The 140179-nt window shown below is 39.7% G+C and overlaps 4 protein-coding genes across 7 annotated transcripts; 3 read left to right on the forward strand and 1 right to left on the reverse strand.

The window, feature by feature from the left end:
• Positions 1-312: 312 nt before the first annotated feature.
• On the forward strand, positions 313-8711 carry stnA (stoned A). Of its 2 annotated transcripts, none has more exons than XM_019042440.2 (2): positions 313-616; positions 6190-8711. In XM_019042440.2, the coding sequence occupies exon 2, from the start codon at positions 6243-6245 to the stop codon at positions 8709-8711; it is 2469 nt and encodes an 822-aa protein (XP_018897985.2). In that variant the 5' UTR covers positions 313-616; positions 6190-6242. The 2 variants fall into 2 exon arrangements, with proteins under 2 accessions (XP_018897985.2, XP_018897986.2); XM_019042441.2 differs by lacking the exon at positions 313-616 and adding an exon at positions 2903-3445.
• A 40-nt stretch (positions 8712-8751) lies between these two features.
• stnB (stoned B) lies at positions 8752-32259 on the forward strand. Its single transcript, XM_019042439.2, has 13 exons — positions 8752-10573; positions 11373-11520; positions 13644-13807; positions 14391-14562; positions 15963-16096; positions 19998-20224; positions 20880-21114; positions 23002-23170; positions 23873-23987; positions 24595-24761; positions 26830-26981; positions 28097-28307; positions 30476-32259. Exons 1-13 carry the CDS (start codon positions 8752-8754, stop codon positions 30612-30614), a joined length of 3855 nt encoding a protein of 1284 aa, XP_018897984.2. The 3' UTR covers positions 30615-32259.
• A 4394-nt stretch (positions 32260-36653) lies between these two features.
• Positions 36654-110014, forward strand: LOC109031154 (uncharacterized). 3 transcript variants are annotated; one of them, XM_019042508.2, is made up of 13 exons: positions 36655-36857; positions 60742-60850; positions 63400-63729; positions 77558-77709; positions 83244-83364; positions 87333-87854; positions 89057-89512; positions 94351-94920; positions 95728-95903; positions 96810-97107; positions 97696-98818; positions 103021-103200; positions 104834-110014. In XM_019042508.2, exons 3-13 carry the CDS (start codon positions 63414-63416, stop codon positions 105303-105305), a joined length of 4386 nt encoding a protein of 1461 aa, XP_018898053.2. In that variant the 5' UTR covers positions 36655-36857; positions 60742-60850; positions 63400-63413; the 3' UTR covers positions 105306-110014. The 3 variants fall into 3 exon arrangements, with proteins under 3 accessions (XP_018898054.2, XP_018898053.2, XP_018898052.2); XM_019042507.2 differs by lacking the exon at positions 60742-60850 and having other exon boundaries at positions 36656-36857; XM_019042509.2 differs by lacking the exons at positions 60742-60850; positions 103021-103200 and having other exon boundaries at positions 36654-36857.
• A 12987-nt stretch (positions 110015-123001) lies between these two features.
• Positions 123002-132491, reverse strand: LOC109031147 (26S proteasome regulatory subunit Rpt3). Its single transcript, XM_019042497.2, has 8 exons — positions 132347-132491; positions 132060-132146; positions 129984-130170; positions 129364-129510; positions 128604-128807; positions 126882-127126; positions 125424-125648; positions 123002-123334 (listed from the first exon to the last, which is right to left on the reverse strand). Exons 1-8 carry the CDS (start codon positions 132371-132373, stop codon positions 123221-123223), a joined length of 1236 nt encoding a protein of 411 aa, XP_018898042.1. The 5' UTR covers positions 132374-132491; the 3' UTR covers positions 123002-123220.
• Positions 132492-140179: the final 7688 nt, after the last annotated feature.

Genomic DNA, 140179 nt, shown 5'->3' on the forward strand with positions numbered 1-140179 from the left:
AGCCGTTCATTCAACCCAGCGCCAGATGATAAATGAGGACTCTCTCCAGGAGTCCCACTTTCATCCGCCGTCGCGTTTCTCGGACTAAACCAACGCGCTCAACGGACGGGCGTGGTTTTTTACAACGGGTCCAAAAAACAGAAGCCGAAAAATTGAAAAAATAACCTATAAAAAGTGGTAAGGAGAGGATTTTGGGGCTCGGGGACGGTTGTTTAACTTGACCCAAAAGGATCGGGTGGAAATCAATGCGCGGCGCGGGCCGGGAGGGTGCAACGAGCGTTGCGTCACGCGGAGGAAATCAATACGGAAAACCACCTCCCACGACCCTCGACGAGCGCCTCCGAAACCCAACTCCAGTCTCGCGTTTCGCCGCGCCGCACGGCTCCGATAATGCACGCGTTTTCCCGTTCCGAGCGTCCTCAAAGTGCTGGTGTCGGTCGCCGATTTTCCTGATAAGCTTCCGGAAAAGCGGGGTGCGAAAATACCGTCCCCAATCAATCCCGCGTTCTCCATCTTAGTTTTTCCGGCCGCCCGCCCCCGTTCAAGTGTGTCGTGGCTGCCTCTTGAATGAGTTGTCTTGTATTATGTATTTGTATGCACAAATGATTCCGCAAACGTAAGTAGCGATACGCACCATTTCATTACAACGCTAGGCGTGGGCCCAGTGCCTATAGAGTAGGTTTAGGCTCGCCTGAAGTTTCCGTGACATGTGCACTTCACTCGTTGCTCACACGTCGATGTCCTAGTTTGTCTTCCGAGAAACACAGTTCAAACTCGGGTGTTTCGCCTTTATCGATAACCCGATTGTGTTTTTCACGGAAGTTGGACCCTTTAGGATTTTCGTTGCAATGAAACCTTTTTTAGGTAGGGTCAAGGGATCTTATCTCTCATTCATTCACCGGTTGTATCGATCGCATAGTATAGGATGGATGTTTTCTATGGAGTGTTTCTCAAAATGGCTAAATTGCATCACCTCGGCCACAGCCCAAAATTAAAGTGCAATTGTTGAAGTTTCGAAGTACCTGTCATTTACGATGCGCACTTTTACTTGCATTCAGCCCTTTGTTTTGTTTTGTATAAATATATTCATTATTAAAACGCATGAGAAAATTATGACCACTAAAATAATAAGTATTGTGACACCGAAGACTGAAGGGCGGACAAATCACCACCATAGTAGTATTTACTTGTACTATACCGAATTAATTGTTCGATGACCGAAAAATATAAAACATAAGGATACCATAATTATTCTTCCGGTATTTTAGGGATGAACCCTACAATAAAGACATTCTGATGGAGCGTCATGCTCGTCAGAAAAGTGCCACACTAAATTAAAGTTTCCTGTCAATGCTTGATGAAAAAAAGTTCGCCTTCAATCCACCGGGCAGGCACAAATGCACCCATCAAGCCGCAATAGTTGCCTAACCGGACAAACTTTAGAGTTATTGCAATCTAACGGATCGATCGATCACATCTATCTCCGATTATCGCTTGAGGGGTCTTCTTTAGGGAAACTATGGTGAATTATTCATAGTCCGAAACTTTTTTAATCGATAATATGAGGGGCCGCATTAGGCATAACTTTATTATACTGCATATGGGGATTCTCTACCGTTTGCCTCAAGAAAAGTTTGCTTTCCTTTTTCGAATTTCAGGCAAAAGTAGATGTGGAACCACTTATTATTTGAGGTGAAATAAAAGGTGTGGGTCAAACAAATATTAAACGACTTCACATCTTTAACAAAATTAGGTTCACGTTGATGAACTAAAAAAGATATCATGGCCCAGGAAAATATTTCAGTGGTGTTGTGAGACTAAAAGTTGAATCGGAACCTTTCGATGTTTACATTTAGTGTTAAAATAATCATCGTCATAATTCATTATTTCCTAGACGAGGGAAGGACAAGGAACGTAACTGCATTCAGAGGTTGCAAATTTGACTGACAATAGCAATTTTTCATGCATACACGACATTCCAATTCTCTCTAAAATTCTTCTGATTTTAGTCTGAAATCAAGGGAAAAATCCTCTAGGAAAATTCAAATTAGTATTGTATGGTTTTTTTTTTTTTTTTTTTTTTTTTTTTTTTTTTTTTAAATTAAAGAAATCAGTTCGAAGGGCTGTTGTTAAATATTTGATCAAGTGCTTGCAACTGCAGTTGAACGAGAAGTCAACAAATTTCATCTGATCTAATCTTATTTCGATAGATAGAGAGGAAAAAGCGTCGTTCTAAATCTCTTCTCTGGTTTTGAATCTTTAAAAGAAAACAAACTAATGGATTTTCACGAGACGATCGAGAAATTTTATGTACAGACAATTTCAGGGAGATATTTTACCTAGTTCTCACTTTAAAAACTAGAACACAATCAGATATTTTTGAACGTTGCACTGATGTAACGCATTTTTCGACTTTGAAAATCCATTAGAACATGAGCTGTACCCGCAAAGCTCACAAAATTTCTCATATGCATCAGTCTCGTTACAAAAGTTTTCGACAACCACACGCACAACACACGTGCAAATAACACAGTGGTCGTATCCTGGTGCGAAGACGCGCATCCCACCCCTCGCCCCTAACTTTCTCTCGCGGGAGGTTCGGTTCGGACGGTGGCGACCGCTCGTCCGCGCAGCGTGTTGCGTGGAATCAGGCGCCGGCTCTGCGCAGGTCCGAACGACCCTCAAGGCCATTGAGCAACGCGCCCTACTACGCTGCCCTACCGAGCAGAAATCGCGCAAGCTCTCGTGTAATCCTGAAGGAGATGCGCGGTTCTCGACGGCGGCAGAACGCGGGGGTGATTCCAGTCTCGCGTATCATATGTATCTCCTCCCCGGCATGCGCCTTGAGCGCTGACGTTATAATCGGAGCGGAGTTCAGTTCGAATGTCAAACGGAGCCCGCGAGATTTCTCTCTCTCCCTCCGCGGGAAATTTGAGACCTTGACACGGGTGACCTTAATTTTTTCGTAGGAATTTTGCGTGCGGTTAGGACGGAAGTGAATTTTGTGTTTTAAAATTGTCATTATCTCTCTAATTTACTCTAGACTCATGTTTATCAAACACTGAAGTTAGCAAAAATCGCATCCGACTTTTCGAATTCGAATAGGTCTCGTTTATACTTCCTTCCTTATCGCTTAATTTTGGTGAATTACTAAACGACTGAGATAAATCGAATTTTATTCAGTGTTTTACGAAGTTAAGGTGAAATAATAACCAATTTAGTTAAATTAAACGAAGTGTGCAGTTTTCCGACAATCTTCAAGTTGATATTTGAAAATTATCTCTCAGTTCTAGTTTCTATTTTGAGTTGCCATTTTCCAAATAATTTGCATGTTCTGACAGTGCTTTGAATTGGGTTAATAACGAAAATCCGTGAGAACGATTTCCACATTTTTTCACAGGACCTCCCTCACTCTGATGAAAGTTCAAGGTCAATGGACTTTAAGGTGATTATAATTATCGAATATAGAACTCCATGGTGTATTGACGTGGTAGCAGGTCCAGTTTACCTCTGGATGGATGAATTTGCAATGTTTTTCCTTTTATACTGTTTACCCATTGAAATTATAAAGTGAATATTTGCCAAGGTTATATTCACTTAACTTTCGTGGGAGTCTCACTTAACTTTGTTAGGAGTCCCTCTTACTCGTTATACATTTAGGTAAAATCGTGGCTCCTTTGAAGTTGGGGGCAGGGAGGAGGAGGAGGTCTCTCTCTACATGAGCCGCGAAAAGCATGGAGTTATACAGAGAACAAGGCTCACGTGGTAATTTAGGTACACCCTTACTTCAAAAGAGCAACGATATGTGGTGATTATGGAGCCGTCCTCAAACATCATATACTCAATAACCTTTATTTATTTATTTATTTTTTTACTAAAAACATATCATCATTGTTACTCTCCACTATGAGTGACTTATACTCGCACCCATTTAAATTATTTGAAAGTACTTTTTTCATCATTTTTTTCAAGTATAACAACTCGCGAGAATGTTTGATGATCGTCAAGTAGAACTATTTTGGTTTTATCCTATTTTCAAACTAATAGTTTTTAGAAGTTGCTGTAGAAATGTTTTTCTTCGTTCAAATAAAGTAAAAACTTTTGAGTTTCGATGAAAATTTCTGGAGGCACTTACAGCGTTTGCATTCAAATGTAAAATTATTCTCTCCAGGTGCAAAAATTGGAATCATCACCTAAGTCTTGCTGTTAAAGATTATCATTTCTGAGAGACGACATTATAGAGGCTATTATTGAACTACACAGAGAGAAACTTCAACAAAAAAGTTTGGTTAGTAGGGAAAGTGAAACACAAAATAGAATAGCCCTAGCTCTCGGTTGACAATGTCAAGAGAAAATGCCAGCCAGTTTTCTTGCAGAAATTGTTTTAGAAAAAACGAGTGGTGAATACCAGCGTCGCAATCGGAGGAATGCATTTTCCCAGTCTCTTCATTGTTTTCTGCCTTAAATTCACTGCAAACTGTGCCAAAAATTTGTGTTGGTTTAATTGTGTTTCACTTCAGGGCCGGATTTTCTTACTTACCGCCCATGGGCCGCCTGTATTTTGCCGCCCCCTTTTCATTCGTTTTGAAACATTAATAAAAACCATCAAGTGAACGTACCAGGGGGGTGGGGTGCATAAGACGCGTTTACTCGTGTTGAACACATTTTTTGGGAAAGCCCTGTCAACACTACTAGCAAAAGGTCAACTTTGCGCGGAAGACAAGTTTCGTAAACCTATCTCTAATGGACAAGGCCTTCCATTCATATGAAAGTAACGAAAAAATTATGAAAGAACAAACACAAAGTTTGGTTTAATTATTTTAACTTCCGCCGCCGCGCCTACCGCACCGTGTTTGGCGCAATGCGTGAAGTATTCACGCAGTCATGTAGGCGCTATGCGTTTCACGCTGACCGCACTGTGTTTGGCGCAATGCGTGAAGTATTCGTGCAGTCTTGTAGGCGCTATCCGTTTCACGCTGACCACAAAAACCGCACTGTGTTTGATGCAATGCGTGAAGTATTCGTGTAGTCTTGTAGGCGCTAATATGTGTTACATGCCGACTGCCGTGCCGAGGGCTTCTCTTTTTCATCTCAAGTCCTCGTCATCATTTCTCCCTAAGTCGCGCCCTTCCAGGCCAATATCTGTGTGGTTGGTTTCTCTCTTAACTTCGACTATCTAAAGGTGCTGTCTCCTGTATCACTGAAAGACGACAAAATTAGAAATTACTATACTCTCAGGAAATGAGAGGTTTTGTAGCCTTCTCTCGTTTGTAATTTTTTTTTTTCTAAATCCGATTTTTTTTTATACATACGTTTAACAAAATTGCAAAATTTGCCGCCCCCTAGATTTGCCGCCATGGGCCGCGGCCTATGTGGCCACCCCCTTAATCCGGCCCTGTTTCACTTCCTATTTTAAACAAAGTAAAACAAGAAAACAAATATTTTTATTAGTGCATATTCATAATTATATGATAAGCACTTTTATGTGAAAATCATAGTGAAATCATCAGATATGTTGTTGGAACCGGATCAGATGGAACAGAAGCAGCAGAACTGGTTGAAATATTATTAAAAAATTACGGCAAAAATGTTCACCAGAGCAAAAAGGAGAGGGGAAAACGAGTGCTTTTTCATTTCGTCTGTTATGCGACTTGGACGGTTATATCGCCAAAAGCATCGGATCACGCACTTATTCAAATAACTCTCAACCCAATTGAAAAAGGCTTATGCAATTTTCAAAGAAGCGATCATGCATCTCCATTGATGACTTAAATTATATAAATCAAATAAAAATTATTATCTCGTTGCTTTTTGGAGGCTTTACTGCACTGAAAAAAACTCCGGCCGTGGGAGCCGCAATTACGGGCTATATAGACATACCGTCCGTTCCGGGCTCGGCTGCTGGAGCCGTAGCATCGGCCTCTGAACCCAGAGCAATCGCAGCTACGCCTCCAGTAGCCGGAATTTTTGGCCTTTGAGCCCGGAACGGACGGTATGTCTGTATAGCCCGTAATTGCGGCTCCCACGGCCGGAGTTTTTTTTTCAGTGTGAAGTGTGAGATTTTCAAAAATGGACATTTTTCATGCCTGTCTTTCCTCTAAAATATTTCGTGCGATTTACCAAAATATATATGTGAACAAAAAACTTAGTTCATCCATTTCTAAAAGCGTATTTTATTTTTGATTTCAGTTGCAGCATTGATGGACTGTTAGGATCTCCTCTTATCAAGACCGAGTCAGAATATGCTGAAAATACACAAAGGCTTGCACAAAAAGAAGAAGAAAGGAAAGAAGAGTAAGAAAGACGAGGAGGAATTCGACAAAGAGGAGCTCGAGAAATACAGACGCGAGCACCAAGGAGAGGCAAGCCAGACCGCGAATCAAGCTGTAAGTGGATCCGACGAGTGGAGGAATTTCACGTTACTCACATCGGGCGTCGATGAAATCCTAAAGAAAACTCAGGACGACTTAACTCGTATCAAAGAGAGCAGTTTCTTCCAGAGGAAGCCAGCGGGTGTCGTTGACCTCACCAAAGACCCTGCGGAACTCGCTGCCGAAGAAGAGAGGAAGCGACAAGAAGCAGAGGCAGAAGAGCACGAAAAGGATAAGCTAGAACTCCCCGAGGGTGTCGTTGAAGTATCAGATGTTGAGGACGACGCTGAGGGTGAGAGTGACCCGGAGGATATCTTCGACACTGCCTACGTAGACGTCGCAGTAGCAGGAGACCTAAAGCTCGCGTATATCCCTGATAGTCCTGTCGAAGAACTAAAACCAGGAGAGCCAGACCCGTTTGATACATCCATCGTTGATAAAGTCCTTCCGAAAGAACTAGCGAAGAAAGCTGTCTTCAATCTAGGATCTGCTGTTGACGTTCTTGCCGGGAAAGCAGACCCACAGTCAGCGGTACACCTCAGCGAAGAGGAGAGAAGGAAACACCGTAGACGAATTGTAAAGCCAGTCAATCTCTTACTAGAGAGTTTCGATACCGAGGATACTGCACCGGTAGTTGAGGAGACAGTTCCTCAGAAGACTCTACTAGACGACGATCCTCTGTTCGATGGTGACGTAGAAGTAGTCACACCTATCGTAGAGGCTTTAAAACCGATCGGAGCTGACGGCGAAAAACCAACCGAACCGAAGGTAAAACCCGAGGATCTCGTTTTAGAGTTACTGAACGAATTAGATCCTGTAAGCGACGTACCCGTAGAAACTAACTTAACGTTCCCGCTCCAACCAGAGGAAGAAGAAGAGCTCGAAGATGAATTCGCTGCGTTAGCCGCTGAGAGAAAAGAACGGAAAAGCTCCTTTGAGGAAGTCCTCGGCGACGACCCTTTTGACACTACATTCGTTGCGAATTTAATTCCCGGAAAAGCCGAGCTAAAATTAATCGAGAGTGAGATACTCAACGCTCAGATAGACGATCGAGACGTCGTCAACAACAAGAAGCTCATATTCGACGGCAATAATTTACAATTCTCTAACATTAAAATTAAAATAAACGCAAACTCTGTCTCATCGATAGAAGACGTTGAGAATCTCGATCATTCAGAAGTATCGCGACCGTTGAGCTTCCAGCACCGCGACTTACTCGGTGGCAGCACAACTGATCTATCGAAAATCGGCCACGATCCTCTAGAGCCGAAAGCGAACAGTGGCGTCGAAGAGATAACTTACACCGATCCGTTTGACGTCTCTGCGGTTGAGCAGCTCACAGCACCGGGCAAGGCTGAGTTGAAAGTTATCGAGAAAGAGCTTTTGGAATCGAAATCGGATCCCATCTCACAATTAGACGACGACGATTTTGATCCGAGAGCGGAGGAGAGCACGAAACCGGATCTCAAAAGACCGGACCAACTGTTCACAGCCACCAAACGGGCATCGGTTCCTAAAATCGTAGCATTCAAAGTAGAGTCGCCGACAAATAAGTTAGATTTATTGACAGCTGTTGATCAGGAGGAAGAGTCGAAGGTCAATAAACCGCTCACTCCTTACTACCCGGACCCGAAAGATCTCGAAGAGAGGAAAAGTTTCGAGTCTGATATCGTCGATCCGTTTGACACATCTCACGTGGCGAATGTGCCTGGCAAATGTGAGATAAAGTTGTTGGAGGAGGAACTTAAGATACACGAAACTTTTACTGATAATAATTTCAACCCTAGAGAAGTAGAGTCAGCGCCACAAGTCAAAGTCGCGCCTCCAACGAGCTTGCCCATCAAACCAGAACCACCTGCTGATATTTTAACGGCGGACGAGCATATTGATATCAAACTTCACACGCCAGTGGCTCCGCAGAAACCAATAGCAGTCGAAGAGAATAGTAGCACCGCCCGGGATCCTTTTGATACGTCAATAGCGGAGAATATTCTGCCCGGAAAAGCGGAGATAAAGTTATTGGAGAACGAGCTACTAGCGGACTCAGGCCCGAAAACTCAGAAATTGACAAGGAGTTACACGGATGAAGATTTTGACCCTAGAGATAAGGTAGAAGCGGTTATAAAGACTGTATTGGAGCAAAATAAACCTGTCGTAGACTTCAACGCTGTAATATCAGAATCTCACCCCGACGTTGATCACAAACCCTTGACCCCAATCGTAGCTGACTCCATAGACGAGTGCCCTAATTTTGACGACCCATTCGATACTTCCAATATTGATATAGGCCCCACAAAGACTGAGATCAAATTGATCGAATCAGAATTGTTTAAATCTTAGTTATATTCGTATAGACTCTTTGTATTCAAACTCATTCAAGATGGCCTCTGCCTTTAATCCATTTTTGGCCCCGGCAGATGAAGCCATGGCGCCAACCACAACATCCGGCTTCAATCCGTTTTTATCCGACGTTGACTTCACTTCAGCCGCAAGCACTACGGGCGAGAACCCTTTCCTCTCGTCCTATACGCCATCGAATGCGAGCACAAACCCTTTCGCATTCACAGATGATACCAGCTCCAGTGATGCTGCTGCTGCCAACTTTTTTACCACAGTTAACGAAGAACACCCTCCCGGTGACGCGAACTTCTTTTCGCAAGAAGTAACATCCAATAACATTTTTAGTGATGTCCAAGTCCCGGACACTCAAGCTCCCGTGACGACCGTGGTCGAAAGTGTGACTGACGTTGATTTCTTCGGTGGCCAAGACGATCTCCTCTCATCGCAGGACTCACATTTGGTCGACCTACAAACAAGCAATGACCTATCACCACCCTTCGGGACCCCAAAGAGGCCACCTCCTCCAAGGCCTCCTCCCTCCAAAGAGACGAAGGACTTGATCCTCAACGTCACTGGGGCTATGGAGGCCACTTCTTCCGATTTACTTGACCGATTGCAGGCCAACAGAACTCCCAGCCCCACGCCCCTTCGAGACCTACACTCACCGAGTCCCACCCCAGACGCACAAGTACAAAACCTGCTTGGCGATGATATTAATCAGCCAAACTTCTTCGACACCTCACAGCCAGGTTTCACAGAGGCAAAGTCTCAAAACCTCCTCGATGACACCGACCTCATGTCCCAGCCGACGGATCTATTCTCCCAGCCTCAACCAGTCCCAGTTTCCATGCACTCAGATCTACTAGGGAGTGAGCCACCGGTTCCTGAGGTAACCCCCGCTCAACCCTCTAACATAATAGAACAATCAGCTCAACTAGGTTCCGCTCCTCCGAAACCTAAACCTCCAAAACCACCTCCTCCGAGCAGACCTGTCGAATTACCTAAAGTCGAAACCACGCTGGCTACAGGCGACGTCGATAAGCTGAGCGTTACTTCCGGGGAGGTGCTGCGTAGCGCGGACTCTTCGGCGGACGTCTCGATCACCAATGAGCTTCCCACAGACTCCTCGCTGAGGAAGGCGAGTATCGGCTCGTCCCAACCGACGTCGAGGAAGACCTCTCGGGACTTCGCCTCCAACGACATCTTCAACTCTCAGGTCCACTCGAGGAAGTCGTCCCGAGCCTCCGTCGACAGCTACAAGGCCCCTTCGGCGGCAGGGTCCCGGAAACCCTCTCAGTCGTCGGGCAAGGACATCCCGACGCCGGGCGATCCTCCCGCTTTCGCGTCTCCACACTCGGAGGTGGCGCACACCCAGCCGAGTCCTGGCACCCACTCCGAGTTGGAAAACGACGTCTTCGCGCCGGCTGAGCCGACGATCCAATCGGATCAAGGCTTTCCGCCTCAACAAGTGGATGCGTTCGGCGCTTCCCAACCGACTGATGCTTTCAGCGCTGTTCAACCCGCGGATGCTTTTGGCTCTGTTCAACCCACGGATGCTTTTGGCTCTGTTCAACCAACGGATGCTTTCTCGAGTGTTCCTCCTGCGGAAGCCTTCACCAGTGCTACTTCGAGGGACGCGTTTTCGAGCGTGCCAAGCTATGCGGCGCCTCCGAGCACGAACGTGTTCGCCGCGCCAGCGACGACGGTGACTCCGGCTAGGAGTCCGTTCGATGCTGCCCAGGAGGACGAGTTCGATGCCTTCGCAGCTAAATTCGATAGCGCCGTCACGAAGGCGCCTGCCGCGGATCCGTTTGCGGCGACGAGCGCATTTGGAGATGACTCAGCAGCTCCAGCAGATGGAGGTAAAGTTTCTGCTTTTTCTCTTGCACAGCAAACCGGGGGAGGGGGGGGGTGTCACGGAAGTGTACTTTGATCCGTCAATTTGTGATAAGAAATGGGGATAATATTCGCCTTCCGTATAAACATTGAAAAAAAAAACACATTGGATCTAGAGTCCAGAATCTTGAAAACATTGACAAGAAAAAGGACTCTTGTTTCAATCAGATTTAAGCTTAAATCAAGAACTAAGCCTCTTAATTCGAGCGGATTTCCTTTTGATTTAAGCTTAAATCTGATTGAATCAAGAGTCCTTTTTCTTGTCAATGTTTTCAAGAGTCTGGACTCTAGATACAATGTGTTTTTTTCCAGTGAAGTTGTCGTAAGAGTCTGAAATAATATGGACCGTATTTTGCAATGAGAAATCACTATTTCTGGCTTATTCGTGAAAGCACCTACCAGCATAAGGAATTTGAAAGATATCAAGTGGTTTCTACAATGTTTCAACAGTAGTAGTTCCTTATTGCAAAATGTAGTCCATATAATGAGCATGAGGTAAAATGACAGCACCAATATTTTGGTTTTGTCTTAAAAGGGTCGCAAAGGCACGATTAGATTTTATACCACGTGACATCGTACCTCCTCTTTTAAAGTGATAATATTTGGAATGTAATGGAATTATTTTCAATTAATGTTGAGTTTTCACAAAGAAGCAATACACTATTTTTAGAGCCTCTTTTAATGGTGAAAAAATAAAAATATATAAAGCAGTGCTTATGTTCGTCTTTCTCATAATATACTAATCATCCATGATGACTCTTTCAGAATCCGGCTTTGGAACAGGCGACACATTTGATGCATTTTTAGCTCTTCAAGAACCGCCGCCTGTGCCTCAGAGTACCCCTGCGAGAGTTCAGAAAGGAGACTCACAAGACTCAGATGAAGCTGGGGATGGGTTCAATGTATTTATTAAGTAAGTAGCAAGTAAACTATACCCTAAGACTTGCATAGTGTGAAATTTAAATGCACTTTTAAAATCACTGATCACTGAAATAATATCATTAATACATGAAATTCGCCATCATACTACAGCAAACAGCTCATATCTTCTCTCTAGCTAAGCCAACGTTTAACCCGAATGGTTTTTGACTCCTCTGTCCTTAGAAAAAACGCCGTATGATTATGAACTTTCGGCAGTTGATGATAGAACACTATTTTTCGAGCAAATTGTATACATGCATTACTCTCCATGCATTTACAGAGAAATGTATTTGTAATTTAATTTAGAGCATCTTACAATTTGAATGAAGAGTATTCTAACTTATTCTCTCAAAAATTCAATTTGTTTTCTGCTGAGATTTGGCAACATTTAAATGCACATAAGACGTTCTTCTTTGGCACATCAGGGCTTTGAAAATAATTTGTTTTAGACACTTTTCAAATTCTTTTCAATGCAAATTATGACCCTCATTGTGGTCAAATTAAATGAGGGTCTTAAAAAAAGGCTAACATCTAAATGCCATTGACGGGAAAATAGATCTTTGTCTACGGAGGCATACTTTTCTGAATAGGGATTAACGTCTCGTGGGGATGAAACACTGGTTCTTGGCATATAAGTAAATAAATAAATTTCTCGTAGTGTCCCGAAGATAGTAAATTGCGAGCAGTTAGAATTATTTTTGTGCAAAAAAGAGTGTAAAAGTCCAGCATAATCTGACATTTTTTTTCTATGAACATGAAAGACAAGAATATTTTATAGTTTCTCTTGAGACTAGCTGTCGGTTCTTTGAAACGCTAACTTTAAACTGCAGTAACTCCGATCTGGTTAGACAGTCTTGGATCCGCAATGTATTTCGTTCTGAAATATTCATAAAACAACTCCCAAATGGTCTAGTATAATTAACCCAATTTGGAATTTTTATAGACTATGAGGTTTACTTTCTCATGGACTGTCAAAAGTGTAGAAAATTGATTATTCTCACCAGAACTGTATTGTTTTTTGACGAATTTGAGCTTTGATCTGAAATCAGTTTCTCGCGACTTTACGCGAGTATGTGGCGTAGTAAAAATCGAGTAAATAAGATAACCCTGGTAAAAATTGGCAGTAGAATGTGTGTTCCAAAATACTATAGACCTACAGCTGACTGTAAGATTTCCAATAGCTTCTGTAGCCGGCTGTACAATTTCTTATAGCCTTTCATAGCCGATGACGATTAAGCAACAGCCAGACGATAAAGTTTATGCTAGACGTTACTAAATACGGATACTGGGACTTAGTTAGTTTTTGGACTACCGCTCTCTTTTTGTGCCTTAGTATCTTGATTTATTTTGCGAGGAAAGCTCCGTACTTTTGAAGGATGCCTGTCATTCTTAATATGTTGGAGCGCCTTCAATTTCTTATGATACGGTGCAATACATCTGGTGTGAAATAGTTGCTTCAGTCGCCGTGGCACGCTGCGGCGCGGCCCCACGGGCGGGGAGAGAGCGCGAAACGCGCATCGGCGCCCACAAACCTAACAGGGATACTTCACGCATTGCGCAATGCGTGAAGTATCCCTGTTAGGTTTGTAGGCGCCAGTGCGTCGCCGCTCCGCTTTGTGTTAGGCTCTAATATTTAATCTCGTGGAGTCAGCGTTTTTCAACTCATGATTTTGAAATGTTTGCACACTCTGTATGGATTATTCTCATTTTAATTGATGAAAAAAATATGTTTTAAATGAAAACATAATGTGTGTTTTGTAAACATTAAGGTAGTTCCGTATCAAAATTGATGATTTCCAAAGCACACGAATTTCTACACAATTTCTTATAGCCTTTTATAGCCAATGCCAATAAGGTGTAAAGCCCGGCGATAGGAACTATAGCCCGACTGTATACTCTTTTATAGCTTCGTATAGCCTGACTATATGATTTGCTCCGCTTTCTACGGCCAGCTATATGATTTTCAATAGCCTTCTTTAGTCGGCTTTAAGAACTCCTATGGTATTTTGAAACGCAGCTCCTATCGTCAATTTTTACCAGGGAAAGTAGACTATAAAAGTGTTTTCAACTTTTATTATGTCTTTTAAATAAATATCTTTTTCATGACTTTTGTAGGCCAAAGGGTGCTCAAGATGCCCAGTTTGATGCAGGAATTTTACCATCGTTAGCCCCACCACCGAAGAGTCCTCAAGGCAGCAGTGCTTTCCAAGACACGGCCCCTCGATTCAATCCTTTCGATGCGCCACCTACAACTCCCGGAGAGCTCATATTCGCACCACGTAAGATCTGATCAACCAAGCAATATTATAGAGTCTATTGAGCTTAAGTGATGAAATTACTGAATTATTTTTGTCAATCGTAGAATTTTGAATTGATGAAACCAGATATTGAATTAAATTTTGCACAATCGAACCACCAACATAGCAGCGTCGCTTAGAGTGTGCAACCTATTTTTTTTAGCTTTTAAAAAATCCTGGAAAAATACATGACGACCGTTTCTTCTAATTATAAGTGCGCAACGCATTTATAGAAAAAGTGGCCTGAGTCTGCGTCACGGTGTTTCGCAATTGGGACAGGGAGCTACAGGAAGTTACAAAGCAAGCTTTAAAATTTTTACAATTTTTTTTTTTTGGAGGAATAATGATTTTTGGGTCATATTTTTTGAAAACAGGCGGGGGGAGGGGAGGTTTGTCAAACGTGTCGTAATTTATTATGTGAGGAAAAGGCGGGCGACAGGATTGAGGATTGCCTCAATGACCTGAAAACAGTTTCATTCATTCCGAATCCGCGAATGTCTGTTTGATAAAATAAAATTTAATTTTCATATTGCTAAATTAGTTCACCGAATTTTGTCAAAAACAGCCTCCGAGGGTGTCAAAGTGGAAAGGACGGATTCTCAAGAGACGCCACCCACACCTCTGTTTGACGAGGACGTTTCTCAACCTCTGGAGCCTTTTCCAAGGATTCATTACACCGGCCTTGGTTGGGAAATGCAACTCAGGCAGCCTAATAAGAAAAAGATCACAGGTCAAAGGTAAGTCTGAATTTTTCACCATTCAGAAAAGGAAGAAAATTTACTTCCGCGGTAGCAATAAGCGACCTTTCTGCAGTCTTGAATATTATTCCGCCAGAAACAGCGTATAATTTGGTCTTCACTCTATAGTTGCTGGAGCCGGAGGAGCATCTTTCATGCAAATAGAAAAGAAAGTTGGGCGAAACTTGTTTTCAATTTGAGAAAATTAAAGGTCACCGACCATGAAGTAAAGCCTTTCGGTTTTATAAACCTTATTTACTTCATTACTTTTTAATGAAGTGAGATGCAGACAAGGCTTTGGCATTTCCTCTGAGATATACTTGAATATAAATCAATGAACAGAAGATTAAATTATAGAATGTTGTATTTTGGTCGTCTCCAATTTTAGAGCGCTTAATAATGTTTAAACAACGAGTTTTTTTTTCAAAAAGGAGGATTTGCAGTTTTACCGACAATGTTTGTTTCAAATTTTTTAGCCTTTTGTAAGGCCTCTGACAGTATCAGACATCAATATCCAAACTCATAAAAGGATCTCTGTGTTGAGATTGTAATGGCTTCCCGACAAATTGTACACAGGGTTTAATAGATAAATCACTAATTCTTTATTATCGTAGGCATTTTCGATTCAAGAGTGCAGAATAATGTGCGAGAATAGCAAAAACATCGAAAATCTCATCTGTTACGACAGCATCCTATATCCTTTTAAGGTCGCCGAAATAAAATAGAATACAGTTGAATTATGATGACAATTTTTGGCTTGCTTCCAATTTATCACGACAAAACGTGACATGGCTGGAAACGCTGGGATACAACTACTCTACCTCTGTGGATGTCCGTGTTGCATATGTGAAAAAATGACGGCAATATTCCTTGACTTAAGCTCACGACCTCTCAATGGTCATCCAATGTAGAGAAAAAGCATCGTAAATGATTTAAAGCAATTGAAATTATACGTCAGAGAGGTTGATAACAGTTTGTGAGATCGCTCATGTATCTAGGATAGGTTTTCTCACGTCCATCTCCAGGCAAATTTTATTGACGGGGATCGTCCACGCAGTGAATTGGAAGATCCTTGACATAGACTACGCAAATTGTACGATTTGCAGTGTGTTTTTTTACAAGTCTCATGAATTCGGCAAGATTTCCATGTAATGTTATCATGAAACAAATTCTGCTCAGCCCATTCTATTTTTTGTGTACAACAGTGAAAAATGTGATCAAAAATAGTTTAACTTAGGGGTACCTAATTGTCTAAATTATAAAAAACATCACCAAAGTACACTACATGATTTGTATATTATATTTCAACTGTTATAATATAGAACTTCAATTCATTTAGTCGGAGACTTTCTTTGCAGTATATTGGTTAGCACTGAAGGTTGTTTCTCGTATCCTTTCAGGTTTTGGAAGAAAATCTGGGTTCGCCTCGTTTTCCAAGGAGAGACTCCTGCTTTGCAGCTACTGAATAAGCAAGAGGACAAAGATCCTTTCCAAGAGTTGCCACTACAGCCTTGTTACTCAGTATCAGAGATTGGTAAGTTGCCTGTGAATTCAGCTTGTATCCGGAACATGAAAAATAATCAGAGCACATCGTGAATCGAAAATTTAGGGCATTGAGGTACAAAAAATAAAATCCTCCTAATGTTAATCAGAGACATTGTGCAATAAAAAGGGTAAATTAAAATCAAGACAAGAACTAGTACCTACGTACGAACATGATTTTAAGACCCTTCAATAAGCGATTTATTCCATTTCAGTCCAATAATAGGGAATACAATGTGTTACACATTTTACCCATTCTTCGAAGTTTCGTGGCCGAAATAAAATTACATTCAATTATTCAATTCATTAATGTAGAATATACCAGAGTTACGAAACTTTTTTGAGAAAATATTCTAAATGTAGTAGTAATGTATATCAATAATGTGTAACAGTACGTAATATCGCGTAAATTGTGTTGAAAGTGTTGACCTAAAACACAGACAGTGACGAAAAATTTACTCTTCGGCGAGCTAGGGCAGTCCTGACTCGTAATCTTAGGTCTCACCTTTTGCGTTAAATTTTCGAAAGCAAAATTCTCAAAAGTTTGGAGCCTTACCAATCAAAATTAAGTGGAAATTGCCGGAGATCCCCTTTCCTCCTGAGTATCTCACTTTTTTCAGCTTTCAAACTCGAAATAAGACAAATCCTAAGATCTTTTGAGGAAAGAGCGACGCCAAAAACGACCGTTTTTTGGCACAATTTGGGCCAGAAGGGATTTTTCTGAAACCGGGCCCAAACGATACCTTATGATACCCTAAAACTCTGGTAAAAATTTTAGCTTGAGTATACGCACCGTTTTTGAGAAATGGGGGGGGGGGCAAAGTTGCCAAATCGCCATCATTCTGGACAGCATTTTTACAGCAAAAAGACGGGAAAAATGGACGAAAAAGTTACACTATTGATGGGTTCGGGCTGTAAATGTTCTTATTGAGCCCCCGTGCATGTAACTGTGTTCAGTTTCAAAAATTTTGGACGTACAGTGGTCCATAATGGGGAGAAATCGTGGACAGATAAGGATTCTTTGTCAAACTTTTTAAAAATGGAAGTAAAATTGTTGGTCTCCTGCAGAGATCATGGGGAACAATGTTCTTATCGGTCTTCAATGCATTCAATTGAGTTCAGTTTATCAAATTTTCATCGCACAATGGTCCAAAATGGGAAATCAGTGGACAAATTAAGATCTTCTGTTGAAATCTAACCTAACCTAACCTAACCTTTCCTAAATCCTTAGAAAGGATTTATTGTAAAGTATTATTCTAACTACAATTATTCTCTGACAACTAACTAGGAAAAAAACCACCCAGTTAGCCGGATTTTAAGGATCCAAAAGCTAAGTTCCTCCTGAATTACCATTTCCAGACCTCATTTGTTCAGTTCAAAACAGTGAACATGGATAGCTTTTATTGGCTACTAACTTATTTTGAATTTACACCTTTCGAATCTAGTGAAAAACCTCATAGTTTCATGTTATTTTTCAAAAATTTCAACAGAAGATCTTAATTTGTCCACTAATTTCCCATTTTGGACCATTGTGCGATGAAAATTTAATAAACTGAACCCAATTGAATGCATTGATAAGAACATTGTTCCCCATGATCTCTGCAGGGGACCAATAGTCGTACATCATTTTTAAAAAGTTAGGCAGAAGATCTTAATTTGTCCACTGATTTCCCATTTTGGACCATTGTGCGATGAAAATTTGATAAACTGAACTCAATTGAATGCATTGAAGACCGATAAGAACATTGTTCCCCATGATCTCTGCAGGAGACCAACAATTTTACTTCCATTTTTAAAAAGTTTGACAAAGAATCCTTATCTGTCCACGATTTCTCCCCATTTATGGACCACTGTACGTCCAAAATTTTTGAAACTGAACACAGTTACATGCACGGGGGCTCAATAAGAACATTTACAGCCCGAACCCATCAATAGTGTAACTTTTTCGTCCATTTTTCCCGTCTTTTTGCTGTAAAAATGCTGTCCAGAATGATGGCGATTTGGCAACTTTGCCCCCCCCCATTTCTCAAAAACGGTGCGTATACTCAAGCTAAAATTTTTACCAGAGTTTTAGGGTATCATAAGGTATCGTTTGGGCCCGGTTTCAGAAAAATCCCTTCTGGCCCAAATTGTGCCATTCTTGGCGTCGCTCTTTCCGTGCCATTTTTCGAATCGTGTGACTTTTACATCTTGTTCGATCTAATTAAGTTTCGAGGGAAAAATAATATGCGGTTTTTTACATCTACTTTTATTCCACCCAGGATGAACCTGGAGATATAATGCAGTTTATGCAAGAGCAGGAGCAATGCCTCAAAATTCAGTCTCGGCTTCCGCTTGCACGCTTTTATCTTCTTCTCTAACTCAGCGCCGAGAAAATCAATAAGTTGCATTCTCTTGCACCTTGTGACGTTTAAACATAAATTAAATCCAGTAGAAAGACATTGCTTTGACGTAGATTTATACACAAAACCCGCTTTTACAGCGTTCGCTGGCGCTCTGCGACACCCAACCTTCCGTAGTTGTTCTGAGAGTATAGGCACTTCCTCATTTCTTGTAAAATCCCCTGACGCCATCCTTTCACTGGGCGTCCCCTTCGTCTACTCTTAGAGTACCTTCATAGACAGAGCATGGCCATTTCTGTGCCGGTTTTTCATTGGTCGCGTGAAAATAGGCTGACACGATGTTCTTACGGCCGTAAATAAACAAACAAGATAAGGCTGTTATCAGCAAGAAAGTTTAAGGTTATGCACATCTTACATCCTCCTGTAGTTAAGGCGAAAGTCGATTCAACAGTGTTTTCATGTGTTTTTTCAAATGATCATCGTAGACATGCTAGTTTAAATTGTTACTGCCGTATAATTGAAATTTTTGTCAAATTTTAGCTTCTTATCGATGTTACGATGAGCCGCCTTCTTGTTTGTCTATTCACGGCCGTAAGAGCATCATGAAGCCTAAAAACACGTTGACCAATCAAAAAGCGGCACAGTTTTCCTGTAGTAAAAAGATACAAATGGCCATATTCTGTCTATAAAGGTGCTCTATCTACTCCCAGGAGAAACCCAATCATGCCTCTATTTTGGCAACCTTCTTTCTGTCATCATGTTAACATGACCATGCCAGAAAAGCTTTGGCGAATGAGGTTTGTTCTGTAAATACAGATCTTGCCAGAGTCAAGGGTTCGCAATTTAATTAGCCACTCTCGCGTATAATTTTACAGTAAACAGAGACAGAAATAGGAACTCTTCACCGGCCTTTTTGCGATAGGTGGAGATTTCTACTTCCGGAACTTAATTAATCAAACCCTTAAAATTGCCCTCTTGTTGACTGTCGAGCGACCTGTTGCGCAATTTGTTCAGAAAACAAGTCGATGCACAGTAAGCTTGTTGAGCAACAACTCAAATGGTACAGGTTGCGATTAAATGCGATTGTATGGTTAAATTAATGTCATCGCATTGAAGTGTTGTGTATGTTGCCTATCTAAAAAATGAAGGGGCTCCTCTTATGGGTATTTTGTGCAATAAAATTGATATCAGTTGCAATTTTTCCTTACATAGCTCTGAAAGTCTGAGAGCCAAAGCATGGGTGTACTGCAGTATCTTCTTCCCTTATATTGATTCCCTACACAACATCCCCATGGCAACTAAATCACTGAAAAGGGGAAGAGGGGGAAGGGGAGTTATTGTTTCATTGTAGTGAAAATTTATTGAGCCAAAAATCTTAAAATCCGATTAAGAACGAGAAACACGCAATGTATATTTGAAACTTTAACCTTAGAGTCATTTTGTCAAACTCTTCCAAGTTATTTTCTTACCATTCATAATTAATTTTCGATGACAGGAACTTCAGTATCAACTGGTGAATGGACTTCTCATTTTTGCATGTTGTTTTTTCAGGTGCTCAACAGTATGATAACTTTGGTAAAATTTTTACCGTCAAACTACAGTTCGTGTTTTACAAAGAGCGACCAGGTATTCGACCTGGACAGCACACGAAGGCGGAAAGGCTGACCAATAAACTGAGTCAGTTTGCCGCGTACGCAATCCAAGGAGACTATCAAGGATGCAAGGAATTTGGGAGCGATCTTAAAAAACTGGGACTGCCTGTTGAGCACGCGCCACAGGTTAGCATTCTTAAATTAATTTTATGAATATCTTCAAAGATTTTTGTTTAATGGCTAGCTCAAGGAGGTACTATTCGGTGATGCAGAGTGGACATTCCTAGGAAATAAGGGGCTCGGAGGGTCTCCCCAGTATTATGTCTCAAAAAGAGCCTCCCCCAAGTCGAATTTCAAGTAGTTTTTTAAGTACCATTCCCTGCTATAATCATTCAAGTGGTCTTAGTCTATGATTTGTGAAACATTGAATGTACACATTTGACAGATTTTTCACCTTTTTCTTCAATTCTTCGCGAGTATTTACAATGTTTGCAGGCGCGATAGTATTATGCAAAAATGACAACCAATTCGAGGACAGTAGCTACACTAAACAGTATGTTTTAAGTGAAAACCAAGTGATATTTTTCATTCCCTCTCCCCCCAATAAAGAGAAAAACAGACCCAACTAGGATCGAAAAAGTTATTGGTGGTACATTTTAGGTATTCTACTTAAACTTCCTTCATTGTTTCCCTGTATTTCCTTTCATACCCCCACATGCCCCCCCCCCCTGGATTTGCTACCGCTCGTGGGTTTAGTATTTAAAGAACAAACATTTTCCCTTGTGCTTGAAGTCTATCGTCACCCGCACAGCAGTAATTCAGTGTTTTTACCGCTTCTCAGATCTCGCAGTTGTTCAAGCTCGGCTCTCACAACTACGAAGACATGAAGCAATTCAGTGTGTGTATAGAAGAGGCGTTGTTCAAGCTACCAGCGCACAGGGACCGAGCGCTGAACTACAAGATGGAAGAGGTTCAGATCACAGCCGTCGATGAGATTTACGTCGAACAAACCGAGTTCGGAATCGTCGAAAAACAAATCGCAAGAGTTCGACTTTTCTTCCTCGGATTTTTGTCTGGTGAGTGTTTGTAGCGCAATGAAACTTCAAATGTAACATCAATTCATTTCCAGTGGCGCGGCGTGCTTTGCAATATATCGATTGATCTACCATTCAAACCTATGGAAAAGGATCGACAAATAGGGTGTTCGTTGCAAACACCTCAATAATAATCGATTCTTAACTATAGCTTCAAATGGGGAGATGTCAATAGTCGATCATTCACTCCTCGCGACTGCTCCTTTTGGAGAAAAAAGATTTCTTAAAAAAGAGTTTATTTTTCATTAGATTTTTCTCGGTAGATTTTAGAATAAACCCTAACAACGAAGTGACCCCATCTTCTAAAACGAATAATTTGACTAACTTTTGCAATTAGGAACTCCAATTTCTAGCCCATCCGTAAAAACACTCGTGTGCATAGGAAAACTGGACGCATTTCTGTCAAACGGAACTAAGCGCCAGAGGGGGAGGAAGGTAGAGGGGGGCTTTGATTGGCGACGGAACCGGGCGTCGAGCTCATTCCGTCTTATACTCGCAATGCTTTTCCATGGCGCTTACACGTAGTTCCGATTGACAGAACCCTTGGTAAAAATTGGCAGTAGAATCTGTGTTCCAAAATACCATAGACCCACAGCCGACTGTAAGATTTCCAATAGCTTCTATAGCCGGCAACACAATTTCTTATAGCCTTTTATAGCCGATGGCAACTAAGCAACAGCCTGACGATAAAGTGTATGCTATCCGTTACTAATTACGGATGCTAGGACTTAGTGAGTTTTTGGACTACCGCTCTCTTTTTGGGCCGTAGTATCTTGATTTATTTTGTGAGGGAAGCTCCGTACTTTTGAAGGATGCCTGCCATTCCTAATATGTTGGAGCGCCTTCAATTTCGTACGATACTGTGCAATACCTCTGGTGTGAAATAGTCGCTTCAAGCGCCGTGGTACGCTGCGGCGCAGCGCTGCGGGCGGGCAGCCAGCGCGAAACGCGCATCGGCGCCTACAAACCTAACAGGGATACTTCACACATTGCGCAGTGCGTGAAGTATCCCTGTTAGGTTTGTAGGCGCCAGTGCGCCGCCGCTCCGCTTTGAGCTAGGCTCTAATATTTAATCTCGCGGAGTCAGCGTTTTTCAACTCACGACCTTGAAATGTTTGCACACTCTGTATGGATTATTCTCATTTTAATTGATGAAAAAAAAATGTGTGGTAAAGGAAAATATAATGTGCGTTTTGTAAATATTAAGGTGATTCCGTACAAACTTGCGGATTTACAAAGCACACAAATTTCTACACAATTTCTTATAGCCTTTCATAGCCGATGGCGAAAAAGCAACAGCCAGGCGATAAAGTGTAAAGCCCGGCGACAGTAACTATAGCCCGGCTGTTTAATTTTTTATCGCTTCGTGTAGCCCGGCCGTATGATTTTTTCCACTTTCTACAGCCAGCTATATGATTTTCTATCGCCTTCTTCAGTCGTCTATAAGAACTCCTATGGTATTTTGAAATGCAGCTCCTATCGCCAATTTTTACCAGGGACGCGCTATCCGGCATTCTAAATTCCTCAACATGAACTCAAATTGGCGCTTAGTTCCGTTTGACAGAAATACGTCCAACTAATAGGCTCATTAAACTGAGCCAGAAATTGAAGTACCAAATAACGAAATTTAGTCCAACTCGCTTAACTTCTCAGGAATATTGGGAATCAACAGCTTCTTTTCCATGAGGTGGAAATTTTGATACTTATAAAAATAAAAAGCAATGGAAGCGAAGGGGATCTTTTTAAACTTTTCACATAATTTTAAAATTTGTAGTTTGAAACGACGACATTTTCCGACTTTTCAAGAACTTGTCACCGTGTTCTTGCTCCGCAGAATTTTCATTTTTTTCAATTTTTTTCGCCCCGTAGGTATGCCGGACGTGGAACTGGGCGTTAACGACATGGTGCGGCAGGGGAAGGAGGTGGTCGGTAGACATGACATCATTCCGGTTGTCACTGAGGAGTGGATTCGTCTGGAAGCCGTCGAATTCCACAACTGCGTTCAACTGGACAATTACGAAACTAATAAAACAATTAGGTATTTAGGAGAGATTTTCACAAAAAATTGGATCAGGTCTATGCTAGTCGCAAAATAATTTTGGTGCTTAAGTCCAGCAATCTACTAATAAGAGTACAATTTGTCCGAACGTCAGCACCGATACCGTTTGACCAGTTTTTCATTGAGAAATTGTCCTCTAAGAAACAAAATGATCGATATTTACGGCGATGGTCAAACCAGAAAGTGATCTGTGACATGGACAACCAAGCTCAATGAGCTGTACTCTCTGTATCATTGAGGGTGATGTTTCTCAAAGAGTGAGGAGGATAAGAGACGCTCAAACGACCGATCTTCCCGAGAATTTATCGAGAAATTGGTTTTAAATTTTAGATTGATCAAAAAGCATGTCGCATGCACAGTGATGTACACCCTCATTGAGATTGTCCAGAATTTCATTTTTTTCTTTTTGCCAACACGCAAAAAAAAAAAAAAAAAAAAAAAAAAAAAAAAAAATTAAATGCTTTTGTCCAAATATTTTCATGCTTTTTCTTATATTATGTAAAATTAGGCCAAAAAAATCTGCACAATTTTAAGTTTAGGGGTAAATGTCTCGGCTTTTAACTCGGGACTTGTTTCTTGATTTCAATATTATGATCCGCGAACCAATCGACTAAAAGATTAAAAATATAAATTTCTAAATTTCTAAATGAATACTCACGTCTCATTTTACTGTCCTGACAGATTCAAACCACCAGATGCCTGTTATATTGAACTAATGAGGTTTCGAGTTAGACCGCCTAGGAATCGTGAGCTACCTTTGCAGCTGAAGACAACTATGTGCATCACCGGAAACAAGGTTTAATTTCGTTTTTCTTATTAATGATAGGTTTATGAGAATATTTTTAAAATCTGCCAGGGAGCTATCTTGGTATAATGAAAAGTCAAAGTGATTGAGAAACCCTTGATTCGTACCAAGTTCAGCGGAAATAAACCAGATCGATACATCTCTAAGAGCACACACTTGTACAGGAAAATAAATTACGTAAAAAGCGTTTTTGAATACTGCACCAAAAAAAAAAAAAAAAAAAAAAAAAAAAAATGCTTATGCTACATTTTACGCAAAGCGTGTGTGAAACTGTTCTTGGAAAATGTTTTCTTGTTTGATCATTTGTGGTGGAATGAGTTGTATGCCATTATTATAGGATTGCATATACTTCTCTGATCATTGGCGGATCTAGCAATTTGGCAACGCCGGATTTCCTCCATTTAAACCTATGGAAATGTATCGATTCTTGGAGGGGCCAGGTGCTCCGACGAGAATCGATTACTTAGCATAGGTTTAAATGGAGGAAATCCGTTGTTGCCAAATTGCTGGATCAGCCTCTGTCTGTGATTGCATTTTGATTCAAGCTGTTCAAGATACTTCACGAAACCTGACTGCATTCCTCTCTTTGTCCATCTAGGTTGATTTGCGGGCAGATATATTGGTCCCTGGCTTCACGAGTAGAAAACTAGGTCAAATACCTTGTGAAGATGTGATGGTACGATTCCCTATCCCCGAGTGTTGGATATACTTGTTCCGAGTTGAAAAACATTTCCGCTACGGCTCAGTGAAATCAGCTCACCGAAGGTAATGATAAATCTGCACTGAAAAAAAGTAACTTGAATCAAGAGTGATAATTCTTGAGTTTGCCGCTAAGAATTTTTTTTATCTTGCTTTAAGCTGACTTTTTCTTGATACAAGAAAAATAATGTTCGGGTCAAGCAAAAAAGTAGCTTATATTAACCAGAAAAATTCTTGATTTAAGAAGAAATACTTTTTTTTTTCAGTGTGAGGTTTCCTTTCGTCGTCAAGATTTTTAGAGAAGCAATGTTAATGTTTTAAGTTCTTTGGTACATACATGATTTCTGAACCCGGTGAAAAGTAGCTTAACTATCTGGTTTTTAAAAAAATATCCGTTCTAAATTGGACGCGCGTTGATGACGGCGCAGTGCGACAACTATTGTTGCCTGATGGCTTGCATCGATACAGAGTGTACAAACACTCCAAAATCGTGAGTTGAAAAATACTGACTCCGCGAGTTCGAATATTAGAGCCAAGCACAGCGCTGCCGGCGCAAATGCGTACTAGCGCCTACAAGACTGCATGGAAACTTCACACATTGCGCGTACGCACCGTGACGGACGTGCAATGCGAGAAGTATCCTCCGCAGTGTACGCGCAATGCATGAAGTATCCATGCAGTCTTGTAGGCGCTAGTGCGCGTTTCGTGCTAACCGCACTGTCGTATGCCCTAATATTTAAACTCCGTGTCCGTGTCGCTTCTGCAAAATTGAAGGCGTATGGCGCAAGGCAAGAACTCGCAATGTTGCACTCTAAAGGCACGAATCAGTTGTCACTATGTAGATTTGGGAGAAAATTAAAAGACGAGGCCCAAATACGTCCCTCCTGTATTCGGCTGTGCTGACACTAGTTTTTTGGGGCGCTTCTGGGTACCAGATGCGCCCTTTCCAGCCGTTCGACTCCCCCGATGTAACATGTACTATACTACATACCGTTTTGCCTTATGGGTAATGACGCCATTCTGGTACACCCGGGAAAATTTGATTTTCTTCTGCATCTGGTATTCGTAAAAGTTTTCGTGAAATGTTTTGCTTTGAAGCATAACAATCTCGCACGGACGTATTACCTGGTTAAACTATTTTGGGGCTTCGTTATGCTTAAATGCCTCATATTCGAGGTTGTAGTTTCAGATTGATTCGAAAAAATCACGAACAGTCACGTGATCTCTTCATTTTAGTGACGTATTACTGTGCTATTTTGTGATTGGTTCATTTTCTCGGCGCAGCATCGTCAAGCGTCAGCTGTTTGCGGCTCTGGGTTGAAGGTTTAAGGTTATGTCAGAGAGAATAGAAAGTTAGAGGCCCGACTCGATGCTAGGTAATTGAAACAGATGCGCTCGCAGCGCGCTCGCTGGCAACGTACGCAACTACTATTTTCTATTGTTTTCCAGAGACTAGCGGCGGGTATGTTGCTGCCGGACCACCTTCACGTAGGCAATTTGTTATACATCGTCCGTCCGCAATACTCTCGCTTGGCCGTATGAAAACGTTCCTCGCATGCGCAGTGTTAAAGAAGCGCCCTTCAACGCTTTGGCGTTGGAACTGCTTGTTTTTTTTTTTTTTTTTTTTTGAATTTGCCGTCTTATTCTTTTTGTGATGTATTTGAATATCTATATTTGAAGCTCGTACAAATTAGATTTATACAACCCGCGGATCACGAATTTTAGGAATTCTCGGTTTAATTTGACCAGGCTTGGGCATTTAAGGGCTGAACACACTTCGAACATGCAAAATTCTATCAGAAAATTGTAATTTTTAGTTTGACTGAACTTTCAAAAGGTATACCTCAAAAACATAAGAAGGGATTTAAAATGAGTCAACAATTTTGTAATTGTACAAATCCATAACGACGGGAAATTACAGTAGAAAAAATATTAAATTCCATGACAAAATACAGTTCCCGAACGATAAAGGTTTTTCTTTGTTGCGATTTAATAGAAAATAAACCTGACATGGCGTATGAAGTACTGCATTTCGTTGAGAATGGGTTAGATAATGCTGACTATCACTGTTGTATCTACTTACTTTCAAAAACACTTATAATAATAATTACTTTTGTTTTTATCTTACGTCCAGGACGGGTAAAGTAAAAGGTATCGAGAGGTTCCTGGGAGCAGTTGACAATCTAGAGCCGCAACTAATGGAGGTGACCTCGGGTCAAGCAAAATATGAGCATCAGCACAGGTCAATAGTCTGGCGGATGCCCCGATTGCCCAAGGAGGGTCAAGGTACGTTTTGGCTGTTATAAATTTAATTTCCTGCAACAAAGGGTTGCCAAAAACCAAACCGCAAAATTCTCCTTCAAAATTAGATGATACTCTCATGTTTTAAGAAATGTGCTCCGACTATATAATATCGTGTCTTGTCATTGAGTTTAACACAATTAAAGCAAATCTAAGTAGCGCTTTCTTATTTTTATAAAACATATTAAAGAAAATCCTAAGTTTACTATGTAAATTCATTGCATTTAATTCATTTTGACGTTTTATCGGTCTGATTTTTATTGAACTATACAAGGTTCTTGCATTTTCACCGGAAATCGAATGCGGATGGTAATGAGGAACTGCTTTGCTATGCTGCGATAGATAAAACTAAGGTTTTAAAAGACTTAAAGAGCAGGCCATTTGGTCACAAGGATCGAGTTCAAATGGAACACTACAGTTTTCGATCAAAAGGACAGTAGTTTCTGGAAATTAATACTTAACTTTGGATAACCGACATCCGTCGTGGAACAATTGCCTTTTAGTGTGACTAGTAATACATTTGGTTACATGAGAACTGCACTTCAGTTTACATCAGTACAAGGTATAAAATTGGTTTGCTTCTCTCCGAAAAAATAAAATAAGAGCGGAAATTTTGAAACACCACAATGGAGATACGAGATTTCGCACTTTGATAATCGCTAATGAGATCAGAGTGATTAGGGTAAGAATCATAAGGTCAATATGCTCTCAGTTATGCATTAACCACATTTCTAAAAGGGCCACCGCCACATTGGATGCAGAAATAAGTTGGCCTTTGGAGAAATCGTACTTTTTGTTTCCTTCACTCAAAAAAAGGTATGACTCTGAGACCCATAAAAAATGGCTCGGAGATCCATAATTTCTAACCAAACTGACTTACCTTCCACAGTATGGCTTTCTGAGCCATACTTTATTGGTCGTGAACCTATGAGCATGGCTCCACGAACTATATTCTATGGCTCCATGATCCATAACTCGGCCGGTAAGTCACTCTTCACATACTTGTTTTTTGAGTGTCGCTAGAATTCCCCCATCAAAATGCGAGTCGTTGACGCAAATCCATCATTTTTAATTTATATTTCCCGGTTGTTTTGCTTCAGGAGCTTACACGACGCATAATTTCGTTTGCAAGATGAATCTGACGTCGTACGATCAGATCCCCGAGGAGCTGAGCAAATACTGCTACGTGGAGTTCACGATGCCCACCACCCAAGTATCGCACACGACGGTTCGCTCCGTATCGATCCACGACTCGGACAGCGATAATCCTCCGGAAAAGTACGTGCGGCATTTGGCACGCCACGAATACAGGTATGCTTCGATAATTATTTCGAATGTTTTAGCATGTAAAAGATGCGTATGAAACCCGACAACTCCTGAGGGAAATTAGACGGAGGCTGCTGAGTGACAAAATGAGCGTTGTCTTGAGCGTACACTGGAAAAAGAAAACACTTTGGATCTAGAGTCCAGACTCTTAAAAACATCGACAAGAAAAAATAGGAAAAAAAACCACATTTGATCTAGAGTTCAGAATCTTGAAAACATTGACAAGAAAAAATACTCTTGATTCAATCGGATTTTTGCTTACATCAAGAACCAAGCCTCTTAATTTGAGCAGATTTCCTTTTGATTTAAGCTTAAATCTGATTGAATCAAGAGTCACTTTTCTTGTCAATGTTTTCAAGAGTCTGGACTCAAGATACAATGTGTTTTTTTCCCAGTGTACAGCGGTGTCTTAGTAACTGGCCATTAATACCTCTATAGTTAGGTTAAAGGGTTGATTAAAAAAAAAAAAAAAAAAAAAAAAAAAAAAAAAAAAAAAAAAAAAAAAACACATTTGGAAAGTAGTAGTGAAGGACAATGAACGTGATATTTAGAGGATTGGAGGAAAAAAAGAAAAACAGAGAATAATAATAGAGAACTTAATAGTAGGGAAAAATCATGTCACTGGATCTCCAAGGAGAAGATGAAGAAATGAAGACGGGAATAGAAAAAAAAGAAGAGGAAGATGAGAAAAAAACAGAGGAGGAGAATGGAAAAGAGACAGAATCGGAAAGACATTCCTTTTTAATCCTTTCTCTCCTAATTCTCCTTATTTTTCCTCTTTCTTTCCTCTTTTTTGCTTTATTTCTTTTTCTTATCCGTTCTTTTTTTCTTCCTTTTCCTCTTTCTCAAATCTAAGATCTTTGGTGCTGAGGAAATACGGTTTTGTTGGGGCTATCGAGTCGAAAAGAATCAAATCTGTCAGACCAGGGGTTCTCCTTCCCCCGCACAAAAAACTGGATTCCAAACAAGAACTATATAAACAAAGCCACGTTCTCCTCCCAGCCGTTGAGACCGCGTGATCGTTCCATCATTAAGGAGCTATTATTTTTGCCTAGTCGTTCAGATGAAGGCGAAGAATGTTTCATCACTTTTTTGTCACCGGTGGTGAAGAGAAAAATAAAATTCAAATAAAATATTTCCTGTTAGAATCATAGACAGGAAGAGCGAGAGTCAATGGCATTGCAATGTTTCAAAATGCACCCCAACACTTTATTTTTTTTAATTCGCGTATGTTTGACAGCAACAACTCCAAAATTTTTCATCCAATCATGAGATGAAAGAGAAGAAAATCGCAAAACATTCCAAAAGAAAGTTTACTGAAGTTTTCAAACGAGTGTGTTGTTCCTAAATGAAACTTTGCGACGTGACGCTGCGACCCGAATCTCTCTGACTCACGTGTCTCCAATAACATAAAACGACTCATATTTTTTAGCGGCTCTGGTGCTTGCACTAGAGCTGCTATTCCGGACGGTCCCAGCTGGGGAGTATCAATGCAGCATGTTACATTGTAGAGACCGCGCGTTGGTTGATGGGAATCGGCGCCATTTTCGGCTATGTTCCTTGTCATGACTTTATTTTATTGCATACTGTTTTATTGTTAGTCAATGCTATGTTGTGTATTGTATTTTTGGAATCATGGTGATACAGTCAACAATTCAAAACTTGTTTGTGCTTTTATCTCGTGATGGAAAAAATGTACTTTACGTTCAAAATTTGAAAATTTGAATTTTAAAGTTTTCGCGGTTAAGGAAGCTTTAACCACTGGGTTGGAGCTTCCTAGTCATATTACTTGATATCAGCTGATAGCAAACAAAGGTTACCAGGGAAACCGTAAACGTCTAACAACTATCGTGGCCATTGGGGCGATTCGACAGTTTGAATCGTTTTCGTTGATTGAATCGACAGTTGTCGGATTGTACATCAATGACAAAATGTGTCTAGGCCCTCATTCTTGACTACAACTACTGCCCCCAGAGCCGCTCTCCGACGCCAATGCGTTGGAGCTTCCTGCTTGTTTTACATTTCACTCATACAAACGACCGTTTAACATAAGGCTGTGAATTTGCTTCGGGTATAGGATAAGTGGTCTTAAAAAATACTTCTGCGGTGAATGTTTTTCGAGAATAATAGGATACATTTTAATTTTGTCTCAGGGTTGGCATTGAATTCACTCAAGCTGAGGGCCCGAATGAGTACATCGCTGCAACAAGGAAATCACAACCGGCGACGATTCAAGAACAGCCCGCTGCCCCTCCACCCGCACCTGATTCAGACAGCGACTCTTCAGGCTAAGCCGTGGTGCCGTGGTTTTCAAATAAAACTTTCGAAATTAAAGTTGTATTCAATGTAAAATTGTGTTTACTCTATTCCTATGGATCTCAAATAGATGACAGTAAGAAAAAATTATCTTCATGGGAGTACACTCTAATTGAAGTAAGTCAGTTTCCTTGAATAAACCGTCTCGAGAAAATCAGGCCTTGTTTTTTAAAATCTGGGACATGTTTTGAAAACTTGAGCAGTATTTTTTCATAATGCTTTCCGGTTATAATATGATACTATTGGTGTCATGTTGATATCAGCTTACAAACAGTGCGTGGGCATAATGTAACTTGGGTTGTCAGTTTAATTGAAAATCTTTGCTTGAAAGCTGTAAAATCTACCTAATGAAGGAAATTGATAAGTTGCCTCTGTTCTCTCCCGAAATTTGGGGGAAAAAATTATTTGAATTTTTTAAAAAAAAAACATGAATGGACGGTGAATACGTTAAAATGAGTTGAAATACCGCGCGTTACTTTCTAATTTTGTTATTCTCGTACTGTATGCCCTGTTTATTTTACTGATTCTGAAGAAACATAGGAGCTATTATTCCAGGTGTCCTTAAATCGGTCAACATATATGTTTTCTCTGCAAACATTTTAAATCAAAACTGAAATTCATGGGATTCTATTCCCGGTTTTAAAATTGGAATAATTCCGAAGATAATATTACATCATGCATAAGGGATACGTATAAAAACAAAGCTAAAAGAAAAATAATTATTTGAATAAAATTTTGATTACTGTTTCAGAGAACAGGTGCTTGGAGAGCACAGAATTAATGTAATTACTCTCAGTGTCATCTGCTTGATACTCTACTAAAATAACCATAGGTGAACTTGGCTTTGTCAATCATTTGGTGACAAATCAGGGCTCTCCATGAAAATAATTCCAGGTAGATAAAAAGTGGATGTATCGAAAACGTAAATATAATTTAGAGGTTGTGCGATCTTTGGATCAAAATATACTGCAATTTCAACAACTTGGATCTAATATACGTAATAAAATTGGGAGCCCTTGTAATTTAATAGATTCGTACTTTTTGCTGATTTCTCTCTCTTTTTTAACTGTAAAAAGCACTAGTTTAGTGAATGCACTGAAAATTGTTTTTGATATACACTCAGTTATCTGTGAGATTTATTTTTGTTCAAGACATTTTTCTAATACATTTGGTATCAGTGCAATATGTTCTCTTGGAATTTGCCCTTCGAGAATTCTTTGTGTGAGCGTTTCAACCGAATGGAAACAAAAAGTATTTTTAGTTAATTTAGAGATATATTAATACTTGTTGATAATACTTATTTTAAAAGGTATTTTTGCATATCATGAATAAAAAGCGGCTTGTGTACTTAAATAGGGTATCGCTGAGTTTATTCAAATGTTAGATTTAGGCCAATGCTGTAATTTTCATCAATTTTCTTTTCTGACCTTCACAAGACTCGAATGAAATCATAAATACTACATTTAATTGTAAGATATTGTATCTGTTAGCATTAATCAGTATCAATCTGTTTCTTGTATGGCTTATTTTATTTTTCCTCCTAAATATAATCAATTTCGTCTGAAAACATATTCCAGCAGTTGTATGAGTTTTGCCTGGAAAAATTCTCAAAACTTCCCCTGCTAAATTGCATTAAACATTTTTTTTAAACTTCCCAAGGCCTTGAGGTGTTTTTTATAAATTCGACCTGCTTGGAAAACTGGCTTATAATTTCTCTGACAATGTCACTAGTAATGCGTATAGAATATTGAAAAAGCCGGCTGTTGTGTATGAGATTGTGGCAATATAGCTCATCATTTCTGAAACTTCATCCTGAAAAGTATTTAAAAAATAGGTACTTTTCAGCAATGGTTAGCAACTGATAAGAACGGTACCTTCATGGCAAATTACTTTTAATTTCTCTCCATTGATAATTGATTGTCTAAGCAAAATAAATACTTTTATTACTCTTGTTTTAGGTTATAAAGTAACGACAATACTATTTTTAGAACATAGCTATTCTTAGAGCCTATGCACTAACATTCAAAGATCATCCTCTCCCTGCTAATCCCTTGAATTGACCAACAATTACACAATGCCTACAAATGTTTTTCCCCCCTTGACCGCTGCATTTGACTGATTATGTGAAAAAAATCATCGGCTTTCCCCCAATGTCAGCCTGTTTTTGTTTTTTTCTTAAATTTAAGATTGTGTTTTTACGCGGTATGAATGTCTTTTGGTTTTGAAAAAAAAAACCAATGGGAGAGTTGGGTTGTCTATTTCAACAGTTTTCGCTCGGTTTTAGAGGAACCTATTATAAGAGAGACAATTTTTGGATTTTGGATTTATGGCCTGGAGCGTTCTCTCTTTTGTCGTAGTTCACTTGACACTTAAAAATCACTCTTCTCGTGCTTTCGGATAAAAAAATACTTTCTCCGCTGTTAAGATTTTACTGATAGTTTATGATTGTTAAAGATATTTTTTGATAATTTTTGTTGTGAATTTCTATTTGCTTGTTGATTCGATTTGTTTGATGCGATGTCTCTTCATGTTTCATTCCAGCTAATTTGGTAGTTTGTGTGTTTCGTCTTTCTATTCTGAAAAGATCTGGTGTACATCTTAACTTCCATAGTTTTCCAATCAAAATGTTTGTTTTAGCGATTTAAAACACATCAGCACAAAGACGGAATCCCTGATTATTACGGTTGAGCGGCATGGTAGTCTTTATGCTAGAGGATACAGTAACAACTAACGTTCAAATAGTAATCATCCAAAATTGTATGGTCCCAGTTATGAAAGCAATGAGTTAATGTTGTGTAAACTATTTTACAAGTACTTATTAAATCACCTGACAACAGTTTTTTCTGTAACTTTTTAAGACTCATTTTTTATTCATAGGCAACAGAATAAGAGACTAGCTGCTACAATTCTTTTGATATTCTGAAAGTACTTAAATTTCTGCCTCATAATCTGTCGCTATGATAATCCCAAAAAATATTTAGCGATTAGAAGCACCTTCTAAATGGTATAATGCAAGTTTACCACTTCCTCAGTCTATATTTGAGACTTACCTCTAAGTTAATAGAATGTAAGAGGTAAAAATATATTGGAAATCTACCCTAAATTAACACCATTCCTTGAATCTTTTGAATGTTTAGTTACCGTATTTGTTTTGTTTTTTGTTCTTTCATTTAATTTTTATAATTTTTTCCATTTTTCTCACTCCTCGTTTTGAGCGAGGAGTATCGAGTGCGTCTAGTCATTGATCTCGCACAGTTGCTAATTCGATTTAAAAATTATTAAAATTATTACTCTTTTGTAGCTAAATTTTAATAGTTTTTTCATCGAACAACTATGCCTTATATTTAAGCTCCCATAGATAAGTTAAGATATATTTTAATTAAAATAATTGTACATTAGTTGTAATCTTACCATTTTTATCGTAATGTCATAAATAGAGGTGATAATTATAGTCATTGTCCGATCGATTATTTTGTTGTTGTTTCATGTACTTAGTACAATATTAATGTAGCCATGTTATCTAACAAATAAATAACATTATGATAATTGTTTTCTTTATTTATTTCTAGAATCTTGGATACTTAATAAAGGAGGAAAGTGACTAATTAGATTTCTTCATACTTAGTTTGATGGAGAACGGTTTGTCATATTTTACCTTGTGTACCTGTCGGAAAGTTTTCTTGGAAAATAATTTCTACGTAGTTAATAAAAAAAAGGAGAATATTTTATCGAAATAAATTTGCCAACGTTCATATGTAATAGGTATATGTAATATATTATGTTTTTCTATGTTTCTATGTTCTTCTTAGCTCGGTAAAATACGTATTGATTTTTGGTCTTATTTTTAAGCAAATTCTGCTTCCTCCCGCCTTTTAGACCCTCTCAAACGTAACATGATGTCAAATGAAGCAAAAATGGAATAAGGGAAAAAGTAATCAATGATGATTTAGGCCTGCATCTACTATGGATCCTTCGAGCAAAAAAGGCAAAATATTACAATGGGCCTGTTGCAAACTTTTGCTAGAGCAAAACTAAGAGTTGTTTCTTATAGATAAAGCCTCAAAAATCACGATGAGCGCATCGGCAAAGTCTGAAATGCACTCATAACTTCATAATCTGCGTAAGAAATTTGCGTTTTTTTGAGCTTCCCGCTTCAAAAACGATACTACGGCACAGGTGAACATTTTGTTAGAGGAGTCCCTTCACCGTCGGCAATATTTATCATGGCCGACGCTTGCGCAGTTCCGCGAGTAATTCGAGGAGAGTTCAAGGTCAATCAGGGTGGGCGAGGAAAATATGAACGTGAACACGCCAATTGTTATCTGGTCTAATCCTGTTCAGGTGTTATCTCGTCCCATCACACGTGTTTTGGTGGATTGGCGTCGGCCATGATGAATATTGCCGACGATGGAACGACTACTCTAATAAAATGTTCACCTGTGCCGTAGTATCGTTTTTGAAGCGGGAAGCTAAAAAAAAACGCAAATTTCTTACGCAGATTATGAAGTTATGAGTGCATTTCAGACTTTGCCGATGCGCTCATCGTGATTTTTAAGGCATTATCTATAAGAAACATCTCTTAATTTTGCTCTAGCAAAAGTTTGCAACAGGCCCATTGAATGAAAGGTTAACTTCTGGAATCACAATTTATTTCGGAAAATATTTGAAGAAATAAACCACAAATGAGTAAAAAATCAAATAGCCTACGAAGTTATGAATATGCAATTTGCATTACCCAAGAGTTAATACATTTGCTTCCGAGCGCCGCGCCGTGTTGAAGCATTCGAAAAGCATTATCATTAGAGGTATAATGTTTCATATTTTATAGAGCACTGAATCATTTTGAGATGAATGGTCATTGAAGGGATTAATATAGTTTAAACAAGGCAAACATGGGCCAAAATGTTACCATAATATCTCGCCGACATTCTCAAAGCATCCATCTCAACAAAAATGAGTCCATCAATCAGGCTTTCTATCAAAAAGAACAAAATTGGCTTCATGCCTACGGAGAATTCAGAGGTAATGCCTGAGCTAATATGTTCAGATACATCGATGACAACATGCGAAAACGTATGTTTCCATTACAACGCTTTTTTCAAAATATCCAATGCAAAAAAAAGCAAGGAAAAAAAACTCAAACTGTCTCCTTGAGGCTCTCTAAGAATATTTCTGAATGCGTGAATAAGTTTATGGACAATTTAGGGAAATCTTTTGATAAGTTTCCTTTAAAAAAATAAAATAGACACGGAGCGTAATCGAAGACATATTTTTCGATAAGAGTCATCGATTTTTTTCCTAATAGGAGAAAATGGTACCAAATTTTCGCTGACAAACACTGGAAAAAAACACATTGGATCTAGAGTCCAGACTCTTGAAAACATTGACAAGAAAAATTATTTTGACTCAATCGGATTTTTGCTTGAATCAAAACGAAACTCGCCTAAATTAAGAGGATTGGTTCTTAATTTAAGCTAGATTCTGATTGAATCAAGAGTACTTTTTCTTGTCGATGTTTTTAAGAGTCTGGACTCTAGATCCAATGTGTTTTTTTTTCCAGTGAAGTATTAATTTCCAAAATTATTTATAAAGTTTATTCCTCTAAATTTTCAAAAACAGTGGATTATATCGGCATACAACCCCATTAAAGAAAATACATTTAAATATTATAAGGAAAAAATCCAATGTCTATCGGGAGAAATGTGGCAATATCCGAATGTTCATACGGCGATTCTCCGCATCACGGCAGTACATCATCTCACCACGAGCCGCGTATGTGCCACACGAGAGTACACGCGCATTCCGTCATCCCTTGCGCGGTAGGGTTCACGCTCACCCCCCAGGACCTGAGTCTCCGACGTTACTGGTGCTGGTGCAAGTTTCCTGGTGCTACCTTAGATTCCGTCCCGTCCGCATCCACCCCTGAAATGAACCTCCCTCTGGCGGAAGGACCCGCAGTTTCTCGGCCACCGTACACCCTCAGCCTGACTGCGCGCGCCCCCGACCATCGATTTTATCACACCAACGATACCTACCGATCGCGGGGCAAAGTTGTCCTATTGAGTCCTCTGGCTTTTACGCTATGTTGTTATATATTTATATTTATGGTCCACTTCTCGATCACCTCTTCTCATTAGTGTTTTTTTGACTCGTGTTTGTTCGTCGCGCAAGTGTTAGGGTTTCAAGTGACTGATGAACACGTTCGACCGCCTATTTTCTGTAAGTCATCGCCCCTTTTCATTTTGCCACGATCGTTTTTATTATTTACTCGCACTCTGCTCGCCTTAAGGTGATACGTGCTTTGCTCGTGAATTATAGCTGGGAGTCCGGAAAGTTCAATCGGGATAAGCTGCTACCGAGCGAGGCTCTCATGAATTTTCAATCTCGAGGTTTTTTTTTTTTTTTTTTTTTTTTTTTTTTTTTTTTAGAAAAAAATTAAACATGCAGTTTTATATTCTCGAAGAAGAAAAAAAATTGAGTAGGCGACGTCTTAAAATTTGTTGTAAGACTGCTACTGGTGACTTTTCTTCGGGAAAGTTCCCTGAAAGAGGGGGATCTCGAACAGGTATTATATTCATTTACGGTCTCCGAAAGTTTTAGGTTTGAAAAATAAATCATTCCAGTTATTTAGTTTTACACGCTTTAAAAATAATAAAAAAAAATATTCGTGGGCATTTAAAAATTTTGATTTGAATCTGCTGCGAGTTTTTTTTTCTAGAGATTTGAAATGCTCCCTCACCCTTTATGAAGCTTTTCAGAAAATGTTCCATTGAAAAGTTGGTAGGTTGTGTAGAAATATTGAAAAAAACGAGGTCGTGAGGGTTTTAAAATGTCACAAACATTGTTCAATGCTAGTTTTGATAAATTAAAAAGTTAGGCTATCTAAGTCTTGACACATTTGATTTTCAAAAATGAGGCTATAGCAATAGGCACGTATGGACCATCTTAATATCACAGCTGAAATTACGGATATTTAGGATACTCTGAAGGTATCAGGTGATTTTCTTGCTTCTGCTGCCAATAATCCATCATTTCCATCACACAATTGTGAATATTTCAAAAAATATCCAAGTTAGCAAGTATTTAAAATGTTACTACTCGTAAGGGCTATCGAAGGGCTTGAGAATAATTAATAGGCTGGCGATTACCATTGCTGATTGATTCTGTCATTCCGAATATTAAGCCATCAAAATCTTGACATATTTGTAATATTAAAATTTCTGGTAGCTTACTCGATATAAAGGGTTCCTCATAAGAATCATTACTAGAATTTTATATTCTTTCTTCTGAAAATGTATGAAGACCAAATCAAAATTTGTTTACTGGAAATTCTAAATGATCCGAAGTTTGTTTTAGCATATAATTTCAAAATTTTTGTGGGGATAAAATCTGTCAAGTAGCTCCAAGGATTTTCCATTGTAATTCTACTGTTGTTAACAGAATTGCATTATTAATTGGTTACTCGGCATGCCTCTCAATATTTGATTAGCTGTTTTCTTTTCGTGAGGGAACACGGTCGGAAGGGATAAATAAGTATTGGCTCTCCTGATGATCATATCCTGCGCTGTCTCATCGCACAAATAGGATTAATTTTGCATAGTTTTTTTTTTTCTAATTACCTACGGAAACGGATCTGAATATATTGTTTTAATTACTTGCGTCTGTTGTTTACGTGATAGGTAGATAGGTTCATCAATGTCCCTTAACATTATCAATGAAACTGACTATGATCACCTAACAAATCAAAGTATAATATATTTAGTTTAATTAAATACCCAAGTTTTATTGAGGTAAATAAGTTAAGGATCTAAAATGGGGTTTATGTTTTTAAACAACTTTCACAACGAAGTTTAGCGATGGATTATTGGGTTGAATCGCTTACAGCCTCTTTCGGGCAATAAAAAAAGGTCAAGCTCCAAACATCCATAGGAAAAGGTGAAAATACGTGTGCCTCAATAGTTCAAGGCCCGGATTGAACATTTTGACGATCCATTTCATTGCTACTAAAAACTCTCGTAACCCAGCATTAAACTGCTAAAGTTCATCGTGCCTATACCATACACAATTTATGATCTGTATCGAACTTCTCGCATGGAACTTTCCAACATTGTTTTAGCCGATTGGTGGATAAATCTCCTGTGGAATTTGAAGGAAAAGTCTACTCGAGGCTGATTCTTGAAAATCTATCCCCAAAACGTTTCTTTTAATTTTGTGGAGATCATTATTTGCGCTCAATGGGTTTATGCCTGTCTATTCGGCCGTGCCAAGGAAAAGCGCCGTATGAGCCTCCAGATGTTGCCAAGTTTCCTGCGATAAATACCGAAAGTACTGGGGAGATTGTGAATGTTAGTTTCTCAAATTTTCTGACAGTTTTGTTTGCAATTTTATCTAAAATATCTGAAAATTTCAAGGAAAAATACGCGTGAAATTTCTCAAAAACACTGGTTTTATCAAGGGAAATTTGGCAACTCCCGAATGTTCATACGACGTTTTTTCTCAGCACGGCAGTGTAAGACGGATAAGTGATGAGCAGGGTCATTAAAATATATTATGCAGTACTTTTTGTAAAATTCGCTTATTTAGGCAAAGGGGTTGAAGTATGTTTCACGGTCACGTATGAAAGGTGGACGATCCTAAACTCGGCGTTACGTAACGAGCCTAACTTAAAACAGTTGTTTTATTTTCTGGGGGAGAGAGATTCGCGGAGAACGATTCTCTTTCAAAGGAATCCATAAAATGAGGTAGGATGTGGCATTTTGCGTAGCCTTCCGTAATTTTAGCAGTCTTAGCTAACGTTCCGAGTGTGTAACGAGAGAAATGGGAAGAGAAAGAGGGAGAAAGCGGTACTTGAACCCCTTAAACATCCCCTACCGCAGGTGTGAGGAATGCTGAACAAGGCGGTTAGACGCTTCAGTCACTAGAAATGAGTTGGTGGTTAGCCAAGGCCGAGAAACGTCACGAATCTGTGTCATGCAGCATGTTCTCATCCAGGAGGAAAGACGCACAGATTTAAATATTAAGGCGGAGATGTATCAGGGAAAAGATTGCTAGGGGTTATCTCCTAAAATTGTGGTGCTACTCCAATTTGTTGGATGATATGGACATATTCAATTGACTGTGGAACTATCGCAACATTTGGGTTGGTAACCTAATGTATTGGGGTACTACCACAACAAGTATCAAGCAACCGATTTACGGCCAAAAGCATAGATTTTTACCTTCGATGATAAACGAATTTCAGCGCTCTTGAGAACATCGGGTTTAAATTTGAAATCATAATTTGCGTCATTAATAAGCTTATATGCAGTTGGAACGAATTGTTCCTAAGCCAGCAAAGTATTGCAGCGTCGATAAACTTTGTCGACCCCTCCCCCTCCCTCATTAATGGTTCTCAAACTTTGGAGTCCTCTAAGAAAACAACGAAAAATGATTTGCTTAAATATACACATGAACAGTGGTTTAAGAGATTTTTCTCGAAAGTTTACGAATTTTACCGGAGTGTTTTTTTAAAAACCGTTACTGCTAGGAGTTGAAATTGGAGCTGCGTATCTTTCGATTTTAGCCATTGGTATATCTCGTGACGTCATCTCGACCAACCATCGACTCGGTCGTAACGAGCACACATCAGCTCGTAAGCAAACCTGATTTTGTGAGTTTCGAGTCCTTGAAACTTGCTCTTGGACGGTTCGTGGTGTCCGATCCCATCAATAAAAAGTGCTAACGATGCCGGAAAGTCCTTCAGGGATTCGACGCGCGGATCGAATTGGGTTAGGAAGGGCAGGCGAGACCCGTTCGGTGCCCGCTCCAAAGTCGTAACAAATGAGGATGGAACCAGTAAGGCGAACCCTCTGGAAGAAAAGGTGGGAGAGAGGGGGAGGGGGGGTTGATGCGGAGCACGTGAGTCAAGTACGTGAAAATCGAATCGAAAAAAGTACAATGCTTAAGCCGAGGGCCCCGGATCGATGGGGACGTAAAGAGTCGCTTTTGACTGCATTATTAGCAAGCACAATCAAAAGTGGGTTAGGCAAATGCTGCCGGGCTCCATCCGCCTCTATTTCCTGCTCTAATGGAGTTCCTGCCTCCCGCAAGGCCGGTGGATTTGCCATTCGACCGCCTTGGCTCATGAAAAATTTCGCGGAGAACACGGCGGTGTTACTGTTTTTGTCTAAAGTCAGCTTCTGAGCTTTCTATCATTTCTCGAGGTTGAGATCGTAGCCAGCATTGCATTTAAAACGTTGGTTTTAGATTGTGATTGCGTCTTTGTGTCGTAACACTTCATTTTCCATCACGATCGTTCTTAAATGCGTCTGTAAGTTGCAAAGTCCAAATGACAATTAAGAGTAACAAGAGTCGTATTCTGCCGTGCCAAGGGAAAACGCCGCATGAGCCTTTAGACGTTGCCAAATTCCCTTCGATAAATCACGAATGTAGGGGAATATTTATAAACATTCTTCTTCCGATTTTTCAGAGAATTTTGTTGATAATTAGATCTGTATAGTCTAAAAAATATTGATAACTTTCCTCCAAGGCCTTCCATTCATAAGAAATGAACGAAAAAATTATGAAAGAACAAACACAAAATTCGGTTTAATGATTTTAACTTCCGCCGCCGCGCCGCGCCGACCGCACCGTGTTTGGCGCAATGCGTGAAGTATTCACGCGGTCTTTTAGGCGCTATGCGTTTCACGCTGACCAAAGTGACCGCACTGTGTTTGATGCAATGCGTGAAGTATTCGTGCAGTCTTGTAGGCGCTAATATGTGTTACATGCCGATTGCCGCGCCGAGGGCTTCTCCTTTTCATCTCAAGTCCTCGTCATCATTTCTCCCTAAGTCCAGGTTCCAGGCCAATCTGTGTGGTTGGTTCCTCTCTTAACTCGACTAAATAAAGGTGCTGTCTCTTATATCACTGAAATACGACAAAATTAGGAATTACTATACTCTCAGAAAATGAGAGATTTTGTAGCCTTTTCTCGTTTGTAATTTTTCTTTCTAAATCCGATTTTTTTTTATACCTACATTTAAAAAAAAAAAATTGCAAAATTTGCCGCTCCCCAGATTTGCCGCCATGGGCCGCGGCCCATGTGGCCACCCCCTTAATCCGGCCCTGACTACCAGTAAAAGCAAATATAGCTCCATCATTTTTATAAGAGTGGTCATAAACATTGCCGTTGCCTAAACATTACAGCAGCGTTGCTCAGCGACTAGAATGCCATTGCTCTAAATCTGACAGAGAGGTGGATACAATGTAAATTCAGTCGACCGCTCTGTCAGAATATCAGCTTGCGACGTTCGCAGAGTTACGACCGGGAGGCTAGCGCTTTCATGCCGGCGGAATGGCTCACTAAGTCCGTTTCCGTTTTCAAGTGACAACCGAACTAATCCATGCATTTTAGATTAAATGGATTTCCACGGAACGAACGCCGGCCGCGGCGCACAATAACGGCTGGAAAGACTCCAGGCAACGTTAATGAAGCCACGCTCATTACTCCGCGTTTATACACCGCTTCTTTGAACCATTAAACATTCGAAATCAACAACGGATCCTTATCTTGAAGCCCTAACCTTTTCGGAAAATGACCTCGTAAATTTCCAATTTCACTTGAGAGCAGGCTCCGAGCTGCGGAATGGACGGGTTCCTTCAAACAAAACATGACCGTGCTTCAATTGAACATCATTTTGCAATTTGGACTTACGAATTTCTGGCTCATCGGTAAAAACAATTATGTGCCCAGGGAAATTAACGGTGCACACGGTGGTTTGAACTGAGCCTGAAATTGTAGTTCCTAATTGGGAAATGTAGTCCAACTATAACCTAACGTAACCTAATGAAGAGGTACACACACAAATTGAGACTCTCTGTCTCTATTAGTATCTCGACGAGGTGGATTATTTACCCTGCGGAATCAACATTCAAGGATGGGCAGGAAACTTCCAGAGCCTCACGTCGGCTGGAGTCTCCGGTCAAGCGGTGTTTTGAACGAGTTAAGCAAACGAGAGGATTATTTGTAAAACAAGTGGTTTTTTGTGTTTTACTGGAAAAAAAACTCATTGGATCTAGAGTCCAGACTCTTAAAAACATCGACAAGAAAAAGTACTCTTGATTCAATCAGAATCTAGCTTAAATAAGAACCAAGCCTCTTAATTTAAGCGGATTTTGTTTTGATTCAAGCAAAAATCCGATTGAATCAGGAGTATTTTTTCTTGTCAATGTTTTCAAGAGTCTGGACTCTAGATCCAATGTGTTTTTTTTTTCCAGTGAGGAAGTATCGAGGGAAGCGTTACGTGACAAGTTTCAGTGACTTTTTTGAGTTTCTGTACAATTTTTCGTCGGTCATCTTTAGAAGTTTTAAAGAATCTCGAAAATATGTTGTACTGTGCAATACTTTCATTTTTCATCACTAAATAGAAACGCTAATCCGTTCAGTAAATGTAAAGGTGATATTTAAATTTCTTTTTAATGAAATTGAGGGCGGGTCCGGGTAAGCGTTACGAAATTTTTAGGGGGTCCAGCACAGCGTTACAGGAGTTGGTGGGTATTAGTAACCGCGAATTTAGCGTTACGTAATTTGGAGACGGTCCCTCAGAACCGAATGTTTCGTCCAAATTAATCGTGTGATATAAAGATTCGAGATTACACACGTGAAATCACACATGCATGAGAGAGAAAGCTCGGATAGTACTGCACATCTAAAGCTTGGTTTCAACAACCGAACTTTCCTTTCAGCAGAGATCCTCGTGTTATCATCGCTTCTCCGTGGGAACCCGGGACAGATTACGAGATAATTATTCAGATCGCGGTATTACATAAATTTTCAATTAACTAATTGAAAATTAAGTATCTCGCAAGTGCCTCAGTCAGGAGAGCGGAAGCCCTGTAGACGTGACGCTCCAACTTCCCGCCCAGGTCGTCCCGAACAAGTTATTCCGTGTTCTTCCCCCTTTTTATTTGCGAGTAAAAAATTCTCCGAGCTGACAGGGAAGCACGGTTCAGCGGCGGAAAACGTGGGACAGGCACGGGAGAGGGGGCGGACAGCGCGAGGTGGGTAGGGGCGGTAGTGGGTGAAAAGCGCGAAAATAAATCACGGCTCCCTGATATTTTTCCTATTAACGACAGACTTGGAAAGTTGAAACAGCTTATACTTTCCGCAACGCGGTCTGGAATTTTACTTCAGGTGTTCTCGAGATCCCCAAAAAAACACTTAGAGGATTTGGATACCACCGTTGCGACGCTCTGAACCTGTGTTGCATACCTCAAACAATGAAGGGGAAAGATGGCGACGGCATTGTTCGGCAATTGAAAAATGGTTGCGCGTAATCCTAGCGCCTGGATACTACTAAAACGACACTTGAGAGCGCATGTTGCACACCTAGAATGATGAAGGCGAATGACATGAATAAAATTACCCAAAAATTAACAATTTATGGCAGGGGATATTGCAGGCGCTGCAACTTCCCTGGTAAAAAATGGCAGTAGAATCTGTGTTCCAAAATACCATAGACCTAAAGCCGGCTGTAAGATTTCCAATAGCTTCTATAGCCTGCTACACAATTTCTTATAGCCTTTTATAGCCGATGGCGACTAAACAACCGCCAGGCGATAAAGTGTATGCTAAACGTTACTAATTACGGATGATAGGACTTAGTGAGTTTTTGGAATACTGCTCTCTTTTTGGACCGTAGTATCTTGATTTATTTTGCGATGAAAGCTCCGTACTTTTGATGGATGCCTGCCATTACTAATATATTAGAGCGTCTTCAGTTTCGTGTGATACTCTGCAATACCTATGCTTCAAGCGCCGTGGCACGCTGCGTCGCTGCGGCGCGGCAGGCGGGCAGCCAGCGCGAAACGCGCATTGGCGCCTACAAACCTAACAGGGATACTTCACGCGTTGCGCAATGCGTGAAGTATCCCTTTTAGGTTTGTAGGCGCCAGTGCGCCGCCGCTCCGCTTTGTGTTAGGCTCTAATATTTAATCTGGCGGAGTCAGCGTTATTCAACTCATGATTTTGAAATGTTTGCACATCCTGTATGGATAATTCTCATTTTAATTGATGAAAAAAAATATGTATTAAAGGAAAATATAATGTGTGTTTTATAAATATTAAGGTGGTTCCGTATCAAACTTGATGATTTCCATAGCACCCGAATTTCTACACAATTTCTTATAGCCTTTTATAATCGATGGCGAAAAAGCAACAGCCAGGCGATAAAGTGTAAAGCCCGGCGATAGGAACTATAACCCGGCTGCATAATTTTCTATCGCTTCGTACAGCCCGGCCGTGTGATTTTCTCCGCATTCTACAGCCAGCTATATGATTTTCTGTAGCTCTCTTTAGGCGGCTATAAGAATTCCTATGGTATTTTGAGACGCAGCTCTTATCGCCAATTTATACCAGGGTTTAGGGAGCGCACGTTGCGTACTGGAAAAAATGAAGGCAAAAGTCGTCGATATTATTATTCAGTCGTGTAAAACAGACTGAATTCCCTATTGACGACGTGATTGTTTTTTAGACTTCGAAAACGACTTCTCTTTGCATCAGATCAGTCTAAAAACATACTTAGAATGTTTTTATGAGTCTCCACTCCTCCTCCCTTAAGACAAATTAAATCTTTTAGATCGTTTAAAGCTGATTATAATTACGACGTCTATCAAAATGGTATCAACTTCATGGATAAATCAGTGAAAAAGCATTTATGTATCTACGAGAATCAAAATCCATAATGTTGGATCCATTGAAGGTATGTGGTTTCGCAGTTTGGCCATCGATATGGAGTCTAAAATACCGAGTGGTCTTTTAACGGAGTTGCTCATTTTTCGCTAGCAATATATGCTGCGGAGTGAAAATACGCAATTTAAATTCCACTACCCAAAAATTGGATTTGGAATAATTGGACGTGTTTCTGTCAAACGGAACTAAGCGCCATCGGGGTAGGAAGGTAGAGGAGGGCTCGGATTGGCAGCGGAACCGGGCGTCGGGCTCATTTGTTCCTATACTCGCAATGTTATTCCATGGCGCTTAGTTCCGTTTGACAGAACGCGCTATCCGGGATTCTAAATTCCTCAAAAGGAACTCAAATTGGCGCTTAGTTCCGTTTGACAGGAATACGTCCAATTCCTCTCCGTCTTCTAGTTCGAACCTCATTTTACCCCCCTTTAAATGTCCATTATTCACGGAGCACACTCTTCAGTCTCGCAAGGAAACGGCAGCTATGCCGGAATTGAATTATGGACGGTCCATTTCACGCAGTGAGAAGATCCCAAAAGTGACGTACACCTTTTGAGCGCCCTTTTGTTCCAAAAGGTTTATCGGCGAGCCGAGACCGACGCGACGCGACGGGAGTTGATGCTCGTTTCGTGAAAAGCTCCGTATCGCAGTTCCTCGATCTTGACAAAGCAAAATTTAATTGAATAGCCGCGAAGTTGTCGAGGCTCCCAAGTTCCGGAACACGGCGGCGGCTCTCTAGATCGGAAGGGCTGGAGGGGGGGAGGGAGGACGATAGAGGGGCGAGGGGGGGGGGGGTGAGGAGAGAGGATACAGCGAGAAGCTCCGTCCGATAGTTTTTATCACCGCCGATTTTTGCTGGTGTTCTTTTCTCCCACAGATGGAGCAATACTTGAGTCCGAGTAGCCAGAGTCGAGGAAGACGGGAAAATATTGTCATGCTGTGGAAAAACGCCGTTTGAGCCCTAATATCTTGCCAAATTTTCGTTTGATAAAATACGGATTTTAGGAAAACTTGTGAATACTTCTCCCCCCCCCCCCCACAATTTTTCAGAGAATTTTTATGCTATTTAAGCTAGAGTATGTAACGTTACTTGGATGGGCCTCTGTAGGGTGCCCTTGCTCCAAGACGAAGGGGTGGAGGATGAAAACACGAAACACAAAAATATAAGGGATGAACTCTGTACTTCAACGTGTGAAAAGTGGAGGAGCCAGCCGAGGCCTGGCCTCCAAGAGGTACAATCGAACTCTATCTCTGCCGAACTGTAACTAACTCCGAAACTAGACTAGTGTCCTGAAGGAATGATCAAGCGAAAATTCTGGTGGTTGAGGGTGACAAGGCTGGACTCCGCGCATGGGTGATTAGGTAGAAAGTGCAATGTGCGAAGTCCGGTGATGTGACGCATGAAGAGAAAGAATGCGGATAGGTATATCAATAGATAGGGAAAGAATGCGGATAGGTATATCAATAGATAGAGAAAGAATGCATAGGTATGGAGATAGGGCAGGAACACAACAAGTATCTGGAAATACCGAGGAAAAATATTCATAAAGATACATATTTGATTTTGTATAGTCCGGTAACATACGAATGTTTATAAGTCATTTCTTTTTACTAACATGGATGCCGTTTTCACAGCGCTCTCTGGTGCTCTGCGACACCAGGCTAGGAAATGGACGGGGCGTGTATAATGTGGCCTAGTATATACCTCTTTTTAATACTCATTGCAAGAAGCAATTGTCGTATACCGCCACAAATGAGGGTACAAGCTCTGTAAAAGATCGTCCAGAAATTGTAAAAGCTGCGTGACATTTTTTGGCAAGTAAACTCTAAATTAAAATTGACTCAAAAGTTTGCGAAAAGTAAAATTTTCATCCCAGGACCAACTTTTCCCGAGGCATACCGCTCTACTCACATCTCAAACAAGATGGAATCGATCAAAATGGCAAACTCTCAAACTAACCAAACCGAGAGAGCATTTCGACGGTGTAAGTCGGCAATCGCACAACTCGGTTTGGGACGTCGCGGTCTTCCTGTCATACTTTATTTTTTAAACGGGAAACTACTCAACGGCAATGCTTTAAAACTGCCGTTATTTTTCTTTTCTATGCGAAGAAAATTCTGCATAAACTGCGAGGAATGATGTCAATTTGTTCTCTTTTAAAAAAATAACATAAAGGAGGAGATTCTCAGACACCGCAAACGCGTTATGTGATTGCCGACTTATACCTTCGATTTCTTATGCAAGCCGCTATTCAATAGCCGAATGCAAGTACTTTTCAACATTTCACTCGGTTTTATTAGCTCTATCATCGCCAGATAAATGAAAACCTAGAGCATGACATTCAGTTATAGGACTTTAAAAAAAACGTTAACATTATCCGAGGCTACACATAAATTTAGTACATTTCCAAGCGGTGGGTGGGAGTTTCCTGTCTAACGCTAACGCCTGGACACGATTAATGTGGCACTCGAGCGAACTCAAGTTGCATACCTCGCAATATTCAGGGGAAAGTTGTGCATTACACGCCTCGGTAATTATAGGCTGCCTCAAGCACGATAGTTCCTCTACCTCGCCAAAAGCTTGTAAAAAGATCAAACTTTTAACAATAGTCTCTTTCGCGCGTAAGATCTTGGCCCTCAGCTTGAAGATTTGCAAATGCCCGAATCGGCAAGAGACGCCGTTTTCAATTTCATCCATCAGAGGTCAGCGGTGCAACGTAATACACACGCAATGGATCGTATTCGATAGTGGTTTGATGTATCGTTTGGTTCAAATCAACGGAAAATAACCTCAATCCAAAATTTTAAGATATTACAGTAAAAGCTCGTTAAGACGAAATACGGTTAAGACCGAAATCCGCTTAAGACGAAATTTTTTTCGACCCCTTGACACTTCCACAAGAGTCAATGTAAAAAAATACGAATAAGACGAAATTTCGAAATTTTGACCCGTAACCAAAGCCGGTTAAGACAAAGAAAAATGTCTGCTTTTTCCCCTGAATTGGGTAAAAACGACAAAAAAGAGCCATCCTCAGGGAAAATAGACTTAGTTTTACGTACCTTCACATAAAAAGAGTAGGTTAAGAGTAGATCGTGGGTATCCTCTATTTTTCTAGATGACCGAGATGCAATCGAGATGAGTTGACGATAAACCGATTTGCGTATTTTAAAAAAATTCAAAATTTGGATTTCGTATCGTATAAAATTTAAAAATTTATAACTGATGGATAATAATCTTTCAAAAAGTCATTCACTTTAAATAATCTTTAATTTTAGTTTGTGTGGATTTTGAAAGCAGTTGCCGCTTATGCCGAAAAATTTCGTCTTAAGCGCACTTGCCGTTTATGCCGAAAAATTTCGTCTGAGGCGGAGAACGGTTAAGACGAAAAGCCGCTTATGACGAAATTTTTTTCGGTCCCTTCATTTTTCGTCTTAACGAGCTTTTACTGTAGTTAGAAAAGCTGAATATGAGCAATTTCTTAGCAATTTCACTACTCTTGGCCAATTAGTACTTATGCGAATCAAAAATCTATCACAAAAAACCTGTTCCGTCAGATCACTCAATTTGAGGCTACGTTTATGTTTTGAACCAATCGATGTCGATACAATCTCACCCGTTTGATGTATCGAATACGATATTTATAATATAGGGAACAAGCAGGGAATTCCACCCCTCGCGCCTGGAGAAAATGTACATAGTATTATTTTAAAATGTAAGTTTTTTTTCTCAATTATTTATCTTTCTAGTCATGAGTGCTTTCAAATCTTCATCGAGCTGTAATTAATTGTTTCGAAACAAATTGTTGAGGTTAAGCAGGGCATCAATAACGCGCACAGCAGTGACATTTCTCGGAGATTGGCGACATTTTTTTCGTCCCTTTTTAAAACTTGATAACTCTTGTAATACTTATCCCGCTGAAAATTTTTGCTACGAACGCGTCGCCGTTCAATTAGCGTTAAGTTAATGTAACGTACCTCTTCTCCTCTCCAATTTTACTCGGGACCTGTAAAAGCTAATCACCTTTGATGATGGTTTGTGGATATAGTTAAATTAATGGGCAGCTGTCAACATTTCTTCACGTTAATGCACCCGGTAAAATGGTGAATAATTTCTGGGGAGTAGTTTCTGTTTTCTGCAACGCTCAAAAAATAAACTCTCATCTGCGGAGCATGAATTCCAATACAAATTTCCGTCAATTGATCTGCGGACACTCTTTGATTCGGAGAAACTTGCACACAATTCGGTTTTTTCGAAGCAATCAATTTTGACCCCTGTGAAACTTGTTTTGCCTATCTCGTGACTTGAAGGCGACACATACTGACCTCATCCACGTTCACGACAAATATATGCTTATACCCTGACTCGACAGTCCAATTCTTTGAGGCATGCCAATGCTATATTGCTTCCAAGATGAAGTCTTTTCTGGGGAGCATGTAAACCAAAAAAAAAAAAAAATAAATATAAATAAATAAATAAGTAAAAATAAAAAAATAATAAAAAAATTAATTTAATCTTTAATTCCTCAAAATTTACGGTCAATGTTCACATTAGAACCGCACTGATCGCTGACTGATGTTCGAGTTTCGATGCATTGAAGCTTTATGCTTGTTCTCTGTACAGGATTTTTAAATTATTTCTCTCTTTCTCCGAGGTAAAATTCCCAAGTTGTGCGCATAATTTTAGGAGCCCCACGACATGTTCAAAAATATGCGGAAGCTGGCTGTGGAACCACCGACTACCTTGTCGTCCACTTTTCGGTTCATTGATTTTGTGCGCTCTTTCGCTTCGTGTCGAGTCCACCCAAAAAAGAGAAAAAATGGCGGTGTTGATAAATCGTGCCCTATTTTCGTCGGATCTAATCGAGAAGTCTATCAAAATCCGCGGAATCGCCAACGCCGCACGGTGAATACTGCCGTGCTTAGGAAAAACGCCGTATGAACCTTCAGGCGTTGCCGAATTTCCTTTGATAAAAGACGAATTTCCCGGTAAACTTATGAATATTTATCTCCCAATTTTTTCAGATAATTCCGTTCGCAATGTCACCTAAACCTCCTGAAACTTTCAAAGCAAAATTGCCATAACATTCTTCAAAAATGAAAATTTTATCGAAGGGAATTTGGCAACTCTCGAATGTTCATACGGCGTTCTTCCTTAGCACGGCAGAATACTGGAAAGAGATGAGAAGATATTCATAGGTCTGAGTGTTCCTCTCAACTGCGTACTCTGTTCCTCATTTTCAAGGGTTTTGTAACCCTTTTTAATCCAGTTTCGAGGGTCAAACTGCCCTCACGTAGTCTGATGATAAAATACTTACTCAGAGTCATGACCTTATTCTGCAAGATGGGATTGAATTCGTATTTCTTCATTGTATTACCGTAGAATATCTGTGTTCATTTTTGCAGGGTCGATTCTTAGAAAGGGTTTGTATGGTCTCGGTTAAGGTGGAATTAGGTTTGAGGAGACCCACATTACGGGATCAGAATGAGAATGATTGTAATTTTAACGAACTTCCGAGGACAGAAACAGAATTAAAAGAGACTAACATTTAACGTGAATTTAGGGAAAAGGGGAGGGCTCACAAACGTTTAAAAATGCGCAATTCGGACTGCGCAAATATGCGTTTGGGAATGGGTTTTAGACATTTCTGACGTGTTCAATGTACTTTATGCAAGATCAAGTCTGTGTGAAGTCTGTTCAATTTGCCCGACCGCCTGTGAGCAACAGTCCCATTAGGTTCGTGGGGATTCGGAAACACCACGGTCGATGTAATTGGTTTCCAACTTCAGCTATCATTATGAGCACTGCCGTTAAAGTTTGAGTACGCTGAATTGACACGAAAGGTATACGAAGGTTACGCGTAGTATATTTACTTTAGTTTTTCGAGGTATAGGTTAAAAAACATCATTGTGCAGTAATAATTAGATGATTCCGGTCCTATGCTCACAAACTGGCCGAAATATCTGCTTCCAGATGACCATGAATATTTTCAAATCAACGAAGGGAATTCACGAAAAATCTCAAGAAAAACTATTGATTAGTGTTTCCTGGTGTTTCCTTATAACAAGAAATCCTGGGTGAAAATTGGAAGGCACGTTGTTGGTGCCTGCTTGATATTAACGACTTCGTTTTTAGGTGAAAATATTGTCCTCTAGATATGAGCCTGTTTTTCCCGATGCAAGTGAAATCCGTGGTGAAGATTTCAATATTATTTCGTTTTAATTCAATCAACGTTGTAATACATGTATTAGTGAGCTCCTCAGATTTCGCAAAATGGCAAGTGCCCTATTCCTTCTCTAATGCCTTTAGGGACCGTCTGCACTCAGTGAGCGTGTTTTTGCTAAAGGAGCCATATGTAGAAATGAATTTGAGCAAAATGAACTATGTTAGGCCCAACTTGCCAAACTAACCCAACTTTGCCCCCCTGCCCCCTCCCCTCTTAGTATCCGAGGGGGCTGAAATTTTGCCCAAGCATCAGGGACACTTTGTTCAACATCTGAACAAGGTTTGGGCTAAATCCAGGGGAGGCCAAAATCGGCGCTTTTGGAAAAACCTCTTTTACAGGAAAAGGTGCACGAATGTCGCCAAAAAGACACGTTTCCAGGGAAATTTGGCAACTTTCGAATGTTCATACTGCGTTCTTCCTTAGCACGGCAGTATTCAGGGGTAGAGTACCTTTATAGACAGAGTATGGCCATTCGTATCTTTTTACTGCAGGAAAACTGTTCCGCTTTTTGATTGGTCAACGAGTTTTTAGGCTTCATGATGCTCTTAGGGCCGTAAATAAACAAACAAGATGGCGGCTCACCGTAACATCGATAAGAAACTAAAATTTGACAAAAATTTCAATTACACGGCAGTAACAATTTAAATTAGCATATCTACGAATAACACATAAAAAACACATGAAAACACTGTTAAATCGCCTTTCACCTATATCACAGGAGGATGTAAGATGTGCATAACCTCAAACTTTTTTTTTTTTTTATTGAGAGTTTAGTGGCTTCTATTCCTTTAGGAATCTACAGCCAACTATAGGCACTATTTATTGTCCGAAGACATCAGGGAGTTTGGTAGACATGAGACATCCATGCTCGGGCTTACAAATTTTACGGATTAAGGCCGAGCGAATTCTGCTTACAGATCCACTCGTCAGTTCCATGAAAATTTGTCGCCACCACCGGGATTCGAACCCGGGACCTATTGACCTAGAGTCAGACGCGCTAACCACTAGGCCAACCTGGCCGGCAAACCTCAAACTTGCTTGCTGATAACAGCCATCTTGTTTGTTTATTTACGGCCCTAAGAGCATCGTGTCAGCCTATTCGCTCGCGACCAATGAAAAACCGGAACAGAAATGGCCATACTCTGCCTATAAAGGTACTCTATTCAGGGGTGGCTTCGAACGCGAGCCGAAGCCCGCGATTCTTTGGCGACGCCGAGTAATGCGTGGTATGGTTGGCTCTGATTCCCTACGGGTTTGCTCCGGACAGGCGGTTTGAAATATGAACGGAAATGACCGGGTCCCGGCTCCGCGGAAAAGTTGTCAACGGGGCGATGAAGGTCTTCCAGGCCAGCGACACCACCACCGCCACCGCCGCGCTGAAACGGTTTGATTGATAGAGCCAGGCTTATCTGCCCCTCATCAATTTGTAGACGGAGGAGTGAGATGGGCTCTGTCGCGGGACTTTTATGGCTTGCGGAAGGTCTGCCTGCGTGTCGCGACGCGACGCGACGCTCCGCTCAGCCGTGGCATTTGTTGCTTCTCCCGTCTCGACTATTTGACTCCTCGGTGTGAGTTTCAGGAATACCACCCTTGCAACGCCGCCGGTGCGTCCGTTTTTGCATATACGTTTAGAGTCCCTTTATACTGAGAGTCAAGACAATGTGAATCTATTTCTGATTGGTTCCCGTATTTTAGGCCTTCACAGTGTCACAAACGGGAATGAAGGTTACATTTTCACCGATTGCAAAGATTATAATCTGGAATGGACCACGGAATTACGGGTTTGGCAAGGAGCAAACGGAATGAGAGAAGGAACGGAGAAAGGAATTTGAGAATGGGCCGATCAAAGATGACGAAAAACGTTCAATTTCTGTAATCTTTATTCCCGTTTGTGACTCCATGAGGGGGTGTTGTCTTGACTCTCAGTATAAAGGGACTCTACATACGGTCAAGTGCTTATCTGCTGTGATAGCGGAGAGAGCTGAAAATGCAAAAAATGAAGTTTGGAGAAAACGGGCTCAGAAGCATCTGACCGGGCAGTTTTATTGAAAGAAGCCTCCCTTCTTTGTCAAATTGCCACTTATCGTCCGAAAGACTCGTAAAAATCGTTTTGATTATTACAAATTGACTGATTTTATTTCAACTACACCGAAAGGGTATTTTTCATTTCCATGCTAGGTTATTGTTAGGAGTGCATTGATAAATACTTGCCAATGCGCTCATAGTGATTTTTGAGATATTTTCGGTAAGATTCAATTTTTATTTTGCTCCTTCAAAAAATTGCAATAGGCCCATTGAAGGCGAAACTAGTCCCTCGTGCATTGCTTCACGTCTTGATATTTGAAAAGTTAAATTGGACAGAATTTTGTAATTAGGGACCACTATTTCTAGTTTATTTGAGGAACAAAAAAATGTATTTTTTAGTTTTTCTGGGCAGATGAGTGGTTTTAAGGATGAGCCAAGAATGATTTCAGGTTGATTGATTCCAGGGCCGGCTTCACGTACTTGCCGCCCATGCGCCGCCTGTATTTTTCCGCCCTCTTCTCATTCGTTTTGAAACATCAATAAAAACCATCAAATGACCTTGCCAGCGAGGGAGGGGTGTGTAAGACGCGTTTACTCTTGTTGAACACATTTTTTGAGAAAGCCCTGTCAACACTACTAGCAAAAGTTCACGGAACTTTACGCAAAAGTTAAGTTTCGTAAACCTATCTCTGTGTGGACAAGACCTTCCAATTACATGAAATGAACGAAATGAATGAAAAATTATGATAGAACAAACATAAATGTGGTCTAATAGTTGTTACCTCTGCCGCCCCGCCGCGCTGATCGCACCGTGTTTAGCGCAATGCTTGAAGTATTCCGGCAGTCTGGTACGCGCTATGTGTTTCACGTCGACCGCTGCTGAACGCACTGTGTTTGACGCAATGCGTGAAGTATTCACGCAGTCTTGTAGGCGCTATGCGTTTCACGCTGACCGCAATGACCGCACTGTGTTTGATGCAATGCGTGAAGTATTCGTGCAGTCTTGTAGGCGCTAATATGTCTTACATGCCGATCGCCGCGCCGATCTCCAGTCCATTTCTCTCTAAGTCCCGCCGTTTCAGGCCAAATTGCGTGTTCGATTTCTCTCTTAACTCGACTAATTGAAGGTGCTGACTCTTGTATCACTGAAAGACGGCAAAATTAGAATTTACCATACTCTCGGGAAATGAAAGATTTCGTCGCATTTTCTCGTTTATAATTTTTTTTCTAAATCCGATCTTTTTTTATACCTACATTTAAAAAAATTGCTCAATTTGCCGCCCCCTATAGATTTGCCACCATGGGCCGCGGCCCATGTGGCCATCCCCTTAATCCGGCCCTGATTGATTCCCACTGCAAAATGAAGACCAACCAAGAAAAGAAGAATCTCAACTGGAAGGTTTCAACATTTTGGCGCCAACTTCGTAGTGTTCTTCGTCTTTGGCCCCGTTAAGGCTAAGGGGGATGCCGCAGTGAACGATACCGATCCGTCTTTATGTCTTTGTACAAAGCCCACAAGACCTGTCGGAGAAACATTGAAAATGACAAAAAGCTTTCGTTGAAAAATTCAGTCTCACGTTAACATCTCAATAGGAACGAGTGGGCGATTGTGGTCACGAAACATTGACAGCTTTTCACCTCAGCGTTTGTGCGTGTTTCGTGGAAATGATTTTCTCTGCCCATCAATTTTACAGAAGAGAATTTCAGCGTTTTAAGAAAACGTCCTTATCTCTTTCTAAAAATAAGGCAAGGGAGTAGCAACAATCGTCACACTGAATAAGTGAATTTACGCATTAAAAGTTCTTGTTAGCTTTATTTTTAAGTTGGCCGATTCCTAGTATCTATTCGACGGAATCTTATTTCAATTAAACCTACGCAGATGGGTAGTACTTTCCTCTTCTTCATTATAAAATGTATATGGTCCGTTTTTCTCTCCCGTTTCATAGAACCTCAGTATTATTATTTTACAATTGGAGCGATTATAATGGTTGAAGAAACCAAGTCACATCGAAATCCAACCGAAAAACGAGTGTTTTTCCCCTCTAATAAATTCAGTGCTCGAGATTAAGCTTAACGCCTGTTTTCACATTCCAACTATATTTCCTAACTTTAAATTTTTGGTAAGAGAAAGAGCGTGGCTAGTCGAGCTCAATATAACTCCTAACTCACCCCCTTCCCTTCAAAAAATAAAAAAAGAGCTCGATTTTTTTCCGTTTCATTCAGTCCATTGGTACCAACATTTTGTAACCGTCGACCATGTAAAAATTAAGACACGAACTTGAAGTAAAGTTTCAAGGCAGGTCACATAATGCTATCATGCAGGTATTTCTATGAAAGCTCGTTAATAAAAATTAGATGATGCAAAAATTGTTGCTAGATCAATGAATAGAAATTTCTCCTCGTCGAAAGCCAAACATCACAAAATATATGTACTAAGATTCCTCGAAATCGTACCGCGAACGCGGGTAATTTAAATGCCCACTTAAAGAGGCAAAACTAATTTACCTACATTTGATATGAAAAGGCATTTCGAGTTTTGCATTATTGATTGGCTTCACTCTGTGCTATTGAACCATTTCAACCATGACAAGGCGTTAGGAACTTTTCAATTCACGTCTCGCAGCTAAAACAAATTAATTCACCTCAGCATGAAAAAAAGAGCGATTTTACAAGGAGTGGAAAGCAGCATGGGCACTCCTTTCCAAGTCTTGAATCCGTCAGTTAATTCGTCGATCTTGCACTCAACCTTTCACAAGTAGAACCACAAGAAAAATAAAAGGCGCTCGTTTTTCAGGAGTTCCGCCTTTCTATGTCTCTGAAATGATGTCATGTTTCCGGGTCAAGGATGCGATGCTAGCCACGCAGGGTGCATTCCCTCTTCCGACAATGGTCGCTAGCCTGAATGCCAGATCTTTTAAGTCTCTCATTTCGTTGTTTCCCGAACGAAGGAACGTGACTTAATTCCAAGGTTTTTTACAAGAGTATAACTGTGGAATTTCTGTTCAAAAATGATGATTTTTGCATGAGATCAAGAGGAAAAATCAGTGAAATTTCCAATTGAATCAGTTAGAACGAAAACACACCAACTCGGTAACTGGAAAATGCTCACTTCCCATTAAAGACAGTTAATTTACATCAAGGTCATTGAAGTTAGCGCATCTGTTCCAACTTGGACCTTTAAAGTGTTCATAAGTGCTTGTCTTTCGGCAGCAAAAATCGTTTTCTTAAACTAACTACTCCACTTATTCTGCGCAGTTTTGTGTGTGTCTTGATTATTTTCATTTTTCCGAGTTGGTGTGTTTTTGTTCTCACTGATTCAATTAGAAATGCCCAAGATTCTCCCGGTAAAAATGGAATTGTAGAGGGGAAATTTTTCAACATTGAAATATAGTTACGGTCTTTCGTGAGAGAAGCGACGATTTTTGTGTAAGAGCATTCTGTATGACATTTATGGACAAAATTGAAGTATTGATTATCTGACGTGTATTGGTTTTGAATTATATACGAGGATTAAATTATGAATGGAACAACTCACAAAAACAACGTCACAACTCGAATTTTGGTGTGAGTTGAGACAAACTTTGACCGAAGTTTTCATTATAGGTAAAAACTCTTATTGTTCAATGAAAACATGATCGCAGGTCAGAAAAAGGTTCCAAACTTACGACGCGTCTTTAACAATTTCATTTTTTGAAAGCCCCGCGCGCGGTAAAAAGATATTGAATGAGTCACAGTGGGTCAAGTTTCGTAAACTTGAAGTCGAATTAACTCTTAGGGTCAAGTCGCAAATGGGTTGCATTGCCCCCTTCCACGGATTTCATCACATATTCCTGAAGGCTGAGTCGTTTATCCTTTTAAGCGCTCGGCTGAAAGTAGGCACATTTTCCTTTCATCCCGCCATGATATACAAGGTAGAATACTTGTGCTGCAGAAACTCAATGGTGAGCCAGTTCAATAGCAAAATGAAGGAAAGTTCACTGACATTTGAAGAGAGGATATGCCTACTAAATAAGTTTTAGTGCTTAGTAGTGTAAGCTGTGGAGTATTTAAGAACTTCTCTGAAACTTACTGCACTAAAAATAGTCCATCGCATCCGAGCTTTTCTTAAAAATTCTCATTTTTTGCTGGGTTCGTAAAAACTTGCCTGCTTTCTCAACCTCGGTTAGGTACGATTATGGCAAAGAATATGCTATTAATTTTGAAAAATTCTATCAGTAGCTTATGATAATCCTCTCCTCTTTAAATCCTACTACTTACAACAAAATTTACATGTTTGACTCTAAAACCCTGCTGACCCCTGAGTGCTTCGTCTCTAATACCTACGTATTACAGATTACCGCTTGTTTTTCACAGTAGGGTGTTGGGGATTTTTCATCCAAGCCAATTGTACTCACCCTATGTACCATTTTTTCACTAATTGGCAACGCTGTGGGGGTAGTGTCCATTAGTTGTATTACACTGGCGGCAATCGACATTTCCATGCCGATAGCCGACATTATCAGGGCTCATCATCATTACCGCGACGAATGCGAAGCGCTGTTGCCACAGAGAACTGTAAATTATATAGATGCGAGCAAGTTTTCCCAGATAAAGATATGATTTCGCTTGCAATCTGGCGGCGCAACGTCGAGTGCAGTGGAAATTCGTACTTTTTATGCCACCGTCTCCCATAAAATAGATAGATGGCGTAGCTCCAACTTTTTCATTAGATTTGCGCTGACGTGAAGGCAGGATGAGCTTGTCTCGTTCACTTTCACCGCTCCGGACAGCCCTGAATAGAGTGGCCCTGAGTCCTGAGTCCTCTTTGAATAGAAGGAAATCGTTATCAAAGATATTACGAGTTTTGAACAATGTGGGAAACTGATTACTTCACAGGTACTAGGTACACAGATGGGATAATGAAGGGGGGGCGAGAAAAGGTGAGACTCCGTACAAATTTCTCATGTGAAACAGGAATCGGTTAAAACGTACATTACGAAATATATCTCGTACTGTTTAAGTTGTTTAAAGAATTTTTTCGGGTCCGAATGAATGTTTTCGTGAATAAACCATATTTTTAAAATTTTGCGAAGATATTTTTAATGAAAATACTGGTGAGAGGATATTTTCAAAATTATTTTTGAACATTATCATGGCAATATTGTAAAAAATTTTCTCATAAACTTGTCCAAAATATTTTTATCAAATTTATAATGTAAATATTTAAAAAAGATATTAATTAAACTAATTTATTAAAGTGATTTCAGGACATTTTGTCAACGATTTTTTGTCCGCGCCCCTTTTTTGTCCTGTAGTTTACGCCCATACGTAAAATAAGCAACGGTGGCTTAGTCCAAACATCATATTTTAGTCCGTATGTAAAATTATATTGACAGTATGGAAATGAGAAATTGAGAGAGAAGGAGGCGTTGTTATGGTTGCTCATTTTCTAAATGAAATGTTATTACTTTCTCCTTTTGAATTATCTTTTTAAACTGTCATTGGTGAAGATTTGGTTTTATTTCTATCCTTAAAATATTCGATGTTCGGTTTATCTTATATATGTATAGGTACTTTTTTATTTTTTTAATTTTTTCTTTACGAAATTATTACTTCATTTTGAAAACATTTATATTTTTAAAACGTGACAAATATTTGTAAAACCTTTTCCAAGCGACATATTAATCTCAATAAGCCGCAGTTGTGCCGACAGAAACTGCAAAAATGAATAAAAGAGGGAAAAAAACCAAGAAGCACGCAATCTTTAGTTTTAAACCATTTGTACATCGATCTTTTAGAGTCAAATACGTCAAATTTTGAGCGTTTTGTTGCGCGTACACCTCACTGCAGCACAATAGAAGCACAAAATGTAAAAGAAAAAATTTAAGTGCTTTGGAAATCATTAAATTTGCCACGCAATATTTAAAAACCATTACCTTTTAACCACCAATATTTAAAAAACGCACATTATATTATTATTCTCCTTTGATAAATTGATACATATTTTTCCCCCATCAATTTAAATGAGAATAATCAATGCAAAGTGTGCAAACATTTCAAAATCCTGAGTTAAAAAACGCTGACTGTGTGAGTATAAATATTAAAGCCTAAGAGAGCGGAGCGGCATGCTGCCAGCGCGAGAGGCTCACGGGCGCCTACAAACCTAAGTTGATACTTCACGCATTGCACAATGCTTGAAGTATCTACTTAGGTTTGTAGGTGCCAATGCGTGTTTCGCGCTGGCCGCCCGCCCGCCGCGCGGCGGCGCCTGAAGCAACTATTTCACAACTGAGGTGTTGCACAGTTTTACACGAAATTGAACGTATTAAGAATGACAAGCATCCTTTAAAAGTACATATCTTTCCGCGCAAGATAAATCAAGATACTTATCGCACACTGGAAAAATCTAAGAGCCTTTAGCTGAGGCAAATATAGAGGTTTATCCAGTTCAGGTGTAACAAGGTGGGAAAACCTTGAAAGATAATTAAGTCCTATTACACCAAAGAGGTGTAGAGAGTCTTAGTGAATTTTGTCTCATGGAATCGACGCTCCCCCAATTTTACCAAAACTCTCAACTATATATTATTCTTCGTTGGACCAAACAGCCAAAACAGAAAAAAAACAAGCAAACTCTCATTCTTCCAAGATATTTTACATTTTCATCCAAAAACGTCGTGAGCAATTGTCGTTTGTATTTACACATGTGGGCCAATTAACTGTGGGTCTCAACTTACACGTGGACCAAAACTCCCGTGCCGAAAAAAAACGCGTGGACGTAAATTACTGGAAAAAACAGGTGCGCGGACAAAAAATCGTTGACGAAATGTCCTATAACCGATTAAAATATATTAGCAATAAATGATCCGTTTTAACAAGACTTTAAGAAAATACATTGTTAAACATACTATCAAATTTAGTCTAACTGCAAGCTGGCTCATATCATTTTTAATGGACGTTTCAATGATTTGAAAAATATTTTCGTTTTAACTAGGTAGACTCTGACACGCGTGTGATCGTACTTTTCAGCGCTCAATTGATAGCGAGCACTTTCTACTTTTGAGCCACCACTATATTACTAGAACACCGGTTGAAACTCTGCGGGGGTAGTTTTCTTATGCTAAGAAACTTAACATCTGTGCGTGTTACAGCCACCAATGGACAGAGCGGAAAGTGCCGAACGTGGTGTCTTTGCCTCATTCACGGAATCGAGGCAACGATGAGTTATAGACGTGGCAAGCTAGTTATTAAATATATTAGGTTAGTTTCCTTCCACTCTCATGTGTGTGCGTGTGTGTTTGCTTGCTTAGTGTTCCGTCCCGTCTTTGTGTTCAGTAAAAAACACACTTAACACACATCTCTAGACGGCACTGTCTGACCAATGACGTCTCTGCAAGAATAGATGAAATGAATTTAAACCGACTAGGTTGAAAAGTCTACACATAATACCCAGTTCCAGACCTGAAAACGTGTACAATCCTATCTCTGCTTACACTGGGAAAAAAAAAAAAAAAAAAAAAAACACATTGGATCTAGAGTCCTTGACAAGAAAAAATACTCTTGATTCAATCAGATTTTTGCTTACATCAAAAGGAAATCCGCTCAAATTAAGAGGCTTGGCTCTTGATTAAAGCAAAAATCCGATTGAATCAAGAGTATTCTTTCTTGTCGACGTTCTTAAGAGTCTGGACTCTAGATCCAATGTATTTTTTTTCCAGTGTACAAAATTTGACTAACTACGCGTTATGTGAACTCTTATAGGCTTTAATTAAAATCGATCAAATTAATATTTTGAAAATAATATGTAGATTAAGTACTCTTTAATTTTGTGAGGCGCTGGCATTACAACGTGAACCTTAGGAGTTCTTAACGTCTTTAGGGTTCAATTTTGAAAGAATTGATAGAAACATTATGCCCGTCGCCTTTGACAAGATAGTAGAACGCTGGATAATGAATTCCTCTAAATTCCTTGCAGAGACTTCATTATTTGCCAAAGCTTGCATTAATTGTCTTGTGCGCACCGCAGTGTCCAAAAACTGATGCAACAAGATTTTAGACTTTCACTGTTCAATAGCGATTTTTTTCTTGAGCAGGGACCATCAACGCAAAATATCTCATAATAACATGGACTCTGTGTAAAAAACGGGTACTGCGAAGTGGAGGGGCTGAAACCTCAAAAACTTTATCTTCTCCTTCTCCTTCTTTTATCTCTCCTTTACTTTATTTTTATCTTCTCTTATATTTCTTGCTCGTCATTGTTATGCTGAAAAACTTAATTTTATCAGTTACTGAAAAAAAGGAAGGGGGCACTCTCGCTCCTTCCAGCTTTTATGACGCGCCCCGGTGTTGTAGAAAAACGATACCGCGCAGCTGTAGATAATCATTCTTCGAACGAAGAACAATTTTGTCAATCAGTTTTCTCCTTAATGAATATATTTTACACTGACGCAGGAGTAAATTTTCAACGACTACCTCTAGTGGCGAAATATGAATAATCGATATTCGATATTTCCCGGTTTCAAACTTGGGTAAAGAATCGATTATTAAGGTGTTCGTTGCGAACACCCTGATTATATCGATCCTTTTCCATAGGTTTAAATGTCAGATCAGTCGATACATCGCAAAGCACGCTACTCCACTGATACCTACCCTTTAATCTGACCACCAGGCGCATAAAACATAATCGCCGTGCCAGAAAACAATGTGAATTTCGGACAGGTTCTCATTTATGGCGTGCTTTGTTGGTTTCGTTGTGAATCGATGTTGTTATGGTCTAGCTCTGCATGCAAACTCATGTTCTATCGCCGATTGTGGTTTCCGCGAGTAGCTTCTCTATAAAACTTCGTGATTTTTGTCGGACATGTAGCCATGACTTCTCTTTCTATTCTTCTCTGTTGCAATACGAGGAATTTATTTGTTGTTTCTTTTCAATATGACTATCTTTTTTCTCGATCGATCAGCGAATAGACATTTTATGAGGAGATTATAAATGAAGAGAGTTAAATCGAACTCTCTTTAACCCCAGATTGTAGCTATAGGCCTGGATACATGCTTTCCGTCAGTTTTCGATCAAAATGATGACTCCGATGCAGCCTTGTTTAGTAGTCCTTTTTGCCGTGCTTAGGGGGAACGCCATATGAACATTCGAGAGTTGCCAAATTTCCTTCGATCTATGAGGAAAGTCATAAATGTTTTTCTATGAAGTTTTCTGGAACATTAGGTGAAATTGCAAGCAAAATTATCTGAAAAATTGGAAGGGAAGTTTAACAGGAAATTCGTGTTTTATCAAAGGAAATTTGGCAATGCCTGGAGGTTCATACGGCGTTTTTCCTTGGCACGGCAGCATTACTTTATAATCAGGGGTGAGTAGCATTTAATTGAAGCAAATTTTTGCCAACTCGTGCTGGACAAATCAGCACTTTCCCCTCCATTTAAACCCATGTAAAATACGTACCCATTCATCCTGGCAACCTTGTTACAGCACCGCGGCGCAAAGTGGATCGAGTCCATGGGAGAAGTCGGACAAAATTTGGAAACTTTAAAAGCTTATAACTCCGTTCATACACAACTTTGAGGTCCCAAAAGTGGTTCCATTGGTTTTCTTGTGAAATTTTCTTCCAGATCCACCCCTTATACTTTAAAATGTGACGAAATAAACACCGAAATTCTCAGTTTAAGTCAAAAATTTCATGTCCGACTTCTCTAATTGACTCGATTCACTGTGCGGCGCAGCGCACTGAAGCCAACGGCCGAAGTTACGGTGAAGGGTATTAAAATAGCTCATGGAAGGGACGATTTCTCTGTTTCAGGTGTCTCCTGGAAAATGGAGCAGGACAAGCCGGGAAATGCGAAGAAAGAAAAGTTAGAAGTGTTGGCGCCGTTTGCGTCCCTGGAGGACTTGAGCCCGGAGAGCCCCTTGGCCGAGCACTTCGCCCCTTCGCTGCCGCAGATCCCGGAGGAGCAGAAGAAGATGAGCTCCACGGCCTCCGTTGCCGCCTCCACGGCGACCCCCGCCCCTCCCCCCGGCTCCAACAATAACAACAGCTTAGGCATCAGCTCCACGCCGAGGATCGATATATCGAGGGCCAGCAGCTCCTCGCACCAGGACGACAGCAGCCCGGAGAGGGAGCTCTTTGGAGGTTAGTTCAACTTTTTTTTTTTTTTTTTTTTTTTTTTTTTTTTTTTTTTTTTTTTACTTTTTTTGCAGTTTCTTCGGCTTCTATTCCTGTTTATTTAGTGACTTAGGAATCTACAGCCATCTATAGACATGAGTTCTAACGTAGATTATTTTATTGTCAGTAGCCATTAGGCACATCCACGCTCCGGCTTTCAAATTTTCAGGGATTAAGGTCGAGTAGAATCTGTTAGTTCAACTTCCGCTTTCAGCCTTTTTCCAGACAACATGGGGTCCGTGGCAAGGCGTGAATGATCGATTATCGATATTTTTCCATTTTAAGCTGTGGTTGAGAATCGATTATTAAGGTTATCCCCGGTTTATCGATCATTTTCCATAGGATTACATGGCAGATTAATCGATAAATCGCAGAGCACATCACGCCACTGCATAGGGTTCTATCAATTAGAGAGCACTTTCCCTTGGATCCTAATTCGATTGGATCCGGGAGATGAGTCAATCCGAACTTAAGAGGAAAGTAGAGCTGCCACTTACGATACGAACCGCGTGGTAAGCCTGCTTTTAGTGGCGGGAAAAGCTGAGAAGAGGTCGTGTTCGATTAACGTCTTCGTCTTGTTTCCGGTGATCGGCCGAGATTACAATTTTTAGCTCTTTTATGGAAAGTAAAGCGCGCAACCGAAGTGTTCGATTATAATAAAAACGTTCCAGTTGCACACTGTTGCGAAGCGTAAATGATCGAGAGTCAATATTTTCCCATTTGAAGCTAAGGTAAGTTAAGAACCGATTATTAAGGTTATCGTTGCGAACACCCTGTGTATCGATCCTTCTCCGTGGGTTTAAATGGCAGATCAACCGAAAAATCGCAACGCACTCGCTACGCCTCTGTTGTGTGAAGCTTGAATCGAAGAAAAGTGGTTTGCTGTTCTATTTCTTCGTAAGACTCAAAGTTAAGGACAAAGTTTAACGACCAATTCTACGTCCAAATTATCTTTTCTCGCTCGGGACTGAATTTTTGACAGGAAAAAAATTAGCGAATAGTTCAATGGAGATGTTGCATGTGTGAGAAACTTGCAATTTTACTATTGATTCTTATGTAAAAGTTCGCGAGGAACACGATTGTGCCACTGGTTTTCTCTGAAATCAACTCCCAAGCTTAAAAAAAGCTCTCAAATTCAGGCCAAAATGGAGGGGATATCCCACCCTACCCTGAGAGTCCACCTCTACATCAAAACAAACTCTCCATGCAAGGATAGGGAGCAAATACATTGACAGTGCTGCCACTTCATTTGGGGACTCTAAAACTGAAAACACGGCAACCCTGCTAATGTATTTGCTCCCTATCTTTACATGGAGAGTTTGTCTTGATGTAGAGGTGGACTCTCAGGATAGCGTGGGATATCCCCTCCATTTCGGCCTCAACTTGAGAGCTTCTTTTGAGCTTGGGAGTAGATTTCAGAGAAAACCAGTGGCACCATCGTGTTTCTTGCAAACTTTTACATAAGAATCAACAGTCAAATTGCAAATTTCTTACACATGCAACATCTCCATTCAAAATTACTTAATTTCTTTTCCAAAGTGTGGCTTGGTGCGGATCTTCGTGGTGCCTCTCTTGGTCATTACCAAGATCCCTTTTCCGGCGCGATGATAATTGGTCGACAAGATCAAATTCCATCTCGGCAAACACCGGAGGTTCAGTTCTATGATCTGAAAATTCCCCGCAATCGACCAACAACCTTTCGTTTCTTCAGACTCGTATGTTCCTACATGCAGAACATATTCCTAGCTCTCCGGGACGATGAATCGAGACTGTGGTTCATTGAACTAAACCTCCGGTTTACTGTGGCGCGACTCGGTTCTGTCAACCGAATGGGTAGGTTTGCAAGACCGAGATTTGTCTTGGCACCGCAAAGCGCCTACTGAATTTATTGATTCGTAAAATCGAGATTTTCCCCCATATTCGCGAGGGTGATTTCCTCGTGGCCAGTCACAGATGTTTACATTTCCACGTGAATTTGCTCATTCTCGTTTTTAGATTTTTTTAGCCGAGGAAAATAAGGAAATAAGAGAGAGTCTAGATTCACGATCCGCGGGTTTTAAAATACAATAACATTTTCATCGAGATAGCGTCGGTCCGCGGACGGAGCTCACGAGAGAAAACCGCTTTTGAAGTAAAGGCAAGGGGAAAAGGCGAGATCGAAGGACCGATCAGCGCCGAAAGCATCGAGAGGAGAGATGGAAGAGACATTTTCAAAATTGCATAGTTGGTAGCCGTGCGGGGTGGGGCGGGGTTTTCGTGAGACGGGGGAAAAGATCGCCCGAAATAAAAATTCAACGCTCGTTTTAAAAACGGCACGAGTGCGATGGGATACCCGCGGCGTTTACTACTTTCTGTTACTGAGCTGTTCAATTATTCTGGGATCTCGGTCGTAACCTCTCGCTCAGGGTTGCCGTGTACTTCAGGGTCACGTTCAAATTACGAGTATTGAATGAAATCTCACTCGAGATTTACACCTTTACAGAGGATCAATACTGTTTTTTCTGGAAAGTGTATAAGTTTTCAGGGACACCTCTTCATGGGCGGAATACCTATTGTATTCGGAAATGTATGACTTTACGAACGGGTTTTTTTTTCCAACGGAGGTGGAATCTGCTTTCTCGTGCCTGCGATGCTAATATTTTAAGATGTTGAAAAGGACGCCAAAGTCTGTAAAAATTTCGTAAGTTTACACAAATCCCTGTAATTACCAGGGCCGAATTAAGGGAGTAGTCACATGGGCCGCGGCCCATGGCGGCAAATTTTGCAATTTTTTTGAATGTAGATAGAAAAAAAATCGGATTTAGAAAATAAAAATTATCAATGAGAAAAGGGGACAAAATCTCTCTTTCCTGAGAGTATAGTAATTTCGAATTTTTTCGTTTTTCGGTAATACAAGAGACAGCCTCTTTAATTAGTCGAGTTAAGAGAGGAACCAAACACGCAATTTGGCCTGGAGCTGAGCGCAGAGAGGAATAATGACGAGGACTTGAAAAGAAAAGGACAAGCCCTCGGCGCGGCACGACGGTCGGCATGTAACACATATTAGCGCCTACAAGACTGCATGAATACTTCACCCATTGCGTCAAACACAGTGTGGTCAGGAGCGGTTGGCGTGAGACGCATAGCGCCTACAAGACTGCAGGAATACTTCACGCATTGCGCCAAACACAGATACAGAATCCGCAACTCTGCTCGACTAGGCAACTATTCGTGCTCATGTGTGCGGTATTGCCTAACCTCCTGTTTGAAGGAAAACTAGTGCGTAGAGAAGGAATATTCTTACTCATATTGAGTAAGACGTAAATATCCTTTCTCGAGTGCTGCTGAAATGCTGAATAAAACTACGGCAACTTGAAGCGTAGAGAGAACCGTTTCTCCAGCTGAAAAGAAGGCTCTGCAGCCTCCGTTTGAGGCAGCGAGATCTACTTACGTCACTCAGAGTTCACTTCACCATTCAAACTTGGAATGAACGAGTTCCAGTATGTTCATTTTTTATGAGGCTTAGAGTGCAGGCAATTTAAAGGAGCGCAGAACCCATCAAGAAATGTTACGTTTCTGCATCGACCGATTCGGTTGACACGGTCACAGAAGGGCAACGCTTTTGAGGATTTCTTTGCAAGGACTACATTTTGTATCGCAAGATTTCAAGCTCCGAGAAAAACGTATTTGAAAGGTAAATCCTTGTAGCTCGGAACGTTTTTAATATTGATTCTCCGAATTTAAAAGCTCACAAGGAAACCATTCGCTCAAAAATGACTGGTCAAAAGTTTGAGGCTTTTCGTAGGTTTGATAAGGTATTACCCATTAAGAATATGAAAAAATGTCTCATGCGGAGTTGCGGACGTGGAGAGTCAATTTTGAGTTGATTACGCTCACATTTTGGCAAAATTGCTCTAAAATATCCGAAAAATGTATGACATGACTTCGGTTTTCGTACTTTGGTTTTCATATGGTTTTAAACCATTTATTTCGACCTCGGCCACCATCGTTGTCACTTCTTTTTTTTTTTTTTTTTTTAAAAGAAATTTTATTTAAATATATCGTAACTACTACAAGTGTTTCTTGTATCTATCTACGTGGCTTAAAACTAAAACTTAACAAACTGCATTAATTTTATATGTTAACGTTAGATAATACTATGATTATCTAAAAGAACAGGAATTGTAAATTCTCTGCCTTCTTTCTTAAATGTATTATAACATAAAGGTTTTTAGTTTAATGGTTTTGCATTCTTCCTTTCACCCTCATTCACACTCCATTCACACTCTCACTCATACCTTACAGACTACTTAAATCTTGATGGGAGTTCAAAGGTCTCCCACCTTTTTAACCTTTTCACAGGTATTGTACTATCTAAAAGGTTTAAAGCCTCTACATTGATATGCTTTTCAATACGACATTCATATCTCTTCGTTGTCTCAGCAATTACTTGTCTAACCGTGGGTACCTCTAATTCTCTCCTTATGTCTTCGTTCCTTACGAACCATGGTACTCCAATAATTTCTCGTAGAACCTTCGACTGGAATCTTTCTACCTTATTTATATTAGATTTGCTTGCACAACCCCATAGTTGTGAAGCATACTGCCATATAGGTTTTAATATTTGATTATACAGCAAAATTTTGTTTTTCTTTGACAATTTTGATCTTTTGCCTAACAACCAATACATTTTTTTATACTTTTTATTTAATTCTTTCACCTTGATTCTGATGTGATCTTTAAAAGTAAGTCTAGAGTCTAAATAAACTCCTAAATATCTAGCGCTTGTAACGTAAGGAACTTGTTCATCTTCTATGAGAACTGGTAATTGTGGTATTTTCCTATTTGTAAAAACAGTATGAGCAGATTTACATGCGTTGAGCGTGGCGCCATTGTCAGAAACCCACTCAACCATTTCATCGATAGCTTTTTGTAATCTATGATTAGAGATAAATATGTCTTTGTCTCTTTCTGCTAAGGCAGTATCATCTGCAAAAGTGCCGATAAAGCCCCTCTTCGGTTTTGGGATGTCGCTAGTGAAGATATTGTATAAATATGGGCCCAGGCATGATCCTTGCGGTACTCCTGCCTTTATTCTTCTATATGTTGAATAACAATTATTAAATCTAACTCTAAATTTTCTGTTCTCCAGGTAAGATTTGATTAGCTTATAATGATTAAATGGTAAAAAAATTCGTATTTTGAAGAGAAGACCCAGATGCCAGACTTTATCAAAAGCTGCTGAAATATCTAAAAAAATCATCGAACATACTTCTTTATTTTCCAATGTTCTCTCTATAAGACTCACAACTCTGTGCACTTGTTCTATGGTAGAATGTGACGCCCTGAAACCGAATTGGTGATTTGGTATTATCTTTCTTTCTTCTAAAATTGGCAATAGTCTTTTTAAGTAAGCCCTTTCAAATAGTTTACTTACCACTGACAATAATGAAATCGGCCTGTAGGAATCTACCTTTTCCATGGGTTTATTTGGTTTCGGGATAACAATTACTTCCGCAGTCTTCCAGGATTCTGGCACATATCCTATTGTAATAATTGCATTAAAAATTTCGGCTAGTTTGGCAATCACTCTCATTGGGAGCTGTTTTAGAATCTCACCAGTGATCCCATCAGCGCCCGGGGCTTTTTTTAATTTAACTTTATATTTAATTAGATCAAATAATTCTGTTTTTGTAATTTTAGGAACTTCCAAATTGTCTCGCTCTTCTATTTCTAGCAATTTGTCAGCAAGATCGCATTCGTCCTTAAGACTTTTCCTAGGAGTGAATATACTTTCCAAATGATCAGCGAAAACTTTAGCTTTCCCTTCATCGTCTTTTACTTTAACATTATGTTTATCTAATATGGGCGGTGAATAAAAAATCTGATTTTTAAGGTACTTTGTCGCCTTCCAGAGGGAATAATCAGTAGGGGCCGTAGGTGTTAAGTGTTTCAGAAAATTTTCAGTTTCTTTATTTTTAAAAAACTAGCTCATTTTTGAGACCTCTCTATTTAGTCTATTTAATTTATTTTTTAGTGCATTAGTTCTTTCTTTCATCCATAATTTCCTAACCTTCCTGGCCTCGCTAATTATTTCCAGAAGTTCATGAGGAACTTTAGGGGCTAATTTCGTTCGTCTAACAATTGGAGTATTTCTTTTTGCTGCTGTAATGATCTGCTCAGTGATAAGTGCGACTTCGTCTTCAATTTGCTGTTGTGTATCTATAGGATTTTTTAACGTAACAATTGAATTTAGTTCTTCTCTAAATGCTTAGTTTCCTCTCTGCCGTCAGTCCGTTTCTCTGCCGTCAGTCCGTTATTCTCTATAGAAAAGTTTGTGCCGAAATAATAACTTGATTTTAACGTATTATTTTTTCCTCCGCCAAAATATATGTTACGCACAGATCGTGTAATTGCCCAGTTCATGAATTGGGCAGATTTTTGCTCATTTCATGAAATGGGCAATGTTGTTGCCCAAATTGTGAAATGGCACCAAAATTGCCCATTTCATGAATTGGGGCGGGAAAAAATCGCCCAATTCACGCATTGGGCAAATAATGAAAAAAACGCTCACACTCAATTTGTGTAATTGCCCAATTCGTGAACTGGGGCATGAAAATATTGAAAGTAAGTATTGAAAAAAGTAGAAAGTAGGAAATAATATCATGCTCGGGTAGAGATGTTGATTGTACTGCTGTCGGCGGCTATTTCAATAACAGCATCGAAATCTGCCGTAAGGGATATAATTAATAATGTTCACTCCTCCATAAATCACAAGGGTGAAAAGAAAACCCACCTGAAGCTTGCTGAGACTTATGGGGACATTCCAAGAAGTGTTGTGACCGCTTTTATAAGTGAGTGTGAGCGCTGCACAGAGAAGCACCGCAAAAAGGAGATTGGCCCAGGCATTGTCGTGAAACCAATAACAGCGACTGCCCTGAATCAAAGGGGTCAGGTAGACCTCATTGATTATCAGAGTCTGCCCGACGGAAATTTCAAGTGGATACTTCATTATAAAGAGTTCATTACGAAATACAGTTTCCTGCGTCCCTTGACATCCAAAAAGGCTAGTGAAGTAGCAAACGTACTCCTTCACATTTTCTTAGATTTTGGAACTCCTCACATTTTCCAAAGTGACAATGGTCGTGAATTCACCGCCGAGGTCATCAAGGAGTTAGGATCAGTATGGCCAGGACTTCTTATGGTAAATGGGCGACCAAGACACCCCCAAAGTCAAGGATCTGTTGAGCGAGCCAATGCGTGTGTGAAGGATGCTCTTGTGGCATGGATGCCTGATAACAATACGAAAAAGTGGAGCACTGGCCTGAAGTTCGTTCAATGAGGTCTTAACACTACCTACCACGAGGCCATCAAAATGGAGCCATATTCGGCAATGTTTGGTGTAAAGGCTAAAATGGGAGTTGCCTCTTCTGTGCCCTCCTGTTACCTTGAAAAACTTGAAAATGCGCTAGACGAAGAAGTGTTCGAAAGTGTCATTAATGGTTGTCAAATTATTGCGGATGCTGTTATTGAAATAGCCGCCGACATTGAACCCAGTGACATAACAACAGCAGTACAATTAACATCTCTACCCGAGCATGATATCATTTCCTACTTTCTACTTTTTTCAATACTTACTTTCAATATTTTCATGCCCCAGTTCACGAATTGGGCAATTACACAAATTGAGTGTGAGCGTTTTTTTCATTATTTGCCCAATGCGTGAATTGGGCGATTTTTTCCCGCCCCAATTCATGAAATGGGCAATTTTGGTGCCATTTCACAATTTGGGCAACAACATTGCCCATTTCATGAAATGAGCAAAAATCTGCCCAATTCATGAACTGGGCAATTACACGATCTGTGCGTAACATATATATAAAAAAAAATACATATGAACTTGTGTTCTTTTCAATAACTCCGCATAGCACAGTACGGACCTGTTTCAAATAAATAAAAAATTATCGCAATTGTCGCACTTCAGCTGAGCACCAATTTTTGCAAGATGACAGTAAAGATTTTCCTTCACTTGCATCAATGAAAAATGATCGATTTTGGGTGCGACATATCAACGACTATATAGAGCCGAAAAAAGAGGATGTCCGATTCTCTCTCAAGTCGCTAAACATTTCCAATTTCTTCTCTTTATGAGACATCATCTGGATGAAAAGAGAGGAAATCGAACCTTTTCCCCGGAATTTTTGGTGAACATTTTCCACTCATTCAAAAATTTTCATAGGAAATTTCAAGGGAACATTCCGTCCGAATGTCTCTCAAGAAAATTTAACATAATATGCGATCGCGAAACGTTGCAATATAAATACGAATTTTTCGACTAGACTCATCGATAAATCGATAGTTTTACACGCGTTTCAATAGATGAGGCCCAGTGTTGCCAATTCGTATGAATTTTACTCGTGTATGGGCGAAAAGTCTTGAGCGACAACTCCGCGTGCCACTTTTTTTCAGAATCAATTTGCGAGCGAAGTGCAAAGACCCCTCACGTACGGCGAAGATAAATAGAGAAAACATGAGAGAATACACGATTGAACGCTGAAAGGACCAGGTCGTCGGCGGACGGGGGGTGGGTGACACGGAAGAAGGCGGTGTTTGCCTTTTGAAGAGGTCTCGAGTGACCTATCAATTCGTTCACGGTCGGGGGACGCGCGACGCGACAGTGGCGCTCGATACGGCTGCAGCGTGAACCATTAGGTAGCACGAACGAATCAAAGCTCGGAGCAACATATTGCCATGCTAAGGAAAAATGTCCTATGAAAATTCTGGCCTTGCCAAATTTCCTCTGAAAAAATGCGAACTTCTGACAATTTTCGAAATATTTTTCATTGAACGTTTTTGAAAGTTTTTCTTCACAAATCTAGTGCTTTTGAAAAGTTCAAGGATAAACATCCGTCTGTCCGTATTACTTATCCCTGAAATGAATATTATGTCGGAGAGAATTCGGGGACATTTGAATATTCATGCGATTTTTTAGTTCAGCACGGCAGCGTAGCAATGAAAAATGGAAACAAAAAGAATCCGTCGATGTTAAAAGCTAACAAATCAAAAATAAGCTCTTAGCGGAAAATTCTGCTCTAAAATGGCTCTTTCGTTGATGTTTCAAAAAGTGAACTAATATGTTAAGGCCATTTGATATGGGAATCTCACATAGTTAAAATTAAATTGTTTCTTAAAGTCAATAAAGACTGAACATGCTCGTAGTAAACACCTTCAGAACGATAAGTAGGCAACCCCACGTGGCATCTGTGTTTGAATAGTTATCTTTGGAAAATTAAGGAGTTTCCGAGGTGAAGCAGTCAACAAGACTTGAGAGAAAATCGAACTAATCAATTTTAAGGCTCAAATTATTTGTCCTATTTTATAGGCAAAAAGAGCATTTTTTTTCTCGATGAATATTATTATTAAGAAAAGAGTATCTATAACCAGGAAAACATAGGGTTCCGCAATAAAAATTACTTACTAACTTTTAGGGGTTTTTAGTAAACATCATATTCGACACAGCAAATTTTCTTGGGGAAGGCTTAACTTCGAGTATCGATGCTGTCAGATACCAATAGACTGATTTAGTGGCTGGGTCATTCGATATTATATCGAACCCTGGTTCAAATTTAAACAAACCCAGAACATTGTTTCTGATTCGCGCTCATTCGCGCCCTGTGCACCATGGTGGTGAAATGCGTCCAAGTGTTTCTTACGATCGAAAGTTCTCGTAATTAATGAGTCTTAAGTTGATTTATGACCGGTCAATGACTAAATGGATTGCATTTTGCAAAAAGGAACCACTAGCAATGCAATGTTGCTAAGATTGTGCAACTTCTTTTGTCTTGGAGGAAGACCCCGATTATCCATTAATAGTTTCTATTTTACTCGCTAAAAACTGTGAATTTAAGACAAAAACCACCTTCTAAATTTCATAGTTTTTCACGATTTCCACAATTTTATTGCAAAGGATGAAGTTGCACAATCTTAGCATCATTGCAATGCTAGTGGTTCCTTTTTGCAAAATGCAATCCAAATATTAATAAAAATTAGCACAGTTAACTTATGAAGAGTTTGCTCACGGGGTCATGTTAGTTTGTTTTGGGTTGAACCAAGAGTCCGATATTATATCGAATGACGTAAAAAAGTTTTGAAAATATTTTGAAAATATTTTAATTACAATATTGTCATGAAAATATTTTGATAAAGGTGACAATATTTTCAAAATATTTTCTGCTACCTGGGAGTCACTAAATCTGTCTATAGCAAGCCTATCCGTAACTTTAGACTGCGGTTTGAAAGTACAGGACTTTGCAAAATCTGTGAAACGATGGGTGCCCCCGCCATGCTTGCATGCTCTGCGTCGCTCTAGTGGCGTTGCCCTTTGGTGCATCATAACAAATTGCACATAAGAAGACTTAATTTAATTTATACGGATTATTAAATGCGATTCGGCAGCACGTTTCTTCTTTCTTACCCCTTTACTAGACGTTGAGATCGATACTACCCTCCCGCCGTGATAATTCAAACAGGCCACTCGGCAGTCTTTTTTTGAATTGACTCTTGTCATCAACGAGTCATAAACCTTTGTAAAGACAAGAATAGTTCGTGGCTCCAAAGGCCTCGTTTTGTTGATCTTCCCTCAGAATGACGCGCCGCGTAGCGTGACGTAAAAGGTTACGGTCACCAATCGCCTCCCCCGATCGAGAGGCACGTTAAACTCTCATAAATTTTAAAATTCGCCCGCGATGAAATAATGAAGAATGTGAGCGCGGGTTTTCCTTATTATCACGGTAGTAAAATAAATGAGCAACTTACGCGTCAGTTGTTTTTATTATTTGTTTCGACCGCACTTTAAGCAGCCTCTACCGCCGTGCTAAGGAAAAACGCCGTATGCATATTCGAGAGTTGCTAAATTGCTTCGCACAAAACATGTATTTTTAAAGAAAATTATGCGTATTTTAACTTGAAATTTTCAGACGTTTTAGATAAAATTGCGAACAAAATTGTCTGAACAAACTGAGAAAAAATATTAGCGATTTTCGAGTAAATTAGGTTTTTACTAAAGGAAACATGGCAGCGTCTGCAGGCTCATACGGCGTTCTTCCTTAGCATGCCAGTCTAGGACCTAATCCTACGCGTAGCCCCCCTACCCCTTCATTACCCAGTAGCCGTCCATAAATTACGTCATACCTTAACGAGGGGCGTAGGCAATTGCGTGACGTAACGCTAAATAGATTTTCCCCATTTTCTTCTACCAAGGGCTAGAATTTCAATTCAATCAAGAATGTTATTGCTGCTGAAAAGAATCGTCATAGATGTTTTCAATGCTTGTTCTTATACTCTCCATACTCACCTACTTAAAAAGTAATTCAGCATAATCGAAGCACCTTGGTTGTAGATGTTTTTCTTTCATCATGTGTGTTTTTTGCGTAGTCTTACCAAACTACCAACCTCTGTGTGTCGTATGAGGTTTGATGAGGTATGAGGTTTTCTTACTATTTTTTATTTTTAAAAGAGAGGAGCAAAAATCAGCGTGACGTAAATTTTCAGGTCAATTCTGACCTACGTGACGTGATATTTTAAAGCGAGCTTGACCTGTGTGACCGATAATTGCGACGAAAGTAAGAAAACGAGCCTAAATATCTTATTTTTAGCAAAATTTAATTTATGAATGGCCCATTACCGATCAGTTCTTGGTACCCTTGCTTCAAACATGATGGAAGTCGAATTGCCTGCAGGCGACAAATCGAACTCGGACTATCCTGATTTCGTTTGAAAGAGTCACCTCTAACACTACACTAAATGTAGAAGGCTAAAGAAGATATTTATCATTAGAACTCGATTGTATGCAATAATAAAGAGTTTAACTGCTTGTCGGTCTGCAAAAACTACCTTGATCCATTTAGTAGCTATTTTGAGTTCCTACTGTCACGACACTTATGAAGTTCTCCTCTGTAGAGAATGTGTATGCTGAAGGAAAAACAAGCTTCAAGCTTATGTATTAGACAGATTACTCCTTGTTTTTCTGCCAGGGCAATTACCGTGACACTGGTAATTTTAACATTGTTTAAAAATGGATTACTCTCGATTTTGCAGATCGCCATTCGAAATTCACTTTTGCAATAAAGTATATTATTGCATCTCTTATTTCCTCTTCAATTACTGATGTATTAAAATTGAAGCTTACAACGTGCCAGGGAGATGTGAACGGCCATGTCAAAATTAATTTACCCACGCCTGGATTGTTGTTTAGTCCAATAGTTTGTATAAATTTCAAGCTACAAGTTGATTCATTTCTCTCCGAAAAGATAAGCTAGGAGCGGAGATTCTGAAACGCCACAATTGAGATACGTGGTGTAGCTTTTTAGCCATTGATATGTGCCAATAGTTTTCTTATGATGGTGGATGATTTAAAGGGCGAGCCACAAATATGTTTTATTGCAAAATATGGTTCATTTATGGCTCAAACGTATATCGATGATAATTCAACAATCGGCCCGCAGGAAAAATTTCTTTTACTCTTTGAGCAGTGGCTTCCGCAGAGATTGTTCATGATCGGTATAGATATTTCAAGAAAGTCGCACGTAAAACAATTCTATAATTTTACTCGCTTGGAATTAGTTTATTTCAAGAGGGTCGTTGACCCTTGAACCCATCGTGCATGGTCTTAGAAACGAGCCAATTAGGTTCCGTTCGGTGGAATCCGATTCATGGAGTAATAAAGTAGGTGCGTATCCCATCAGTCGAGAATAGAGTGAAGATGCGGAAAGCCCTCCAATCGCGAAAACCTTCAAGCATCATGTTCTAAATTAAGAAGTTCAATCACCATTAGCTTCCGGTGGCGAACAACCGAGGGATTTGAACCGTGCCAAATCGAATTTCTAATAACCTACGGTGAACCTCTCTCGCGAGGCAAGTTACGCAATTTTTGCGAAGTACGACAGGGGTGGCGGGACGCTAATCCTCTCGTGAACAATTAAAAGTGCGTTTTCGACTTGGGGAAAATTGCAGGGAAGCCAGTGGCGGGTAATATGAGACTAGCTAAATCAATACTTACCGTCACAACTCACACCTGGTTGCAAACCATTCTTGCCATCTTTCACAGGCGATTCTCGAAGATTGGCGACAATGTTTTCCTTCAATTTAACGCATTTTGATTAAAGTAATCGATGTTTCGTGAAGCAGCCTACCTCACCTAGATTTATAGATATTGATGATTATTCTAGCCCCTTCTTTTAACTTTTCTCCCGAATCTCAGCGACACCTCATTGGCAGCATAGAGTGGAGCATTGCGAGCTCATGCCTCGCGCCATGGCGCCTTCAATTTTGCAGATGCAACATGGACATCCATCAAGTACGAATAGTTGTATCACTGCGCCGTCATCGACGCGTGTCCTTTCCCTTACTCTACTTTTAAATTGTACTTTTCCGTTCGTTTCATTCGTAGTGATGCTTCAAATGCGACGTGAGCAACTCAGCCAAAGATTAGAGACTTATTCAGGCCTCGTTTTTTAACATTTCTTTTGGAACGCGACACTTTCTTAGCAGCGTAGAGTGGAAAATTGCGCGTACTTGCTTCGTGTCATTGCGCCTTCAATTTTATATGAATTATTTGAATAATGCAAGCGGATGCCTAATGGCTTTGACGTGTTCACGCGCGTTACTTAGTCAGGGATATTTCGCAATGTTTTACTATTTTTTAAACCAAAATAGTACATTGTGACATTTTTGAAGGTTGAGAGTTTTTAAAAGAATTTCTCAAAAATGTTAATGGTTTTCAAAAACTCTTAAAGCAATTTTTTCTTTTTTCTTCCAGAGAAATCAGGGGACGGATCCAACGGGGTAAAACTAGGACTTGGTTTTTCGGAGGAGATGGCGGCCGAATTACGTAGCAGCACGGAGGAACTAGATTTTCAAGATCCGAACGAAATTAAAAGAAGGCGATCAACATTACAAACTCAACAAGCGGTAAGATGTTACGAGTTTCATCCAAAACCTAATCGTGAGACAGAAATCAAACACTGGTGGCAAACTGTTAGAAAACAACTATTTTTTGTGAACTTAGTTTATATAGTCCACTAAACTGTGCAAAGAAAAAACGCCATATGACATTTAGATGTTGCCAAACTTCCCAGGACAAAGTGTTCATTTCTTTGGAAAAGTTGTGAATGTCATTTCTCGAATTATTTAGATTTTTAGATCCAATTGCGAATGATGTTCTGCGAAAAACCAAAAGAGGTATATTCTCAAGTTTCTCAGAAAACTCGTGTCCTAACAAATAGTGCGGTGGTGGCTAGTTGCAACTTAGTGGCAAATCGTGCTACAGTTTAGCGGTTTTCAGGAGTCAAAGTAGATGACATTTTAAGAGTTTTGGGTCGAAGAGGCATTTCAAATTTAGTGGCAGATCCAAGATGACGGACATTCAAAATGGCGTCCGGGCGCGTACTTTGAGTCACGCTATAGATCGAGATCCACGGAACCGATTTAATTTTTCTTTTTTTCGTTTAAAAGGTAATTTATAGGTAAATATAACAAAATTACAAAATTTTTGATTTTGACAATATACAGGGTGTTTTTCCACAAAAACCGGTTTTTGTGTATTCGACTCAAAACTCTTCAAATGTCATTTAGTTTGATCCCCAAAAGCCGCTAAACTGTAACACGATTTGCCACTATTGGCCCTTTTTTGGTAATTAGCCACCACACTAAAAGACAATTTGGCAGCGTGTGAAAGTTATGTGGCATTTTTTCTAAGCGCGGCAGTGTTCTTATTCGTATATAAACATTGACAGAGCTGGGCGTGGAAAAACTAGGGGCAAAGCGTTTCACGGAGGACTCCTTCGGCGAGCAATCGTGAAATCGGTTCGCACCGAATGAGCCAGCGCCTGAATCTGGTAATCGATAAAAACTATAGTCAAGGTAAGGGTTTATCGATCAAAGTGACCCAATAGCGATTCAACAATCGACCAGCAGGTCAACTTCGACTGGATAAACACTCAATAAAACGATTAATAAGAACGCTCGCCGATAAGCGCTAATCAAAACAAGGGCGCATCCGGAGTTGCGGAAAATATTCTCCCAATGTTGCCAAGAATAGGGGTGAAATTGAATCAGTGAGTTCGAAAACACACCAACTCGGATTTTTTTCGATTTTCACTTGTTTACGGTTTAGTAACACTTATGGATAGAGGCATCTGCACGCAAAAGGAAATTTCGAAATTGCAATTGGAAGTGCTCGGAACAGCGTCGGGAAAAAGGAAAAATCGAAGTATTTCATTGGAAATACCAATTTTTGGTAAAAAAAACCAGCATCAAGTATTTTATGAATGACTCTTACTTTACGTATAGATTCTTTTGTGTACTGATGCAATTATATTGATTTTGCGACCAGCGTTGATCTGCCCCATTCGTTTCTCATCGTGTTTTACAATTTTAAGTTTGTCTCGTTCCCGGCTATTTTGCCCTCCTTTATTTTGTGCCGCGTTTTATTTAATTTTGTTTCATTTTATTTATTTATTTGTTACGTTAAATTCAAAGGAAGAAATTCAGTTGGATTCCAGCAGAGGAATAATGAACTACTTGGAGGCAGATTCCTTTTTTACAATACTTTTATTTTGTAGTTGCCGCTAAGTATTATATCGTATTTACAATATCATGTTACTCGTAAAAGTTTTGAAAAATAAATCGTATATGTATTTCTCTTTTTTTATGGAGGGAGGCAAAACTTCAACAAATCTCGGCAAAAATCCTTCAATTGACCTACATTACCAAATAAAGGTAATATCTTATGTGCTGGGGGCAATTATAATAACAGATTAACCCTCATAAGATTTGCCATTTAGCGACAGACTTGACAACTTTGATAAAAACGCTCGGGAAAAAATATCGTTTAAATTAATTCACTGGAGGTGCGACCAGCGGCACCGGCACCGGCGCGGAATTAGGGTGGCAGCTGTTCTGAAAGTGGAAATCTAAACCGAGTAAACATGACGCGCTGCGCTGAGGGGATTGCGACAGGGTTGAAGGAGCGGCAAACATTTTACTGCTGCAATTTCCTCGGGTAGACGTCCCAAAATTGATATTCAGAATCATGACTCGCGGTGAATCTGATGATCTGATTCTTCTCGTGCATGAATCGAAAAAACGTCGGCTGTACGAACCGGACTTCTCAGCTGACGCTTTTCGGTTCAGAGGATAGTCGTGGGGGTTGACGGTCTCAGTTCCCCGGACTCGAAAACTTGTGAACTTAGAAACACTTTTAGAAAAATCTATTGAGCAATATTTATTTGAACCATATTTCTTCGTTTTGTTGATTTGAACTTTTGGTCTGTTCTGTGGAACTGAACTTTCGGTTAACAGAATTGAAGTTCAATTCTGTCAATTAAAGTGGTTGGTGCGCAGCAGTGCTCGCTCTTCTGAAGCTGTGAACGTCTACTGAACTATTCAGTTTGTATAATCGAGGTTTCTAACTATTATTCTCACGATCCTGGAATTAAGGCGAACCGATTTCCTCTTTTAGCTGTTCTCGTAGAGTTTTATGGGCAAAGTCAGTGAGTATTACCAAAAATTCAAAATCAGAACATCAGACATGTCTAAACTACACGCCAAAACGGAGGGTCTCTGTCGTCCATCGTGCATTTTCAAATTGACCGAGCTCATTGGCACTTTTTTTAAATTGCCGGTAATCAGGTTTGACCGGAAAGAGCTGAAAAACCCTCAACTTCAAACCAACATCTGTTTCCCAATTTTTTATCAATCTTTCTTAAAAAATTCTGAATTGTTTTTTTCCTCATTGTATGCAATAAAGTGCCCAACATAATGTTTTCAAACGATTGACATGGAATCGATTAAATTGTTTTGTGTAGTGAAGTAAAGATTTTTTACACCTATCTCATGAACTTCAGCCCCTTTTACGAACGCAAAAGTTGATCATGAACAAACATAGTGGGGTCCCTTTCTAAACTAATCAAATGGATAGAGCATTGAATTAAACATCCTTGCTAGTATTTCATTAATGTCCAACGGCTCCCCTTCTGTCCTCACTGTTGCATACGCAAACATACGAAGGCGCGCCAAGTTTCCTTAAGTCAAGAATGGGTGCTACAGAATATGACATTGATCGTGTGGTGCCACAGAGGATGAAATGTTAAGGGTGAACACTTCCATATGACATGATCTTCTTTACTTTTGATTGGTTGACGGTGTGATGTATAAAGGTGGATACATCCTGGCCAATCAGCAACGAGTATCCACGAAGATTGGTCGATGGAGTTGAGAATAAACTCCGCGAATAAGGAAGGTCACGAAGCCATCGTCTCAGTAAAACTTTGGAAGCTTTCGGGAAGTTGAGAGTCCGGGCGGAATGAAACGCTCCTCGAAATCTACTTGATTCAAAATCCTCCTTAAAGTGCGTCAAAGTATGCAAGGATTGAATGCTCAAGAAGAGCATTCAATGATACAGCAAGTTAAAGGAGGTTTCAAACAACATCAAAAAGAATTGCGTTAGTTTTTTATTTCATCAACGCGATTTTAATTTGTTTCCTATAAGGATTATTTCACAGGGTAATTCCGAAGTTAAGGATCATCCATACAATTTTTGAGATTTGACACATAGCTTCGAAATTTTGGCAGCGTGTTCTTAATTTTTACTGATCGTGACCAAAAAGTATACGTCAAAGGTTTCCTTGGAATAAGAAACATAAAAAATAAGGTGTTTAAAATGCGAAAAGTTGCAGGGTCCCGAATAGGAATCAAAGTTTCCTAATGAGGTTAGTTCGAAATCACTCAAAATGGGGGATACGTCTACACACATTGCGCGTACGCACCGTGACGGCCGTGCAATGCGTGAAGTATCCTCCGCGGTGAAAGCGCAATGCATGAAGTATCCATGCAGTCTTGTAGGCGCTAGTACGCGTTTCGTGCTAACCGCACTGTCGTACGCCTTAATATTCGAGCTCCGTGTCCGTGTCGCTTCTGCAAAATTGAAGGCGTATGGCGCGAGGCAAGAACTCGCAATATTGCACTCTACGGCACCAATCAGTTGTCACTGTGTAGATTTGGGAGAAAATAAAAAAACTAGACCCAAATACGTCTCTCCTATATTCGGCTGTGCTGGCACTCGATTTTTCTTTTTTTTCAATTTACCGTCTTATTCTTGTTTGCGATGTATTTGAATACCTATATTTGAAGCTCGTACGTACCGGCCTTATGCAACCCGCGGATCACGAATTTTAGGAATTCTCGGTCGCTCGACCAGGAAGGGGCCCCCGAAAACGTATCCCAGATAATACAGAAATATTTAGCCAATATTTAAACAATATTGTTTTGATATTTATGCAAACATTGGGCCAATATTGGTTAAATATTGAGCCAATGTTAAAAGTGTACACCATATTTCCTTTTGGCATAAAAACTGTGCAAATACTTCAAAATACTGTGCCAATACTGTGCCAATACTATGAAAATATTTTTATAATATTTTAGGCAAACATATTATTTTTACAAATACTAAATAAAGATTCTTTAAATATTTTTTAAAAAATAATTTTGATTAAAATATTATCAAAATATTGCGACAATACTGACAATATTTTCCCAATATTGTAAAAATATTATGTCTTCGGTGCCTCGAGAACTTTCGAGCCAGGTCGACACTGCTTGGATGCAGCCCTAACTGCCCCACTGACCTTGTGCGTAGCCCCGAAGAATGGAGCTCCTCTCTTCAAAGGGATCATCGGAAAGTGATGGGGGTTGACGAAGTGGGCCGGGGGGGGGGGGGGGGCTCGGTGTATCATGCCCCCCCTCCCCCGCCGATTCGTCAGCAGAATGAAATTACTCACCGGGCGCGGGTGTCGGCGGCGCGATGGCACACCGATTTTCCGAGGGTAAATTTAATTTCGGTGTCAGGCGGCCGAGCTGCACCCTCAAAGCTGTCGCGCGCTAATGAAATCTTGCGCCAATATTGAGCCAGTCTCCTCATCCGAAGCTCGATGAGCGTGCGAAGATTATTCTTGCCCGTTCACCGTTTCGAATAAACGCCGCTAATGAGGTTTCCCGCGCCGTGATTTTCCAAACCCCCCTCCCCCTGCGGGGGAAGAGTCCGGTTTTTTTTTCGCTCGCAGACAGCCGTGGCGCCTACTTCAATATGGTATCAGCTCGTGGCGTTGACTGACTGAATTTAGAAGAGGAGGAATCGATACCGAGGGGAGGGGTATGGAGGGTACGCATACTGTCGCTTCGCTTTCAGTTTATGAGTAGGCTAGAAAAAAAATTATCCGGGCAGCAGTTTTTGAGAAGTGGAACTTTAAAACCTGCGTGACCACTATGAGATAGTACTCCGCCTCGTAAAAGAAAACTAATGGATCGTTCTACTCTATCGCACTACGTTCTCTCGACTAACTTTCCGTTCAATTATGTCCGATGAAAAGTTTGATTGTGTGAATTGGGCTCTTAGATCTTAATTCTGCATTCTGAACTTAAAGCTCTTATTAATTTGTCCGTAGATCTTCGATCCGAGCGAGAGGAAGGACTCAACATGCAGCGTAGACTTCGGATTCCTATCAATAAGCGGGAGGCAAAGCAGACTGTCGTCCATCGGTTCTGGCGGATCCGCAGCGTCAGGAGGTGAGTCTCACCCCTCTTTTCCATCGAAAGTCTCCAATAGATCATATTCGATAGTGTTTCGAAGTATCATTTTGTTCAAAACAATAGAATGTAGCCTCAAACGAAAATTTTAGGATTTCATTTTGAAAAGCTGAAAATGAGCAAATTCCTATAAACAATATCACTTTCATTACCATTCTCTACTCATGAGAATCGAAAACCTATCACAAGAAATCCATTCCCTTAGATTACTCCATTGACTTTTAACGCTGTTTTCATGCTGAACCAAACGATATCGATATAATCTTACATGTTTGATGTATCGAATACGACCCATTCATCAATTTTCAATCAAAGAATCTCAAATATTCGGATTTCACTTTTCAGTGAGGAGTCACTGCTCCTAGCACATAGGAATACAGATTGGATCCGTTGTATATTAAAAGCACCTATGAAGGAACTAATGACACATGTTAAATTTAACTGTGGATTTTCACTGCAACATGTGGTCCACGTGTATTCTCCAAGCTGTCATCGGTAGAGTGGACTTACGTCTATTCATCAGCGTAGAATCTTCAAAGAAGAATCTGCCCGGCAAATCCTCTCAAGAGGAAAATAAAAGCCAACCTTTGAGACTGCCAAGCAGAATATTGCCATCCGGAAAAGCTGAAACTTCGCTGCTCAAAGGCACGCGAGCAGCAGGGCGTCTTTTGATCATTCTCTCGCATATCAGGCAGCAGTGCTACCTACGCTCTGCCGTGCATAGGAAAAACGCCGTATGAACCTTCAGGCGTTGCAAAGTTTCCTTTGATAAATTGTGAATTTCCTTGTAAACTTATGAATATTTTCCTCCCAATTTTTCAGATAATTTTGTTCGAAATTTCACCTAAAGATTCTGAAAATGTGACGGAAAAATATTCGTAACTATCCTCAAGAATAAGCATTTTATCGAAGGGAATTTAGCAACTCTTGAAGGCTCATACGGCGTTCTCCCGTAGCACGGCAGCGCTTACCGTCTTCTATTTTCAGTTTTCACGCAAAAAACAATTTATAAAATGTGACTGTCTATAGGGCAAGAAAGTTCAATGCACGGTGGAATATTTTTTAGCGATTTTCGTCGAGTTGGATGAAGAAGCTCTTCCACGAGGTTTTCGTGAAAAAATCTCTCCAATATCAGAGAGGAAAATTCGTTGTAAGCGATTAAGGTCATTCTGTCAAATAATAAGAGATGTCAACCTCCAACAATTTCAAAGCCCGATTAAGACGGATTAAGAAGTAAAACTTTACTTGCCTCAAGGCCTCGGTTTTTGGACCTAAGACTTCAAACCTTTATGATTCCTGTTTGGTTTAAAATTTTTGTTGCATTTCTAGTGCTGAAATTTCGTTTGAATGCTCCTCTTAACAAAAAGGTAACTTCAAAGCGTTTTTCGGTTTCCTCAGTTTAAGGTGTTATCCTTCTAAGGGCGTACCATAGAAATCAGATACATAACCACAAGAGAAATTTTTTCTTAACAGTTGCTTGTTGCATCAAGGGAGTGAATTTTTACTTAAAGTAAGACAAGAATGAGAGTTTCCTTGTTACAATAAAATTTTTTCAGTTGTGATAACTGTCATTACGAGAAGGAAAATTCCATTGTCACAAATAGTAACGTATTCATGGTAAGTACACGATTCATTGAGATGACATATATTTTCCTCATTCGGAGGAAAAATTGCGGAGGAGGTGGTATTCTATACTGTGATTAATCCCTAACTGAGGGGCTCGGAGGACAAGGCGCCCATGTGCAGTTTCTGAAAAATTGTGTTGACAATGATTTTAAGTACCTAAAACTAGGTTTAATGTAGATTCCATGAAAAATTCGCTCCTACATTTCAATTTTTAAGCATCAAAAAGTCAGTTTGAACTCTCTTTCCGCCATTAAGATCCATGTAATTTTCAAACTATGATGAATCCCTATTTGAGGGGCTTGGAGGACAAGGCGCACAAGTGCAGTTTCTGAAAAATCGTGTTAACAATGATTTCAAGTAAAACTAGTCTTAATGTAGATTCTGTGAAAAATTCGCTTCCAAATTTCAATTTTTAAGATCAAAAAGTCAGTTTGAACTCTCTCTCCGTCATAAAGATCCATGTAATTTTAAAACTTTAAACACGTATTTCTCGAGATGGCAAAAACCGCATGCACTCATGCGCCGTGTTATTCGAGTCCCTCAAATGTGACCGCAAAAAGATAATTTGACCAGAAATCTTTCAAACAATCACCGCGCCGGTCAGTAAAGTTGCTTTATTCCGCGAAAGGGCACGGACAACATTGCGCCTTTTGATCACACTCTCAAATAAGAGGAGTCTTTGCCATATTGCCCCTGTTCAGCGCCTCGAAAGGAAGTACAAAACAGTTGAATTTCAGGAGAAACCGGGGACGCTGATACCAGGGTTGATATCGGGTTCTCATTAGCGGCCGGGCAGCTCTGCTAACTTTCCGCTCCAATTTGTCGACAGGTTCGCGTTACGCGGACGCAATTGCCTTCCTGATTGGCAGCAACTAGGGTTGCTCAATACGGGAAGTTTATTGCAGAGACCCTTCAAAGTGCAAGTCGAGATGTTAGGGCTTTCTCTGTGTAACCAATGAACGGTAGGATTACATTTAACGACTGTAAAAGCTCACACACAGGTAGCGGAGAGGCGATTTTTTTTTGCAAGCAAATGTGAGTGATGTTGTTAACCCGTGTGGTTTGGAGGAAAAAACGCCTCTCAATGGTATTTTAGATTACGGCTCTTCATTTACACTGTTGTTAGGGGGTCATAAAATGTTTCGTATTTTGATTCAAGCCTCAAAATCTAGAGAAATTGCTGTACACGCTTTTATTTTTTTTACGAACAGGCTCTAGCATTAACAGCTAGGACCCTATAAAAGTCTCATAGGGGAAGTAAATCTAGATGAAAGTTGAACATCCTACAGGGCATTTCCTTCTTCGAAATACACCGATTCCCGAAAGGAAAACTTGAACGGAACACTGCTGGGAATTTTTGGGAAAGGAAAGTGCTTGCTCCAGTCTCCTCACGCGCTCAAATGAGTTGCAACGCCCTTAGCATTATTAAAACTTGGCCATACCTCATTATTGCAGGAAATGGGAAGAGATGATACCTCGTGAAAAGCCGAAAAATCGCGGATATCAATGGAAATTGTTGCCTTAAGCAGAGGCAACTAGAGATCCTTTACTAATTATCTCAGAAACGGAGGAAACGTTGACGTTCCCTAGTCCTTACTGATGTCATGTACCTTTTAATTGGCTGTTGAACATTTGGAGGCCGACCGTAAATTATGTCACCCAAGTAGAGGGGTGGGAAGATTTAGCAGTGGATGACGGTGGGTGACTGGGAGGGAAGAGGAACCAAGCCAAGGATGACGTAAGCTTTCCTAGAGGCATCCTAAAGGCTGAAAATGCTTGCTTGAAAGTTGACTATAGCTACCAATTTTTTCCGATTTTCTCCGTTTTCCCCCAAAAAGGGGGCGGGGGCTTGGAAAGGAGGGTTCGAAAACTTGAAAAAATGGGTGACGTAATTTATGGACGGCCCCTATGAAATGGATACCTTTTGGGCTCTAAGCCCTCCATGAAGCGAGCTGAGGGGCGATTATTGAAACTGATAAACAAAGCGATAGACAAATAAGACATAGGGAGTATGCAGTGATCTTAATGGTTGACATGATTGGTTCTCATAGACTAAGGAAGAAAATAATGGACTAACTGTCGGGTCTTTAGTGAGTTGCCGTTAGTTAGTCCATCACCTACCTCCTATGTCCATTGCCACCACCTGCTTCCACCAATAGGATCCCTCCAAATCCCTTTTGTCGTCTTTGTCTACAGCTTTGTCTATAAGTTTCAATAATCGGCCCGCTGTTCACACTCTCTCTATCTAGGTACCTACTAGGTACACTGTTCGTGCATGACGTCATTCACTAACATCACCGTCCTAAACTCTCTATCCGCAGGTTCCCACTACTCGGCCGCATCGCACTACTCGAACGCCTCGCACCTGAGCGCCATGTCGAACCTCTCGAAGGCCTCGCGCGGTTCCTCGCCGCACCGGATGCTGGTGGAGACCTCGTTCTGCGGCCCGAAACCCCTGGCCAACCCGGCCCCGGCAGCGGCGCCCCCCGCGAAGCCACCCGAGGCCGCCCCCGAGAACAAGCTGGTGGTGATGAAGTCCAACTGGGTCGGGCGGAGTCACTCGGCCGGGAGCGCGGACACCCGGGAGCGGCAGGCCCGCAAGGAGGAGAAGGAGCACCGGCGGCACCGCAGCGTCACGCCCAAGATCGACGACCCCAAGACCCAGCGCTTCGTCTCCCTCTTCAGCGAGGACTCCGTCGACAACAGCGCCGAGGCCTTCGCCGCCCACAGCGCCGCCGCCGCCTCCAGGGCTCCGCCTAAGTTCGAGAATAGTGATCTCGTCAAGTTTGTCTCTCTCCACGGCACCTCCACCGAGTCGGCCAACGGCGTGCCGCCTCCTCAAGGTAACAGTCTTTGCCAGGCGTGGCTAACCATATCTGTAGATCAAGACCAACAGGGTCGTAATTGGACTGCATTTTGCAATTTGGAACTATAAATTCTGGCTCTCCTGCAAAAACACTTATGTGCATAGGGAAACTAATGGCACATACGTTGTTTTTCAACCGGGCTGGAATCTATAGGTCCAAATTGCAAAATGTAGTCCAATTGACATGCGTGGAAAAGATATCCATGCACCGTCTTAAATTTCTAGTTATTGAAGCGTGCATTTCGGTTCAAAATCAACCCTACTTTTTCGACCGATTAAATGGTGGAAGACAAGGCTCAATAAACTAGAAAGAAAAAAAATGTAAAAATATATTGTGTGACTGCTCTTTTACCTTCCAAGAGAAAATTATAGCCTTAAAACTTCTTTCCATCGAGTCTTTACATGGTCACGCTGCTGGTTGGAGAGTCTGTTCAGTTGAGACGTACCGCACTTTTTGATACGTGTGGACTTCTTTTATGGGACACCCGTAAAATCTGGGTGTCTTGATAGTAAAAAAAGTTTGAATGTCATGTCTCAAAAGGTGTAATATTTCATATATATACAGAGCTACAGCATGCAACCCACAATCTAAAATGGATTGCATTTTGCAAAAAGGAACCATTAGCATTGCAATTTTGCTAAGATTGTGCAACTTCTTTTGTCTTGGAGGAAAAACCCGATTATCCAATAGTAGTTTCTATATTTTACTCGCTAAAAACTGTGAATTTAAGACAAAAATTACCATGTAAATTTAATAGTTTTTCACTATTTCCGCAATTATACTGCAAAGGATGAAGTTGCACAACCTTAGCATCATTGTAATGCTAGTGGTTCCTTTTTGCAAAATGCAATCCAAATGCAGATGCTAAAGTGTAAGCATTTGTGGAATATTAAAATCAAACTTCCATTCAATAGCTATAAATGTATACACCCGGACAATTTGAAGCTGCGTCTCTTTGTTCTTCTTCTTCTTTCTTCTAGTTTCAACAGTTAAGTTGAAAATCCTAATTTGCAACAAATTTTAGAATGTCTCTCACGAGTATCATGAACGCTATCATGCTGCAATATTAAGCAAAATTACATTCCGATGTAATGTTGTACGCGAAATGTAATACTTACTTTCATCTGCTAAGAAAAATTTGCCTTTTTGTAACACTTCAATGTTTTTTTTTTATCCAGGGCCGGCTCAAGGTCAAAGCCAAGGTCAACCCCAGGCTCAACCCCAAGCGGCAAGTCAGAAGAACCAAGGTCACGCGCAGGTGGGTCACGCGGGTCACCGGGTGACCCGGCCGATCCCGGTGCCGTGCCCGAAGGTCCCGACGGCGGCCGAGAGGGAGAAGCAGCGGGAGAAAGAGAAACAGGAGCTCCAGAACTTCAGCTCGGAGATCAAGTACATGAAGCCGTTCACGAACAAGACGCTCAAGAACTTCATAGCCAACGGGAACGGGAGCGGCGGGCAGACGGCGTCGTCCAAGATGAAGACGATCCAGTACGACAAGGACGCCAAACACCTCTTCATCTCGCTCAAGGAGGACAAAGTCGAGAAGCTGCCTGACTTCCCTTCCGCCGCGAACGGCACCGCCGCCTCCGCTACTGCCATCCCCGCCATTGGACTCGAGCCTGCCTCGCCTCCAGGTCAGTTCCACTCTCAAACAGAAATTCCTCGTAGATTTAAAGGGAAACCGAAGAGTGCCGCCGTGCTAAGGAAAAACGCCGTATGAACATTCGAGAGTTGCCAAATTCCCTTCGATAATATGTTTATTTTTGAGGGAAGCTATGAATATCCATCCTTGAAATTTTTAGAAACTTTAGGTAAAATTGTGAACAAAATTACATGAAAAATTGGAAGCAAAATATTTAAACGATTTTCCCGAGAATTTGTGATTTACCAGAGGAAATTTGGCAACGCCTGAAGGTTCATACAACGTTCTTCCTTAGCAAGGCACTATAATGAGACGAACGGAACCAACGCAACACGGACGGACGTCACGGGAAATGACGCGCGTTAACGACGGCGCAGACATACAACTATTCGTACTTGATGGATGTCCGTGTTGCGTCTGCAAAATTGAAGGCGTTTTGGCGCGAGGTGTGAATTCGCAATGTTCCGCTCTATGCTGCCGCTGCCAATGAGGTCCGATCAGATTCCGGGGAAAAGTTAAAAAATGAGGCCGGATTACACCGTTCCTATCCTTTACCGTATTAACACTCGACTTTTTCTCTCTTTTCTTTAAATTTGATACGCTTACTTTTTTGAGGATACATTTGTAGACCTATGTCTGGCGCTCGTATATAACCCGCAGAGTACGTGTTTATACCAAGCCTCGGGCCAATGTGACCCGGCTTGGCCTACGGGAGAGTATTGCCATCTCTGGGCCGCTCTTTGATTGGCTCATTAGTTTTAGGCTATCATGGAGCTCCAAAGTTGGCAAAATTTAAACAAACCCGACCCAGAGGAACACATATTATCTGCTGAGAAATGAATGAAAATCACACTTAAAAAGCTTCATTTTCGGCAAAAACATTAATCAAAGTTCGATCCGAACTCAATTCAGAGGTTGAATATAAAAAAAATTCTATTACACCCAAAATCACGTCTAGAACTTTGTAGAACTTTTTCGCCATCTTGTTTGTTACCATTGGGTCAACTTTGGAGCTCCATGATACCCGACCAATCAGAGAGCGGCACACTTTCTCTATAGTAAAAGGATTGAGATGGCAATACTCTTTCGTATACAGGTACCCTAGCTTGGGCATCTAAAGGTTAATTAAACCGAGCTCGTTACTACTAAGCTATACTTTGTTATCATTTTTCGTATTCCTATGCTGCACTGGAAAAAAAACCCCATTGGATCTAGAGTTCAGACTCTTAAAAACATCGACAAGAAAAAGTACTCTTGATTCAATCAAATCTAGCTTAAATCAAGAACCAAGCCTCTGAATTCAAGCGGATTTCGTTTTGATTCAAGCAAAAATCCGATTGAATCAAGAGTATTTTTTCTTGTCAATGTTTTCAAGAGTCTGGGCTCTGGATCCAATGTGTTTTTTTTCCAGTGTGTTATATCCGTGGGTGGAGCAAACGCTAAAACCTGGAACAAGGAAAAGAAAATTCAACCGCGTCCTTAATTTTTCAAACCTACGTCTTGACGCATCCTCGCAAGATTCCAGGGCTCGAGGCTTCAGCTCGCTGTGTCTAATGATAATGAAGTTTAGCAAATTAAGGAGTAAAGGAAAGACAAGCGATCCTCGCGTGTGTCGTGTAGATTAGTCTGACTGTACGGCGCGTCAATTGTTAATGAGAATCGGGGGAGAGGGGCAGGAGTTGCCTTTCCGAAACGAATCCATTATCGCGAAAGCTCCCGAGCAAACAGTCCGGAATCCTGGGAAAAATAACCCCGGCAAGCATCTGCCGCTTGTCAACCGAGTTGTTTTTTTCAGTCTTTTGTGTTGCTCGTATTGACTTTGCGCTTTCTGCCAACCCGGGGATATTTTTGAGATGTCTTCATCGAAAGAACATCTTCCCTCTTACAGTTAAGAGAGATAGTGCGAGATGGAAACAGAAGAGAGATGGAGATTGAGGTTCCCATAAATGGAGAATATTGCCGTATCAATCCTTGCAGTATAGAATTGAGAACGGATAGGGAGAGTAGAGACTCGCCCCTTAACGGTGCAAATAATTAGTGATAGCTAATTCGTAATTTATTTGATAAATAGAATTAAAATTAGATTAATTTAAAAGAATAGAGATGGAGATGGGGCTCCCATAAATGGAGAATATTGCCATGTCAATCCTTGTAGTATAGAATCGAGAACGTATAGGGAGAGTAGAGACTCGTCTCTCAACGGCGCAAAGAATTAGTGATAGCTAATTCGTAATTTATTTGATTAACTTTGACGTTGAAATTATAAGATCAGGTAATTGTTTTTTCATCCAAAAACTTTGAGCAGAACACTCACGGCTTACGGCAATTACGGTGATCACGACATTTTTGGAAATCAATAAGGTCACTATTTTACTAATTTTTTAAGAATGCTGTTCCCTATGCAGCAAACAAAATACTACCCGGAAACTGAAGGATGTTGAGGTAATATCCGGAATTTTAAGGTATATGCGTGAAAATTCCTAAATATTGTTAATATCCTCCCTAGCTGTTAACGTAGCACCCTCGTGACGTAAAATTAACAGTCGGAGCGTTTAATTAAGCATTTGAGAGTTTTTGAAAAGACTTTTAATATTCTGGATGTTAATTCAACATTCCTCTTTTCGGCATCGTGAGAATTATTGACCATCAATGCTCAAAAATACTTTGGAGAAGATTTTCCGACCAGACAATATCGATGAAAACAGTGTCGTCATACTTGTAGTTCTTTCTTTTAAAAAAAAGTTTATCTTCTTTCAATCCTCCATTTCTCTCTCCTCTCTTTTGCTTTTCTTTTATGTTCTTTTTCTTGTATTCTTTGCTTTGAGGAGGGAGGCCATGCTCCAAAGTCATTGATGACGTTATAAGAGATATCAAATCTTTTTTTCAAAACAAAATCAATGACCTTATTGGTCACACACTGATGACGTCATCGGCTAAGTCTCGAAGAGTGATCGGTAAAATGATTTTCGGTAGAGTATCCAGTAGATAGATAAAGAGAGGAAGTTTTTTTCACGGGTAACAAATATGTAAATAGTAGAAACATAGAATTAAATCGGTTCAACACTCCAACAGTAATGAGCCTACCCGGTAGTTACAAAACCGAAAATTGTGTGACAGACTTAGAGAAAAACTTAGAAGTTAAGTGAAAACCTATGTGTCAGTAAATGTAGTTACTCCGTTTTTCTTAGGTCACTAAAAAGGCCAAAAACCGCCATCGAACGATACGCCCTTATAGCTGTAAAATGTATAGGATTTCTCTCTTCGACTTGTGTGTAATGTTTCGAACCAATATTTTTCTTGCTGGGGCACGGAAGATACGTCACATCGCAGGTCAGTGTGAAAAAAATTTAAATTTTTAGCAACATTGGCGTAGCAAAAAATTTCTGATAGGTTACTGATCTTAATGTTTCACCAGCAGCCATTGCTGGTTTAATTTTATGGAATTTTTTAAAGTTTTTATAGTGTATACAAAAGTACTAACTTTTTAGGCGAATTAAGTGAGTTACCACTGAGAAATGAGTGTGATAAATTCCTTTTCTTAATCAATTTTTCTGATAGAGTTTTGAGCGTTATCAATGTACAAGTGATTTTAAGCGATGCTCTCTCTCTGTAAGGCGCATTCTTACCTTTTCAATTTCACCTTTCCCCCTTTTATGCGTTCTATTAATTCTTATTTCCTCAATTTCCTCGTTGCATAAGTGTTATAGATCATATTTTTTGTATATTTACAATGAACGATTAATTATATGTAAAGTAATGTTAATCAATCAATCGATGTTAGAGAATGATAGCGCTATATGTTAGAGCGCTATAGCGATATACTATATTAATTCTCTCTCTCGCACATTGAGTCAATGGACGACGTCCGTTATCGTAGTCTCAGGTATTTTACAATGATTCTGCGCATATTTGATGTCATTCTACTCAGTGTTAATGCTGCTGCACGTTATGAATAAGTTTCTTGCATTAACTTGTACTTAACGATAATTAGTCCTTCTCAAAGGCACAAACCGCATAGCAGCGCAACCTAGTGGCGAATCTCGTCTCTATATCACATAGAATCACCATCTTCCTCCTCATCTTATTTTCTTTCCCTGTTTTCCCTCCTCTCCCTCGCCCTTTCTCCCTCTTCTTCTAATTCTTCGTCTTCTAATTTCTAATGAGTCCCCCCTGATATCAATCATGAATCAAGCTATTGCAAACACGTATTTTTATTTTTACCAAAACTCCCCGTGTATAGGTACGAATCGATCGCTCAATGGAGATGTTGCATGTGTGAGAAATTTGCGATTTGACTGTTCATTCATAAGTAAAAGTTCGCGAGAAACACGACGGTGCCACTGGTTTTCTCTAAAATCAACTCCTAAGCTCAAAAATAGCTCTCAAGTTGAGGGCTGGAGGGGATATCCCACGCTATCCTGAGAGTCCACCTCTACATCAAGACAAACTCTCCATGCAAAGATAGGGAGCAAGTACATTAGCAGTGATGCCGTGTTTTCAATTTTTGAGTCCCCAAATAAAGTGGCAGCCCTGTCAATGTATTTGCTCCCTATCTTTGCATGGAGCGTTTGTCTTGATGTAGAGGTGGGCTCTCAGGATAGCGTGTGGGATATCCCCTCCATTTTGGCCTCAACTCGAGAGCTTTTTTTTAGCTTGGGAGTTGATTTCAAAGAAAATCAGTGGCATCATCGTGTTTCTCGCGAACTTTTACATAGAAATCAGTAGTCAAATTGCACATTCCTCACACATGCAACATCTCCATTCCATTCAACAGTAACAAGCCTCAATCCGACTGGCGTCAATAACCTAACGTTCCACTCTCTGTCGCAGGGGAAAAGAAAACAACAATGGAAATCGACAACAAAACCCAAATCTTCATCTCCCTCCACGAGGACCCGCCCGGCTGGACACCCCCTAGCCGGACGCAACACATCAGTCCGGCACCCTCCCTCCAATCCCGGCGATCTCGAACCCCCGAACTCGACGCCGAGCCGCCGCGGGCACCCAGCCGGGATCGAAGCCGGGATAGCAGGGATCGTAGCCGGGACAGCAGGGACCGAAGCCGCGACAGCCGCCGAGAAAGCAGGGACAACGAGCCGCTGGTGAAGATCATCCCCCTCCACGCCGGCGACGACGACGATGAGGACAGTAATCGTCTGAGGGTGGTTAACTACGCGGCCGGCTCCGAGATCAGGAGCCTCCCGTCTATACCGCTCTATTCGTTGGACATCGAGAGCGGTGCTAAGGTCTACACGCTGGATTTGAATAATTATGCGGACTCGAGGCCGGCCAGGAGCATGTCCCAGCTCAGGGAGGCCACCAGGACGCCCAGCCCTTCCAGCAAGTATAACTTCTTCCGTAGGAACTCTGAGTCCGCCAAGGGGTGCAGAGCTAAATCAGGTATGTCCCGCAACTACGGAGAAAAAATAATTAGTTCATATCATGGAGCAACAATTTTTAGTCCACAGAGTCCACTGGAAAAAAAACAACATTGAAAAAAAAACATTGGATCTAGAGTCCAGACTCTTGAAAACATTGACAAGAAAAAATACTCTTGATTCAATCGGATTTCACTTGAATCAAAACGAAAGCCGCTTAAATTAAGAGGCTTGGTTCTTGATTTAAGCTAAATTCTGATTGAATCAAGAGTACTTTTTCTGGTCGATGTTCTTAAGAGTCTGGCGGACTCTAGATCGAATGTGTTTTTTTTTCCAGTGTCGGATATTTCGTTTGCATGAACTAAATTTAGGTTGAGGGAACTGAAAGAAGCATTGTGAACTGAGAATTCCTATAATTTGAACCGAATTTCACTTACTCTAACTAAAAACTTCGGTTCCATGGACCGAAAGTTTTGGGGCCCTGTAAGAATCGAAATGTGATCCAAAAGGTACATAGGGATTTTCCTCTGGAAATTAAGTGATGCATTCATGATTGCCGCTTAAAAAATCCTTTTCGTGAAGAAGATAAGTTAGTTCCACATTTTATAGGGACGAGGCTTCTCAAAGACGGACACGATCCACCAACATACAAATGTGCCAGGTAGCGATACTTCATAATTAACTTTTTACTATTTTTCATACTGGCAGGACAACTTTTTCAATCCGGAAAGGGTTGAGCACTGCCAGCCTGTTTTTTTGTTTCAGTACCTTTCCAAAAATCTTCTACCTCAGTAAAGTGACAATTATGACTATTTTTTTCTGATTTTAGATAGCGGCTCCCGATCAAGAAAATCTTCCATTTTTGGGATTTTTAAAAGAAGCAATAGCATAAGGAGTAATAAATCTAGATCGCCTAGCATAGAACCTTCTATCTCAAACGCCGACTTCAATTACAAGCAATCACAATTACATTCCCATTCCCATTCGCAATCTCAATCACAAACGGTTAGTGCTATGAATTCTCTATTTTTCAAGCCTTCAGTGGCGGGGCGTGAATTGCGATATCGATTGTTATGTAATTTAAACCTATGATAAAGAATCGATTATGAGGGTGTTTGCTGCGAACACCCTGTTTATCGATCCTTTTCCATAAGTTTAAATGGCATAACAATCGATGTATCGTAATTCACGCCACGCCACTGCTAGCCATTGGATTTATTGGCATAGTCAAAATTCTATGTATCTTCCCTATAGCGTTCGAATGAGTTATGCCTCTTTAGGCTGAAACGTTCAGATGTATTAATCTATAGATGATGGGGTCGGCAAATAGTCGTTCATTTTACATTGTTCCTCGGGGATGGGGCAAATGATGTTGGGAGGGGGGACGATTGAATTAGGGGAGATAGATTATAAAAATCTGCTAAAATTCTCTAAAATGAATCAAACTTGACCACAATTGCTCGTGTGAAAGGTGTCAACATTAAAATGTATGGGTAAAATTTCTCCACCGCCCGTCTGCCTCAAATTAATAACACCCCTATGGTGTTGATCAATTTAGAATTTAAAAGTTTTATTTTTTGACTGATTTACTGAAATTTATGATGGTGGATACGTAAAGTAGAAAAAATGTGTGGGAAGACCCTATGATAATCACTGAAATTATTATCATGTTTCATTGCGTCCTAGGTCGCAGTACCAATACTACATCGGTATCGGGATCCAAATTAATATTGTTATAAAAGTAACTTCGAGATTACTACTGGAACTTTCCCAGTCCAACCTACTTAGGTTGGACCTATCATTCACAGTGAACATTGTATAGGAGCAGCGGTCGTTCAAATCACGGCCCTAATATTCTGAGTTTGATTCCTTCACCTGACTCAAATGAATGCTCATATTTCGCCATTTCAGAAACGGTATAACGATACAGCGGACACGATCATCATCCCGCTGCACTCACCGGACAGTGACGGCAAAGCGCCCGTCAGTATTTGCGGTTCCACGAATCCAGCCGAGGAGTGTGACATTCGGCCGGCATCCGAGTTCGAAACGCCTTCAAAGAGTCAATCAGGCCACCGAGCCGACACGAGCGTCCAGTCGCCCGCCTCTATACCCAACAGCGACTCCATGGCCTCTGGCGACGAGAACAAGGGTCGCCAGAATATTACCACCACCGCTGAAATAGTCACCCATTCCGAAGATGCATTAGGTAAGGTCTTACTGAGCAACTTATTTTCCGTGCCGAGGCTGAAAGTCATAAAGTAATCTGGACTTCATCATGTAATTCAGAACTACAAATTTTGGCTCATCTATTAAAACGCTTACGTGCATAGGAAAACTGATGGTATACACTCGTTGTTTTTAGACTGAGCCAGAAATTGGAGTTCCAAATTGCAAGATGCATAGTCCATCTGTGACGTTCACAGATTCTCCCTCGCGGATTTTTGTCACATTCCATTTTAGAACTTAAAACTTCCTGATTCATCACTTAATTGCAAAAAATCCATCTAATGATTAGAAAGCGAGAAACATAGAGTATTACAGTGTGCTTTCCGGTTGCGAAACTGTGGGTGAGGGGATGGGTAATCATTAAATATGCGCTTAAATGTAGAATTGTAGGAGTTTCGATTCCAAAAAATAAATGAATTAAACGATTTCTTAGTTCGGTGTTAAGACATCTGCTGGAGGCATTTGCGGATTTAATGCGTTTTTCAGTTGGCCAGCCGAAGTTACGTTGCGCATTAAACCTGTGCTCTAACTAAAGTAATGTTTAATTACGTCGACAGTTTTTTTGCAGGAAAGTTGAAACGGCACGATTCGAGAAGGAGCAGCGAGGACACATCTCAGGGACAATATTTTACGGAGCCAATCGAGGAACCGATCGTAGAGCGGAAAGTGATCGCCGAGTCAACCAGCACCGAGTCACCGTTGACACGATCGAGGAGCAACGAACTCAAAAGAATCAAACGCGAGTCGATGGAGAAGCTGAAACGAATCGACAGCACGACCTTACCGGAAAGGGACGAGCTCCCCGCCATGCAGGAAACGGAAGTCCCGGAGGTTAGACCGGAAACTCCCGCGGGCGGATCCGTGGAAATGCCCGTGGGGGAACCAGAAGTTCTGCCGCAAGTCCAGGAATCGGATTCTGGAGATGCGGAATTCCGGCGGTCGAAACGCGGGAAGTCGGAGGATAGACGACGGCGAGAAAGTTCCAGGAGTCGAGGAGAAGAACATTCCGAAAAGAGGAAAAGTAGGGAAGAACACTCTGAACGAAGGAAAAGCAGGGGCGAGCACTCTGAAAGGAGGAAAAGCAAAGAGGAGTCCCTGGAATCCAGGAGGAGTAGGAAAGAACACTCACATTCGAGGAAAAGCAGGGAAGATTCCTCGGACTCGAGACATAGTCGGGAGGAATCCGCCGATTCAAGAAAAAGCAAGGAGGAAACCTCTGACAGGCGGAAAAGCAGAGACGAGTCTTTCGATAGGAGGAAAAGTAGGGAGGAATTCTTCGAGTGTATGAGAACTAAAACAGAGTCTCCACCAATTCGTGATGAATTCGCTGAGAGGAGGAGAAGTAGGGAAGAATCGACTGAAAGGTTAAAGAGTAAAATAGAGGGTTTGGAAAGCAGGATTAGCAGAGAGGCGTCCGCTGAAAGGGGGAGCAGTAGAGCGGCGTCCTCTGAAAGGACGAAAAGTAGAGACGAGCCTTCCAACCTAAAAAGTAGTAGGGAAGAAAGGGATGATCTCAAATCCAGCAAGGAGGACGCGGATGAACCCAAGTCGAAATCTTCAGAGTCGGGCAGCGAAATTAATCTGAAAATGGAGGATGCCGGTGATGACATTGAGAAGAAGAGCTTGGTCAATCAGCCGGAATCCCTGGAGGACGAGCTCCCTTACGTACCCACAACGCTTCCTCTTGAAAGGTAAGAATTATTCCTGCGTTCATTCGATTGCGCTTTGCAGACATAGTAATTAGATTTTTCTTGAGGAGACCTCTGACTTTTCAAGTTAAAAGTTTTGGATGCAGTTCCTCGCTGGAAAAAAAGGAAGTCAGAATTTTATTTATATTATGACAAAGCCTCAGCAATTACGGCCATTTACATTTACACTTCTGAAATTACTAAAGGAAAATTTCTGAAATTTCTAAATCACTAAAGGAAATAAAAAAGAGTTCAATTATATTACAACCTTCTCTCCCAACGCAATGGATACCGTGTATTTATAAATTGAAATCAACTGTATAAGCACTTAAAAGAACGAAGGCTGGTATATATATTTGCCTGTGGACTAGGAGAGGGTTGAATAAATGGAATGCTATAATAATTGATCATTTGCTCAAAGGCTAACGTTCAAAATTCGCTATTACTTCTTCAAATAAAATTACGTAGTTATAACGAACAATGACTCCCAAAATAGTCATTATTTTTGATAATTTTTCCGAATTATGAAATTTCTTTCCACGGTTTAAAATAATGTAATTAAGAAAAAATGACCTAAAAACAGCCATTAATTTCGATGATCCGACGGTCATTCCCAAAATAATTTATTAGACAAACATCGGGTAACTCCACTCTTTTTGTCGCTCCAGTTGGTTTTGAAGCTATAATTTGGCGACATTTTGACTTGAAAAGGCAGAGCACTCGGTACGCGCAGAAAAGTTGATAGCCTTAGAGTTGAAGCAGTGAACCACGAGAAAATAACGTAAACCTGCTTGGCGGTCCTTATTCGTACTTAAGTAGGCAAGTAGATAGCGTTCACCGTCTCTATCAGAAAGTTCCAAACTTTCGAGCTCAAAGCTCTGCGTTGCCAATGTAGTTAAACGTGTCCTTAGTGCATGCTTATTTCAGGAGACTTCTCGCTCCTTTATCCTCGTGTTTTTTACCCCATCCTCCTGTGCTGAAAAATCCCTGAATTCGTTAAACATGACCGGTTTTGCAGAATAATGGTGGAAAAATTACAATTAGCCAACTAGGCACTACTCGTGAATGAGGGATCGGATTTTTTTATGTTCGTAAATTCAAACTTCCAGTTCACCAAAAAATTAAAACCTACTGCAATCAATTTGAGCATCGAAATAATGTTTTTTCACCATGGAATAATTTTTTCAGTATGCCAAACTTAGCTTGACAACTTAACAGAGAAAGTGCGAAAAAAAAGGATTCTTCGTACAGCTCAACTTCATTTTCGAAAAGACAAGTTTGCTTTCAATGACCGATTTGATTTACGTTGATTTTGGTGTTTTAGCGGACGGAACATTTGAATGAACTATCTATAATGTAAAAAACAATGAAAACTAATACTTTTTTGTAAGCTAATCATAGACATGTTCAATAAGTCCTACGTAGTTTGCATGAAATTATAACAGACGAACATGACTTGTGATTTAATTCTCCCTTGATTTAGTTATCTATTCTTTAAAATAAAAATGAATAAAATGAGATCGTCTCCTGTGAACTTTACCTACTCAAAATAATTGGACCACATTTTGCACTTAGGAACTATAAATTCCAGCTCAGTTAAAAAACAACGTAAGTGCCATTAGTTTCCCTATGCACATAAGAGTTTTTTTCGGATGAGCCAGAAATAATAGCTCTTAATTGCAAATTGAAGTCCAATCGAGGATGTTGATCTCGTTGCGAAAGTGTCAAAATCGGGGAAGATTAAGGAGTCAGTGCCTATGGCTACCATTCAGTTTTAAAATAATAGCAATAAATATCATTCCACAAGTGTAAAACGAAATTCATTCCTCATTTCCTGAGCGGAATCCAACAACTTTAACTAGTGAAGTTAGACTAATTCGCACTGGTAATAATGACAAATCACCATTTGAGTGTCATCTGATCCGGTCACACCGCCCAATTTCTCGTCTAGCGTAGTTTCCAATGCACGTGACCCACTGATCCGTGAAACCACTCGAGAAATCAAAGACCCTCCCCCTCCCGCAGGAGAAGAAAACAGGAGGAGTGTTGACATATTTTGGTCAAAAAACGGCATTGATCCGGCTGAATTCGCGGGCCACCACCAATTAACAGATCCATCTGGAACGATAGTTGATTACCTCAAGGTGAATTGAGTTCGATCAAAAACAAACGCGGCCTTCTCAATTCTTATTTTCCCCGAGATCAGGAGACCTGTTTGACCATAAGAGAGGAGGGTGTCGACCGATGAAAATCCAATTTTACATCAAATAAAATATTTCCCAAAAAGAAGGAGGCAACAAATAATTTCATACTTTGGTTTTATTTATCAACTACTTTGGACTGCCGGAAACCCTACGTTTCATGACATTATTTCTATTCTTATTTACATGTGGAGTTTAGGGAATGTTCAACATTTTACCGTCGCTTAAAATGTTTGAATCAAATTGATACTTTCTAAATTAAGTTTTGATAGACTGTCATGTATATCCATCCATGTAACACTCATTGTATTCCCTAGTACAAATTGGCGATAGGAGCTGCGTTTCAAAATACCATAGTTCTTATAGCCGACTGAAGAGAGCGATAGAAAATCATATAGCTGGCTGTAGAAAGTGGAAAAAATCATACGGCCGGGCTACACGAAGCGATAAAAAATTATGCAGCCGGGCTATAGTTCCTATCGCCGGGCTTTACACTTTATCGCCTGGCTGTTGCTTTTCCGCCATCGGCTATAAAAGGCTATAAAAAATTGTGTAGAAATTCTTGTGCTTTGTAAATCCTTAAGTTTGTACGGAATCACCTTAATATTTACAAAACGCACATTATATTTTCCTTTACAACATATTTTTTTTCATCAATTAAAATGAGAATAATCCATACAGAGTGTGCAAACATTCAAAGTCATGAGTTGAAAAACGCTGACTCCGCGGCGAGATTAAATATTAGAGCCTAACACAAAGCGAAGCGGCGGCGCACTGACGCCTACAAACCTAACAGGGATACTTCACGCATTGCGCAATGCGTGAAGTATCCCTGTTAGGTTTGAAGGCGCCAATGCGCGTTCAGCGCTGGCTGCCCGCCGCAGCGTACCGCGGCGCTTGAAGCAGCTTTTTCACACCAGAGGTACTGCACAGTATCATACGAAATTGAAGACGCTCCAACATATTAGGAATGGCAGGCATCCTTCAAAAGTACGGAGCTTTCCTCGCAAATTAAATCAAGATACTGCGGCCCAAAAAGAGAGGGGTAGTCCAAAAACTCACTAATTCCTAGCATCCGTAATTAGTAAGGTTTAGCATACACTTTATCGCCAGGCTGTTGATTAATCGCCATCGGCTATAAAAGGCTATAAGAAATTGTGTTGCCGGCTGTAGAAGGTATTGGAAATCTTACAGCCGGCTGTTGGTCTATGGTATTTTGGAACACAGATTCTACTGCCAATTTTTACCAGGGTTTGGAAGGAACATGGTTAGAAAGTCTTATGTAGTGTCCACAAGATACCAGACAATCATTCTGAACCGATGGGTGATATATAAAAAATGCATAGGTAACTCCGATTGTGCCGTTACAAAATCACTGGACGTGGTTAATTACTTTATAAAGGAAACTATAATCATTAGGTGGTTGTCTTTGTAACTCCGCTCATTCAAACATTTTGACAAAACAATTTTAAAAGGAAATATCAGTTATGTATGTTAGTTTATATGTGAAAAAATAAAACATAATCGGAGAATTTGAGATGAAGGAACACGATTGTTGACTGAAGTCATCGATGTGTAAGCAGCCGCACACTAATTTTTAGTTCCAAGCAGTGGTGGGGCGGCGGGGCGTGCTTTGAAATAAGTTAATCCATCTGCCATTTTTAGTTACAGAAAAAGAATCGATTATTAAGGTGTTCGTTGCGAACACCCTGATTATCGATCCTTTTCCATACGTTTAAATGGCACACCAATCGATATATCGCAAAGCACGCCACGCCACTAGATGCCCCATTTTCCTTTAGCAAGACAGCATCGCACATTGGGCTTCGCTGAAACTCCCAAGGTTCATATTGCTGAAATGCATCCATTTTATGGACTTGCACACGAAACAATTTCTATTTTCGAACGCCGATGAACTGAATAGCGGAACCTGACGGCGAGTTGGGTTTTAATAGCCGAGAGGCTGCCTTTGTCATTAACTGGGACCCGTTTGGGATGATGCAGGTCTGTCGGACTGCCAATCGTTCCCGTGAAACAGAGAGCGGGCGACTTGGTGAAAACGTGCCCGATCGACCGCCCCCGCTCAACGACCCCCCTGACCCCCGCCTCACTGGACATGTTCTGTGCCTCCAGCTCACCCATCACCTCACCGATGCCTGACAAATTACTCATCGTTCTCCCCGGGTAAGGCCTCACCACCCTTAGTTCTACATCAGACGGTAGCTATTTTGCAAGTTGGCAACACTGTTTTTCCTCCATTTAAATCCATTTAAAATATCGATTAAATCCATTTAAAATATCGATTTTAGGTGAGGCAAGCTATCTCTCCTCAAATCAATTGTTTTATATACATTTAAATAGAGGGAAAACAGCGTTGCCAACTTTCAAGAATCGCCACTGACGATAGAGCAGCTGTATGGAGCTGTATGTTCCGCTTATGAATATACTCGATGTATTACTCTGATATTTATAAAAGTGTATTAAAATGAAAAACTAGGATCTCTACCATTTTTTGCAAGAAAATAATAATGAACGATGCGGTGCGTCTTTGCTGTTATAATGAAAATTATACAGTGTCATTTACATATCTTGTCTGTCTCTATGTATATAATGTGCTGTCTTCCTGCTTTAAATGTAAATACAAAGCTTTGCAATGTTCCCTTCATAGTTTAGAAGAAAACTTGTAATACGGACGAAAATAATTTTTAAAACGATTCACGATAAATAAATTGAGTAGCCTTAAATGTGATGTCCAGATCCCCATTGCTGCTTGTGTTGTAAGACTTTATGTGTATAAATCAGCAATAAAATCATATTTCTTGTGGGTCAATGGTTAGTAGCTTCTGCATCACATATTTAAAACCATTTTTTCTACTATCAGCATGCTTCATCGATGTCAATGGGTATTGCGAACTTCAGTGTCAGTGCTGAGGACAGAAGAGTTTACTGATGATTTATTTTAATATAGTCGCATGTAGATTTTTTACTTTAAACAGATTAATTTCAGAAGTACCTAATTCGTCAATGCCGTTCTAGTGAAAAAGTCAAACATTCAAACCAATTGTTAAGCCTTAATTGAAATTGTCATTCACCATTGATTCAAAAATTATTCCCAGAGAACATCAAAGATGCGTTCATGTCCCCTCAAGAAAAGTCGAAAATTTTGAGAGCTACAACGAGCGTTTGGATTTTTTGATCATAACGATCAATATGCACTCTTCAGTGCTTAAATCTTGCTTTGCCCCACATATGGATTATAAAAGGCACAGAACACGTATCTTGATTTGAGATATCGGGGATTACCTACTTATCATATTTTATTTTTTCCAAAGAAAATCAATAATTATCATTCCTTGGAATTTTTCTGATTTTTCTTTATCTCGCACAAAACATTAAGTAAACGTTTCCAAGAACACCAGTGTTGGTTACACTTCAAGAAAATGAAATGACGGAGGATATCTTGGAATGTTGTCATTGAGATAATACGTGTATTTGCGGAGAAAAATCTTCCTGTTAAAATGCCTTTAACGGATTTCTTTTCGAGACAACTAGCACGCTCATTGTCCCGATAGAATTCTTATAACGACAACCAGCATCCCATCAGGATTACAGGAACTCTGATTGTCCAGAAAAGAAGTCCGTTGGGGGGATTATTCATAGTGTGTTCCCATTAGTCCTCTGGGAAATTTTCCTCTGCGTAACGACTTTCACCATCAGTACACACCTTTATACTTAGTATGTCTTCATAAAATGTTCATGCATGTGTTCATAAATGTTTTAAGAGCAAAAAATCTAAGGATTGTTCTTTGTTTCGCAGGGTGGACCTCTCGTGCGAGAAAGTGAGGGTGCGGTCCCCGTCGCAGCCAAGCTCCTGGCAGGAACTAGCCGAGCAAGTACAGAGCAATTCTCGGCGCGCCTCAAGCGCCTCCACGTCACCACCACCCCTCCCGCCACGCATGTCCACATTCCACCCTACGCGACCGGCGCCCAAGTCGGCGCCCCCCATCCCTTCCCCCGCTCCATGGGTCTCCTTCGAGGAGATGGCCGAGAGGCGGCGCTCGCCCAAGAAGATCACCACGCTCCCGGCCCGCCACTCGCCGGCCACCGGGGCTTCCAGGAGTCGTAGCCGGAGTCGCAACCACAGTCACAACGTCAACTCTGCCGCAGGAACGGGATCGGGGGCGGGGTCGACAACAGTTTATAACTATGTAAACCCGGAGGACTGCAGCTGCGAGTGCCACGAATCCCGTATTCCAGTAGACAAGAAACAGACCCCCGGACACAGCTAATGGATCGCTGGATAAGGTTAGGTATCAAAAATCACATACAGATATGTAAAGAATCAAATACCACAGTTTGCGGTTTTACTCGAGAATTTTCATGTCCGACCTCTCTGGTGGACTTGATCCACCGTAAGCCGCTCCTAGTTGATATGCATGTCGTAAATGAGAACCACAGCTAATTTTTGGAACTAGTTCCAAATCATGAAATAAAGGAACGGTTCCAGTTAAGATGCCTACATTGGTTGTAAAAGTGGAACCGGTTCTAGAACTGGCTTAAAATTTCATCGCTCGCTTCTCATCAACTTAAAAAAAGGGTGCTTCCCAGCCAAATTGTTTCTTACAAAGAGCGGCACTGGTACACGTGGAGGACTGTCACGTCGTTTCTAGATGATATGTTTTTCCTTCTTTAAATTTTCATTCCATTAGCAATTTTCAGTATATAACTATAAAGTTCCTTAAAAATTTAACAGAAAATAATGTGAAATTCTAAAAAAAATATTTGATGCTAGTTGAACCTGAGAAATTGCATTCACTAATCGAACCTCCATGGACTCATCGAGACTGCTTCGAAACACACGAAGACAAATTTAAAGATGAATAACCAATAATGTAATAATAATGATGTTCGGATGAATGAACAAATTGAATCTGTTGTTTCCCTTCGATTTGATTTGCAAACTTTCTTGCCGGTGAATAATTTTCTTTAAATGTATCATGGAAGAGACGTCGCATCGTCTCGAGCAGAAGTTTGTGTAAGACATTGAAGTTCTTGTTATAATTATGTACATTTACTTTGTTGTAAAATCGTTTGCACAAATTTCCGGAGCACCCTCCTCAGTGAAGACCCCTAAATATATACTTCGTCAAATTTATTTTCTCTTCGACGAAATTTTAGGTATTTTCTCTTTCTTTTTTTTCCGACTGTATTTGATGCTAGTCTTTCAACTTTTGATTGCTTTTTTTTAGAGATACTATCTCGTGTAAATACCCATACACGCAGATGACATTGCGTAATAGTCGTTTTCTGAACGGAAGAACGTTGCAAGATTTCTAATGGCAATTTCCAAGTTTACAGTTGAGTGTTTTCAACTGAAAACACTAACTTTTTCTCTCATTATTTGAAAAAAATTAGCACCGTTTTGGACGAAAAATATACAGTCATATGTATTTAAAAACATATGATTTGTTTGAGTCATATTTGCGACCTCGAAATGGACGCATGTTCCTTTGTCTAAAGAATAACGAATACAGATATATCATAATTTCCATTGTTTCCGCGATCGCATCATTAGATCCCATAATTTTTTTTTTTTTTTTTTCAAGGAAACTTGACCATTTCGAATAAGTTCTAAAATGCACAATGAAAGCTTATCCAAAAAATAAAGTAGTTTAGAGATACGATAGAGGAATAAAGTGCATTTCAGTGTGCTTGTGATATGAACTCAAAATGATACGATGAAACTAGTTGCTTGCTCAATGTTTTGAAGATGCTTTGTGATTACAAGATTAAATGTTTAATAATTTATTTTTCAGATACCTTGTTTCATATAAAACCGAAAAGATGATTGTGATTCCTGAACACATTATTTGGTGGCATGCTCCTTTTATTAAAATACATTTAATATTTTTGAATGCTTCTAATAACTAACTACTAACACTCTCTGCAATATTTACATGTAGTCTTTGCTCACTTAAGAGGACAGTTTAAACCACCACGAGCAGACACACTGTATTGATACTTGAGGATTTCGCAAACATTGTAATGGCGGATATGGATTCGATCGACATGAATCGATCGGTAAATAAAAACGTGAATCGATCGATGCCGATTCGATCGACAACCGTGAATCGATCGGTGCCGATTCGATTGACAATTGTGAATCGATCGACAAACCCGTGAATCGACCGACAATTCTGTGAATCTATCGAACTTTGTCGATCCAAGCACGTCAATCGGTTCTCGTTTCGATTTTTGATCGATTCATGTCGATCGAATCCATACATTCCTATTATAATACCATAAAAATACTTTCTCACCTGGACGAAAACCCGCAACGAAAGAAAGAAGTCAGTCATTGATTACGTGTCATTCTTCGTTTCTTTTTTTTAAGCCTCAGCATCCTTTACCAACTGCACACTACAATTTTAAGATTGATTTTAATTCAGAACACTGCCTCCTAAATTGCATTTAAAACCATTTGACAGCAGTTCAAACATCATTCATGCACAATTTTAAAACGAAGCACAGCTATTCTAATGTAATTCTAATATCATTCATAGACTGATGTTCGATGGTAGCTTTGGAATATAAATTTTTGACAGTGGTTGCTTAACTGAACAATATCCGAAGGAAACCACGCGGCGGGATTTGTAAATACTGAGAGGGTGACAGATTTTGAGCCTTTGAGACGTCTTGAGCTTCTGAAATGATTGAAATGCGCTCAATTTTATATTTTTCGTTCAAAAGTCTTCCAAAAAATCGTAAAACTTCATCAGTAGGTATTGCAGCCATATTAGACGAATTTCAAACTAATTCCCTTCGGAAATAAAAAAATCAGCAAAAGAGAACTTGCATAGTTTACGTAACTTTTGCGCTCTTTTTACTTTCATAATCCTCAGCAAGAGATATTCTGATGAACCCTTTGCATATCAAAAAAAGATAAAAAAGCGAAAAATTGAAACCCAAAATGAACGTACGAACCAATTATTTGCTGAATAGACATCAAATTCTTTGCTGCTTTTGACGAAGAATTTACTCTTTTAAACTCAGATGCGGATCATAAACTAATTATCAAAGAGATTGATGAAAAATTGGTATGTTGTAAAAAGATGCAATCAAGTCGAGCATATCGTCGCTTGGCTGACAGAAGGGCGTAACTACACCTGGAGATAAGCCCGAGAGAGTATTGAGTCATATGAACAACAGGGTTAATCTCGAAGTGTAGTAACGCCCTTATACCAGGAGGGCGACGATATTTTAGATCAACACACGAAGCTGAGAGAGAGAAAAGGAGAAGGATAAGTTAAGCCCCCCCCTCCTCCACCAGATCATTTTTTGGTATATCTTATCCCAGCATTTACATTAGTTGATTTTCCACAGAAAGTCTCGATCAATCATCTGCGATAGCTCTATTTTTTGTGAATCGATTTTCATGATACAAAATCTTGGGTTCAAATCGGTCGCAACTCAATCAATCAAAGGGCTATGTAGTCACGTGACAACAGAAAAAGAGTTCATCAAGCTCCTACGATAATTACATAATTGTAACAGAAGTTGATTTGGTTCCGAGGGTTCCCTGCGAGGAACCGATGTCCAGCTAAAATTTTCCTCCAGAGCGCGGAACTTGAAAAGGCAATCGTGATTATTTCTAGCCTTAAAGTATCATTGTTGAACTGTAGCAATTAATTTGTTTTGTAATTGACGAATTAAATATGAATTGTAGATATGTAATTTATGTAAATTATTTTAATTGAAAACTAATCCGGGAGCCCTCACCCGATGCAGAGTTCTGGCAAGTTGGCAACAATGGGCTTGGCCCATTTAATTGTATGTGAAACAATCGATTATTGTGGAAGCAGGCTACCCACCGAAGTCGATTTCTCACGGAGATTTAAATGGCGGAAAACAAGGCTGCGCCAATCCGCGATAATCACCACTGTTCTGATGATCGTGGTCCTGCAAAAACCAAGGCGACGTAACACTTGAAATAGAAAAGCTCACCTGAGTAGAAGAGTTGGATTGATTTTCAACGATCGTGTTCTGCTATTTTCAATATTTTTTATGTGTTTCGAAACATTGCATTTATTTTCGAATTCAATTTTTTCTTTTTTTTTTACTAATATGGTATTCCATTTTCACTGTTTTTTTTTTACATAATCATAGCTTGAGTTTACAGTAGCGACGAGTTATGAAGTCTTAGACTCCATAAGTGTTTTTAAACTTGCATTTTACTTCATAATTAAGTTGTAGTTTTTTCCAGAAGATTGCAGTAGGTTTTCATGCTTGATCATCACACTAGATTAATTTTTCTTACCTAAAGTTAAAATAATTAATCATAAGTGGAATGAAGCATTTGTCTCGTGCCCTCGTCTCCAACCAACTCAAATTCAATTATTTGAATGTGGAAGTAAACTTCATTTATAAACTTCCGGGAAATGGCCTGATAAACCGGTGTAAAGCTCGGTCGCGTTAATTTTTTATCTAATTTTATTTCACTCCGTTCCTTAATCAAAAATAAAATATTCATTTTCTGAGAGCTGAAACGAATCACAAATTGAAAGAACGGCAAAATTGTTTCTCAGAAGAACTGAAGAGCAGAACGAATGATATATTTAGATAATTACTCAATCAAGTCAAGTTTGTAGACTTTTTTTAACACACGATACGTCATCGTTGACTGCTTTCCAACTTTTCTAAATGAGGACATTTTCTATGACTATTGGAAATTGAAGTCGAATATTTAGAAGGTATGAGCGTTTTCAAGAGTTGATCTCTTGCCTCACAAAAACTGCATTTTGCTACTTCTCGCTGAGATTTATTTTTCCTCAAAACTATCTTTCCTTCTGTGACTTTTTATAGTTCTTTTTATTTGTTTCGATATTCATGAAGTTTTATTGTTACTGTTATCGGTTACTTTATATAATTATGAATTATTAATGAATTTGTTATCTAAGAAATTATATTGTTGTATTAATAATTTCTGATTTTTTGTTAATACGTCTTTTTATTTTCGAACCATCCCAGCTGAAGAATCTCTTTCGAGTCCCCTCTCCCCTCCCAACCTCCTTTAATAGGGGTCTCAGGCAGGCTCAGACCCCCCTTCCTCCAATGAGGTCCTCCCTCTTTACATGACGTCATTTTAGGACGGCCCCTAATCAGTGGCGAGGCGTGAATGGTCGATTATCGATATTTTCCCATTGATGATATAGTAAAGAATATACTCTAAGGTGTTCGTTGCGAACACCCTGTATATCGATCCTTTTCCATAGGCTTAAATGGCAGATCAATCGATATATCGCAAAGCACGACACGCTACTGCCCTTAATGTCTATACAATATGCATGGCAGAGGATCTCCTCAGAGACTCAAACGCACGGATAGAAAAACTGGCGCGGCGGTTGCGTTCCCGTCCGTGCGATGTTGTCAAATTGCAGAGTCCTCCTATTTGCATTGTCCTCACTTCGGAGGATTTGACATTAGAATTGACAACACTGACTCCGTGCCACGCTCCGAGCCCGACAATGCACTCTATAATCGAATCTGCAGCTTGTAAAGGGCCGCTAATTTGATATCGGGCATATTCACACATTGCGCCGCGCACAAAACCAGTGATGCAACTGAGAAGCGCGTCGGTGACAGTGTCCTCGATGACTTTTTTAATGACGTTAACGTTGTTACGATCGTGTTTTTGCGCAATGGCGAGGCGGGTTTTCCTCTTGGATTTTGCGATGAGGTCGGATGAAAACAAGAGGAGAGGTGATTGTTCGAGTCGAGTGGGACGGGGACGTATGCCGACGTTCGAGGTGACTGGTTTTCGCCAATAGATGGGAGCAGCTCGTCTGGAATCCGAGTGTGCGAAGGAAAAACGCTGTATGAACGTTCGGATGTCGCCAAATTCCTGCTGATAAAAATCAAATTTTCTTGCTGATTGGAAATCAGCAAATTTGCTGATCAGCTGATTTGCAAATTTTCTTCAGCTTGGAGGACGAGGCGCATAACTCAAGTAGTAGTCATCGCGATAAATAGCAAATAATTTCAATACATTTCGAAATAAAAGCAAGCAATATTCTGCTTTGAAATTTTGAGAGCTTTTTCATAGAATCTAGAGTAAATATACGGAAAATCTCTGGCTAAAAAAATCAATAAATAATTTAAAACGAAAGGAAATCAGACAGAGTTTGATGCATTTAGCCTGATCTCGCTTACTTTCATCCATTGTAAAAGAGCGTTTTAACAAATAATTGGACGTTTCTATGCTAGAAGGGACTATGTGCATAGGTTTTTTGTGCGACATAGTTTCTTTTAGCATAATACGGCCAATTAAGGAAATGCACATAGTCTTACATAGTAACACCTGCCTTTTTAGAAAGATAAATAATATCTTACGTGGCTTTCGACATAATGGGTTTTCGCGGTTTCTTTTTGATGAATACGCTCAGTTAAATAAATGCATTACAGTGTGAATTGCCAAGTTTTCGTGAATTGTCGAATGTTCACCGAATTATGGATGTGACACACATTCCAGCCCGCAGTGCAAGCGTGTAAAACAGCCGGCTGTATCTTTTAACCGACCGCCGAAAAGTGAAAAATTAGTTCACTCCGTGTACAAATTACCACTGTCTCCAATGTCTCGTGATCGTTTTCCCGGAATCGGTGCCATATTACGCGCACGCATTTCTGGAAGTGCGTAAGATTGCACCTGATAAGCTGTTACGCGACGAATTGTATCGAATGCAATTCGTCACGACCAGTTTACCCAAAATTCCACTTTTCGGCACCGGCCCAACCGCGCAACTATATCGTGGTGATCAGCACACGCCTCCAAGTCTATCAGGAAAACTCGAAATAAACAAAAGAATCATTTCAGCTACATATTTGATGACTACAACACTTCATGATGTTCTTAAAAAGAAATGCCGAGTTGGTGACAGCAGGAAAAAACACTGAGGGTAACATAGGACTCCGATGCTTAAAATCCAATAGCGTGTCGTAGGTACTTTGAAAAAAATCGATTGATTTGCCATTTAAACCTATGGGAAAGGATCGATTATTAGGGTGTTCGCAACGAAAACCTTAACGATCGATTCTTTACCACAGCTTTAAATGCGTAAATATCGATAGTTGATCATTCACGCTTCACCATTGTGTATCCCTCTGACATTGATTCTTGCAACATACTTTAAAATACATGTATGTAACGTCAATGATTTCCGGGGATCTAAATGAAATGGTAACTGCAAAAATCATCCAATCATCCGTCCAAAATGTATATGCTCACACGGAGAAAAAACTTCGTGGGCGGGACCTGAAGTTGAGGTCAAATGGATCTCTGAAGTTTTCGGATCACGTATCTAAAAACTTGAGGTCCAGCTGCCGAAGTTCGGATCAGACATCGAGGCAATTCGATGTATACCAAAGCAGGGTTCGGGTCAGACGTCTGAAGTACTCCGGTATACATACCGAAAGTGCCTCGATGTTTGACCCGAACTTCGGCAGCTCGACCTCAAGTTTCCAGATGTGTGATCAGAAAACTTTAGAGGTCCATATGATCTCAACTTCGGGTCCCATGCACGAAGTTTCTTTCTCCGTATACTTTTGTAAATATTTTAAGCCATGCTTGGCAACTCTATAACGTCACCCGATTCTGACCGGCGGTGAACGAGATCCGACAATATTGACGGATGGTTTTTGTTCGGTTTCATAATCGTAATTAGTTCGGAAGAAAGTGATCGCTTTGGTCTGATCATGTAAGCAATATGAGATTGCCAAGTGGAGGAAACTTCACGATTGAGACGCTTGTAGGAAAATCTCAGGCTTCTGGGCTATTGTTTTATGAAAAAAATAGGGGATACTTCACTCCCTTTTTTAATAAATCAAGGTAAAATGTATTCAATGTGTCCTCCTTTTCCCACCCTATGAGAGTTTGAGCTCCATGCGTTTAAAAATTTGACGTCGTTGAGGAAACCTATGATGTATTCAGTTCTGGCGTTGTGTCGTTTTCAAAATCTTATGGAGTTTACTAAGACAAAATGGACAAATATTTTTCTAAAATTCACCACTCGGAAGCAGATAGATAATCGGTCTTGGGGGTAACATCTGGGGTAGGGGGGGGGTGGGGGCTTATGTTCTCAACATAGGAGGTTTCCCCAAGCTCTTATTAGTCAAATTTGATATTTTTAACGAAAGTTTTTTTTAGATACCCTGGAATTCTATCCCACCCTTCAAGTTGATTCTGCTCCCTCGATCATAAGATATTAAGTCAAATCCATTGAGTTAACTTTATGACTCTTGGATTTTATTAGTTTACAAAAAAATGTATACGAATGTCTATTAGACATGTAAGCGGCCAACCAGAACCAAGTGCCGTTCAGGGCGTGTTTAAAGTAATACCTAGTAGTAAAAAAAGACATTGCGAATGATAATAATGGCGCGATTAATGAGGTTTGTGGTTGCAATAACCATTTTTACAATCATTGATCAGAATTTTTCCACTAGCCGCCCGCTTCATTGACGAGTTGTATTTTCCTGGTTTATGAGTGCTTTCATATTTCGTTGAGGCTAAAATGAATGCCCTTGTCACTGATCCATATCGTTTCAGCTGAGTGATAGTTTCTTCGCTGCCGGGAAGCCGTCATCCTCAGCTATTCAGGAACTGCAGCCGCTATGCTTGCACTTGGCGGATCTCAGTGCAAATTAATGCTATGAAATCCTGGTGCAGTTCCGATTCGTTGCCTTATTTCTATTTCGAAGCTGATTTCATTCTCGTGACCTGTACATGATTCTATGCTCATTTTTAGACTCAGCCATTCTGGAATTGAGTTTTCAGCACGGGCTCTTTGGTGCACTGATAAAAGAATAATAGAATTGAATGGCAAGGACCGCAAAGTTTTTTGTCGATCGATCCTCAAAAGATATATGGGGAGAAAAAGCCACTGGTAACGGAACCCAAAGTTTTCGATCATGAAGGACCGTTCATAAAGTACGCACCGTTTTTCGGATTTTTCGACTACCCTTCCCCTCGTAAAGTTATTTTGATGTTGGTCCTATCCCTAACAGTTAGAAACGGAATGATGCACGCTATCCCCGACCATCCCCTAATCCCCTACCTAAAGTGTTACGCACTTCACGAGCGGCCCCTAAACACAGGAGATCAAAGTTATTGTTGGCATACTGAGACCGTAAGACTTGTAATATTTGCCTAAGACTTTGGCTATGTGAAGTTGAGCCGATGTTTGGTTCCTATGTCCAAAAACTTCGATCACCTGTGGGTTAAATTTTTAAATTGATAGACGAGGCAATAGACGAAGAAGACATAGAGAAAATAGAGCGATCCAATTGGTGGAAACGGGTGGTTCATGGACAAGTATAGATTAACTAATGGCAACTCACCAGAGACCAACCTAATTATGAGTCCATAATTACCCCCTTGGTCCATAAAAATCACCCGTTTCATCCGATAGGATCGCTCAATTTTCTCTTTCTATTCTGTGTCTATCGCTTTTCTTTTAATTTTGATGATCAATCTGCTGGACTGAAAACACTGGAAAAAAAAGTCGCTTGGCTCTAGAGTCCAAACTCGTAAAAACATTGACAAGAAAAAATATTCTAGATTCAATCGGACTTTTTGCTTCAATCAAAATAAGGAGATCCGCCTAAATCAAGAGGCTCGGCTCTTCGATTCAAGAAAATTTCGGATTGAATCAAGAGAATTTTTTCTTGTCAATGCTATTAAAAGTCTGGACTCTTGATCCAAGCGACTTTTTTTTCAGTGAACATTTACGTTCCTAATGAGCTGAATTTCAATCTGTGTAACGCAGTTTCTCTCTCCATTTGACTTCTGTTGGAAGACATCAGCGAGAACCGATATTCTTCCACGTAGGACTCTGATTTTCTCTACCCCCTGCGGGAAATTGCACGTACTTGGATGTGAAAAACCAGGCGGAATTTGAGCATCTGACCCCAGCGGTGACCCTGGGTGTGCGAGAGGAGAGCGTCACGCACCATTCGAGTCTGAGGAGCACCGCGCACGCTCAGACCTCCTCGCGAAGGAACAGGGGAAGGGGAGGGGGTCAACGGCTTGCCAATCAAACCACCAACTAGTCGGCTTTAACTCATTTTTTCGCGGTTTACTCGCCTGCTGACTGATCAACAGACCGCGAACTATCTATCAGTCTAAATCAACCCGAATCTCTCAATCATGGGTAGATGGTTCTCTTATTTCGAATGCGATTGATTTATTAGAGACAGGATAACATAATCAGTGGGCTGATCGTTGGAATTGATAGACAAAGCAATAGACAAAGAAGACACAGGGAGTATGGAGCAATCCTATATTTTGTTAATTTGGGTGGTTCTTATAGACTAGGAGAAAAAAATGACAGACTAACTATCGGGTCTTTCGTGAGTTGCCGTTAGTTAGTCTATTACTTACCTCCTTCGTCCATTGCGACCACTCACTTCCACCGATGGGATCCCTCCATATCCCTTTTGTCCTTTTTGTCGATCAGTTTCAACAATCAGCCCGCAGCCTGAAATTAAAATGTAGGGACGATTGGGACTGGATTATTGCCGTGAGGACCACGGCCTTATGGACGGTTTTCGTGGCCTGAAATCTGATTCAAATTGGACTAAATTTTGCAATAAATAACTACCAATTTTGGCTCATTTTAGAAATAGCATATGTGCCACCAGTTTTCTCATGCTGATAGGAATTCTTGCAAATGAGCCAGGAACAATAGTTCCTTGATGCAAAATTTTCTCCAAATGTTATTTGCCTAGACTGAGGTTCTTATCGTGCCCATTAGTAATTTTATAACTATTTCGAAAATTGAAAACAATATACAAAAATTTCAAAAATTGGAAAACATGTAAACATACACATGTCTGGATCTTGTAAAAATTAAAGAATGATTCAAATCATTTTGATTTTATCTACACATTTAATGTAAATTTATGAAACAAATTCGACTTTTTCAATATTACTGACCATGTCTAAGTAGACACTATAAATTCATGATTTTAAAGTCAAATGTTACTTAAAATCTGAGTGTCATAATTTTTCAACCAATAAGTCTGAGCAAATTTTTGAACTTTTGGTTTTCATCAGGTTTTTTGTAAGAATCTTGTCGATCCAACTAATAAAAACACACTAAAACATCAAATTTATTTGATTTCTTTAGTAAAATATAATGATAATTTACAAGGGAAAAAAAACTAAAAAATTGTGTCCAAAAGCAAAATAGCATATGCAAATGAACCTTCCTCTCCCTGAATGTTAAGTCTTGAAACCCTTTAATTTTTTGAAAGGTATCATCACGAAATGCTATTAAGAAAGGCGACCCCTGCTTGAGTCCATGAAGATATGATCGGAGCTAAGCTATTCAAAATAAATGCAATTTTTTCCTGTTAGTTAAACACACTGGCCAGATTAGCGAATACCGTACGATTATGACCCCTGCAATGAAATGACAATATGCGACTCTGTGTCCTCGATGTCCAAAGTTTGATTTACAAAATAATCCGGCAACACGGGGTGGAGAAGTATTTTCTCGAGAAGGATTGAAAACATGGATTGGGCAAGTTAAGAATGATTGTGAGCCGAAAGTGAAATTAGCGGGGCACGGGACTCCTTGATATTATTTGATGGGGGCCGCCGGGCCCCGGGGAGGGGGCAGCCTGGGACATTCGGTCCACAATTGACCCTCAATCACGGTCCTGGCCGATGGCTCATGCACCTATAAAACACAGTTATTCGTGCAGATCGGGTTTATTTCGGCAATTTTCGGCTTCCCTTCCGTTTCGAATCAGTGAGGTAGTCGCAGGTTGTCCTCTTCAAAGTCCTTTTCTATCGTAACTGTGGTGGCATCCTGTGTAAATGTGCGCTTTGGCGAATTGGTAGTGCGTAAACGTGATTTGACGGATCTGCTAGTGGCATTTGTCTACGACTGATTTGGAAAAATTGTCTTTGACCATCATCATGAGGTGGCAATATCAGGTTTGTATTTCTCTGCTCTGATTAGTTTTTATTATATACTAGGGTTCTCTGCCCCCTGGCTTGGCCGGGGAAAAATATTCATAAAAGTTTCTCAAAATTTAACATTTTATCGGAGGAAATTTTGCAACTCTCAAGTGTTCATACGGCGTACTTCTTTAGCACGGCAGTATGACTTTAGGGTAGAGAAGAGAAAAATGCATACTCAAAAAAGTTGGGGAAGGCTTAATGAACTATGGAACAACTTTGCCTCATCCGTTTCCTTATATCATAGAAAATAGGAAACGCAACCCATATTTTAAGACGGCAACGTTATTATATATTTAAACAATTGAAAAAAAATTCGGAAAATTGACAAGGTCGTGATAAAAATCGGTACTAATTTTCTTCGTAGGGTCAATGTGCAAACTAGAAGTAAGTTACTTAGTAAAGGAAACAAGCATATCTCCAATTTAGTTAGTGTCGAATGCGGTGAACACTGAGCGAATTTCATTTTAACTTCTGCATGCAACTATACGTGCTCCATGGATGTCCGTGTTGCATACGCACGGCAGCGAAGGCGTTTTGACTGTCCAGGTGTTTACCACTTCACCTGCGCCGCGGCGACAACGGTGTGCTTTACTGTGAGAATCCAAAACAGCAGAGCGATTTTAATTGTTCGTTTATACTACAAAAATATCTTCTGGGCAAGGCTAGTTGCATACAGGCATGGGATGTGAGTATCTTTCGTGCTGAAGTTTTGATAACGCGACGTGCTGCTGCTGAGCATGATATATAGGGAAACTATTCGTGCTTAGTAGACGTCTCCGAAATTCAAATGAGGGGCTAAGAGGACAAGGCGCATAAGTGCAGTTTTTACTACTTCGAGAAACACATGTTTGAAGTTCCGAAATTACATGGATCCTTATGGCGGACAGAAAGTTCAAACTGACTTTTTGATGCTTAAAAATTGGAATTGGGCAGCGAATTTTTCACGGAATATGCATTAAGACTAGTTTTACTTGAAATCACTAATAGCTAAATTTTTTCAAAAGCTGCACTTAAGCGCCTTGTCCTCCAAGCCCCTTAAATGAGGAATTGAAGGCTTTCTGTCGGTCCTTGGAGTAAAACCCGCCGCACAGTCAAACGAGTCTTTCAGAGAAGTTGAACATGAAATTGTCGACTAATACTGAAAATGTTGATGTTGATTTGTTCACATTATAAATTGTATGGGGTGCATCTTTTGCGAGATAATCGATGAAACCACTTCTAAAACCTCTAGGTTCCGTATTAACATCGATATGAGCTTTTAATGTTTCCACATTCTGTTTGACTCCTCTCACTAACTCGCTCCACAGAGCACCGTTGGTGAGGCGGCTAGCGTCTGAAGTCAAAACGCCTTCACTCCCGTGCGTATGCAACACGGACATCCGTAGAGCTCGAATAGTTGCATCCAGGCGCTATGATGGAATTCGTTTGGTATCCGTCGCATGCAACACTAACTTAAGCCTTGATTGCCGATGAAGTATACACCATTACTGATTTTATCACGTCATTACCAATTTTCCGAGAAGAATAAATAAGGATGGAGGAGAGTGTATTAGGTACTCAAATGTATTACAATGATGCTGGTCCTCAAGTTCGCAAAGAAAGAGGGGAAAAAAATAAGGTATCGAAGCTGTTATGTGGAGTTTCTTTTAGCCTACTTTAATGAATCGTCCTTTGTTTGATTGCCTTTAACCCCCACCCTCGCCTCCACAGAAAAATAAGGTAGACATTCAAGTGCAAAATTTTCAATAATCCTGATAAATCGTACGGAATTTGAAAAAAAAAAAAGAAAAAAGGAACCATTCTTCTTTCGGAAAAATGAAATGCGACAGGGAATCTGTAACATCACAAGCCTAAATGCACATGTACGATTTTCTAGGTGTCATGACGGAACTATATCATTATGAAGTCTGATGAATGTATTAGGAAAAATGAGCTGCGTCTAGTTTTGATTTAAAACGGCACCAATTTTTTTTTTTTTTTTTTTTTTTTTTTTTTTTTTTTTAAATTATGAATTTAATGTTTGTGTTGTAAGTAAATATTTGTAGGTAGACGAGTTTGAGGGAGATATGTTTTTAATATTCATTCTAATTTACGGCTGATCATTGAAATTTTATTCAGAGATGGCCAGGGCCGGATTAATACCCATGGGCCGCCTGTATTTTGCCGCCCCCTACTCATTCGTTTTAAAGCATCGATAAAAACCATCAAGTGAACGTGCCGGAGGGCAGGGGTGCATTAGACGCGTTTACTCGTGTTGGTCACATTTTTTGCGAAAGCCCTGTCAACATTACTAGCGAGAATTCACGGAACTTTGCGCGGGAGTTAAGTTCCGTAAACCCCTATCTCTGCGTGGACAAGGTCTTCCATTTATAATGAATGAACGAAAAAATGATGAAAGAACAAACATAAATGTGGTTTAATAGTTGTTACATCTGCCGCCGCGCCGCACTGTGTTTGGCGGAATGCGTGAAGCATTCCTAACTACAGTCTTGTAGGCGCTATGTCTTTCACGCCGACCGCTGTTGAACGCAACTGTGTTTGACGCAATGCGTGAAGTATTCATGCGGTCTCGTAGGCGCCATGCGTTTCACACCAAACGCTGCTGCTGGCCGCACTGTTTTAGATACACTGCGTGAAGTATTCATGCAGTCTTGTAGGCGCTGATATTATGTTCCATGCTGACCGCCGCGCCGAGGTGCGTGTTTGATTTCTCTTTCAACGCAACTATTTAAAGGTGCTGTCTCATATACTGCCGTGCAAAGGAAGAACGCCGTATAAACATTCGAGAGTTGCCAAATTTAATTCAATAAAATTTTTATTTTTGAGGAAAATTATGAATATTTTGCCTTCAAATTTTCAGAAGCTGTAGATCAAAATACGAACAAGGTTCTCTGAAAAAGTGGAAGAAAAATATTCATAAGTTTACCAGGGAATTCGTGTTTTATCAAAGACAATTTGGCAACGCCTGAAGGTTCATACGGCGTTCTTCCTTAGCACGGCAATATATCAAAGAAAGATGACAAAATTAGAAATCACTATACTCGCAGGAAATGAGAGATTTTATCGCGTTTTCTCGTTTGTAATTTTTTTTCTGAATCCGAGTTTTTTTAATACCTACATTTAAAAAAAATTGCAAAATTTGCCAACCTGAGCGGTCCGGCCGTAGAGCTAGCATGACTTGAAGATGAAGTCCCCAAACTACTTAAGTCGATTGCAATGTTTTAAAATCTATTTTATTCTGTTTATTTAGTGAAGAAAAAAAATTTAAACCCCTAAAATGTTTGCAGAACATTCTTCACACAATAGGAAAACATTACGGAAGTTTTCAATGAGGAATGACATTGACTATTTTCCTGAGGAAATCGGGCATGACAGGAATCCTGCAGTGTCTCACACAGAGATGCATGGTTTGGGAATTTCTCCTTCGAATTCTTATTTCCGATTTTTGTTGCCAAATGGACCATGCATCTGGAGGTCCGTTTACTCTCATGCTTTTCTAAATCCTCTCACGATTTTCATTACAGCTGGTCATTCTGGTGAGTCTGGTGGGGAGTCTATTCGGGAAAGTAATCCCTGTAAAGCGGGAGAATCACCCCATCCAGCCCCTGGTTGCTGTGGCAGATGAGCCGGTCGTAGCTGAGTACAACCATCATGGACATGAGAGCCATCATGGACACGCTACCTCTTATCAGAACGTCGTACTCCACGCCTACCACCCTGTCGTTGTTCACGTGGGCAAGGGACACCATGGGCACGGACACCACTGATTTGGTCGCCCATCCACTCTGGTGACGACACAATGACTTGAACCCAAGTAACAGAAGTTCCGAAAGTATGGTTCCTTTACTGTACCAGTCAATAGGAATAAAATTAGCTATTTAGCATAAAAAATTGTTCCGATTAAGCTACTTACACGATACAGAAGTTTGCATTACACCTGTAACAATTGATGGTCTAAGTACTATAAAAAAATAGCCAATTTGTAATCATTGTGAATTTCTGTTACGTTGGGACTTGGTCACTGGATATGATTAATCAAAAAATTGGTAATGCTTAACTATTGCAGAAAATTAACCCACGGCAAACAAATTCAGAGGAGCTTTCATTTAGGTAGACAAGGCTGTGAGAAACATTAAAAATTGCACTTGGATGAGTGAACTCAATGACCACTGATCTTGGTTATGGATTTTGAGGTTTCCGCACCTGGATAATTTTTTTGAGGGGAAATGAGCAAACTTTCTTATTTGAAATTTTCTAAAAATTTTGACTTATCTCGATTTGCGATGTTGCAGATTTCCTGTTACATTTTACTTTGGAAGAACGACCTATCAATTTTAAAACACAACTTCATGAGATTTTTCTTCCTCGTTTGAAGAATATTCTCTGAAAAGTGAGTAAAAAAATATTAGCAGTGGCCACAGAAAGTGAAATTTGTATACACAGCAGATGAGGTACCTACAATGTTTGTACTTTTACGGTTAATAAACTTCAATCATTGGGGAGAAGTCATGGCAGTTGTGAAGAAATAATACATTTAATTCTTCATTATTTTATATTCATCAATTAAATAATTAAATTTGCTTGAAAAATAAGATATAGTAGGAGGTCTGTAGCGTAGTAAACCAATTTACATGGTTCCCGATTTACCCTTTGATATTTCTATTGTAGTGTTCCAAATTTACTGATCAATTAAATTTTTCTAGAGAAAAACAATCAAAATTTGTGTCTATCATTTTCACCAAAATTTCTATAAACGGAGAAGAAAATCAAGAAAAAAAATTCAGGAGGAAATTTTATCATTATTTTCTTTTTCATTTTTCTATAAAATAAAATCAGCTAGAAGGTTTTGAACAGTGCAATTCGAGTTATGTGTTTTTGAAAAAATCACAAATATACAGTGAATGAAAAAACAAATTAAGATCTAAGGTACTTCAAGTGTAATGGTCTAGGGGCCTACCAAAACTCGCCATGTTTGAAATTAAGATAGAGAAAAAATTATATAAGTACTTATATATGTTATGGTTGCAAGCTCATTAGTAGTCTAACTGTGGCTAACGCCTGACAATCGTGTGATAAAATACTGTAATGGTTGTTCACAGTGCAGCCTGTTGTTTTAAATTTTTGCACTTTTTTTGCTACATAAATAATATTCAAAGCAAAAGTGGGTAATGAAGAATTATTGAAGCCATCAAGTTTTGACCTTAACAGTGATTAGAGAGAGGTAAAAAATGCCAACTGATGGAGAAGGAAAAACTCAAATCACGAATGAATCAATGATTTAGGAAATTATTGATCATCACTCAAATATGTGAATGATTTATTCGTAAGTTTTTAACTACAAATAGTATCCCTGTGAATTTTTACGGATTACTGTTAATTAAGTAACTCAGAATATGTCCACTTTGGTACAGTTAAGAACTTTTTGATGGACCATTTTTTGCAGGATGAACAAAACAAGATTGCAGTGCGTAATTTTTAACTTCAGTTTCTGGAATTTAGACACTTTTAGGTTACTATGGTTTAAAGAATCAATTTTAGATTTAAGTGGTTTTGTAATTTTGAAATATTAAATTCCTTGAACTTGCAAAATAGGTACTCAAATTTATTTCAGACTTATTATTTCACTCTCCTCTTGAAATAAGTATCATTTGTACACAAATTCATGGACACACATACTTGATATTGTTATATTTATTCCATGCGTTATCTATACTGCAAGAAAAAGGTCTGATCCAAGAGAAAACGCAGTATTGCATGTTCAAAAATTGAAGGAATTCTTCTGGTCCCCCCAAAACGATCAAAATATTGAAGACGCTTTTGTGGCCTTTAGTGTGGCATGTTTTATGTGCCTAAAAATTACTCTTCATAAGAATTCAGCAAATATCATTTTTTTGAATGATGCATAAGCCATGTTGTAATAAATTTATATAGTAGGATTGGTTCAGAAAATGGAGACTTGACTTTAAGAGAGAGATAAGGATGTGCATTTTGAAATTATAGTTTTTATCAAAAATACAAGAAATAGTACAAACAGTATTTTTTCTTAAAACACAATATGAGGAAGAATTAAAAAACTGAAAGCTATGAACATTAATCCTACAAAATTAGGAGAAAAAGAACAAATTGGGTCAGTAGGGGAGCAATAATTTACAAAACAGGCTTAAAGTAAAGATCAGTAACTTATTTATAGAATTCATGCTCTGATTCATCCTTCTTGATATTATTCTTGTAACCTTTCTCGAAATCTTTAGGTAGAACGATGTATCTGTTTTCTCTCACAGCATGCATACCAGCCTGTAAACATAGAAATTTTACATTAGGAAAAAAAAATTGAGAAAAGGAAACTTAAGGGGGGTACTTCGGTCTGAAACTGGCCCAATTTTTTTTTTTTTTTCTAGTTTTTCCGTTTTTTCACTGATTTTATAAAGGAGAGTACTGAGGATGATGACGTATCCACCATGTAATTATCATGATCCCAAAAACTCGAAAAAATTCGATAAAAGTGATGATCCCTTGCAGAATGATGCACTTGCACCCTGCACTTTTTCACTTACATTTACTGATATCGCTCTCCTGAAAGATCGGTTATCCGCATGTTTTTTCATCTATTGACAACCATTTCTCAGGCCCTAATTGAGCTGAAGACCTGCGGTTTTTTTTTTAAAAATGACCAGAAATGTATGCTCTATTACCCGACAGAGCCGAAATTTTTATTCTCCTCATTAATAATTTATTATTTTAACAAACACCGAAAAAAATTGGAAAAAATTCATGTTTTTAAAAAAAATACTTTTAGTCACAAATTGATGTATCCGGCTCTGTTAGATAATAAAAGGAGCATTTCTTGGTACTTTAAAACAAATCGCAGGTCTCTAGCTCACTCTCAGTCCGAGAAATGGTTGCCACAAGATGCCTCTTCAAAATCACTTAACCGTCTATCAAGAGGCAGGGTATGCAACAGGCTTGACGAAAATTTGGGGAAAACTTAGTTTTATATGTACCTACCCATAGCAAAAGTTTCAAGTCGATAGGACTTGAAGGGAAAAAAAGTTTTCTAGACCGGAGTACCCCCTAAAATAAAATACAATAATAGACACAGCTTCATAGGATTAAGGGAAATAAAAAAAATGAAAATTGAAGAAACCGAGAAAATCGACCATTTCCGAGGGTCAGTATGAAGCAGAAACATTTTCCTCTAACAAAGAAAATATAACTCTAAGAGCGCATAAGTGCTGAGAATGCTTGCTAAAAAAAATCTCTTCTAAAGGGGATCGCTTCTCAATAAGTCTGTAAAACAAATATTTTACCTGAATACGCGGGAAGCCAAGCTCAGAGACTTAAAACTTTCCATTGTTGTGTTGGCAATGGTGGAAGATTTTACTTTCAGGGCTCCAACATTCAACTATGAGACTTACTGGATGGATGTTGAACAATATGTTGGGTATTTTGTTCCGCAAACATACAGCGGTTTGGCAAACTTGTTTGGCTCATTATGTTACCCGAAGCCAATCATCTATCTAGTAGGTGTGATAACTGTTGCTCTCTTACAATTGTCCAAGAGGGAATGTTGAATTCCCGAAAGTAAAACTTTCAACCTGTCGCCAAGAGGCCAGTGGTGAGTCTCTTGTCTCTGGCCAAGTCAGAGACCAAAAAATGAAATTGTTCTAACCACAGAATAGCTCATTAAAATGAAATTATGTCAAATGAGATGAAAAACTACAGTTTTTGGTCAAACTGCCTCACACGTTGATGAAATTTAATGCTCTTTCCTATCACGGAATTAAGTAAAAGAATAATGACAAAAATGTGTACCATCCCTCAGTCAACAATAATTGGTAATCTTTTAGGTTCATATAGACTGACAAAAGTTATTCGCCTTTCTTACAAAACGTCCCACAAGGGGAAATCATAAAGCTGCTGTTGTGGATCGAGCATCTTTTTTTTTCACAGATTCTATGAAAAAATTTGTTTCTCTTCCCTGAAAACGTCATAAGAGCAGCAGAGTAAATTCCCACAAGTTGCGTTTCAAGAGGCCGAATATGCTTTTGGGCAGGTGGCTCCACTTCGGCAGCCTCTCAAACTGTTCCAGCACGATCCAGCTTCAATTAGCACTTAAAGCCTAACTGCCATAGGCAGTCAGGTGCTTTCATTGAATATTTTTGATATATTCAACTTAAACAGAGCATAAAAAGACTACTGAAGTTCTATGGTGTGCTTTTCTTTGATTTTTCAAAGCTTCCTCAGAGATAAATTCCTTTTCAGAAAATTCGGTTTGAACTAAATTTCTTTAGGTAAGTGAGAAAATTAAACTCACAAACTAATAGAACGATTTCCTTCCTGACGCATAGTGAGAAAAGCAATAAGAAAGCTGATGGACTCTTACCTCTTGGCAAATGGCATTGATATCAGCTCCTGAAATTTTATCCGACCTGGCTACATAATCTTCTAGATCAACTTCATCGCTCAAGTTCATTTTTGCTGTGATTGTGGAGAAAACAAGTCGCTTTTGCCTACGATCAGGGAGTGGAAATTCGATCTTACGATCTAATCTACCAGGACGCAATAAAGCAGGATCTAATGTGTCAGCTCGATTGGTTGCCATGATGACCTGTAAAATTCAGTAGAAAAGGTTCAGAAGGAAAAAAAAAAAAAACATGTAGATGCACCTTACGGTTGAAAGCAGAATGACTTTTGAGCAGTTTTATCTCAGTGTTGGAGCCATCAACAGGCAAGAGACCTTAGTTCACAAGATTTCAATGTTTAGTCACTGATACTAGAGCACAGAAGAACGTTTTAAAAAAATTTTGGGCAAGAGAACAACTGACTTGTCAAACTGAACCAGAACCATAGTGGTTGGTAGTTCAAACAACATAGTCTCCGGCAAAAACTCTCTTAAAATTCTGCTCTTACATGTGCAGAGTACAAAATTCACAGATAACAAAACAAGTTTGAGCCTTTAATATGCACAAAAATGGGCTAAAATGCAGTTTCACATTCTCTATTGGCACTAAAATGAATAAACTGAATGACACATATATTTTATAGAATATTAAAAAGGGTTTTCAAGTTTTCAATTAGGTGTGACCTAGAAACGGATTTATCCTATTTAAATCAAAAAAAACTTTTCACCTAAAATTTTTTCCTCTTATCATTTAAATCTTCCTTCTTGACTAGTTTTTCCTTTTTTATGTCCTGAGGCCTCTGCCTCCTATGGCCCCTTTACCATTGGATACTTCCATATTTATTATACGCCATCTGCCATTAGATACAAAATACCTACTCACAATTATTTTCATGGTATATGTCTTCCTCTTTTTTGAAAAATGTATTTAGATATATTAGGGTCTATCCTCCTATCCATCATATAAATAGGATGTACCTAGGAAGGAATATTTGGGTTTTGCTTAGGGCTGTGCGAACATGGTTCTTTTGATGTTGAATCAAATCGAATATTTAGAAAGAGTTTCGAATTCAATTTGTATATTTTTAGTTTTTACCTATTTTTGACCTTTTTGTTTAAGATTCGAAATTTTGTCAATGTGGTCGAATAATTCAATTATTTGAGGTTTCTAAGTTTAAGTTCGAATCAAAAAACGGAAAAATTATTCAAACTCCAATATTCAAGATTTCCAAGTATTTGCACAGCCCTAGTTTTGCTGCATAATGAAGCAAAACAAAACAAAAAATTCCCCTCTCAAAAGTTATGACTCAAAATTTAAAATTAAGCCTGTTTGCAAAGGATTTACAGGCATTGTTCCTATTGCAATGTTTCAATTTTAGGTTTAGGTAGATTTAAGAGGAAAAATTGTAAAATGTGGCGGAGAGGAAGAGTTTTACGTACCTTTACATTAGTTGCCTGATCAAATCCATCCATTTGATTCAACAATTCTAGTAAAATACGCTGGACTTCTCTGTCAGCACCAGTTTGAGCATCAAATCGCTTGGTTGCAATAGCATCAATCTCATCAATGAAGATAATTGCTGGAGCATTCTCCTTTGCTAGACGAAAGACATCTCGTACCATCCTGGGACCTTCTCCTAGATACTTTTGCACAAATTCTGAACCTACTACTCTAATAAATGCAGCTGTAAAATAAAAGAGAATCATAAAAAACTCATGAGACGGACGAAAAAATTGGCTTAGAGCATGATATTTTACGGAGATTTTTTTTTTCTTAGACAATATAGGGCATCCACAGACTCCAGAAAAAATATTTACTCAATTTTAAACGACAGGCATTAGACACAGGCATAGTTCTAATGGTTCATTTTAGAATCCTCAGTGTTCTTATTAAAAGTTGTACTTTTCTGAAATATTTGTTTCTATTGTTTTGGAAACTCAAAAGGAGAATCAGAAATAGAAAAATTTAACAAATAGAAACATTCTCCTTGCAAGATTTTCAGAAAATCTCTTTTTCTCATTGAAGACTATTAAGTACAACGACAGATACTGAATGGACAACAATGAATTATCAGATAAGGTTCCAATCACTAAAATGCAAAACATACACACACTAGTCCGAGGCATACTCTCTTTTCCTATCTGATGTGTCATAGCCTATGTAGCTAGTCATTCTCCAGGATGCAGAGTCAAGTCCTGGATGATGGCCATCTACCTGGTCCGAAACATGTATGATAGGAAAGGGTCTCAGACTACTGAGTATATATCTTATACTTTAATGAAGTACTTCCACTATTAAGGAAAAGTGCTTTGGGAAATCTCTTGTATGACTATATGTAATCTGTATTACTTGACTAGACATTCATAAGATGGTTGCTTTGGCAGGATTTGCTGTCATCTATTTTTTTTTTTTTTTACCACTTCAAATAGCCCATGAGGGCTAATCCTTGCGCTTTAGCCCCTTCCCCCTCCTTACCTACAACCAGTCCCAGGCAACCATTGTTTGAGACGATCAAACTCGGGTCGCCTGGCCGGGAATCGAACTCGGGACCTCCCGATCATAGAGCTAGCGCTACAACCACTACACCATAGGAGGCCGTATTAATACCATGAAATCACAGAGAAACATGTTGCACAAGTTTTGTTCTGTACAGCAAATAAATTTTGGTTGTTCTTGGGTAAAAACTGAGAAAATCAATAAAGAAATAAGATAAAAGAAAATAAGTGACAATGTAGATGATTTAAGTTGCCTGATTTACTGAATAATTTCAGAGGATTTTTTAGTACCCTCTTAAAGCAACGCCAAACAAAGCAAAGGCAAATGCTAATGCAATGCTCAAGGCAATGCTTAAGTGCAAATATAGCCCAAGAACTGGCATGATGTCAAGCAGCGGCACTTGGAAAGTCTCTAATTCTCAGTTATACTCATTTTCAAATTAAAGCTACAAATCACCCAGCAGTTTACACTAGAACCACAAAATATGTTTCTGTGAAGGAGTAGTGAGCTTATAACATGTGGACAGATAGATTTATAATATTTTTGTCTGGTACTCACTGTCAGTCACTAGCACATGATACTTTCTCTAAATTAAGTATGCTATCAGACACCAGTGCCTAAAAGTCTAGCCAATAAGATAAAGATATTGATAGTTAGTTAAGTACCTGTTGTGTGATGCGCAACAGCTTTAGCTAACATAGTTTTCCCACAGCCAGGTGGTCCATACATGAGAACACCACGAGGTGGATCGATACCAATTTGTTTGTAAAGTTCAAAGTGAGTGAGAGGCAGCTCTACAGCCTCACGAATTTCTTGCTTTTGCATATCCATGCCTCCGATATCAGCATACTGAACATCTGGTTTCTCATCTAAAAGTAAAAAAGAAGAAATCAGATATGAGAAAACGAATCACCCACTGAAAGGGACAAGAAAAACATACTGAAGGAAAATAAGAAGGTAAGAACTTTTTTCCCTGCAACTACTTCAAGAAAAGGTACATAATTCCAAAATTGGCAAGTGATTGATGAATGATATGAGAGATGTTATGTTATACAACATGTAAATAAGATACAAGTATCAATTAATTTTTTTTTTTACTATTAAAGAGACAAATTTTCATGCTGCGATTGAAAAATCTTTGAATTGAGCAGATAGTGGAGTTTTAAAACAACATGAAAAATAAAAGAGGAAAATGAATTTCCAGATACCTACATACACACGCCTATATTCATGAGCTATATGAGTCATTTGATATGGATGCATTTTGAATGACTGAGATTTGAATGAATGCACTTAATTTAGACGAGTATGACCTTTAGACTTTTAACAGAAATGGGACAATGAAAAATTTAAGAATGTTTTTTGTTCTTATCAAAAAAATTAACACCAATAGTAAAAATTAGGGGAAACAAACACATTACTTACTTGCTTGAAGCATAGATATAGAAGAGTCAGCCTCTGGGGGTAGGATATCAACTAAAGCATTACTGTGCTTGTGAAGCGCTACACTGGCAGAGGGTTTTAGCAGCTCACGATCGATTGTTGATAAAATACGAACATAGTAATTTGAACCTGAAAGGAAAATAAGAATTCTAAATTTTTGAATTGATAATAATTATTAATTAGAGGACATTGATGGAACTTGCTCTGCAAAATTTTCATGAACCAGATTTAGCCTCGTTCAGAGTACCTTCTATGTTTCGTGCTAATTTCCTGGGTAAAGTCAAAATTTTACTTAAGTATATAAGTATATTTTGAATGAGGACAAAAAGACAAAAAATCTGTGCCTCCATAAAAAAAAAAACTAGACGTTTTTCTTAGTTAAAGTCCTTTCATGAACCACAATGGTTTGCCGTGAGGATTCGTGAATTGGAATGAAACCTTACTAATGTCTACACTATCTATACATTCAGCTGTTCAACAAAAATAATAAGCTAGTGTAACAATAGATGTTTCGCTGTAAAAACATGTGGACTTTGAATTTTTAATATCTTTCTAAAAATTTCTTTTGGTTACTGAGAGAACTTAAAAAATGAGAGACTCACCTGTTGTACTTCCTACAATACCGGTGTTCTGATCAACCGCCTCTAAGAATTGGCCAATAACCAAGGGAACACTTTGTATCCTCTTGACTTCTTCTTTGGCATGTAAATATTCCTTCTTCAAATTCCTTTGCTCATCTTTAATATATTCTTCCTGGACAGCCAGAAATTCCAACTGCCTTTGAAGTTTCTGAAAGAAATCAGGAAAATTACTTATCGTTTCTGAGTTAAACAATGGTGATAATGATGGATAGTGAGCTAGACACATTATGGTATGGGGTTTGATAAATTAGACACTGAACTAGCACTTCAGACAAAAATACAGACAAGTTAAAATAATTTTAATATACGACACGTAAATGCTGCGTATAGAGAAGAGAAAAAAAAATGTAAAAAGGTAAGTAGGTTTAACGAACTGCAAACAGGAGAAATAGAAAGATATGTCAGGATACTTGCACAGTTACAAGTCAAGGTATGTATTTCTGAAATGTTACCATCAGTATGTTTAAAGTCAACGACAAGTTCAACCCAATTCTTCATGGTTCAAATGTAGGTAAGTACTAATATTTTTCAAACAAACTGAGCTGGTCAGAGCTGATCAACCCTTAAACAACAGATTACCACTCTCCCTGACTCCACCTTCCATCCCAAATTTTAATGATGCCGACTAAGAACAGATGGTAAAAGCTATTTTTATTTGATACACTTTCGTTCTCTGGTACATCAATTACTAACATATCATTGGTTCTGGGAAGTATGTTCTGACCAACGAGTAGGATGGTTTGAAATACATGCAAGCAACCATAGCTGATCTGGATGAATTTCAAAATTCCGTCAGTACAGCAAAATAATCATGGCTGGATACAGTAAAAATTTTATTTAGGTAACCAAGAAACAGAACCAAAAAGAGAGTATTTTACAATCAAGCCTGAAGAAATCACAGTATTCAAAAATATTTTTGACTGTCTTTCCTGTATTAAAAGAGCGTATTTCCGTTGATGATCGGTCGAACCAAAATGGATGGATCAAGCAGTTTCGTATTTTGTTTTAACACGATCATAATTTTTCCCAACGTCACCAGACAGATAGACGGTGGAATCCTTGGAAACGTTAGAGCCAAAAAAACTTATAATCCTGCAAAAAGTAGGGTTAACCCTTACCACTTATCAATTAAATTCACCTAACCTCTCCCCCAGATCATATTTAAAATGGCAGTTTGGAGGGCCGACAACACCGAAAACACAAGGGAGGTTAGGCGCAATTTAGCGCAAAACAGCGCGATGATGCAGTTATTGACAGCTGTGGACGTAGTTCTCCAATCATCCGATAGATCGCTGCAGACAGAGACAGAGAAGGCGAACTACGTTCGACACATGAGCTTACGCGAGGTGAGCAGGTTTGTCGGATCAGGTCCGACACATGATCGGAATGGGAAAACAAAAATGTCTGACCTTGTCTGACACATGAGTGGTAAGGGTTGAGAAATGACCTGATGAAGATCAGCATTAATTTCGAAAGTCTGTTTACAAACCCAATTACAACAGCAACAATTATGATCTCGCCATCATTGTCACGGCATTTTGACTTGACCAATCATCAATGATAATACGCTTAAAGGCAAAGACAGTGCATTTCGTATCCTTGGCATATAGGAGTGATAAGAACAATAAGTAAGAATCATCGGTCAACAATTGCCTGACACAAATGAGTATGGATAATTCATATCCTCAAGGTACAACTTGATTTTCTTCCGTAAGTTCTGTAACGGCACTCTATGAAAGAGTCTCCATTTTCCTGGTGTACCTCCAATTAGGTGTAGTCTAAGCTCAGAGTGAATATTTTACCCAACTGGCCTGTGTTAGGTATTGAGTCCAAATGGCAGGTTGCAAAGCAGCACTCTTGTGTTGCAAAGCCTTGGCGTATAAATTAATGATTCATAAATAGAAAACATGCGGCAATACAGTGGAGGGACATCTCAATACTAAAAATGAATTAGATAAATGGTCCTGAAGCACAAAATAATACTTTAAAGTTCCCTCATCATGATGGCCGTGACAGTGACGGATCATATGAACATACCTTGTACTTTCTGTATAGGTCAAGACTATCATTTTCTTCAACTCCTGCAGAGGCTGTGAACAAGTTCTTAGGGTCTGAGAAATCCTCCTGAGAACAAATGAGAAGCATATTAATAAAACAAGAAAAGAAATTGTAAAGGATAGCAATTTTGAGGTTATGTTGTCTTTTCAGAACAATTGATAACACACACAAGATGCTTTAGGTTCACAAGAAGGCAGGCAGTGTGAGTTTTAAAATTTACGGAAAAGGCAATAATACTGCGGGTGAATAAAAGAATTAAAACTTACAATTGTTCTATCTAAAACTTCTTCCATTGTGCAGGACGATTAGTTGACACTTTTTGAAGAAAGCTAGCGATGTTGATGTTGATAAAATAACCCATAGATCGCAGCACTAATCTCGAGCGAGGTTAAAAGCCCGCCAATATTTGAAATGACGCGCTATTATTTGAAATGACGGACTTTTTTCAAGGGTGCGCATTGTGGGTTAGGATCAAAAATTAGGTTTGAAAAGTGTACTTTTCAAACCTAAGTGTTTAAAAAAACCTAAGTGTTTAAAAATTTGTACTTTTTCGTTAAATCACCACAATTAACACTTAAAAACGCACGCAAGTGTGATTCTTCAAACCCAACGTATAAAGCGAACCCTTGAAAAAAGTCCATTTCAAAAATTGGTGCGTCATTTCTATCAGTGGCGGGCATTTAAGCCCGTTTGGGATTAGTGCTGCGATCTATGGGTTGTTTTGGTAGATCTTCTTTCCACCCCCACCCTACAATGGGAGAAGTTTTAGATTATAGAGCGATCGCCAATTTTAATTTTTCGTTCACCCTCAGCCTTAGTGTTTTTCTCGTAGATTTGTGAAGCTAACACAAGATTGAGTGATTTGCATGTGCCTTTCCGGTAATTTTTCTTTAATTTAGCTGTAGAGATGAAACTTTGGTGGTGCTTCTATGTCAACTAGGCTAAGATCTTTTGCGGCCCTACCCGCTACCCCAAAAATAAAGGTTGAGGGACGACCTCCCCCCCCCCCCCAAAAAAAAAAAAAAAAAATAGTGGTCTTGAAGAAAAGCAAAATGCGACAAAAATGTACCAAAAACTGTTGGCAAGGGGTGAGTTCCTTCAACGTATGGACTTAAAATCACGAAAAATCATATTCTTGGCTGATTCTAATTTCGAAATATCGCAATTCAAAATTTTCATAGTAAATGCAAGTTTTCTACTGATTTTGATCCGCTATTTTATTTATTTGTCAATTGAATCGGTGTTGATCGATTCACGTTTTTATTTTTCGTTCGATTCATTTTGATTAAGCACTCAACCTCTCGTTGCATACAGACTACCTATCAAACTCTTTTTTTTTTTTTTTAATTGAACAATTTACCTTCTGCTGCGTCTGAGGCAATTGTTGTTACGAATATGTTGTGCGTGCGGATTTCAGTTCATTACACTTGACTCTGTGAGAGCGTTCTGTGTGTGAAAGCAATTCGCCTTCAGCCTTCAGCTGCGTCTGAAGCAATTGTTGTTGCTTCTGTTGTTCTACAACAGGGTGCTCTACTTTCGCACACATTGAACACCTTCAGAGAGTCAAGTATGTAATGAGCTGAGATCGGCAAGCACAGCATATTCTTAACAACAATTGCTGCTGACAAGGCGAATTGAAAACATCCGTACGTAATACACGTTGAAAAACATTTTAGCTCTTTAGTTAATATTGTTACCAATAGAGAGTTGTATTTTGTGGTCTTATTATGGAGGATTCCCGAAAAACTTTTCAACGTAAACTATGTTTAAATGCAAAATAAAATATATCGCGCTACAAATTTTCAGTCTAGGCGAGAGGTATATAAACTAGACCCTCTGAAGGCGTTAATGTGCGAAAGTAGAGCACCTTGTTGGAGAACAACAGAAGTGAGATTGAATAAATCGTTCGATCCCTACTTCGTTCGTTCTCGGACAAATTGCGCTACTTGCATACATAAAATGCCTTCAGAGAATCGAGTATGTAATGAGCTAAAATCAGCACACACATATTCGTAACAACAATTGCCTCAGACGCAGCAGAAGGCGCATTGCTCTCGCACACAGAACGGTCTCACAGAGTCAAGTATGTAATGAGCTGAAATCGGCACGCAAAACAAATTCGTAACAACAATTGCTGCAGACGCAGCAGAAAGGCGAATTGTTCAGTTTAAAAAAAAGAGTATGATAGGTAGTCTGCATGTAACGAGAGATTATATATTCAACATGAATCGAACTAAAAGTAAAAACTTGAACCGATCAAGATCGTTCCAATGGACAAGTAAATAAAAAAGCTGATCAAAATCAGTAGAAAACTTGCATTTTCCATGAAAATTTCGAATTGCGATACTTCAAAATCAGCAAGATTATGATTTTTCGCGATTTTGAGCCCACACGTACAATAGACTTACCCCAGTAAACCGTTTTTGGGTACATACTTGCCTCAAGACCCTGCTTGTGCCGAGAAGGCGGGCACGGACCCTAATTTATTATCCTGGACCAATGAAAAGCTTTTATCACAAAGTTTCGATGATTTTCTCAATCTGATACTAACCTAAATGTTGCGGTGCTACCCCAACTTAAATCGCGGTGCAGTTGTCCATGCTGTGTTGTTGGAAATGTCCATGCCATCCAACATATCGGGGGAGCACCGAACAAAACTAGAGGACAATTTCTAAAACTATTTTTTTCCAAGCTGACCGTGCTATTTGATCAGAATTCTCAATTATTTCTGAGTCAACGACAGTTTTTTGGAAGGAAACCGGCTTTAAGATATTTTAACGCCACCGACTTGAATGGCCACCGACCGAAAGATCGGGTACTTTGAAAAATTGCGTCAAATTTGTGATCAGCTGTCCCAACTCTTCCTGAGATATCACGTTTTAAATTAATCCGTAAGTACAAAGGTGACCGAGAGGCATTCATCCTTTTGGAATTTTCAAAAATAATACAATTTATCACTTACTTTTTTTTTTTCTTTTTCGCCCGATGAATATTTCGGTTGTCACTAATGAAACGATGGCCTTTTCGGCTTCAGTGGAAGCCATCACCAGGTAAATAATAGTGACAACCGGAATATTCATCGGGCGAAAAAGGAAAAAAAAAAAGTAAGTGACCATAGTTCCCGATAAAGAAAACAAAGGAGTAGTAGTAATACAATTTATCGTCAGTACAATAACTTCTCACAAAAGACAAGAGTCAATAATTAAATGCTCTCTTACTGTAAGATATTCGATCATTACACTTACTGTAAAAAATAAATTTCATTAATTCCCTCTCTCATCTCTAGCCCAACCAGATTAAGGCTCTGGCTACATTTGAGGGATCTTATGTTTTGTCAGGAAATGTGAGGTAGTTTTGAGGGAGAAAATCAAGACGTCTTAATGAGTTTTGCGTCTCCGATGTTTCAATCAATTATCGATTTAGCAAGAGTAAAATAATACGTGGGAGATAACCTAGCGGGACAAGTTTTGGGAAAGTCATTTTACTGATAACCTGAAATTGGGATATGTACTTATATTTAGACTCTCATCATCCATATGGGAAAATCCGCCAAGACAATTAATATAATCTCTCAGCAGATCGTATTTTGTTTCGTGGCGGGCCTAAAATCTGGTTGGAGGATTTCACGGCCGGATTCCTTGAGTGGTTGAAGAAAATTATAATCGCATCCTGTCTTCTTCCTCCTAAATGCCACCTGCGCAGGTAGCTCAAAAACCAGATTCTATTAAATGCGTGTATAATTTTGATGACTGATCGTTCGTTTAGAAGCTTGGTTTTCGATCCAATGTTGTTGACATTTAGTTAAAAAATTAATCGTTTCTTGGAGCTATGCGTTCATGGCTTAAGTTCTGAGTTTGAATTGTATTCTTTCATTTTACTTTAATTGATATACCTATGACAATTATTTTGCACTTGTATTTAACGTGCAAACAACAGATATAAAATGTTGGTGGTTCATACAGGTCAATGAACTGCATATCGATGGTAGGTAAAAGTACCAAACCGAGTATCTAGGTTTGCGACGTTGCAGGTTTCCTTTCATATTTAATTTTTTTAAACAGAGAACCTCTGAACATCCATTCATAAAAAAATCGGTGATTTTTCTTCTCTATGCCAGGAAAATTCTGAGAAAAACTTCAAAGAATTATGTTAATTTGTTCTCATTTAACAAAATAAATATGAGAATGGAGATTTTTATCACCGAAAAAAAAGATGTTCAAAAAATGTGTGGCAACTTTTGGATGCTGCCAGTAATACTGATGTTGATGACAACATCCAAGAGTTGTCGCACATGTTTTTAACATCTGTGGTGTTACTACAGCACCTTTTTTTCTGTGTACCAAACCACCTATCTCGTTTGCGATGTATAACGAGATATAGGTGCGGTTTGGTGGTTTCACCGTCGATATGTTTTTCTAAAATTAATGCGAATGGTTTTCGTGTAAGTATACAGGTTTCAAGTTTCACTAGCTTTATAGTGAGTTATGGTGGAACTTCTTAATGAAAAATTACGCAAGCTATCAAGTTTTGAAGATAGTTTGTAAGGGTAAGGGGAGGCTGTATCTCATTTATTTTTAGACATTTTCTGAGGATTAAGAAAGCAACCTTAAATTGGATTGAGATCAAACGCAGACTCGAAACTAAATTTTTGTGAACAGCGAGCTTCACAAGCAGGTTTTTAAATAAAAATGATACCTGCGAGTATAAAGAGAACTTGCATACCTATGTACCTTAATTCCAGTGTTTTTTTTTTTTTTTTTTTTTTTTTTTTTTTTTTTTTTTTTTTTTTTTAAAATTAAACTGCCATTCAATTTGCCAACACTCATTCTTCACTCATCGGCATATTTTTTCATCTTTGTTTCAAGAATACTATCTCCTTTCGAGAGCGTCTTGGGAACGTTAGCATGCACCCCCACCTTCATTCCCTTAAGATATGAAACTAGCGAAAAACTGTGACTGAAGTCACGGATTTAGATGCTTCGCCATAAATTATAACGTAAATAAATGATTACTTCATTAATTGAGAAAATGGACCTTTTCTACGACTACAAAACACACCATTAAAACACTTGAATTAGTTGACGCGATTTTAACTAAAGTTACACATCGTGTCTACGTAAAATTCCCCTATAGAGACCGTGTGACTATTATCAAGGGGGTGATACCTCTATTCGACCACGTGGGAGCTCGTGTTGCCTACTCTAAGTATTGAAGGCGAACTGCTACGGCATTAAAAGTACCCCAAACGATTTTATAAAAACTTATTTTTCGGTGTATTAGGAGGGAGCGCGCCATTTCACGACGATACCACTATTCGACCACAAGGTAGCTCGTGTTGCTTGCACTGTTATTGAAGGCGAACTGACATGACGTGACTGACATGAAAATTTTCGTGCGTGCAACAAATTCGCCGACAAGGACCGCCTGAATATTACATGGGGGAATGGGGGATCTCTTATTTCTTAGACTTTTTAAGTTTTGTCAGAAGCTGGAAGTCGAACGGTGCGATGTCAGGACTATAGGCGGGAGGATTTATAGTGTTTTTTTCCATGATACCTTCAGTTCGTGAGTTAGCAACTCAGTTATTGCTCCATTTAGATGTGTATAAAACGATCAAGTCTTGGCGAGGGAGGATACCTCACCTAGAATCGATTTTTATAATTTGGTTTTGAATGGAGAAAGAAATGTGTTACCAACTAACAAGAATCACTACTGTGTCAGTGCAGCTTGCCACGTGCGCCCGATTATTAGCTTTGATGCAACATGCAACAGCCATGTCTCCTTGACGTCATGTTGTTAAAAGCAGACGGTATCATTGGCGAGTTTTGGACGGTTCATGATACTAAATAAAACTATCAAAAGTTTGCTTTTCCGAAATGTGATGTTACTGGAGTGATAAATGATATAAAATTTTTATCTCGAGGTTGATTCTTTCCTCGAGGAAACTGCGTCTGAAAATAAGTGAAGATATCCCCCAACAAATGGCCAGACGTCATATCTTGAGTGATCTTTGACCAAATATAAGCTCCACAATTTTTTTGTTTTTTTAAATTAATGAGTGTTGTTAGTTTTCTTTCTTCGCTTGCGCAAAAACCTGTCGCATTACTTTTGAAAAGACCCTCAGGTATTATAGATTGTCCCAATGTCTCTGTAACAGAGACGTTCAAATCGGATGTCGGCGGTGAAACTACCAGACCATGTATCTCCGTTTGCGACTTTCCAGACTTCCTCCCATACTTTATTTTTTAAATGGAAAACTACGCAATGTCAATTCTGAACAACTTATGTGATTGTTCTCTTCATGTAAAAATTGCAAAGAATGGTATTGATTCGTTCTCTTTCAAAAAAATAAAATGAAAGCTGATTTTTTTAGATACCGCGACGGAGATACGAGGTGTGGTAGTTTTGTGTATACCGAAACTTTAATCATCGGAATTTGTATAGTTACCGGGTATAATTGATTTTAATTAAAGCTTCAAGACCCTGAGAATGTTTGCATGTTTGCTTTCAGTAATTTTCATTTGTGCAATTTTCAGATTGTATGCAGGTATTGAAGTTACTTAAATATCTAATGCATTTCCTAAAACCCTTATATCAGATTCAGATTTCAGTCTCAAACATACTTTTTAGTTACCAACAGCTTTACCACGCCAAGACTCCTTAGAGATACCTACCGCTTTGTTATGCACCTAATCTATGTATGAAACTATCACTTTCAATCAGAGGACTCGTGTTACGATTGTTACATTCAATGGCATCACAGTTCACACAACATATCAATCTAAGTTCCCTGGTAAAAATTAACAGTAGAATGTGTGTCCCAAAATACTATAGACCTACAGCCGGCTGTAAGATTTCCAATAGCTTCTGTAGCCGGCTGTACAATTTATTATAGCCTTTTATAGCCGATGGCGATTAAGCAACAGCCAGACGATAAAGTTTATGCTGAACGTTACTAAATACGGATACTAGGACTTAGTTAGTTTTTGGACTACCGCTCTCTTTTTGTGCCGTAGTATTTTGATTTATTTTGCGAGGAAAGCTCCGTACTTTTGAAGGATGCCTGTCATTCTTAATATGTTGGAGCGCCTTCAATTCCTTATGATACTGTGCAATACCTCTGGTGTGAAATAGTTGCTTCAGGCGCCATGGCATGCTGCGGCGCGGCGCGGCGGGCGAGCAGAGAGCGGGAAACGCGCATTGACGCCTACAAACCTAACAGGGATACTTCACGCATTGCGCAATGCGTGAAGTGTCCCTGTTAGGTTTGTAGGTGCCAATGCGTCGCCGCTCCGCTTTGTGTTAGGCTCTGATATTTAATCTCGCGGAGTCAGCGTTTTTCAACTCATGATTTTGAAACGTTTGCACACTCTGTATGGACCATCTAATTTTAATTGATGAAAAAAAAAAATATGTTTTCAAGAATAATATAATGTGTGTTTTGTAAATATTAAGGTAGTTCCGTATCAAACTTAATGATTTCCAAAGCACACGAATTGCTACACAATTTTTTATAGCCTTTTATAGCCAATGGCGATAAAGTGTAAATCCCGGCGATACGAACTATAGCCCGACTGTATACTTTTTTATAGCTTCGTATAGCCCGGCTATATGATTTGCTCCGCTTTCTACAGCCAACTATATGATTTTCATTAGCCTTCTTTAGTTGGCTATAAGAACTCTCACGGTATTTTGAAACACAGCTCGTATCGCCAATTTTTACCAGGGTTAACCATCAAACCCATGTGAAGGCTGCATTAAATGAAAGGTCATGGCCAATTTATTTTAATTTATTGAATAAAGCCATTAAAATTACGGGCAGCTTCACGGTGTGATGAGGTTTACATGGGACTAACCTTGCTCTTTGGGAAATATCTCTAAGGAATTTTAACTTTTCGAATTATTTTGGGAATTAGTTAGCACTTAGAGGCTGATGAGTAAACCAGAGGAGAAATGAAAGCTTGAAAATAACCAGAAGCCGATTAAGACGTCCTCTACAATCACTGATTGGGCTGATTCAAGTGTGGGCTTGGTGACAAACTATCCCATCTAATAGCTCTAATCCGATCAACCGTTCCTTGTTCCATTACTTAATTAAG

This window comes from Bemisia tabaci, chromosome 3 (genome assembly GCF_918797505.1).
Source record: "Bemisia tabaci chromosome 3, PGI_BMITA_v3".
NCBI lineage: Eukaryota > Metazoa > Arthropoda > Insecta > Hemiptera > Aleyrodidae > Bemisia > Bemisia tabaci.

Excerpts from the sequence above, each read along its gene's own strand:
- stnA (XM_019042440.2), top strand. The coding sequence starts at position 6,243 with ATGCTGAAAATACACAAAGGCTTGCACAAAAAGAAGAAGAAAGGAAAG.
- stnB (XM_019042439.2), top strand. The coding sequence starts at position 8,752 with ATGGCCTCTGCCTTTAATCCATTTTTGGCCCCGGCAGATGAAGCCATG. Across the intron at positions 16,097-19,997 it reads TTACTCAGTATCAGAGATTG|GTGCTCAACAGTATGATAAC; the intron begins GTAAGTTGCCTG and ends TTGTTTTTTCAG. Across the intron at positions 21,115-23,001 it reads CTTCCTCGGATTTTTGTCTG|GTATGCCGGACGTGGAACTG; the intron begins GTGAGTGTTTGT and ends TTCGCCCCGTAG.
- LOC109031154 (XM_019042508.2), top strand. The coding sequence starts at position 63,414 with ATGGAGCAGGACAAGCCGGGAAATGCGAAGAAAGAAAAGTTAGAAGTG. Across the intron at positions 87,855-89,056 it reads CGGCGTGCCGCCTCCTCAAG|GGCCGGCTCAAGGTCAAAGC; the intron begins GTAACAGTCTTT and ends TTTTTTATCCAG. Across the intron at positions 97,108-97,695 it reads CCATTCCGAAGATGCATTAG|GAAAGTTGAAACGGCACGAT; the intron begins GTAAGGTCTTAC and ends GTTTTTTTGCAG.
- LOC109031147 (XM_019042497.2), bottom strand. The coding sequence starts at position 132,373 with ATGGAAGAAGTTTTAGATAGAACAATT. Across the intron at positions 132,147-132,346 it reads AAGTTTTAGATAGAACAATT|GAGGATTTCTCAGACCCTAA; the intron begins GTAAGTTTTAAT and ends ATTTGTTCTCAG. Across the intron at positions 129,511-129,983 it reads TATTGTAGGAAGTACAACAG|GTTCAAATTACTATGTTCGT; the intron begins GTGAGTCTCTCA and ends TTTTCCTTTCAG.